The sequence below is a fragment of the Martes martes genome (genome assembly GCF_963455335.1).
Source record: "Martes martes genome assembly, chromosome: 6".
NCBI classification, from domain to species: domain Eukaryota; kingdom Metazoa; phylum Chordata; class Mammalia; order Carnivora; family Mustelidae; genus Martes; species Martes martes.
Window position 1 is genome coordinate 53,625,603 of NC_137893.1, and position 144,179 is coordinate 53,769,781.

At 37.9% G+C, this 144,179-nt stretch overlaps 1 protein-coding gene across 2 annotated transcripts; it reads right to left on the reverse strand.

The window, feature by feature from the left end:
* Nucleotides 1-8,241: 8,241 nt before the first annotated feature.
* Nucleotides 8,242-99,564, reverse strand: TAB2 (TGF-beta activated kinase 1 (MAP3K7) binding protein 2). Of its 2 annotated transcripts, none has more exons than XM_080805597.1 (7): nucleotides 99,491-99,564; nucleotides 56,077-56,267; nucleotides 43,349-44,849; nucleotides 22,101-22,261; nucleotides 21,803-21,896; nucleotides 20,353-20,433; nucleotides 8,242-10,176 (listed from the first exon to the last, which is right to left on the reverse strand). In XM_080805597.1, the coding sequence occupies exons 2-7, from the start codon at nucleotides 56,176-56,178 to the stop codon at nucleotides 10,034-10,036; spliced, it is 2,082 nt and encodes a 693-aa protein (XP_080661723.1). In that variant the 5' UTR covers nucleotides 56,179-56,267; nucleotides 99,491-99,564; the 3' UTR covers nucleotides 8,242-10,033. The 2 variants fall into 2 exon arrangements, with proteins under 2 accessions (XP_080661723.1, XP_080661722.1); XM_080805596.1 differs by lacking the exon at nucleotides 99,491-99,564 and adding an exon at nucleotides 75,076-75,226.
* Nucleotides 99,565-144,179: the final 44,615 nt, after the last annotated feature.

Sequence of the window (144,179 nt, forward strand, 5' to 3'; positions counted from 1 at the left end):
ATGCTTAACTGACTGAGCCACCCAGGCACCACCAAAAGCACCCATTTTTAAATGTTCTGACAAACGCAAGCACCCATGGAGGCTTGCCATAATCAGGACGTGGAATGTATGTATCACCCCGAGAAAGTTCCCTTGTGCCCCATTTCAGGGAATCCTGGCCCACTGTTTCTGCTGGCCCTATAGCTTCACTCTTTCTATAATGTTATTAAATGAAATCATACAGATGTACTCCTGGGTCTGGCTTCTTTCACTCAGCATAAGGCATTGAGATTCACTGATATCATCACACAGTACTTGTTGCTTTTTAATGCTGAGTATTTCCAACAGAGAGGCTGTAATCTGCTCATCCCTTCACCTGCTCGTGGACATGTGGGTTGTCTCCACCATTTGGCTGCTATGAATACAGCTGCTATCAACATTCACGGACTTACATTTTCATTTCTCTTGGGCCCGTTACCCAGCTTATTTTCATGGCTCTTTTTACCTATCAAATCAAGTACACTCTTGACCTTGCTTCGCAGACTGGTTCAAATGACCTTTCGCTCCTGTGCTCCCCTCTCAGCCAAGTGAGGTTACCTGCAGATCTCCTTGGAACCCCTGTGGTTTCTGGCTCTGCCTGGGCTCACTCTGTTTTCTGTACTGTGGAACATCTTCCCCTGCTCTCAATTCTCCCCTATCATTTGAGACCCCTCTCAGATGCCTCCCTTTCAAAAATTGTCCGGGATTCCACCATTAGAAGTCATCTCTCACTCCACAGAGTTTGGACCCTCTGTGTCCAGCCCTTGCTTTATGTTCCGTAAGTCCCATGAAGTCCTATGAAGTCATCACAGTGAAAAATGCCCAGATGCGTAGAGAAGGATGAATTTAGGATGGATTGTTAACACTGAGAGGGAAATTAATGTTTAATCTCAAACATTAGGAAAAATGGTTCTAGAAAAACAACCCAATTAGCAAGTTCTAAGCCATTGCTCCTCGGGCAAAGACAGGGTGAGGTTCCCACAGCCTCTGGTCACGTTTTCATCAACGGATCCATACATGACCTTGCTTTATATGTGTTTCTGTTTAATACATATTATTGGTTCACCAACACTGAACTCACTGGCCACAGCACTAGGATTTTACCTGAGCAAAGTGCATTTTCTCTGGAAGACACATGGGAGCCTGCTTGCTCGGGGATCGTTTTCAACAGCCAAATCACCAACAAAAAGCGCTCCAGTGTGAAAAGCGTGGCCCTGACCAGACCGTTGATATAGACCATTGTTCACAGCAGGAAAAGCTGAAGCAAGAAGGCAGAGCATTGGCACTTGGTCTGACCTTGGCCAGGAGTGTAAGCGGCGGGGGACTTGGATGTTGCACTGCTTGGCACACGTCCAATCAGGGCTGTAGTGAGCAGGCAAATTCCCAAGCGACAGACTCTAAGAATAGTGAGGATTGACCATGCGTGCACACCTGTGTCCCCTTTGTAAGCCCCAAGGTGGCCAGTTTCCCTCCTGGCTTAGGTAACACGCGGCCGGCCGATGGCAGGAATGCACTACCGAGAAGCATTTGAGGGAAATAACAGAAAAATACAGTTACACTGGGTCACCGAATTTATAAGGCGAACTTGAAACTTACTGCGTGTCTGCCACATGCCATGTGCCACGTCCACATTGGGGGCAGGGTGCACGATGGTGAACACAGAACGAGACCTTGGCCTCACACATCAGGAAGAGATCAGGAAGACTGGCAAATGAGGGAGAAATGTAAAGTGTTTCTTGAAATAGGAAGATGATTCTGGAGCCTGAGAGCTAATCGCTCACTGTAGCCACCTTGGAATAAGTAGGAATAAACATCAGTTTGGTTAAAAGCAAGACTGGAGTGAGAGTGCCTGATGTGGAATTCTGGTCCTGAATTCTTACCTGCTGTGTGACCCTGGGCAAGCCACTTACTCTCTCTGTGCTTCAGGTCCTCGTTTGTGAAATGGGGACGCCAGAACAATTACCATTTGGGCTCTTCAGAGGGTCACCCTTGGGAGTGTGTCCCCAGTAGTAAGTGTGTGTTGGTCGTATCTAAAAAGATGCATGGCATCTGATTTATCTGCTGAAGAAGTAGATCCTGTCAGATCAACTTGATTATGTTTGTGAGGGAAGCAGAGAAGTGGAACGTGAGGTAGTTACTGCTACGTGATTAGGAAAGCGCGGTTTGGCTGCTCAAGGATGTGCCGAGAAGAGATGTTCTGACCCCACAGGACTGAACCGCGGTTGGTCCCGAGGCTGAGAATCAGCACAGCCATCCTGCTCAGCCCCTGCTGAGTGACATACAAACCTACTGGAAAAAATTGTCCAGAAATGAAGAGAAGAGTTGGTTTAGGATGGATTGTTACTGCTGAAAGAGAAATTAAAGTTAATAAAAGTGTAAGTTCATTTAGGTTTTTATAGAACTATTAGAAAAAATGGTTCTATAAAAACAACATAAAGTCAACATTCAGGGGATACAAGCACGGATTGATTGGAAATGGACAAGAGCAAAGAGCAGGGGGAGTGACTGGAGAGGACCCTCCCAAGGTCAGCGAGGTTCGTTCCATGGAATCAGTCTGAAACGCGCAGGCAGGGTGCCGTGTTGAGTACCACAGTGGGAAACTTCCCACGTGCCCCCAACACATACAGGAAAGCGCACAACATGCAAGTGCCGGGAGACAAGCATGAAGCCCATTCTCTATGTGAATCAGGATGCCAAGGGTCCCACGTCCACCATAATTCATAAAACATGGTTAGAGGAAGGTCGTCCCTATCTGAACATGTCTGAGGAATGGCCAGAAGTAGTTATTCTGTCTAGAGAAGACAAAGCCGAAATGTTACTAAATTGCACTTTCTGACAATGACGGGAAGAGTTTCTTTCTCAGTATCGTGCCTGTAGAAAACTGAGAAGCTGGAATCAGTGAGAGTCATTACAGTAACAAAATCCATTTCCTTGTGGATGGATGAGTTGTCAAAATGCTATGAAAATGAGAGCCTTGTACAATTCCAAGGGGGTCTCAAGATCTCTGCACTGCGGCAAATGTACATTCCACAGCACAGATGCTCAGAGGGAAAAAAATGACAGTTGGTCTAAAGTTTTCAGTGATTCCTGCTTATTCTTTATTTCACTTGCCTTAGAATGTGGGGGCCATTTGTTTCATGTAATGTGAACTCATTGCATTTAACTGTAGGTTATTGATGGTTTTGAATGGTAGGAGAGAGGTTGTGGTAGAGAGGGAAATAAAAGTGGCAAAGTTCAGAAACTTTGCTATATGTTCCTGCCATTTGATATTCAATATACTTTGGGATGCTTCACGATCTTAATAGAAAACACCTATTATCATTTAGTGCAGCAGCGAGGTTGCACGTCTTGCTTCTAGTGGACTTCTAAGATGTGTAGACTGTTCTATGATAAGGAGCTGGTTTTTCAGCATATGGGCTTGTGAAATAATTCTATTAAAAGCCAAAAAGGTAGTCATCAGTAAGCTCCAAGCCAATTTGTATAAAATGTGAGCTAGTCTCATGGTGTGCGTGATACAGGCAGTCTTGGTGCCACATACCCAATTCACAAACACACTCTCTGCTAGCATTCCTTTAGTCAGAAGGCTGCCTTCTCACCTTTCTTGGGGAAGGGGAGGTTATTACACCGTGTTCATTCAATTGTCTTTATTCCTTTTTTTCTTGACCAGTTTTCTTAGGAAAAAATACTCTCCCATGTCCCTCTGCTTCAGTTGTGATATTAAAAAAAATTTCAGAGGTTCCTGGGTGGCTCAGTCAGTTAAGCAACTGCCTTTGGCTCAGGTCATGATCCCAGGGTCCTGGGATCAAGCCCCGCATAGGGTTTCCTGCTCAGCGGGGAGTCTGCTTCTCCCTCAGCCCCTCTCTCCCATTCGTGCTCTCTCTCTCTCTCTCAAATAAATAAGGTCTTTTTTTTTTTTTTTTTGATCTTCATGTCTAAAAACATGAAGCCACTCACAGATCTGGATCCAAGAAAAGAAAAAATTAAGCTTTGAAGTAAAATTGGATAGACTGGAATCAGGAGCCTCCATTTCAAATGCCAATTCTGTATTTCCCAGAATATCTACAACAGTCTCTACTTCTCCACACTCTTGCAGAGCCACAGAGAAGATAATTGAAACATCCTATTCATTAGTTACATTTACATATCCCAGTAGTATTGTGCTATATCCCGATATTTCAAATGCAAAGCATTCCTATTAGTTACTGGGCTGGGCTGGGAATCTTCAGATTATAATGTTGTTCCAATGGGAAAATACATAAAAAGTTCAAGATGGCCATGCCCATCAGTTAACTTGGAATTAAATGTTAGAAATGGCCCTCGGGCGCCTGGGTGGCTCAGTGGGTTAAGCCTCTGCCTTCGGCTCAGGTCATGATCTCAGGGTCCTGGGATCGAGTCCCACTTTGGGCTCTCTGCTCGGCGGGGAGCCTGCTTCCCACCCCCTCTCTGCCTGCCTCTCTGCCTACTTGTGATCTCTCTCTGTGTATCAAATAAATAAAATCTTTAAAAATAATGGCCTTCAAGAATCATCATCACCATCAACAATTACTGATTTCTTACTCTGCATAGGGTTATTTACTGTGGAGACACAAAGGGGTGAGTCTTACTACCTTCCCCGTCAGTGTATGAATGGACAGGGCAGAACACTAGTAAATGCCACGTGGGCACAAAGTCTAGCAAGTGCCGCAAGAAGGCAGTTTGGGAAGGCCTCCTGACCTGGACCCATGTCCTGGTCCTTGAACGTTTAAACTTAAGCAGACAGAGGAAATGGGATGGACAAAGGTACACTGGTGGGGATGTGCAGGTTTAAGGGAAGAGACTAGGCTGATTTAGTTGGAAGAGTGTTCTGTTGGAAAGCAACAAACCATCCTGAAGACCTAGGTGACACGGGCTACAGAATCTTACAAGTAAAGGCCGGTCAGCAATGGGGAGATGATGATCTCTCAACAGGAGAGCGTGGGCATGGTGTTCTCTCTAATCCTAGCTGCCCCATGCCAGGAGAGGGAAGAAACCGAGGCAGGAGAACCAATTAGAGCAGTGTGAGAAAGGCGCTAAGCACCAAGAAATGATGGGTGGTCTCACGGGTGGGAGTGAAAGTCCGTTTTTCCCATTAAAAGTCTCTGGAAAGCATTTCCATGGTAAAAATACTACAGTATTTGTTCACTGTGCTGTAAGGATCAATAAACTTTTGTCGCATGTAGTTGGGGGTCAGAGGAAGGATGTATTCCTGCCTACGGGGGGAAAAGGGAAGTTAAAAGAAAGGGATTGGTAGAGAGGCTTGAATGAAGTTCACCTTGGGCCAATTTTAGGCTTAAAACAAATATGCAAATGTGCAAACACTGGAGTAAGTTCCTTGAAGGAATTATTTATTTTCCTGGAGAAATAATTTGTTGTACTCCATCATAAAATATACATTCTTTGGATAGCTGGACATACAACAGAAAGATAAACACGTCTGATCTTCAGGTCAGCCCCTGGATAACTTTATAATCTTTGCAAAACAACGAACTTTTTTTTTTTTTTTAAAGATTTATTTATTTATTTATTTGACAGACAGATCACAAGTAGGCAGAGAGGCAGGCAGAGAGAGAAGGGAGGAAGCAGGCTCCGCCCTGAGCAGAGAGCCCCCGATGCGGGGCTCGATCCCAGGACTCCCAGGACGCTGGGATCATGACCTGAGCCGCAGGCAGCGGCTTTAACCCACTGAGCCACCCAGGCGCCCCAACAACGAACCTTTTGATGTTAAAAGGCAAGAATTTATTCGCAGTGACTGAAATACCAAATTCTGGTCCATTGAGATGTCCCTAGACCAAGTTAGAGAAATAACAGCAAACTTACCGTTTCATTCACTGATACTGTTGAGAAAAATGCATCAAATCCCATTCATTCAAAAATGTGGCCCAGTTTGAGGACAATGAACTTGCCAGTGAGAAGGGGTTGGCTCAGCTAGTTTCACATTCAGCGCCCCAGTGAGGTGGGTTGAACATAATTCATATAGTTATCTTCATTTAACAGGGCTGAGAAATAAAAGCAAAGAACTATCTTAGGGTTACAGGGCCTAGTATCTAGGGAGATGCCCAAATTGTCCTGATTCTTAAGAGTTGAGTGGTCTCTCTAGGGAACCAGGTGCCACGGTGTTAGAAAGGCGAACACACTGAGTATAGAATTGATGAATCACTGTATTATACACCTGAAACTCATGGGACACCATATGTTAATGCCACCGGAATTTAAAAAATTAATAAAAGAATGCAAGTGCTTTCATAAACTTTCTAAATAACTAGGCAAGTTGGTGAACTATTACAATGTAACATGGCCATTCTATTTTTGAACGTGTAATATAGGAAAAAATTTATAGTTGCAAAGACAACGCATTACCAAGCATTTTTGTATGATTACACTCCCTTAAAAACCAAAACCACCAAAATGTACTGGGGTGGGGGTGGGGGTGGGAATCCCACTTTAACAAACATAAAGCTACAAAATTGTTTTCTTTAGAAGTCTTTTCAAGTTGCCTTATTTTCAGATGGAAGTAATAAAAAATTAAACTGCAGCCCTAAACCATTTCATCTTCAAATAATATGGCTATAATAATTGTGGTTTCTAGAAACTGGAGCCAAAAATATGTTCATTTGTCACAGAGAAATATAAGTATTTTGTAACATTATGAGGGAAACTATGCTAACACCCAGCATGAAGATATTAAATCTAGAATGGCCCTTGGTGCCAGTACAGACCGAACAGTATTTTCTAAGGCAATACAGCCAACTTCAGTTCCTCATGGACTGGACATTATTACACCTAACACCATTTGCTTCTTAAACCCATCACTGCTCACTGGACTGCCCCATCACCATTCAGCTGGGATAGAGATAATTGATGAAATGTTGGTGAAGTCTGTTTATAATGCTTTGACTGAAATATGCTTGAAGCTAACAGCTAATAGTTTCAACTGCCCATGGATTTGATTTTCTACACAACTGCAATTCTCCAATATAAGGTCAATTAATATTAGGCTGCAGATTGACCTAGATCAGTCATTTAAAAAAGTAACTGGAAATTATGGGGCGCCTGGGTGGCTCAGTGTAAAGTCTCTGCCTTCGGCTCAGGTAATGGTCCCAGGGTGCTGGGATTGGGCCTCGAGTCGGGCTCTTGGCTCGGCGGGGAGCCTGCTTCCTTCTCTCTCTCTCTGCCTGTCTCTCTGCCTACGTGTGATCTGTCAAATAAATAAAATCTTAAAAAAAAAAGTAACTGGAAATTTTAACAGAAAAATTAATTTTTGTATTTCCCACCAAAATCTGCAATTCAACATACATCTTTGCATGGCGTGTCAGCTGTGATAGCACATACTGGCCCTTGTTCTGTTAATATAAAAGTTTCCTGAGAAGTCCTGGTTACATGAACTAATTGCCCATCTCACCTTTAAATATAGTGAATGTCCACACCCAAGGATAATTAGTGATAAGAAACAGAAGTCCATCGTTCGTTCTGAGGTTCTTCGACCCTGAAATTCTATTTTAGTGCAATAATTCCAGAAGGTGGTTTCCAGACCACCAGCCTCAAATTCCTTGGCAAATAATATTTCTGTTCCACCAAATTTAGAAGACCAATGGGGGCAAAGGAGGGCTTTCTACAGTTACGACAGAGAGATCAGTGAATACTACTTGGCCTTTTTTAAGCTCAGGAAAGCCAAATGATGTTTTTGAAAACTCTTAATATAAAGGTTCTCTCCGAGAGAAGCACCACTGGGATCCACAGCAGCTACACATTATGGAATAAATCAGATCTTAACTGAATGACTCCTCAGGCCAAATGACCCAAGGTGTCCTGGTTTCAACAAGATAAACTTAAAAAACTCAAAAAGAAACTAAAGGAAAAGCAGTAACTATGAAAAAGCAATATTCATTGTTTTTTTGTTTTTGTTTTTTGGCTCAGTTGAAACGTGGTCACTCTCTTTCATTAGTTAAAAAGCTTGGGGGAACTGAGAACAACAATCCAAGAAATACAGCTGAATGCTAGGATGTCACGAGAAGACTCTAGAGGATGAGTTTTCTCTGATTTCAATTAGCTATCAAGTGTTCTGCTGGGATATAACTTGTCTTCTAGCCCACAAACTTTTAAAAACAAGTCACAAAATCCACATTAGAATATAAGTTTTTTTAATTTTTATAAATAACTTATCTGTTACAAAGATAGTTTACCCAGCTAAATCACAAAACCATCAACTCAAGATATCCAAATTACGTTTTATTAATAAAACAAGTAAAAACTGATTTATCAATCTTCACATAGAACTGCAGATGAAGCTGAAAAACAAGGCCTAGTTTTAAAACAAAATGCATCAAATGTAAGGGCTTTGGGTCTATGGTCTAATTAACTAGGATTGTCATATTTCTTCCCATATACAAGATGCAAAGCCTGGAAGTCAAGGCTCTGTATAGATCACCTGTAATAATCCTGCTTATTTAAAAAATATCCATTTGCAGACATTTACAATGGGTGACAGTCAACATTACCTCCTCCCTTTTGCTACGTTTCAGCACTTCCCTTAGCCCCATTCTAAGCACTGACATATAATTTCATAATTCTGTTTTTAAAAGGCATACTGTTCTTTCTTTTTCTCGATTTCATTTAGTTATATACACTCCCGATCATCTGAATATTTATTTTCCTTATAAAAATATATCAAAATAAAGAGATGCTTGAGGTTGCTTCAGTGTTCAAGTTTGCTTGTTTTTCTTTTTTCCAGCTTTCCTTCAGTTGTCCTAAATATGACTAGCCTCATTTCATAAATACACATGATACTGCCACCAAGTCAGGTTTAGAGACGGACTGCCCCGACAGGAAAGCATTTAAACTTCTCCCTGCACCAGGGCGGTAGGTACTGCTGCTGTTGCTGGTTTTGAGAACCGTACTTTCTCCATAGTGATCTCTTGCGGAGGTTCTGTGGGACACCAGGCAGATGAAGCAAGCTTAACCTTGGTGCTCTGTCAGTGGGTTAAAAATACCTTTTGTTTCAAGCTTCCCTGTGGAAGGTCAGTGTGCTGCGCCACCCACTGCTGAAGTCGGCAGACAGAGTGTGACTGAGAACCTATGGCTCGTAGTATTTCCTGCAGGTCAGCGCGCAGCGTCTGCACGTCTTCACAGAACATCGGCACTCAGGAGGGCAAAGTACAGAGTGAGTGGAGGAGAGTTATTTTGTGCACAGTTTCATTAATGCTTTTTTATTTTAAGGCACTGCTTCTCTCAGGTAAGGCTTAAAAAGGGACATGATCGTGCTTAATCACTAACAGGAGAAAAGAAAATTAGTTAACAAAAGACTATTACGCTATACATATAGAAATATAAGAAAATAATAAGAAAAGAAATCACTTAAAGCAGACTCGAGAGATCTGTACAGTAGGAAAAGCTTTGGGACATTTCACTGCATGTTTGTACAGACAATGCATGCTGCTTTCCTTTTCATCTTTAGACCCCAGATGCTGGCTTCACAGAGTGGAGACGTTTTCAGGGAAGACAAGGACGAGGCCAAGAGTACCACAGATTAACGAAGTTCTTCCCCTATCCGTTGGCACCGTGCGGCAGCAAACAGTTTTTAAATAGTTAAACCTTGTTCCTTTTCTTCATGTTTGTAGTGTTTCACCGAGAGCTTTGAAAAAAAAAGCCATCGTTCTATTCCTTCCTCCTGTCAAAATTCAGTAGTGACATGAGGGGGAAAAGGTACTGGGCACACCTGGGCATGAATATCTCAATGGGCTACTGGTAACACTGTACATGGTTAGGCAGTGGGCAACCGATTCTCTCAGCAGATTCCCTTTCATGTGATGAATTTCAACTGCCCATGACATTAGACTGAGGTATTATTAGCTCTGTGGGTTGACATTTAACATTAGCACAACACCATCTCGGCACACCTTCAATTTGACAAAAATCCTACGTAGCAGTGAAACTTTTCCCCTGATGACAGACTAGTTTCTGGAACTTCTGATGTGGTTTTAGAGCTAAAGGGCCTTTTGGCTCAGAAATGCCTTGGCATCTCACACTGTTCACAGCGGATTAAGGCTGGATGGTTTAAAAAAGTACAGGCAGTACAATTCCACTGAGCCCCCTCATCATCTTCTGCTTCTTGAGTCTTTGGTGTTTTGATGGTGGACCTTTGATCTGTAAGGAGGCAAAGAATTGTCTTAGAAGCAAACAATTGCAGAGTCGTAAATTACTGGCAACTTGAAGCACCGTTTGGACTGCACAGCACTAAGCAGCCTGTTGACCAATGAGCGTCCAGCGGACACTGACTCCCATGCCTGATCCGCACCCACCTCCAGCAAGCTGGTACTTCTCCGCTGGGGAACACAGACACAGACACGATGGGGTCACCTCACTGCCTCCTTCGGGGGAAAAGAGCATCATTTTCTCCAGTTGATAGCAGGAGAAAAGGGAAATCAACTCATATGGGAACCAACAGCAAAGATTCCCATAATGTCACCTTAGGACTGTGAAAAGGTGTCCTACCACCATACTGACAGTAAGTCTGTGTCTCGTTAAAGTTAGATTTTTGTTCCCCACTGATGAAGAACTTGTATTTCTGTTTTCTACCAGGAGTGGACATTTTTGTTAAATATTCTCTATTTGCTAAAAATATAAGCTGTGAACAACACAAATAAAAATAGAAAGATGGGCTAATTTCTGAAATCTTAACTATATCTCAACAATAGATTTGGAGAAGTTTATCAGTGTAAAAATTCTACCTTTGTTTCTCATTTTATTTTAAAATCATATTTATTACAGAACAGTTAGAAAGAACCCTAGATTGAGGTTTGTGAGAATGGAGTTCTGCTCCTGACTCTGCTACTCACTTTCTCACTTTTCTCTTCTGTGATCTTAGATAAACCACACACCCTTCAGGTCTAATTATTTCCTATGAAGTGAAGCCACTGCAGCTTTAAGACGCCAAAGTTCCAGAGTGTTTGAAAGGATTAATGTGTCTTAAATTTAAAGAATGATTACATTCCTCCAAGGTTGTGTCTAAGATGAAATTACATTTATGAAACTACTTTTTTTGAGGGATGATCCCATGAGAAATTCAGGATAATATTCCTACAAATTAGTTTGGGGAGGTTTAAAGTAAAAGGAGCATGCACTGTTGGAGCTCTCAAGGTTTACAACGTAAAGACTTACACTATGTTAAGACACTGTATACTAATTTGCAAATTCCACCTACTCTACTGAGTTGGTAACTAAATGATATCTTTTCTAGCAGGCAAAATGATATTTTTTTTCTAGCAGGCAAAATAGAGGAAGTCACGCTTTTATAACAAATGTAAAATCATTAAGTGATGTTTGGCATTCTGTCCCATTATTTTTAAAAAAATGTATATTTTAAAATTATTGGAAAGAGACAGGGTAGACTCCCTGCTGAGCAGGAAGCCCAACGTAGGGCTCAATCCCAGGACCTAATAATCAATGACCTGAAATGAAGGCGGATGCTTAACTGATTGAGCCACCCAGGCACCCTTCTGTCCCCCTTTAGCAGCATCTTATTTACTGATTAGTCTTAAGGAACACTTTATTGCAAAATTTTCAACTTTAGGCACTGTTCACAATTTTTAGGGATCATGACACTTTTTGCCACATTCAAGAGCAACTTGAGAATGCTATTTATAAAATGATTTTTTTTTTGAGTAATATAATTGAGTAGTAAGAAAATATCTAAGGCATATCTAAGTAAAAATATTGGAAAAATCAAGACTCTGACAATACTAGTTAATATTTCTTAAACCATATTAAAATAGTTAAAATTTTGTTTTGACTTTTTACCATATACAATGATTTTACACTTCATACCTGGGAAACATTTTATGGACTGATTGTTTTAATCTGGGGCTCCATCCTACTTCCTAGAATTTTGGTCTCACTTAGGTCTTAGAAAATATTCCTACCTGGCACATTTAAAAACTGTCTACGTTTTCTACTTAACTACAAAGGTTTTTAGGAACGTGGACTATTTCTATTAATACTTTAATCTATTATTAAATATCAGCACCTTCTTCATTATTGAAGTAATATCCAAGGCAATCAATAGGGAACATATACTTTTTTTTTTTTAATGAAAAATCTCCAATGGTTTTCTTATACCTGCACAATCTCCTTTGGTAGTTAAACTTACAAATCTTTTTATTAGAGGTATTTGGAAACCAGAATGTAAGAGGAAGTTAGACTGCAAAGGTTGGCTTGTGATTTCCGCAGTAATTTTAGCTATTTTAAAAAAACAAAACACTGCAGTGTAAAGCAGAAATGCAAAATCAGTTCTAATTAAATAAATCTCTATAAATGAAACTAATAATTCTTTATTTTAGCTGAAGGCAAAATGTTTGATTCTATATTTCTCCAAAATAGCATAAACAGATAGAAGCACACAAAAGCTTCTATCTTTTGTGGAAAAGCTTTCAATAGATTTTTTTCCTGTTTTCCTTTTTTGGGTAATAACTACTATATTTCAAATTTGACATGTTATAAACTTTTTAAGTTGAAGTATAGTTGACACACAATGTTATATTAGTTTCAGGGGTACAGCAGAGTGATCCAACAATTTTATATACTATACAATGCTCACCATGATGTAGTTACCATCTGTCACTGTACAAAGTTATTACAATATTATTGACTATATTCTTTCTCTATGCTGTACTTTTCATCCCTGTGACTTAATCTATTTTATAACTGGAAGTGTGTACCACTTAATCCCTTTCACCTACTTTGCTCATCTCTCCCCACCCCAGTGACCATTAGATTGTTCTCTGTATTTATTAGTCTGAATCTAAAATAGATGTTGTTGCTGTTGATTTTTTGGATTCCACATATAAGTGAACTCATATGGTATATTATCTCTGTCTTATTTCACTTAGCATAATACTGTCTAGGTTCATTCATGCTGTTGTGAATGGGAAGATTTCATTCTTCTTTATGGCTGAGTAATATTCCACTGTGTGCATGTGTGCACATACACACACACAACCCATCTTTATTCATTCATCTATCAATGGACACTTAGGTTCCTTCCGTATTTTGGTTATTATAAATAATGCTGCAAAAAACATAGGCATGCATGTATCTTTTCAAGCTACTGTTTTCATTTTCTTTGGGTAAATACCAGCAATGGAATTACTACGCTGCATGGGATTTCTAATTTTTGAGGAACTTCCATACTGTTTTCCACAGTAGCTACACAAATTTAAGTTCCCACCAACAGTGCACAAGGGTTCCCTTTTCTCCACATCCTCATCAGTACTTTGTTTTTTCTTGTCTTTTTTTTTATTGTTTTAAAATTTTTTTGTCTTTTTGATATTAGCCACTCCTGACTGATGTGAGGTGTTATCTCAGTGTAGTTTTGACTGGCATTTCCCTTTATGATGAGTGATACTGAGCATCTTTTCATGTGTCTGTTGGCCATCTGCATGTCTTTGTTGGAAAAATGTCTATTTAAATCCTCTGCCCATTTAAAAAATTGGATTATTTGGGGGTTTTTTGGTGTTGAGTTGTAGGAGTTCTTTATATATTTTAAATATTAATCTCTTATCAGATACATCATTTGTGAATATCTCCTCCCATTCAGTAGTTGCCTGTTTGTTTTGCTGGTGATTTCCCAGCTATGCAAAAGCTTTTTAGTTTGACAACTGCTTTTGTTTTCCTTGCCTGAGGAGACATATCTAGAAAAATATTGCTAAGGCCAATATTCAAGATATTACTGCCTATGTTTTAAGAGTTTACGGTTTCAGGTCTTACCTATAGGTTTTAATCCATTTTGAGCTTATTTTTATATATGATATATGTGGTCCAGTTTCATTCTTTTGCACAAAGCAGTCTAATATTCTCAATTAACTGAAGAGACTTTTTTTTTCCCTCCACTTCCTTTGCTGTAGATTAACTGATGATTTAAGTGTGGGTTTACTTCTGGGCACTCTATTCTGTTTCATTGGTCTATGTGTCTATTTTCGTGCCAGTACCATATCTTGAAATCTGGGATTGTGATACTTCCAGCTTTGTTCTTTCTCCAGGTTGCTTTGGCTATCTGGGGTCTTTTGGGTTCCATACAAATTTTAGGCTTATTTGTTCTAGTTCTGTGAAAAATACCACTGGTATTTTGGTAGAGACTACACTGACTCTTGGTGTAGATTGCTTTGGTAGTACAGACATTTAACAGTGTCAGTTCTTCCAATTCATGAGCATGGTATATCTTTCCATTTGTCTGTGCTGTCTTCAATTTCTGTCATCAACGTCTTACAGTTTTTGGAGTACAGGTATTTTTTCCTCCTTGGTTAAATTTATTTACAGGTATTTTAGTTTTCTTTGATGTAACTATGAATGGGATTGTTCTCTTAATTTCTCTTCTGCTACATTGTTGTTAGTGTATAGAAACGCAACAGATTTTTCTGCAAATTAATTTTTGTGTCCTGCAACTCTACTAAATTCATTTATTAGTTCTAATAGTTTTTTTGGTGGAGTCTTCAGGGTTTTCTATATATAGCATCATGTCATCTGCAAATAGTGACAATTTTACTCCTTTATCAACTTGGATACTTTACTTTTTCTTGTCTGATTGCTGCAGCTAGAACTTACAGTTGAATAAATGTTGAATAAAAATGGCAAAAGTGGGGATCCTTGTCTTCTTCCCGATTTTAGAGGAAAAGCTTTCAGTTTTTCACCAGTGATTATCATGTTAGCTACAGGTTTACCATATATGGCCTTTATTTTTTGAGGTATGTTCCCTACAAACCCACTTTGTTGAGTTTTTATCATGAAGTAATGTTGAGTTTTGTCAAATACTTTTTCTGTATCACTTTGTTAATGTGGTGGTGTATCATGCTGATTGCAGTCAAATGCTCTACCCCTGAGCTATACTCCTTGTATCATGCTGATTGATTTGCAGATATTAAACCATCCTTGTGTCACTAGAATGAGTCCCACTTGATTGTGGCAGATGATCCTTTCACTGTATTGTTGAAATGCATTTAGTAATATTTTGTTGAGGATTTTTTGCATCTATGTCCATCTGGGATTCTGGCCTATAATTCTCTTTTTTTGGTAGTATCTTTGTTGGTTTTGTTTATCAGGGCAATGCTGGCCTCGCAGAATAAATTTGGAAGTCTTCCTTCCTCTTTTATTTTTTGTAATAGCTTGAGAAGGATAGATACTAACTTTTCTTTAAATGTTGGCAGAATTCACCTGTGGAGCCACCTGGTCCTGGACTTTTGTTTGATTTTTTTTTGATTCTGGATTCAATTTTGTTACTAGTAATCGGTCTGTTCAGATTTTCTATTTCTTCCTGATTCGGAAGAAATAGTGTTTATTTCTGGAATAGTGTTTATCTCTAGGAATTTATCCATTTCTTCTAGGTGGTTAAAATCTTGGCATAAAACTTTTTATAGTTATCCCTTATAACCCTTTGTATTTCTGTAGTGTTGGTTATTATTTCTCCTGTTTCATTTTTTATTTTATTTATTTGAGCCCTCTCTTTTTTCCTGATGTGTCTGGTTAAAGTTTATCAATTTTGTTTATGTTTTTAAAGAATCAGATCTTGGTTTCATTGCGCTTTTTCTTTCTTCTTAGCTCTATTTTTGTTTATTTCCACTCTGATCTTTATTATTTCCTTTATTCTACTAACTTTGGGCTTTGCTTGTTCTTTTTCTAGTTCCTGTAGGTATAAAGTTAGATTATCTGAGATTTTTCTTGTTTCTTGAGGTAGGCCTCTATCACCATAAACCTCCCTCTTAGAACTGCTTTTGCTATGTTCCAGAGAATGTGTGAACCTGTGCTTCCATTTTCATTTGTCTCCAGGTATTTTTTGATATCCTCTGTGATTTCTTCACTGATGTACTGATTGTTTAATATGTTGTTCAGTCTCCACATATTTTTTTCCCCCAATTGTTCCCTTGTAATTGACTTCTAGTTTTATAGCACTGTGGTTGGAAAGATGCTTGACATGATTTCAGTCTTCTTAAGTTCATCGAGACCTGTTTTGTGGCCTAACATGTGATCTCTCCTGGAGAATGTTCCATGCGTACTTGACATTATATATTCTGTTGTTTTTGGATGAAATGTTCTCTATCTATCTGTTAAGTCCATGTGTTCTAATGGATTGTTCATAAGACACTGTTACCTTATTTTCTGTATGGAAAATCTCTCCATTGATGTGAGTATACGGTTAAAGTTCCCTACTATTATTGTATCACTATCAATTTTTCTCTTTATGTCTGTTAATATTTGCTTCATATATTTAGGTGCTCCTTTACTGGGTGCATAGAAATTTACAATTGTAATATCCTTTTGTTGATCTCCTTCCTTATCATTACATAATGTCCTTTTTTGTTTCATTACAGTCTTTGTTTTAAAGTCTACTTTGTGTGATGTAAGTGCTGCTACCCCAGTTTGTTTGCTTCAATCTGCATGGAGTATCTTTTTCCATCCCTTTCTTTTTAGTCAGTATCTTTAGGTCTGAAGTGAGTCTCTTGCAGGGAGCATATAGATGAGCCTTGTTATTTTACCATCCAGTCACCCTATATCTCTTTGACTGGAGGATTCAGAACATTTACATTTAAAGTAATTACTGATAGGTATGTACTTATTGCCATTTTGTTGTTTTCTGGTTGTTTCTGTAGTTCTCCTATGTTCCTTTCTTGTGTTGATGACTTTCTTTAATGTTATGCTTGGATTCCTTTCTCTTTATTTTTTGTGTATCTATTGTAGGTTTTTGGTTGGTGGTTACCATGAAGTTTGTATGTAACATCCAAAGTATATAGCAGTCCCTATGAAGCAGATGATCACTGCAGTTCAAACACACGCTAAAAGTACTACATTTTTACTTTCTCCTCTGTGTTTTATGTAAATGTTCTATTTTATGTCTTTTTATTTTGTGAGTCCCTTAACTAATTTTTTTAAAGATATAGTTGAGTTTACCACTTTTGTCTTCATACTAAGCTTTATAAACAATTGATCAACTATCTTTGTATGTTTTGTCTCACCTGGAAAATTTTTTCATTTCATTATTTTCTTATTTCTAGTTATGGCCTTTTCTTGTCCCTTTAACATTTCTTATGAGGCTGGATTAGTGGTGATGAACTCTAACTTTTGTTTATCTGGGAAACTCTAGCTTTCCAATTCTAAATGATAACCTTGCTGAATAGTATCTTGGTTGTAGGTTTTTTCCTTTCAGCACTTTGAATATATCATGCCACCCCCTCTGGCTGCAGCTTCTGTTGCAAAATCAGCTGATAGTCTCGTGGGGGTTTTCCTTATATAAAACTAGTTCCTGTTCTCTTACTGTTTTTAAGACTCTCTACTTTTAATCTTTGACATTTTAATTCTGTGTCTTGTTGTGAACTTCTTTGGGCTCATCTTTTTTGAGACTCTCTGTGCTTCCTGAACCTGGATTTATGTTTCCTTCCCCAGGTCAGGGAAGTTTTCAACTATCATCTCTTAAAATAAGTTTTCTGCCCCTTCCTCTCTCTCTCTCCTCCTTCTGGGACCTCTATAATGTGAATGTTATTATTCTTGATGCCCCAGAGGTCTCTTAACCTGTCCTCATTTGTTAACATTCTTTTTTCTTTTTGCTGTTCAGCTTGGGTGCTTTCTATTACCCTGGCTCTAGATAGTTGATCGGTTCCTCTGCATCCTCTAATCTGCAGCTGATTCCCTCCAGTGTATTTTTTATTTCACTACTTGTATTCTTCAACTCTGATTCTTTTTATATTTTTTATCTCTTTGTTGAAGTTCTCAGTGAACTCAACCACTCTTCTCTCAAGTTTTATGAGCATCTTTATGACCATTACTTTAAATTCTTTATCAAGTAGATTGTTTATTTGTTTCATTTAGTTCCTTTTCTGAATTTGTTTGTTTGTAGCACATTCCTCTGTCTCATTTGTTTGACTTTCTGTGTTTGTTTCTATGAATGAGGCAACAGAGCTACCTCTCCCAGTCAGGAAGGAGAGGCTCTGTGTAGAAAGGTCCCTGTATAGACTGCATGTGCCTAGCAGCTTTGGCTGGCTGGTGGTAGCTGTAGGAAGTGTGAGCTAAGTCTGAGGGTACTCCGTGAAGTGATGCCCTGGTAGGATGGCTGGAGCTGCACTGGGTATAGGCTGAGGGTGCACTAGTGTGCACTAGTGGTGGGATGGCCAGAGCTCAGGTGGGCATGGGTACAGGGGGCTATTTTGGAGGGATGGCTGGAGCTAATTGGGGGGAAGAGGCACAAGTCCTGCTGAGAGGGTAGGCTGGCTACAGTGGCTAGAATCTACTCCCATTTATGTTATCAAGGAGGTGGGAGAAGGTAAACATGGTGCTTGCTTGCAATTCTGACTCCAGAGAAAGTTCCAGCAGTTCTCCACCGTTTGGTAGAAGCTCTAGAGTTGGTATATGGGTTTTTTTCACTAATATGTCTCCCTTTATTTTATTTTTTAAAAAGATTTTTATTTATTTATTTGAGAGAGAGAAAGCACAAGTGGGGGTGGGACAGAGGGAGAGGAAGAAGACTCCCCACTGAGCAGGGAGCCTGATGTGGGATCCTAGGACCCCAGGACCATGACCGAACTGAAGGCAGACACTTAACTGACTGTGCCACCCAGGTGCCCCTCTAGTTGCCCTTTAAATTACAGCTTTTTTGTTGCGGGGGGGGGGCAAGGTGGGAAGATCTGTGCATGGGTCCCTCAGTGCTCTTTCTCTGTCTGCAGTTCACAGTGTCGGGGTTGGGGTTCCCACGGTTACTGTGTCTCCATCTCTCCTTCCAATGGCTATGTGGTACTTCCATCCTTTATTGTGCAGAAGCTGTTTAATCAGCCCTCAGTTCTTCAGGAGGTGTAGATATGGTATGTCCATGGGAAGAGGTGGGTTTAGGTTCTTCATATGACACCATCTTGGATCCCTCCCCTTGACATATTATAAATTTAAGGAAAGGGGCGCCTGGGTGGCTAGATGGTTAAGCCTCTGCCTTTGGCTCAGGTCATGATCTCCGGGTCCTGGGATTGAGCCCCATGTCGGGCTTCCAGCTCAGCAGGGAGTCTGCTTCTCCCTCTTCCTCTGCCTTTTCCCCTGCTTGTGGGTTCTCTCTCTCTCCCCCAACCCCCATCTCTGTCTGTATCTCTCTCAAATGAATAAAATCTTAAAAAAAAAAAAATTTAAGGAAAGGCTTCCATCTGTGCTTTCTACTGTTCTAGCTTTCCTTACTTTTTATCGCCATGAAAAACTTCACACTTATATATAGAGCATAGTGAAATAAACCCTCATGTTCTTATCCTGCTTCAAATTGTCAAGACCAATCTTATTTCATCTATTTTCCACGTAACCTCCATATACTTTCTCCTACATTCAACACGTAAGTAGTGGATTATGCTGAAGCAAAATAGGAAATCTTTTCAAAAGAAAAAATCTAGTTAATTTTTAAGAGAGTGAAAAGATCATATTAAAGTAACTCTCATTCAGAGTCTGGAAATACCCACTTTGCTTATTTTAAGGAGCTAGGTTTTGCCACTGTTCTCTTTATCCCTTTATTCAATTAAAGTCCAAATGGCATCTAGTATTTTAACCACTGCTTACTGTGACAAAATAATCTCACTTTTGCTCTTCTGTAATAATAGTTCACTGCATTCCACCTATCTATGTTTAGAAACATTAAACAAACACATCATGAAGATACGGCTAGTCCTAATCAAATTATATTTAAACAAAAATGAGGGAGTGGAGAGAACAGGATATTGAATGAGACTGTGAAAAGTCTTGTAACAAACCAAAGAGTTAGTAACATATCTATTCTTTCTCATTTCTCTATTTTAATTCCTAGAGTAAAAAAATCCACACACATATTTTGACATACCTTCATTACATATGTATACAAATCTGATTACCAATGATGTAAAATGATAGTAGGTGATAATTTTCAATAATCATTCATTTGAAATTCAGAGTATTGTGATTATACAGAATTATGCATAAATTAAACAAAATACTCATGAAAAATAAACTTCCCTAAAGTATTGTTCTTATCAGTTATCTAAAATTTTAAAGAGTATAAATTTTTGCACCTGATTATTTTTTTCCCAAGACTTGCTATTTTAGGAGTATGTAATGAATCCTAAGGACATGAATATTACTTTTAAAGAGCTAAGTACATTACACTTCTGCATGCTCCCCCATCCCCAGCATGTAAGTGAAAATAAGCAACTATCTTCCTAATGAATTCATCCATGAATGCCAAAGTTTGAAGCACTTACAGAATGGAAGGCTGCTAAGAACAAAATTTTCTAAAATCTTGATTTTCAAAATGTAACAGTTTTCACACTTAATGCATACACTAACCTTTGGGTTTTGGTGGCACAGGACCTACAAATCCAATATTGTCATAAAAGTTATGAATAGCGCTGGGATTAAAATGTGGTCCTGAAATATATAAAAAGTAAATGTATCAATGTTTATAGCTCAAAAATATTTAATTGTTTTTTAAAAAGCAAATTATTTTCTTTCTAAAAAAATATCACAGTATAAATAGAAGAAATGCTTTCATTTATTTTGCACCTCTAATCTCAAATTACATGTAAGGATGTCAAAACAGCTGAGGCAGGTATAATATAGTACTCACAACAGAAGTTTAAGTGGTAAACGGGGGAAGAAGTCAAACTTAACTGTTAGTAAGACAGTAACAGAATTACAACTAGACCATTGTTCTATGTGCCAAGTTAAAATAACTTAAAATTTAACAATTTAAAATATAATTTCAAATGATCAAACATGGTCTCAAGCCACTAAATAAATAGCTTGGCCCCAAATAAGTATTAAAAACCTTGCACTAATTAAATATAATGGTTCAGATGACAAAAGGAATAAGTTAAGGACTATGGTTGCTAGATCAGCACTAAATTCCTTTTTCTCGCTTTAAACACAACATCGTCAGAGAATATTTCAAGATACATGACTTACGGAGGTTTTAAAGGAAAATACAACATTATAATCTTTCAACTTGACGGATTTTCAGCACACATTTAAAAAGAGTAATTAAGGACTTCTTTTTTGTTGGTTTCCTTCTCTTATCCTGTCTTTTCCATTTCATATATTTCTATTATTTCCCTAACTTTAGCATTAGGTTTAAGTTATAAAACTTCCTGTTAGTTGTCTACGGAACTGACTTAAATTGTCGAGATTTTTTGCTCCAGTAACCAACTATTGCTTATCAGGAATAGCTCAAGTTTTCATAATAAGCTATCCTTGTTCTAAAAATGTGTAAGCCACATTTTTATTCCCTTCTCTGTTTTATCAATTAAGAAAGTGCCATTAGGGTGGGGATGCCTTTTTAACTATGTTCTTAAAAGCATGATTCTCAAAAAAAAAAAAAAAAAGGCATGATAAAGCATGATTCTAGAAAGATAAAAGGAAAAAAGGAAATAGGAAAAAGACATGAGTACCTATATTTTAACCTTATTAAATATTATAAAAATATTTATACATTCTACTAATATTTAACAGCAATACTTTTGACAATATAGCCAGACATACTAATCACTGTCTTCCCTTAACATGAGAATAGAGCAGGTTGGAATAATACAAATTTTATCAAATTATTCATAAGCCAAATACATAATTTCTTCTGGAAGAGGGGGCAGGGAGAAAAACACAATAGTTTTTAGTACTTTCTGGCTCCAAAGTCAAATCTGAGACAATTTAAGATTATAACTGCTAAGTTTGTATTCAGCCACAGGAAAAGAGTTAGTAAATTAATACAATGAATTTCAGTTGAATAGGTATTGAACTTTACCTCGGGCTTGAAAAAGATCAATTTCTTTGGTTAAGCAGTCAATGTCAATCTGGAGTTGTCTATTACAACTTCTCAACTGCTGCATTTCTTCGAGCTGAAAAATAATTCCGTGTGAGAAGGATCTACATTGAATTCTCTTGTCATTAGTTAAGAGTGGAGTTTGGCAGGGGAGGGTAAGGGCAAAGAAACAAGTATGAATTGAGAGCACTTCTAAAAAAACCAGATCAGCTTTTTACACTTACGACAGATCGCCTATTCTCACGTTGAAGCACAGAGGTCACAAGAGTTACAGACTTACTGAAGGTATTTGGGATATGGAATTTGATCTTTTCAGGCGCCTTCTAGTTAGATTATTTTCCATTTCATTGACTTCAGATTTTAGTTTATCCAGCTTTTTCTTTTGAATCTCAAGTTCTCTTTGAAGTCGTTCCATTCTGGCCTTCTGGTGTACCAACAGAGCTGCAACACATATTAGTAAACATGAGGACCCACCCACTTTAGTCAGTTAACCTTTAAGCAGCCTTGGGAAAACAAAACAAGTAAATATTTCTGCAACAAACAAGAATATGCCAAGATACCTTAAAACAAACTATTCTGAGTTTAAATGTTTAAAATTTCAAAATTTTTAACTTGTAAATTATTTTAATTATTTAAGCAGACAAACATTGCTACTTGTTTAAAATTTTTTAAAAAAAGTGTTTGGATAAACCCCCTTTCTGGCTAAGGACAGTATTTTTAGTAGCCTATTACTTCTCTAAATGCTCCAGTCTAGTCAACTAATCTACTAACTACTATTTAATTCACATCTGACCCTCTGAAAGGTTAAGACCTTCAACTCTAAGAAGCCTGATGCGTTGGACTCTGCTAAGGTATTCTAATATGAACACTTTGCGGACATTTTAAAAGGGAATGTGGGTTAAAATAAATCCATTTTGATGTATGCAATAAATAAAACAAAGCAATTTCAAACATATAAATGTTATCATTAAACTGTTAATTTTTTTTTAAAGAGAGAGTGTAACCATGTGAGCATGGGTGGGGGATAGGGGACAGAGGGAGAGAGATAATCTTAAGTAGGCTCCACATTCAGTGCAGAGCCTGATACGGGGCTCAATCTCAAGACCCCAAGACCATGACCCTAGCTGAAATCAAGAGTTGGACACTTAACCAACTAAGCTACCTAGGCAGCTCCAAATTGTGAAACGTTAGTATTAAATTCTTCAAGTCACAAAGTAAAAATGATACCACTTAGAGAAATCACTCATATTTTGTGAAAACAGTTTCCTGGTTTTTTTTTTTTTTTGAGAGAGTGCATGCAGGCACAGGTTAGGGGGGAGGGGCAGAGGGGGAGAGAGAATCTTAAGCAGGCTCCATGCTCTACACAGAGCATGACATGGGGCTCGATCTCATGACCTGAGGATCATGATCCAAGCTGAAACCAAGAGTTGGATACTTAACTGACACCCACGTGACCTTATTTTCCTAAGATTTTTAAAGAAAGAAATTATGTAAATCAGACTTGTAGCATGAATGATAAACTGCATGGGAAACTTTCTTAAGTCATAAAAATCAGTGTATGTTCTTGTGATTAATCCTTGGACAATGTAAGCCTCCTTTTTAGGGTACTGGACTGGAAGTAAAGATAATCTGTAGCCACTTTTGTAAAGAGTCAGCTTGGGATGATTCTATCATGAGAAAACAGGTGGATTTAGAAAAGTACAATTAACAACCTTTAAAAATGAAAACTAATTATTAAAATGAAAAACTCAAGTAGATTAAACAGATTAGATTAATGCTGAATAGTCATCTTCAATTAATCTCCAATTTTATGAATCTAAAAAATAAGAAAAAGACTATGGCATATTTGGGCTATTCAATCTAGCAGTGTATTCTAGAACCAGAATTGGGGTATGGAAGAGGGGAGGCTGTTAGGCTCAAGTACTTCAAAATTAACCTTAAGTGGTAGGTAATTCTGCCCCCCAACCCCCACCAAAATCTGACACTGTTATAATCCATAGATGCTTCGTCTGTAATTCTCCTTTCTTATTTATTAGAAGAAATAAATACTAGGGCATAATGTGTCAAGTTTTAAAAACCATGGCTGATTCTTTTTTGATAAACACTAAAACACTGTTAACCTTTCTCCCATTTTAGTACATATTCTGTGACTCCAGGGAGGTGTTTTTGGAGATAAACATGTTCCTGGTTGAAAACTCGCTGTGTCTTTGTTACTTTCCTATCAAGCTTGTTTTGTCAGGCTTTTATTCAAATTGGCTTATTTATGTGAACTGCAGTTTTATCCATCTATTTCCAAAATACAAGAATTCTAAATAAGGCTTTGTTCATTCTCCTAAAAGAAGACGAGGATGTAGGCTGTTATTTTTTGACTGGGACACAAAGAGAAGAAAAGCTGGAGGCAGGACTGTAGTGAGAATGAAGGACAAGGCAAAGGAAGATGAGGAATAATATACTTTCCTTCATTTCTAAACTCCACCCATGTACTGACAATGTGTCTCAAGTGGCATTATTTAGAAATTTGTTCAAATTTGTCATTATTTATAAGTAGCAGTTCTTAAAATTAATATCAAAAATTTCTCCCTAGTGATTAAATCCTTCGATATTCTCTAATGACTAAATGATGGTTTATATTTACGCTGAAATTATAAAACAAGATATACATTTGTGGTACTCTTCAGTATTATATTGTGAAGCAGGGATGAGAACAGATTTCCTAAGAAACTGAAACCCAACTTATAAGACATCTGAGTGATCAAAATTTATATTGTAAAGGCAGAGAGTGAACCACAGGGTGAGAAATTCTTATGACAATTATCCCCAGGCTAGTAATTTCTTTGGAGTTTCTGCCAGAAGCAAATGCAAACTGATTGTCAGCAATCCACTTCCACTACCAGTGAGCTATTACTAAGGGATCCATACGGAAAAATCCTCAATGAAGAGAAGCTCTCAATAGAAAAGTATGACCAAACAAGAAAAAGACCTACCATGAGAATCAATGGCCCGGAAAGAGCCCCCACACTTAAACTAAAAGACAGGTTACAGAATAGGAAGAGATATTACAAATGAAGTGTCTGATAAAGGGTTAGCATCCGAAAACTACAAAGAACTTATAAAACTCACCATCCCAAAACCAAATAATCTATTCAGTTAAGAAATGGGCAGAAGACATGAATAGACATTCTTCCAAAGAAGACATCCAGATGGCTAATAGACACATGAAAAGATGCTCAATGCCACTCACCATCAGGGAAATACAAATCAAAACCACAATGAGATATCACCCCACACATGTCAGAATGGCTGAAGTTAACACGGGAAACAGATGTTGGGGAGGATGCAAAGAAAAGGGAACCCTCTTACACTGTTGGTGGAAATGCAAACTGGTGTAGCCACTCTGGAAAACAGTGTGGAAGTTCCTCAAAAAGAGAGATTGCACTACTAGGTATTTACCCAAAGGATACAAAAATACAGATTCAAAGGGGATACATGCAAGACCAATAATTTCTCCTTTTGTTTGGGCAGCCTTATCAAGAATAGCCAAACTATGGAAAGAGCCCAAGTGTCCATCAACTAATGAATGGATAAAGAAGCTGTGGTACACAGACACAGACACACACACACACAGACACACAGATACACACACACACCACACAATGGAATATTACTCAGCCATCAAAAAGAATGAAATCTTGCTTTTGCAGCAATTTGGATGGAGCTAGGGTAGATATACTAAGTAAAATAAGTCAGTCAGAGAAAGACAAGTATCTTATTTTACTTATATGTGGGGTATAGGAAACAAATAGATGAACATATGAGAGAAAGAAGAGGATAGCAAAAAAAAGAGAGAAAGAGGGTAGCAAACCATAAGAGACCCTTAAACAGAGGGTCAGAAACCCTTAAACAGAGAACAGGGTTAATGGAGGGAGGTAGGTGGGGGATGGGCTAAGTGCGTGATGGGCATTAAGGAGGGCACTTGTGATGAGCACTGGGTGTTCTACGTAAGTGATGAACCACTAAATTCTACTCCTGAAACCAATATTACACTATGTGTTAAACTAATAGAATTTAAATAAAAAATTGGAAAGAAAAAAAAAAGGAAAAGTACCATAAATAACTCTAGAAATGAGAAATATAGTCAGTGAAATGAAAAAGTCAAACAGATGAAATAGCAGATTAGACAAAGTCAAAGACACAGTTAGTGACCTAGAAGATAAATCTAAGATCTTTACCCAGACACACAGAGATAACGCAACAGCAAACATGAAAGGGGTTAAAAAATCTCATGTAAGTCTAAAAAGGAGTTCCAGAAGAAGATAACAGAAAGAATGGAGGAGAGGCAAAATTTGAAGAGATGCTTGCTGAAATTTTTCCAAAACTAAGAAAAAGAAATAACAGAATCCAGAAGATAATGCAATAATTTGATCATCTAGATTATCAGAGCATGGATGAATAAATACATTTTTAGATAAAGTTTAGGGGAATTTGCCAACCACAGATTATGGCTGAAAGAACTACTAATGTTTTTTGATAAGATGGAAATTAATACAAAAGGAAAGAACAGATGAATAAATTCAAATAAAGTTCTAACTCTAAAACAATGGAGAAAGACAATAGCAGTGGGTGGGGTAGCATAAATTGCTTAGAAAAAAGTAAAACTAAAACATTAGAAAATAACGAGAGGGGTGCCTGGGTGGCTCAGAGGGTTAAAAGCCTCTGCCTTCAGCTCAGGTCATGATCCCAGGGTCCTGGGATCGAGTCCCACATCAGGCTGTCTGCTCTGCAGGGAGCCTGCTTCCTCTTTTCTCTCTCTCTGCCTGCCTCTCTGCCTACTTGTCATCTCTGTCTGTCAAATAAATAAATAAAATCTTAAAAAAAAAAAAAAAGAAAATAACAAGAAATTGGAAATGTGAAGACCAGACAGGCATTCTAAGGTCTTAAAAGTATTTAAGAATACTCTCAAATGTTGCTAAACCAAATATACAAGATGTTGGGGCACCTGGCTGGCTCAGTCAGTAGAGCATGTGATTCTTGATCTTGGGGTCATTGATCTCAAGCCCCATATTGGGCGTGCAGCCTACTTAAAAAAACACACACACACACGTTAAATATTTAGGGATCACTACTAGGGAAAGCTAAATAGAATGCAGTTTCTAAATTAAAAGACCAAACAAAAGGAGAAATTATTATTCTTATTATTATCTGGTTAAACTTAGATGGCAGGAAAGAAGGAAAAAAAAAGAAAATAAAAAAATTATGACAAGAATAATTCCAAATATATCAGTAATCACAACTGTAATTTAATTAAATGTATTTGTTTAGATACAAGAGACCTGCACATTAGATTTTTAAAATTTAGCTATATGCTGATCATAAGAAACACATTTAAAACAATTCATTCACACATTTTTTTAATATATTGAGAGTCTACTTATGAAATCAATGAACAGGAAAAATTCCTGCCCTTGTGGAGCTTACACTATAGAGGGAGGAGGTGTGTGTGTGTGTGTGTGTGTGTGTGTGTGTGTGTGTGCATGCAAGAACAAGGCCCTGAACAAGTGGTCAACAAACTGCGGACCACTGGACAAAAACGGCCCACTGCCTGCTCTGCGGAAAAAAAGTTTTACCGGAGTACAGCCAAGCTTACTTGTTTAGTTACTGTCTGTGGCTGTTTTTGTGTTACAACAGCAGAAGTGAAGAGCTGTGACAGAAATTGCACGGCCTGCAAAATCATACACAGTTTATTTACTATTTGGCCCTTTATCAGATCATGTGGAGACTTGATCATATTAGGAAGTTTGAGTAGAAGGGGACTCATCATAGCACAGAAAGGTCAGGAATAAAAGGACTAAAGTGAAATAAATATTTTGTGCTTTGGGTACCACTCGAAGAGACACAAAATAAAAGGAGTCAATTGCTGGGGATATTCAAAGTCTGTGGCACGCTAAAGGCAACATCAACACCGAAACCCAGCTCCGCAACTCACTGAACTGACTCAGCCCTTTAATAACCCACAGAAAAGAGAGGTGTTCTTGTTCCTGGGTGTAAATACTACTTATCTAGCCTCTTGTTCTTTTTTTTTTTTTTGGCATTCAACAAGAAATTATGAGACACATGGAAAAGCAAGAGAAAAACCCAACTTATCACCAAGAGATAAGGCAATCAGCAGACCCACACTAAAAGATGACCCAGATGCTAGAACTACGTGATGGAATTTAAAGATAACTGTGATTAATATGTTAGAGGATCTAGTTAAAAAGGTGGACAACAGGCAGGAACGAAGAGATAATCTTAGAAATGTAAATTATAAAAAAAAGTCAAATGCTGGAAATTAAATATGGCATCAGAGATAAAGGATTCCTTCAACAGGGGCACCTGGGTGGCTCAGTCATTAAGTGTCTGTCTTAGGCTCAGGTCATGATCCCAAGGTTCTGGGACCCAGCCCCGCCTCGGGCTCCTTCCTCAGTGGGAAGCCTGCTCTCCCCTCTCCTGCTGCCCCTCCCCTTGGTTGGGTTCCCCTTCCAGCTCTCTGTCAAATAAATAAATAAAATCTTTAAAAAAAAGATTCCTTCAACAGACTTACCAGCACACTGGACACAGTAGAATCAGTGAACTTGAGAGACAGAAATTACCCAAACACAAAGAAAAAATTGAAAAAAAGAACAAAGCATCCAAGAGATGCAGGAAATATCAAACAGTCTAATACTACACATGTCATAAGTAAAAAAGAAGTCAGAAGAAATATTTGAAGAGATAATGGGAAAATATCTTCTAAAATTAAAGAAAGACAACAAATCACAGATTAAAGAAGCCCAGAGATCTCCAAGTAGTATTAAAACAAAACAAACCAGACATACCATAGTCAAACTACTAAAAACCAAAGATACAGAGAAAATCTTGGCCAGTAGAGAAGTTTTTTTTTTTTACTTAAGAGATTTATTTATTTATTTTGGAAAGCGAGGGCATGTATGGGAGTGGGGGTGGGGGAGGGGCAGAGGGAGACAGAATTCTCAAGGAGACTCCCTGCTGAGCGCAGAGCCTGACAGGGAGCTTGATCCCCCGGCACCAAGATCCGAGATCATGATGTAGACCAAAATTGAAAGCTAGTTGCCCATCCAACTGAGTGACCAGGTGCCCCCACTAGAGAAGTTTTGAAAGTGACATACCAGGCGAGTATAAAATCAAAATAAACCAAGTGTAATAATACCCATTTCAGGAAAAAAAAAAATTGACTTTAGGGCAAAGTATGTTATGAGATAAAGAGGCTTCTTAATGATAAAATTCACGGGGGTGGGGGGGGCGCTAGCATCCAACTTTGTTTCAAAAACCATAGAAGAACATTCAAATTTTTTTTCCAACCAGTGTATCTCAGAACATACCTTCTAGGACAGGGGCTGAACACTCTTCCAGTCAGACACAGCTCCATTAGTAATCCCCAATATGATAGTTTTAATGTTTCTATCAAAATACGAAAGTAAACGACAGAGTTGAGAGCTAGACAGAAGACCAATGTTAGTAGGAGATATCCTTTAACAACAGCCAGAAATCTGATTCAAAAAAGATTTAGAAGAAATGAAGGAGCCAGAGCTGCTGAAGGTTGTGGGGATATTTTGAAGTTAAAGAGTAAATTCTTCAGAATGTTTCTGAAGTAGAAAAAAAATATTACATTCATAAAAAGAGAAGTTCTTACAATGGCTAATGACATGGCTTGCCTTTGGGGAAAATGGCAAGATATATCCTATGATTAGATTGAAGCCCTAAAGTAAAATATTGTGAATCCACAGTCTCAGAATTTATGAGAGATTTCTCTCCAGTGAAAACAAAAACTTAGAGCAGAGTTATAATGACTATATTACTTAGAAGTGACAAATGTAGTTTATAGACTATTCGGGATTTCTTAAGCATGTCTGTTAATTATAAACAAAATAAAAAGTGCTCTGAAGATAGCAGGAAAGATATATGACTCTCTCTTTCTTAGCAATTATTTCTTCTAAGGGCCTGAATTTTTATGTGTCTAGTTCACTTTCATTTGTGGCTTGGGATTTTTAGATAGAAATCTGGGAAAGATGAATGACAAAGAAAAGAGGGGTGTCAAGGTAAACCATGAAAATTCAGCTAAAGCCAATGAATTCTTGTTCTCTAGTTGTGGTCTGTCTCCTAATTTTAACTTTTACCATATAAACCATTATACAGTACATACACGTTAAGAACCATTATCAGACTCATAATGAAGAAAATTAATTACAGTAGTTTTTAAAAAAAATTATTTGAAAGACTGAGTGAGAGAAAGCATGAGTTGGGGAGCAGGGGAGCTGCGTTGGGCAGAGGGAGAGGGATAAGCAGACTCCCTGCTGAGCAGGGAGCCTGATATGGGGCTGGATCCCAGGACCTTGAGATGATGACCTGATCCGAAGGCAGATGCTTAACCAACTGAGCCACCCGGGCGCCCCAATTGCAGTATTCTTATAAAGACAGTTTTGGTCTGAATCAGGCTTTACCTAATGGAGTTAGCTTTCACAGTCCTTCATTCTTATATATAAACCAACAGCCATGGATCACCACAAATTTCAGTAACATTTGACATGTAAAAGATCTAGATAAAGAGAAAGATTAAACCCAGATTAAGCAGAGATAATTCAGGAGACAGACAAAAACTTAAATCCTAATTAGCATCATTAAGTGATCTGTGATATTCACAGACCTATAAAACAATCTGCTGTGAGAAAAGAATTAGAGAACTAGCTCTTGGAAATTAAAAACAGCATTTGCCGAAATGAAAATGTCATATCTGGGTTGGAACAAAAATTAAGGAAGTATACTCAAATACAGAACAGGAAAGATAAGGAGGTAGAATATCTGAGGACTAAAGGTGAGAAATAGAAGGCTGGTCTAGGGAGTCAAATAGTTGTATAAGAGAAGTTCTAGAAAGAGACAATGGAGACAGGAATCAGGAGGGGATTTTCAGAACTGAAAGAAAACCTTGGCCTTTAAACTGAAGAAGTTCACTGAATGTGGAACAAGGATAATTTAAAGATAAACCTAAACCTAGATACATAATTGCGTCTATATATAGAAGATACATATTTATATTTTATAACTATACTTTATTTATAAGATACTATAGTATACTATAGGTATATAGATACTATAACTATACTATATTTATAAGATACTATTACATATATATAAATGTATACAAGCATGCATACCTTGGTAAAATAATATCCAGTCATATATGAGTAGTTACTACAATAAGGCATTGGTAAAGACTGTGCTTTAGTTTTATTTGTGATATTTGCATTGTAACAGTATTTCACTCAGCCAAAAACACATTAATTACATTTTTACTATTCTGGAATCCAAGATTTTCTGGATTGGATGTGGAGGCCAGTGCAGGGCTTGAATTTATAACCCTGAGCTGAAGACCTGGGCTGAAGAGTCAGATGCTTAACCAACTGAGCCACTCAGGCACCCCCAAGATAATTTTAATAGTTAAGGAATTTAAGTCAATTTCTATACTCCCTGTTCAAAGGACATTAAATAATACCATGAGTAAAGTGTCAAGGAAGGAAACAAAGTTGAACTATTTCAAGAGCTTATATATTATTACTTTGTATATATAAATCAATATCCCACTAAAGGAGAAACTTTCTTTTTTTGTTAGTTCATTTCATTTTACACTTGGAAAAATGCAGCATTTTTGAGTTTTCATTATTAAGTACATCTCTCAACTAAACCTCAAGCTCCTTGAGAGTAAACACTGAATTCAGTTTTGTACCACGGGGTATCTAGTATGAAACCTTGACAACTGTACGCACTTGATAAATATCTGTTAAATGCAAAATAATGAAATTTGACTTTCAATGAATGACAGAGTAAAATACTACTTTTTGGTCTAAGAGATAGAAATATTAATAAAACAAAAACATGAAATTTATTTTAGAGTTTCCTTGAATGTTTACCTTTAGTATCTATCACAGTGCAACTGAATACATGTTGAAATATGGCAAGACTTCTAGGTTGCTCACAATGCAGAAAGGTAGCTTTTTTTTAATATGCTAGTTCTACCAAGAAAATAAAATAACTTATGTATTTAACATCTCGATCACACATTGACTTTGTTTTCTCCTTTTTTTTTTTTAAAGATTTTATTTATTTATTTGACAGACAGAGATCACAAGTAGGCAGAGAGACAGGCAGAGAGGAGGAAGCAGGCTCCCTGCTGAGCAGAGAGCCCGATGTGGGGCTCGATCCCAAGACCTTGAGATCATGACCTGAACCGAAGGCAGAGGCTTAACCCTCTGAGCCACCCAGGTGCCCCTGACTTTGTTTTCTAAACCTATCTATTTTACCTTTGAAATACAAAAAAAGGGAAGATGAATAACAGAAAAAAAATTCAGTACCTTTTGAAATCCTTTCAGTCAAAATTACATTTTAGTAGATAAAGGTAATTTAAGCATGCAACTCCCTCTTGTGGTTGTTAAAATAACTATTAGTTAATTCAAATATTAGGGCCCTTAAGCCACTCCTCTAGGCATTTCTTTTAAGCAGCAGTTTTAGAAAGCTTAGTCTTTACCCAGCTTTTGTCAACTTCCAGTGAGCAATGGAAACAATTTCTTACTCAACTTTATTTGTAATTAGAAAAACACACCTCAAGTTTCAGATGATGTTAGCTTTACTAATTTAGGTATTTAATAGTGTAAATGACCTCTAATTTCTCCAAAAGTTAAAAAAAAGGGGAGGATGAAGTGCACATTTTAAAAGAATACCTTTGCCACTGGAAAATATAACAGGTATTTATGGATACAAAGATCTTACGCTTATTATAAAAGAGAGAGAGAGGAGAGAGAGAAACTTGCCATTGGAAATATAATGGGTATTTATTCCTGATGTCTTTTCTACTTTTGTCTGTCATAATGATTTTATATGCCCAAGTCAGGTACATGCCTAAGTGACTGTACGTAACAAGGTACAATGTCAGCTTCTAAAATAAATCAAGACTTTTCTAAAAGACTCTAACTGTTGACAGCAGGGGTATTTGTTTTATATGCTAATGTGTAATTATTGTCACTTGTTTAGTGATGGAGTCACAAAGGATTCAAAGATGGCAATTACTCATTAAAATAAACATCTTGATGTTTTCATCTACTTTGCCATTTTTAAGGAGAGTCTGAAATCAGATCTTTCAACAGTGCTGCAACTAGGCCTGTAATCTGGGTAACAGAAATAACAAAACTATGAGGAATGAGGCTTAACTCCTGTAATTATTTTTAAGAATCTTAAATTACTTATACTTCATATTAATAATAGATGAGTATGAGACTTCTGCTAGATAAACATTTTTTTGGCCTAATTTGTACATAAGTAAGATTCTAAATGCAATCTTACAGCATTAAGATACAGATACTATCTAAAATTTTTGTTTTAGAGAAAAAGAAAACCAGCCCTTAGAGAAGCCAAAAGAGCCTCCAAGAAATACAAATGGATGAACCATTAAAGAAACTGGGGACATTTATAGTTAAAAAGGCTTATCCTTTTAAAGGGGGAATATGGTAGTTATTTTCAAGTTTTTGAAGGGTTGCCACAGGTAAGAGAAATGAGGCCAGTTCTATATAGTTTCAAAGACTATCACTATAATTTAGGAGAAGGTATGTGCAAGACTTCTGGTCTTTTGAAATATTGGAATGTTGTGAAGGGCTAGTTTCTTCCTTCCTCCCTCTCTCTCTCTCTCTCTTTTTTAGAAGATTTTATTTATTTATTTGACAGACAGAGATCACAAGTAGGCAGAGAGGCAGGCAGAGAGAGAGGGAGGAAGCAGGCTCCCGGCTGAGCAGAGAGCCCAATGGCTCGATCCAAGGACCCTGAAACCATGACCTGAGCTGAAGGTAGAGGCTTTAACCCACTGAGCCACCCAGGTGCCCCAAAGGGCTAGTTTCTAAATAAGACATATACCCCAGAAACAAGAAAGGAAAAAAAGATTGGCAAATTTAAATATACAAAAGTAAAAAAAAAAATTATAAAACAAAAAAATTTATTGATCAAGTTAAAAGTAGTCATGTATTAGAAAAAAACAGAACAGGTATCACTCAAAAACAGGCAAATTCACAAAATATAAGTGGCTTAAAAATTAATACAGGAAAAGATGCTCAATCTCACTCATATTTAAAGATGCAATTTTTAAAAATCCGAAACAATACATTTTAGCTTGCTAGACTGAGAAAGATATATACATATTTTTTAATAACCTACATAGAGATGGGTAGGGGAGGGAAGAAAGGAACATCCTTATAAATGTTGCCAAAAGTGTTCCCTAATTACAAATATGAGAGTGTAAACTGGTAGATAGAATCTTGAAATTGGCAACATGTTCTGTGGTAGTCATTGGTGTCCTTCACCAAATATTTCTGGCTCTCTGCCTTCTGGGTATGTATATTAGAATTATGCCTCCCCATTCTCTAGCAATCAGATGTGGTTAGATGTGGCTCAGTAACTTGCTTTACTAAAGAGTAATATGTCAGGGTAGAAGCTTAAGGAATCAGTACCGATTTGCTGTATTTCTTTTGTCTTGCCTGACCACTCATGGAGGCATGGAATGGAGCTTCCCTCAACCTGGGTCCTTAAGTGAGGATGATACAGAACAGAGACCACCAGCTAATCTATAGTGGCAAGTGAGCTAGAGATAAACCTCGGTTGTTAAAGCCAGTTTGTTACTGAAGCATAACCAACGCTAAATGATGTATCTATCAAAATTAAAAATACACATATCCTTTGACACAGCAGTTCCACTCCTGGTAATCTAATCTCTTCTGCCAACATACTTGGACACGGGCATAAATATGTATGTACAGGATTTTTACTGCAGCAGTTTGTAAAAACAAGACCTTAAGGTCTATCTATCAAGAAAGGCCTGGTTATGGATTATGGTACAAAATACTACGCAGCCATTTTTTAAGAAAAGAGATCTGCACCTGCTGACATGGAATAGTCTCAAAGAGACAGAGACAAAAAAATGACAAAGGCAAAAAGCAAAATGCTGTATTTGTACAAAAAGAGGTGTAAATATGTGTGTATATATAAATGTGTATATATGTATATAAATACATTTATATACACATATATATGCTTGGTAGACAGTTTCAATTTTTAGAAAAATACGAAATGAAATATTTGTGAATAGCTACTGGTTGTCTCTGGTGAGGGGAACTTTTCAGTACATACCCTTTTGTTTTGACTGTATTTTTTTTTTTAAATCAAGTATATGTAGAAAAATATTTTAGACTGGAAGAGATTATGCTGAGTGAAATAAGTCAAGCAGAGAGAGTCAAGTATCATATGGTTTCACTTATTTGTGGAGCATAACAAGTAACATAGAGGACAAGGGTAGATGGAGAGGAGAAGGGAGTTGAGGGAAATTGGAAGGGGAGGTGAACCATGAGAGACTATGGACTCTGAAAAACAACCTGAGGGTTTTGAAGGGGTGGGGGGTGGGAGGTTGGGGAACCAGGTGGTGGGTATTAGGGAGGGCACAGATTGCATGGAGCATTGGGTGTGGTGAAAAAACAATGAATACTGTTACGCTGAAAATTTAAAAAAAAAAAATGTTTTAGTGTAATTCCTATCAGAATCCCAGCTGACTTCTCTGTAGAAATCGACAAGTTGACTCTAAAATTTATATGGAACAAGAGACCACAAATAGCCAAAATAATCTTGAAAAAGAACAATGCAGAATTTACATGTCTCAATTTCAAAACTTACCACAAAGTAACAATAATCAGTCAGTACAGTACTGGCATAAAGTTAGACATATAGATCAATGAAAAATAATTAAGAGTCTAGAAATAAACCCATGTGCTTAAGGTCAACTGATTTTCTATGAGGGTACCAAGACCATTCAGTGAGGAAAGAAAAGTCTTTTCAACAGATGGTGCTGGGATATCTGGATAAGCCACATGTGAAAGAATGAAGTTAGGCCCTTACCTCATACTAGTATATAGAAATTAACTCAAAATACATCAAAGATCAAAATATGAGCATTAAAACTATAAAACTCTTGGGAGAAATCATAGGAGTAATTCTCACAACCTCTGATTTGGCAACTGATTCTTAGATATGACACCAAAAATATGAGCAATGAAAGGAGAAACAGCAAAATAAATAACTTGGACTGTAGCTAAATTAAAAACTTCAGTGCTACAAAGAGCACTATTAAGAAAATAGAAAGACAGGGTGCCTGGCTGGCTCAGTCGGTAGAGCATGCAACTCTTGATTGCGGGGGCTGTAAGTTCAAGCCCCATGTTGGGTGTAGAGCTTACTTAAAAAAAGGAAAAAAAAGAAAATTCACAGAATAGGAAAAAATAATTACAAATCATATAAGAGACTTACATTTAGAAAGCACAAAGAATTCACATAACTCAGTAAAAAAAGACAAATTACCCAATTTAAATGGGAGCACAGGATATAAATAGGTATTTCTCCAAAGAAAATAGACAAATGGCCAATAAACACCTGCAGTAACCTTCAATGTCATTAGCCATCAGAGAAATGCAACTCAAAACCACAAGGAGATATGACTTTACAGTTACTGGGATGGCAAGATTCAAAGTCAAGCAATGGTAAATATTGTTGACGATGTACAGAAATCAAAATCCTCATATACAAAACCCTCATATACAGCAATCTGCCAAATGGTGCAGTCACTTTGGAAAACAGTCTGGCATTTCCTCAGTGGTTAAACATAGAATTACCATGTGAATCAGGAATTCCACTCCCAGTATATGTCCAAGAGATATAAAAACAAATGTCCACAAAAAAGTGTACATGAATGTTTACAGTGGCATTATTTGTAATAGCCGAAAGATGGAACCAACCAAATGTCCATCAACTGATGAATGAACAAACAAAAGTGTAGTGTATCTCTCTACACTAGCGCATTATTCAGCTATAAAAAGGAATGAAGTACTAACACATGCTACAACATGGATGAACTTCTAAAACATTATGCTAGGTGAAAAAAGCCAGTCACAGAAAACTATATATTATATAATTTCATTTATATGACGTATCCAGAAGATGTAAATCCAGAAGTAGATGAGTGGTTGCTTAGGACTAGGGCTGGAGGTAATGGGACAGGCAGGTGATGGCTAAAGGGTGCGGAGTTTCTTCCTGAGGGGAGAAGAATGTTTAACAATGGTTGTTGTTTCTGGTGGCATGTAAGCGACTATACCAAAAATCATTGATTTGTACACTGTAAGTAAGTGAACTTCATGGGATTAACTCTATTTTAATAAAGCTATTAAAATAACTAAACCTTTTAACTGACTGAGCCACTGAGGTGCCCCATGACTAAACTTTTAAAGAAAGAATGAGATAGATTTGTACATGCCAAAATGCAATGATCTTAAGATGTTAAGCAAAAACTGTGTTGTCTCTCTCTATAATGTTTGTTATATATACCATATATACATATGTACATACCATAGGGTATGTACAGATGATAAAATCCTGCATATGTGTATTCATGTATACACACCATATATGGATAGTGTATCCCCATTACAGAAGGGGTGTGTGTACGCCTATGATTATGAAGCCAAGGAGGATAAAGATGGCTAACGGAGGTTACCTCTGAGAGTTAAGTGCTGGGAGGACTGATGGAAGGATTAAGGCAAGGGCTGAAAGAAGACCCATTTTTATTCTACCTTCCTTTTTTGGGGGGTTGAAATTTCTTTTATCGTATGTGTATGTTGCATAATACTTTTTTAAAAGGTCAGTTTAATATAGGAAATAACTTGCTAGGAGAGTGCAGTGTTCTTCAGCTATGCAAGCATGTACAGAATGGATTCATACTTACTGGGGACCTTGTAGGATTAAGGTGTTGGATAAGCAAATGGATTAGATAACCTTTGAAGAATGTGAGATGAATTTTAAAGTCTCTTCCAACCCTGAGATTTATTTCAAATTTAAAAAGGTAGTTAGTCTCGAGATTGGGAAGAAACTATGAAAATTCTGTACAGGTTGATGTCAATTAAGCTTCACTTTGATTTAATTACTTAACATAATCTCAAGGTCAACATAGTAAGTCAAAAAAGGCATTTCCAATCAGTAGGCGCATAAAATAAAGGCAAAAGGCAAATTAAAAAATCTGAACTAATTGAAGTTATATCTCCTCTTGGAAAGAATACTTAGCTCTCTCAATTTTTGTCATGATTAAGCATTTTTATTAAATCTTATTAAACAGAAAGGTGGTGTGATTTGGAGAGAAGCACTGATAAAAAAGAAAATGACAAGGAATAAGAAATACAAAGTCCAAGAAGCTCATTTTCATGTCGTAAGTCTTCTTATTTGTTTTTCTATTTTAGGTTCAAAGTCAAGGCTACTGCTTAACAATATGACAGGACTATAAATATAACTGGAAGGAAAGTACTGAAGTATCATTAAAAATGTTTATGACCTTATATATGTAACTTTTAACACCGCACAGATGGATTTCTGTAGAAATAACGGAGAAGAAATCATTTTTTGGCAGCAGTGGTAGTTTGTAAGAGCTTCTAGCATAGAAAGCAGGCCTTTTTCCCTGGCCATGAAAACTGGTTTGAATGAGTGAAGCATTTGTTCTCCACATCATAGCAGTTGCCAGTGTTACTAAGAGCATACTTCTATGAACAGAAAACACGAGAAAGCCTCAGAATACAGTGAATAATCAGGTATTTACTGGTACTTTCAGAAGTTAGGTAGAGTCAGGTAGTATAACTGAAGGGGGGGTAAATGTAGCCATTTGGCCACACAGTAATCTTACTGCTGCTGAGCAATTTTTGCTTCAATCTTTGTTCTTCTTAGCAGGTAAAATAAGAGTCTTCTTCATATCCATAGACTATGAAATGGAACTTCTCTCAAACCTGAATTTGTCTTTTCTATTGGGCGATCATTTGTTGTCTCTGGTTCCTGTGGTAGTTTAAAGACTCAAAGTGCAATTTATTTCCTTTAGCAGTGGCAGTGGGAGATTTGGTGGAGAAGTAAGTAGGATTGTGGTAGAAGTTTCATTAATTTACATCTTTTTCTTCTGCTCATTCTATAGCAGAGGGCATATCCAACAATGTATCTTTTTAAAACATAAATTCTCACTTTTGAAATGTTTTATTGTAGATTTAAAATGTTATATGAAATACAAATGAAAAATAATGCATTTTGTTTACCAAATGTATTTATGTGTATGTTCCCTCTTCAGTCTGAGAAAAATATTTTCCTATGACTCTAGTACCTGGCTCAGCTTCTATTCCTACTTGGAAACAGTATGTTCCAGGAACTATAGAAAGATCAATTTCACTGCAGGAGGAAGAGAGATTGCTTTTCTCTTTACTGCCAACCCCACAGAGTTCAGAAAAGATGCTGGCTTAAAGATCAGTATTATCTGGTAGTATGGTAGTGAGCGCTATAGGAACGGTAGAGCATCATGCACATGTAAGGTAACATCATAAAAGATGCATTTTTGGGGCATCTGGGTGGCTCAGTGGGTTAAGCCTCTGCCTTCGGCTCAGGTCGTGATCTCAGGGTCCTGGAATTGAGCCCCACATCGGGCTCTCTGCTCAGTGGGGAGCCTGCTTCCCACCCCCTCCCCCACCATCTGCCTCTGTCTACTTGTGATCTCTCGTTATCAAATAAATAAAATCTTTAAAAAAAATGTATTTTCAGAAAAGAACAATCCCTTGATACTAATAGAACTGAGTAAAAAAAAACACTCAATCAAAACTTTGTCACTGGATATGCATAAATCTGGGTCAACAACAGCAGTTCCATATGAAACAGAAGGAAACGAGATGGAAGGCTGCAGAACAGTATCTCCCCAATACCGTGTGCACGCACAGAGAAAATACAAGGGTGCATGGCCACACGGATGTTATGAAATTCATAATTTCACATGTAGATATGTTTAAAGAGAGTGAGCATGGTTGTTTAAATGTTCTGAAGGCTGTTAGTGAAGAGAAGTAATCTGAGTGGCAGATTCTGAGGAACCCTGCTATTTGCTATTTGGGTAGATTTTGAGCTCTCAGACCAGAGCCTGCACTCATCAGCAACTTTTTTTATTTTATTTTTTTTTTTTTTACCTTTAGGTGCCTTTAGAAGGTGTTCCCTATACCACTCCAGTGTATTTATTTTTCAAATTGTTTTCCTAATTACAACCGTATGCTGTGATTTCTTTCCCTATAGCTGCTTGTTTTTGTTTTACTTTTCATTGAGTGATTGATCTTCTAGCTTCACACTTCTTAAACTGGGGCACATGTGGTCCCCACAATGACATACCAGAGGTTACGTGAAGCTACAAGACAAACTTGAAGCATCTTTTCAGAGGGTTTATTTTGAAAATGTGGAAAGATATTACAATGCCGCTGACTCTGTTATTTGTCCTTTGGCAAGGTTCTTACTTACCCAGTATGTTCATAAATTAAATAAATAAGAGAGAAGATAATTCAGAGCGGGCTCCATGCTCAGTATGGAGGCCAATGTAGAGCTCGATCTTGTGACCCCGAGATCATGACCTGAGTCAAAATCAAGATCTGGATGCTTAACTGACTGAGTCATGCAGGTGGCCCCTGTTCCTAAGTGTTTAAGATCAAAGATAATCTCCTGGAAAAGGTGAAGGTGATATTTGAGTAAAAGATCTGAAGGGAGGTAAGCGTGGATTCTGGGAGAAGAGAATTTGAGACAGAGAAAACAGCCAAATATGAAGAGCCTAAGGCATGCCTATCATGTTTAAGGAATGCCAACAGGGCTGGAACAGTGAGTGAAGTGGTAAGCAGAAGGAAAAGAGATGAGGAATGGGTAGTGGGTCATGTAAGGCTTCATAGCTTTTACGCTGAATGAAACAGCCATCATCTGCAGAGGAGTGAGATAATCTCATTCATGTTTTTTAACAGAGTCTCTCTGGCTGTTGTTGAAAAAAGACCACAAGGAAGCAAGAGTGAAAGCAGGTAGGCTACAGCAATAATCCACTTGAGAGATGATGGTAGCTCAGATCATAATGGTGACATGGGGTGGTAAGAAGAGAGAAAACTTCTGATACACCTTGAAGGTCAGAGCTGACACATTTTACTGTCAAATTAAACGTGAAATATGAAAGAAAGGAGTCAAGGGTGTTTTTGAAGTATCTGGCCTAAGCACTAAAAAATTTAAGTTGCCACTAACTGAGATGGGAGGACTGATCACAGGAAGAGTAAGCTGGGGGAATGTCAGAAGGTATTGCAGATACAGAAATTTTGAGATGCCTAGTAAACATTCAAATGGAGATATTAAACAACTAGTTAAATCAACTGCCTTGAAATTCGGGGAATAAGTTCAGGTTAGAGTTACAAATTTGGGAATCCCTAGCACATGATATTTATTTATTTTTATCATTTTAAAAAGATTTTATTTATCTAGAGAGAGAGGGAGTGTGCGCATGCGCCAACAGAGGAGGGATAGAGGAAGAGAGAGAATCTCTAGGTAGACTGCGCTGAGCATGGAGTCCAACGTGGGGTTTGTTCCCATGACCTTGAGATCACAACCCAAGCAGAAATCAAGAGTGGGATGCTTAACTGAGCCACCCAGGCGCTCCAGCATTAGCACATAATATTTAGAATCATGATCCTGAATGAGATCACCTAGGGAATGGTACAGACAGAAAAGAGAAAGGCCTAAGGATTAAGCTTTGAGGTTTTGATCTCGTTTCTTGAGAAGTGGAAGGATAAAGAAGTAAGAGATGAGGGAGGGAGAATCAGCGAAGAATAAAAAGAGTGGTGGAAATTCTAGAGTAGTATCCTGGAAGTTGAATGAACAAAATGTTTCACAGTGAAGAGGGTGCTTGACTGGTAAATGCTGCTGATACATACATCAAGGAAGTTGAGGGCTGAAAGGAGACCATGGGTTTTGTAAAATGCTGTCACTCATGACCTTGACAGCATTCTGGGTGACTATAGTGGGTAAAATCCTGCCTGGGGTAGATTCAAAAGACAATGAGAGAAACTGGAGGTAACAAGTTTAAGCAACACTTTATATTCACACTCTAGTTAAATGTGATTGTGTCCACTTCAGTGGAAAATTCCCTTTATCAAATTATCTTCATACAACAATTTATTCTCCATTTAAGAAACAGCAAGTATCTAAAAACAGGAAAACTGCTATTTTGATGGGAGGAGAGAAAGAGAAGAGGACTGTGGGAGAACAGGAATTAAATATCAGGAAAATTAATAATGGTGTATTAAAATTCACATACTGACTGAAACTAAACAAAAATGCACAGTTTTAGCACATTTTCTAGTGCAATCAGAATCACCCATGGACCTTCAAAACACACCTGCACACCTAGACTTCATCATTCAGAGATTCTAACTGAGCAAGTCTGGGATAAGCCCTGGGCATCCTTATTGAAAAGCTCCACAGGTGTTTATGAAATCTGAAAGCATCACAGCTCAGCTTGAGTTGAGAATCACAAGAATATAGTAGTTTAAAACACAAAATAAGCCCAAACAATTAGGCTCCTCTGAGAAGCTCAGCAGTAAAACCACTATTTTTAGAAGATTTTAAAAGGACAAGTTGTACTAGTGGTTGTATGGGGCTGCATGTTGCAAAGGGGTGATAACCTAGTGTTTTCCAACCTACAATACTTGGAACAACTCACTGGGGATCCAAAAATGACCACGATATGTTGTTGCTCTAAAGGACTCCCAGCTAATCTACAAAACCACATCAATAGTCAAGAAAACACACAATGAACCACACTTTCTTATCTGAAGGAGTTTAATGGTTTCCTACTGAAGATGAAGTAACTTAAGGAATCAAATAAAATATATAAGACAGAAATTGTCTCTACTTGAATTAAGTGATATAATTTAGTATTATGCCAATATCAACTAGCCTATTTCAGAAAAGGATTATCAAGTGAAATAGACTAACCAATGTTTTTATCCATGGTTCCAAATAAAAAGAAAGGCTGCTTTAGTTGATGTTTAAGGGAGGCTGAAACAAACACATACTGTGAACAGAATTCAAAATCTCTCTTAAAGGTAAATTATTCTAGGACTTGCAAGGAGTTAGATTTTGATATAAAATAAAACTAACAATATTATATTAGGAAAATGAAAATACTGGAAGAATAGAGAAATCGCCTGGTCAAAGCAGGCAGATTTACTGACTATCCAAGGCCCCTAAATCTCTTACTGTGTTTTTATGAATTTTTATTTGCAGAAATTTTCAAGGCAAGTCAGCAACACCACAGAGAAGAGAATTCACTGAAAAGCAAGTCTTAAAATATTAAGAAAGTAAGCAAACCAGGGTGGATTATGCTGAAGATGTGATAACCTTATCCGTCAAACTTTAAGTTAAATGGCAGTAAAAATGAAATTCACAATTTGTCCAAATACTCTCAGAGGTTTTAAAAGTAGTATGATCTGACGCTTACAAAAGATGAACTAATAACGCTGATAGTCATTTCTACACATGAAATCAAACGGACACCAAAAAGCCCAGCATGGAACGTGACCCCACCTTCAGTGTCATTACCTTGAGTGTAGGCAGCATCATCAGATCCCATACTCAACTTCCGTGCTTCACTTATTCTATCCACATGTGCTAAAGCAGGGTCCGTGAGGTGCTGCATATTCTCTGTTTCTACATAATGATCAGGATGGTTTAGAAGATTTGTAAGTTCAAAGGTAGGGGACACCACCCCCGGTGAAACTGCAGGGGGTTTATTAGGAGAAACTGTAATTTTGAAAGTATATTTTGTATTGGGTTGAGTGACCACGACTCGAGGAGAAGTTGCAGAGTTACCGCCTATTGCTCGACTTTTGGGAGGGTGGTGATGAATAAAGGCAGGACCCATGCTCACTTGCCCAGACATATTCCTGGAGGCAGCAGATGCTCCAGAGTTTGTGGATATGAAGAGAGTGGGCTGATTCCGCATGATCTGTTCATCTCCTGGGGCAGCATTAGCTGAAATATAGACCTTGGGTTGACTACGGGACATCACCTCATCAGTATTTGGGGGACTGGCGGCTATGTAAACAGTGGGCTGATTTCTATTTAAGGTCTGGCTGTTGACTGAAGACGAACTGCTGGAGGTTCGAGGTCCAGAAGAACGCAATTTTGAAGAGCTGTTTCTTTGTGGGGGTTCAAGTTTGATTTCAATCTGGTTTTTTCGAGGTCCTGTTGAAATATTCTGAATGTTATATTGGCTATGGGCAGAAGACTGTGAGCTACCAGATGAATGAATTGTTGGTGGCTGTGGAGTAGTAGGTGAGCTGATTGGCATGTAGACATGAGAGGTCTGGTGGCCTTGCTGGTTTGGCTGCTGGGCTGAGGTATGTGACATAGGATTCGATGCAGGGTAAGTAGTCCAGGGACCAGGTTGTGAAGGTTGATAGGCTTGTTGAGGGTTCAGAGGATTAAACTGAGATACCCAGCCAGAATGCTGTTGCGTCTGTCGAGTTGTACCACTAGGAGTTGTAATGTAAGGCCTAATATAGATAGAATTTCCCTGTGGACTGTTAAGTACAGGTGGAGGTACACCATGTATGTGCAAAGATGTGGGAGTGTTACGACCAGTCTGGATATTTGGGGCTAAAGTTACCATAATGGGATTAAATCTGGGAGTTTGTTGAGAAAGGTTAGACGTTCCTTTGCTGCCTAACTGAAATCCAAGATGTGGTGCTGAATTTGAAGCACCAGATGTACTAGACATTCCAAAAACATTAAAGCCTTGAGGAACTTGAGCTGGTGCTGTCTGTGGCTCCTGTTGAAAGAGTTCATTATTGGACTGACCACCTTGAAGTTGTCCATCACTAATGCTGTGCGTTAGAGTCCTGCTTCCATTCATTCTAGTTCCTTCTCTTCCATGGTGGTAAACATTCTGTGACTGCAAGTCCAAGTTGAGAGAAGTCATGTGATTTCGTAGGCCAGAAATTCCAGAGTCATCCGAGAAATTCAAGTCTCCTTCACCATAAAGATACCTTGTACTCTCCTGAGAGAGAACGGCACAGCAAGCATCCAGGTTATTATTATTCTATAAAACAAAATAAAAAGTTTCATGTTAAGAACCAGAAGGTAATGCTTACACTCTCACCACTACTAAAATATTACGTGATTAACAAGTAGTTAGTTAATACAATTCTAACAGACCTTACATTCTCACCACTACTAAAATATTATGTGATTAACAAGTGATTAGTTAATACAATTCTAACAGACCTTTGAAACTTTTTGAGAAGAACTATTTTTTTGTGTAAATGCTTGAATTACAAATCCTCACTACTAATATGATGGAAAAGCTCTCTAACTAGCAATAGCTGACAGCAAACCAAGTCACTGTTCCTAATGTTTTAGGAGTTTTTTTTTTACAGTAAAATGGATTCATGCAAATACAGTAAAATTATAACATAATTAAAAACATGATTTGAATGCTGAACAAAATATAACCATTCAAGTATCATATTCATTAGGCATATAATACTATATCATTAAATGTTTTGCACATTCAAGTGCTATACGAGTTGTTTTAAACTAATGACTGTCTAAAAAATTATACATATAGGGAGTGCCTGGGTGGCTCAGTCAGTTAAGCGTCTGACTCTTGATTTCAGCTCAGGTCATAATCTCAGGATCGTGGGACCAGGCGCCGTGTCCGTCTCCATGCTCAGCACAACATCTGCTTAGGATTCTCTCTCCCTCTCTTGCTCTTCCCCCTGTTCATGAACGTTCTCTCCAAATGAATAAATAAGCTCTTTCAAAAATTATATTATGCAGTATTTCAATAGAAAAAGTCCTAAAATAACACAACAAAGTCATCTCAATTCCTTATATGCTTCCTTTTAACTTGTGTAAAAAAATCTCCCACACATATGAAATAGAAACTCAAGGTAGCACCTAGAGCAACTGAGCTCTTACCCCTGCCTTTAGAGAGCACTATACAAATCCACTCCACAGAAATGAAAACAAAACCAAAAAAGCAACCAGATTATTTCTAAAGAATCCTCAAGAGACTGACCGACCAATCACTACTCATAACTCATCCATAAAAACATTTACTGAATACCTAAAATACGCACAGTACTCTGGAAAACTCAATAATGACATACAAAACCAAAATTTTCCCTAGAAGAGACTTGCAACTCAATTAGAGAGACAAACCATGGATTTATGAAAAAGTAACATTATTAAAACAAGGCAATGTGTCAATAGTAAGTGGTTTTTAAGTTCAACAGAGAGTTGGTATTGCAGACGACTGTACAGAGAAATGTGTTAGTAATGGAGGCTTAGTCTGATGGGCTTCTTATGTAATATATGCAGGACTTGCATAGGAAAAAAAAGAATTCCTGGGGAAGGAAAAGGCATGAGTGAAGACAGACATTAGTGCGATAATAAGTAAAAGCATATTCTAAACAAGGTTAACTACAGAGACTTAGAGTTCAAGATTTGTACCGGAGATTTTGTGGAACAAATACTAAGAAAAGCAGATTGGGATTAAATACAGGCATACCTCCTTTTATTGTGCTTTGCAGATACTGTTGTTTTTTAAAAATTTAAAGTCTGTGGCAAACCTGTATTGAGCAAATTTATCGGCACCATTTTTCCAATAGCATTTGCTAACTTCATGTCTCTGTGCCACATTTTGGTAACTGTTAGAATATTTCAAACTGTATCATTACTATTATATTTGTTAGGGCAATCCCTGATCCACTGATTTATTTATTTATTTATTTATTTTTAAAGATTTACTTGTTTATATTAGAGAGAGAGAGAGCACACGCTTGTGGGAGCATGTGTGGGGTTGGGGGAGGGGGAGAGGGAGAGAGAGAGAGAATCTCAAGCAGGCTCTGTGCTGAGCGCAGAGCTTGACCTGGGACTTGATCCTATGACTTCTGAGATCATAATCTGAGCTGAAACCGAAAAGCTGGATGCTCAACAGACTGAGGCATCTAGGCGTTGAATCCAGTGATTTTCGATGTTACTCCTCTAATTGTTTTGGGGTGCTATGACCCATACCCATGTGACATGGTGAAGTTCACTGATAAATGTGTGTGTTCTGACTATTCCACTGACTGCTTCCCTCTTTCCCTCTCCTTGGATTTCCCTATTCTCTGTGACACAACAATACTGAAATTACCCTAGTCAATAATAATAATAACCCCACAATGGCTTCTAAGTGTTCAAGTGAAAGGAAGAGCTGCATATATCTCAATTTTCAATCAAAAGTTAGGATTAAACTTAGTGAGCATGGTGCCAAACAGCAAAGTTGTAAATGTAAAGGATTTTAAGTTCTTGAAAGAAACTAAAAGTGCTACTCCAGTGAGCACATGAATGATAAGAAAGCAAAACTGTCTTATCACTGATATGAGAAAGTTTTAGTGGTCTGGATAGGAGAGCAAACCAGTTTCCCCATTCCCTTGAGCCAAAGCCTAATCCAGAGCAAGGCTCTAACCTCTCTGCAATACTGTGAAGGCTGAGAGAGGTGAGGGAGCTGCAGAAGAGAAGGCTAAAGCTAGCAGAGGTTGGTTCATGAGGTTTAAGGAGAGAAGCCGTCTCCATAACATGAAGTGCAGGCTGAAGCAGCAGGGGCTGATATGGAAGCAGCAGCAAGTTCTCCACGAGATCCAGCTAAGAGAATTAATGACAGGGGCTACACTAAACAACAAATCTTCAATGTAGATGATACAGCCTTATATTGGAAAAAGATTCCATCTACGACTTTCATAACTATAGAGGAGAAGTCAATGCCTGGCTTCAAAGGACAGGCTCACTCTCTTGCTAGAAGGTAATGCAGCTGGAGACTAAGTTGAAGCCAATGTTCATTTACTATTCCAAGGACCATAGGGTCCTTAACAATAATGCTGAATCCACTGTTTTTTGCTCTATAAAGGGAACAACAAAGACTGGATGACAGCACATCTGTTTGCAACATGATCCACTGAATATTTTAAGCCCATTGTTAAGAACTACTACTCAGAAAAAAGATTCCTTTCAAAATATTATTGCTTACTGACAACGCACCCTGTCACCCAAGGAGCTCTGATGGAGAGATGTACAATGAGATTTATGTCGTTTTCACGCCTGCTAACACAATTTCCATTCTACAGTCCATGGATCAAGGGGTCATTAGATTTTCAGGCTTTATTATTTAAGAAATATACTTTGTAAGATTATAGCTGCCATAGACAGTGATTCCTGTGATAGATCCAAGCAAAGTAAACTCTCAAAGTAAAACCTTGAGAGCATTTGATTCATGGGAAGAGGTCAAAGTAGCAACATTAATAGAAGTGAGGAAGAAGCTGATCCCAACCCTCATGGATGACTTTGAGGGGTTCAAGACTTTAGTGCAGGAAGTAACTGCAGATGTGGTGGAAAGAGCAAGAGAATTAGAAGTGGAGCCTTAAGACAGGACCAAGTTGTGTAATCTTATGATAAAACTTCAATGAGTGAGGAGTTACTTCTAATGAATGAAAAAAAGTGGTCCTTTTGAGATGGAATCTACCTCTGAAGATGCTGTGAAGACTGTTGAAATGACAACAAAGGATTCAGAATATTACATAAACTTAGTTGAGAAAGCAGTGGCAGAATTTGACTGATTCTCATCTAGAAAGAAGTTCTTTCTCCTGTGGGTAAAATGCCATCAAACAGCACAGCATGCTATAGAGAAATTGTTTGTGAAAGAGTCAATTGATTTAGCAAATTTCATTATTGTCTTATTTTAAGAAACTGCCACAGCCACCCTGCTGTCAGCAAGTACCACCCTCATCAGTCAGCAGCCATCAACAAGGAGGCAAGACCCTCCACCAGCAAGAAGAGTGCTACTCACTGAAAGCTCAGATGATGGTTAGCATTTTTTAACAATAAAGTATTTTTTAATTAAGGTATGTTCATTATCTTTTTAGACATAATGCTACTGCATGGTCAACAGACTATAGTATAGTGTAAACATAATTTTTATATGTACCAGGAAACCAAAAAATTTGCTTGACTTGCTTTGTTACGACATTTGCTTTGTTGTGGTGGTCTGGAACCAAACCCACAATATTTCCAAGGTATGCCTATAATTAGGAATTTTGAAAAATGAGTCACACTAAAGTCTGGACTCTGATATAGGCAATGGGGAGAGCCACTGAATATGAATGAATGGAGAAGTGAAGACAGAAGGGTAGTTTGGGTAGGTAGTCTGTTGATAATTGAGATGAATAGGAGAGGGAAAATTTCTTGACAAGACCACTACTGGAAGACGTGAAATAATGACTGTTTGACAGTGGACACAAATTATGAAAGACTACAAATAAACAGTCAATAACAATTTGGCTATAAGAGAGAAAATGACTTCAAAGAGGACTGGGAGATTAGAAGCCTGACAGAAAGAGGTCAGTTTTAGACATAAAAAAGATGAATAACCAAGTTAAAATGTCTATAGGTGGTTTGATAGAAGATAAAATCTAATTAAAGGAGACTGAACTACAAAAGGCATCTTTTTTTTTTTTTTTAAAGATTTTATTTATTTGTCAGAGAGAGAGAGAGAGAGAGAGAGAGTGAGCACAGGCAGACAGAGTGGCAGGCAGAGGCAGAGGGAGAAGCAGGCTCCCTGCCGAGCAAGGAGCCTGATGTGGGACTCTAACCCAGGACGCTGGGATCATGACCTGAGCCGAAGGCAGCCGCTTAACCAACTGAGCCACCCAGGCGCCCCTACAAAAGGCATCTTGAGGTACTGTTAAGAAATGATGGTCCACAGTTTGAATGGGTAATGCCAAAACAAAGTTAGTGAGCAAGGTTTGACTTTTTTTCCTCCCAACTTAACAGTTCAAAACTCTCATTCTACAAAAATTCTTTTACCTTATTCCTAACTCTGAATTGATAGACATTAGTTTTTCAAATAAAGTTTAAAACTTCACCACAATCTTTATCAACCAACTGTTGTTATAGTTAGATCTTATCTTTTGCCAAACCTAATTGGTGCTTTTTGCTTCAAGCTAACGTTATTGGTATTCCTGTAAATTCTCCCCACTAAACCAAAGCTTACAAAGACCCCATCTTCTCATCTCTTCTCTACCAACATCCCCAAAGTAAAATGTGTATTGTCTACTTAATCCAATCCCACACTTCCTTTTTGAAAGTGGATACTCATGATTTACAAAGTCTTCCTCCTTAATTCTCCTGAGCTCTCAAAAATCCCTTTAATCCTTTACCAAATCTGATTATTCAACATGTTCTAGTCCCAGTAATATGCTAGTAACTCAGACGCCCTTATTAGGTTTCTTAAGACATCACTTTCTTATTAGCAAAATACTGGTAAGTAGTATATATACAGGGATTTTATAAAGCCACAATAGGATAAAAGAAAATGTACTTTTTACTAAATTCATTTGAAAAATTTGAAACATATTCAAAAATAAAGGGTAAATATGATAAACTCATCTATATTCATCCAGCTTTAACAATATCAACGTATGGCAAATCTTTTTTCATCTAATAGATGTGCCCCAGCTTCTTCCCCCACCAAGCTAGAGCAAGTCTCTGACATTATTTCACTTTTATCTGTAAATACTTCAGTATCTTTTTTTTTTTTTAAGATTTTATTTTAAAGATTTTATTGACAGAGAGAGAGACAGAGACAGAGACAGTGAGAGGGAACACAAGCAGGGGGAGTGGGAGAGGGAAAAGCAACCTTCCTGCTGAGCAGGGAGCCCGATGCAGGTCTCGATCCCAGGACCCTGGGATCATGACCTGAGCTGAAAGGAGATGCTTAACGACTGAGCCACCCAGGAGTCCCCAGTACGTATCTTTTAAAAATAGGGACCTATAAAAACATAACCACAATGACACTATCATACCTTAAAATATTCAATACTTAATATCACTTAAAAAACTCAATACTTAATATCTAAATAGTGTTGAAATCCCGATTTGTGTCATAAATGTCTTTTTAATTAGTCTGAATGAGGATCTAAGGAAGGTCCACATATTTAATTTGGCTGATATGCTTCCTAAATTTCTAATAATAATTAATCTTCTCCTCTTCTAAAAACTTTCTAGTCATTTGTTTGTTGAAAAACTTGATCATTTCTGCGGGAGAATTTTCCATCTAGACTGGATGGGTGCACTCTATGGTGTCAAGTTCTGCTATATTTCATTGTGAACTAGTAGTTGTAACTCTATGTATAAGCAGGTGCATGTGCAAATTTTTTGGAAAGACTCTTTATTGGGTCTGTTTCTTACTGCATCACACAGGGAGACAAAATAACGTCTGTCTGTCCTTTTGTGATCTTCAAGCTGCCTGGCAGATACTGATTTTATCAGCCTAATCCAGCTAAGGATTTCTAGCAGTTACTGACAATGCCTGTTTAGAATCTTTATCTCATTCAGGGTTGCAAAATGGTGATGCTGATGATATGCCAACTATAAGACTGTTCTTCATGTCTTAGCTGCAGTTCTTCCTCAGAGAACTTGTTCTCTTCAACTATCTAGTACTCTTTGCACAGAAGAAACAGGATAAGTAAATTCTCTGTCTACTGGTTTTTAGAATAATGAATTGATGCCCTCAGCAGCGTCTAAAGGTTACTAAGATTTATTTTCAGTATCGTCATAAACTTCAGTATGTTTAATGTCCTGATGTGCATCAATTTTTTTTAATGATTTTATTTATTTGAGAGAGTGAGCGAGAGTGAGAGAGAGAGCGAGAGAGCACACGCACAGCACAGGAGGGGCCGAAGGAGAAGCAGATTGCCCACTGAGCAGGGAGCCCGATGTGCGGCTCAGTGATCTGAGCCACAGGCAGATACTTAACCGACTGAGACACCCAGGTACTCCAATGTATATCAACTGTTGCGGTCACTGTATCCTATCTTTAGGCTAGTGGGAATGATTTCAAGTTGGCTCATGTGTACATGCATGAACCTAGTAGTCTTTCAAAGCTTCTTTGTTTTCTGATATGACAAGAAGTCCAAAATCATCTTGTATACACCCCAGTTACTTTCAGTGAGACTTCCTTTAAGTGTAACAAAAGGCGTGGGATGAGTTTCCAAAAGGTTGAAAATCATTGCATTTTTGTATATATGCAAACCTGCATTTATTCTCTTCAAAGCTACAGAAGGTCTGACTCATTATTTCCAGTTCCTCTTTCATTTTCCCTAAGCTTCTTGCACAGAGATGGAGATTACAGATAGTATCAAAATATTTATGAACGTCCTTCTCTAACTCTGATTCATTCACTCCTTCAACCAATTTACTGAACTTCCATTAGGCGAGTAGAAAGGAATACAACTGCTGCGGAGGATCTCATGGTCTAGTAGAGGACATTAATGTGTTCACAAATACACATAGAATGACAAGTGTTTTAATAAGAATTTGGATAAGGACTATGGGTAGAGGTCATCTGAAAAGTCTTCAACTAAGGATATGGTACTTAAATACTAAGTCTTACAAATACTGAATGAACACAACTATTACATTGCTTTGAAGAGAAACAGCATATTTTAAACTTATAAATTCAATTATCATTTTAAAAGAATTGAAAAATTCAGTTAAAAAAAGGAAAAAAATCAGTGTCAACTATGCAATATTTTTACACTACTCTAAGATTCAATTATCAAATAGAAACAAAATTTAAAGATATCAGTAACACCTGCTGATATTATTGCCATCTTAGAGAATCCACAGCACAAGGAAATGCTCTAAGTAGTTCCAAACAGACGGATCTGAGCAGTAAATAAAGTCAAGAAGAGAAAAGAGGATAGATACTTCTGTTCTCTTAAGAAGCAAGTATTTAAGCGCAAATATACAAAGTGGCAGCATAGCATGATCCTTTGAAGACTAATTTCTTATATTTTCTTTACCATGTTTTTTTTTTCATCTAGTAAAGTTCTGAACCAGTATTTATAGGGCGGCTCTCCCAAGAGAAAGGACAGAAGCCCACCCAATTGAGAAAGGGATAGCAGCTCCCAAAAGAAAAGGCTGTCACCAAATAAGAGATGTTTAGAAGTACATTTACAAGTAGCTAAATGTACCTTTACTTTAAAAATATCCCCCCAAATTTGGAAAGATGTATGTCCTAGCCATACTCCCAGAGGAGCCTTCCCCATTCCTTTCTTTAACATTTCTTGTTGTATCAGCTGAAACCCACATTACCTGGATGCCCAAAATGATTACCATCTCAATTTAAAAGAATGTGGTCTCACAGGTAATTTGCAAACAAAACAGATTTCATTTTGGTTATCACTAGATGCTGGGAAGCATGCCCTAAGGAAGTTTGTCTTGTAAAACCAGCTAAACTCGGTAAAAGTGTTATTACCGGGTGACCAAAAGAAATTCAAAATCTTTTCTTTTTTTGGTAAAATTGAATACATGCTTACTTATTACATTTAAAAAAACAGGTAATTCATTTATACAGATCAAAACAATAGAGAAAGATATATGTTGAGATGTCTCACTTCCACCTCCATCCCCATCTGGCCTGTTCCCTCTTGCTCACTATGGGTGACTATCTTTTATTAATTCTGTTTTTAATCCTTCCGGTATTTCTTTATGGAAACAAGGGCAAATATACACGTGTCTATATATTCCCCTATCCTCATTTATTTTTATTTTTAAAAGATTTTATTTCAAAGAGAGAGAAAGAGAGAGACTGTGTGCGTATGCATACACGAGGGGCTGCTCAGAGGGAGAGGGAGAAGCAGACTCCTCACTGAGCAGGAGCCCCTTGTGGGGCTTGATCCCAGGATCCTGAGATCAGGACCTGAGGCGAACGTAGACCCTTAACTGACTGAGCCACCCAGGCACACCCCCATCCTCCTTTATACATACTATCCTGCATTCTGTTTTAATACACCCTGAAAACCATACTGTAGCGTTCTTTATTTTTTTGAAAATATTTTCAATAATTCTACAAAATGCTCCCAGTTAAGGTTCTTCAAAATCTCTACAGCTGTACTACTGGGAAAGTGTTCTGGACAGTTCTTTGTATCAAGTTTTATATAACATTTTATTAAAGAACCTATATTATTTTTCTATTTTTCAATGACTCACTGAACTCTCTTGGTATAATGTTATTTTATTATAACATTAAAAATTAGAAAAGTTAGAAAGAGGTACCTGGGTTCTACGGAGAAACACCTCTTCCCCCGACCCTCCTCCCGCACCATCTCTGCTCCTCTGCATACTTTAACTTTTTTTTTTTTTAAGATTTTATTTATTTATTTGACAGACAAGAGATCACAAGCAGGCAGAGAGGCAGGCAGAGAGAGAGAGGGAAGCAGGCTCCCTGCTGAGCAGAGAGCCCGATGCGGGGCTCAATCCCAGAACCCTGAGATCATGACCTGAGCCGAAGGCAGAGGCTTTAACCCACCGAGCCACCCAGGCGCCCCCATACTTTAACTTCTGACTCTACTCTTACTACTTTTTTTTTCCCCCAACTTTTCATTTTTTTCTTTTACATACTATATCAACTAATGTGGACTACTGATTCATTCACCAAATATTTATTATAGGTCTTCTACTACTATTATTATTAGTAGTAATGGCTGCTAACATTTATTGAACACTCATGAATCAGGTATCCTACCAGTTGTTTTACCTACATCATCATATTTAATTCACTGTGGAGTTTTTTATTCCCACTACACAGGTGAGGAAAATGAGGGTAGAGAGGTTAATTAAATTACTGTTAGTAACTGTTAAAACTTGAACACAAGTCTGCTTATCACCAAAACATACACTATTTTTTATTATTTACTTTTAAATTTTATTTCTACTCATTTATTTCTCCCCAATTTTACTAAGGTGTGATTGAGAAATAAAAATGGTATATATTTAGGCTGTACGATGTGATTTTTTTTTTTACAAGTAAATACAATATTATGACTTAATATATTTATACATTGTGAAATGTTCACCACAATCAAGTTACTCAAAGCACCCACCACTTCACAGTCTTCCCCCACCCCCATGTGTTTTTTCAGTGATGGTGAGAACACTTAAGATCCACTTTTTGTGAATTTCAAGGACACAATACAGTATTATTGACTCAAAACATATGCTCTTAAACACTATAGAAAAAGCCAAGCGTGTTCAGAGAATTCCAATCAGTTGAAGACGTCTGCAGCATGGGGTGTGAAGAGGAAGGACAAGACAAGACAGCAGGTGCAGAAAAAGGCAGGATTCCAGATCACAGACCTAGTACGCCCTAGTCACGACATATGAGCTTTATTCTGAAGGGTATGGAAAACAATCATGAGGTTTTTAAGCAGTTAAATAAGCAGTTAAATACATGACAAAACATTGCATTTAGAAAGACACTCTGTCAGAAGTGAGGTGGATGGACTGGAGAGACCAAACCAGATCAGACTAAAGGCAAGTAATTAAATGTACAGATAAAAGCTGATGAGGATATGAACAAAATGTAGTCACTTGGTATCAAATACAGATGTTGAGCCTTTAAAAATTTCATGCAATTTCAAACTTTAAAAATAATTTGTCAAGTAAATACATCTGAGCCAAAATTATATATAAATATAAATACGTCTGAGTCAAATTTTTATAGCTCTATAAAGAGTAAATACATCTGAGCCAAATTTTTATAGCTCTATTTTTAACAAGCTGAAAGATTTCTAGTTTATCAAATGAGAAGACACAACTATCACTAAATATTTAGAATTGTGGATTTCTAAAATTGTACATATAAGAAAAATGTAAAAATTTATTAGATGGTTAGTGACATTAATTGGAAAACCTACAGTTCAAATTAAAAATATATAAAAACATGTTTTGTTTTTATATATTTTTGACCTGAGGCATTGTTGAAGTCAAATTCCTTTGCTTTACAGACAAGCAAACTAGAGGATAAAGAAGGCATATTACTTACAAGATTGGCTTGGGGTGCTCATCTGGGATTAGAACCCATGTTTCCTGACTCCTTATTTAATGACTTTCTCACTTTTATATGGAGATGTGGAATTAAAAACATTTTGCCAAAACAGGCAGGGGGTCGGGGGGGAGTGAAGCAAGCTCACAGTAAGTACGGACCACATACCAACACTTTCTACAGGGATCCCGTTTAGTCCTCACGCCTACTTTGCAAGGTAGGTATCATCTGTATGCCAGAGTTGAAACACCTATTAAAGGCCACCTGACGATCAGACACCAAAGTTCCTTTCTTTTCATTACAGCACACTAATGCCAACAAGAGGTAAGAGCTTTCTTCCAACGTGAAAAAAAACCACCCAGGTTTGTATGAATGAGTTCAGAAATCAATGCACACTGACCTGTAACATGCACCTGGATACAACAACTTCAGGTACTTCAGGGAATTTTTGTCGCAGGTCATTTAAAACCTGAAAATCAATTTGGTGGCTTCCTTGGGCCATTCGTATATTGCCTGATCAGGACTATTTGTACAATAGGCAATTCTAGGCCTTAGTGGAAATAGTACTCATCTCTTCTGTCCAAGCATTTTCTGTGAAAGAAAGAAAAAAAATTTTAATGACAACTGATTAGAGAATGAATATTGTTGTGGATTTAAAATTTCGATACATAGGGTATGTGCTTTAGTACCGAACATTTAACATAAGTTATCAAAATATTATTAAATCCTATAATGCCTTCCATATAGTTGTACTATCTTTTCAATTTATAACTCTTGCTGGCAAACTTTTAGACTAATTCCTATCTATTTGTATGCTTTATGATGGCTGTTCCAAAAGCTTTTAAGAAACTATTGTCAAGGATGTCTTCCCTCATTCTTCTAAAAGGGGAAAATGAATAACTTTCCTAACATTTTTCTTAATAATCTATGGACAGCCTGAGGTGCGTAATCTTATTTACTCTATTATTTTTAAAGTTTGGATCCTGATAAAGTCTGGTTCTACAAATGACTTTGCATGCTTTGTCTAAAAATGATCTATGTTTGGTATCTTAATTTTCAGATATGCCTAATTCTTAAATGTGCAATGAGTTAGTAGCATTTTATTCCCTGTTTCTAATCAAATTAGTATTTAAAAAACACTAATGCTTGAGCCTCAACCCCAAAGGTCCTGATTTAACTGGCTGGGGAGTAGCCTGGGCACAAGGATTTTTAAAACTTCCCCAAGTAATTCTCATGTGTGGCCAAAGCTGAGACCTACCTACCTTGTTTTTATTCTTAATGCAAACCATGTTTAGTCTTGAAAAACTCTTTGGGATATAAATAGTGTGTAAGTATATTTAACCTAAATAACATATTAAAATATTTAAATATCATGCTATTTTCTTAATCATTTCAGTTTACGATAAACTTCACAAACAAGACCATCTCTCTAAAACAGATTTCTTATCTGTAGTATTTCTCTTTTAATTTTGTTAACATAAGCTTAAAAAAAAAATACAGATCCGTAAACCCCACGAATATAGGAATCAGGTCTCTTTTGTCCCTTTTTGCGTAGCTAGCACTGTGTAGGTGTTCAGTGTTCAGTGTAACAGTAGATATTAAAGTATTTTTTATTAAATTTAGTTATGGAAGAACTCCTGAGTCCTCAATAGAATATAAGCTCATTTAGATATACATAGTAAAAAGTCTTTCAGCTTTTTATTATTTAATTAAATTCCTTAATTCTTTTGTCTATGTGACTTTTCATAGGCAAAAGCTATAATGGGTTATAGAAGAAAAGAGAAATACTGAAAATTAGTAAATGATACTTAAAAGTAAATTAAGGCGTGATTAACAGTACTGCTCAACTTGAAAAGGCCATCCTGGACTTCCCTTCAGCTATCAGCTCATTTCTCTGCCCCTTCCTTCTTCTGGGCGAAAACTATTTGAAAGGGTTGTTTATACGTGTATCTTCCTTTCCTCCCTTCTAATCTCTTTGAAACCTACCCCAAACAGGCTTTCCAGTTTTTCGCCACCGAAACTATACTTATCAAAGCTGGGGGAGAACTTCAGGCTGTCAGACCAAACGAGCAGTCAGTCCTCAGTCCTCATCCAGCTTGGGACTCAGTCAACCAATCCCTCTTTAAACAAGGGCTTCACTTGGCTTCCGAGATTTGTACTCTTCTGGTGTTTCTCCTACTCAATGGCAGCTCCTTCTCAGTTTTGTCAGATCTTCTTCCTTTTCTGGACATCTAATGTTGGCGGACAATGGAATTCAGATCTAGGGTTTCTTTTCAACGATACTGATATTCCTCTGCAGGGTAATCTTATCCAAATACACTGCTTTACACAGAGGCTTTGCAAATTTATTTGATTCAATAAATAAATAAATAAATAATAAATAAATAAATTTATTTATTTTTGCTCTCCCTTGAGTTCCACACTAATATAGCCAGTTAGTTACCTGCCTCATGTCTCCTACTGGACATCTAAAACTCACTTTAACTGAGTATGCCCAAAATTAAACTCTGAACTCCCCCCATCCAACCAATCCTTCCACAGTCTTTTCCATCCCAGTGAATGGTGCCATCATATATCCAGGAGATCCTTCTTTTACATCCCATATCTAATCCAGCATCAAGTCTTGTTGGTTTTATCTGTAAACAGTATTTCGAATCAGACCACTTTCCCTGACCTGTTACTGCTCTCGTCTGAGCCACCCCTATAAGTCACCTAGACCACCTAGACCCCCGCAGCAAAGGTCCCTTAACTGGTTTCCTCCCTGCCTTCACTTTCTGCTCTACCCCTGCCCCTCACTCTTTTGAGAGAAGTGATCTCTGTGAAAAGTAAATCAGGGCAAAATCCCTTGCTCGAGATCCTCCAACACAAGGCCCCCGGCTAACTCCCACCACTCAGACTTCATTTCTATCAATCTCCCAGTTCCCTCAATTCTGGTTAATTCTCAAAAAAGCCATTCTTTCTTCCCTCAGGGTTTTTGTACTTGCTGCACCTTCTACCTGGAACATTTTACCCTCGGACACTAGCACTGTCCCTCTCCTACTTCATTACCATCTCTGATCAAATGTCACTTTCTCAGAAACAGTTTCTTTGACCCACCCCTCCAAAATAATGCCACAACTGTCCCCCCCGCCCTGCCCCATCACATCCTCACACCCTGCTTTTCTTCATAGCATTTGTCAATACCTGATATGTATTTATCCATTACCTATCTGTTCCCACAACGTTAACTCCACAGGATCAAGAACTTTGAAGTTCACTGCTACATCCTCAGGATGCAGATCAAATGCAACATTTGTTGGATGAAAGGAAGGTTTCACTGTATAGTTTCTTCGTATTATTTTACTTCTAAAACACATTTAAAATGATCTAGATTTGGAAATTTTTACACAATTTGAGGGAGAGGCAAGTAAATAAATTTTTAGTCTAATTGAGTTAGACCACCTTTATTAAAGGAGAATGAATCATGAATATAACTTTTGACTGATTCCATTATTAAAATATACATTTCCAAGATTCTTTGAAAAACTCTTATCACACCTGCTTTTCTTATAAAAACCATCAAGTGCACAAACAAGAAAATTGTTCAAATGTACAACTGTATTTTAGTGATTCCACTTCCTGTAATGGCAGAGTAGCTCCTACTAGATCAACTCTTTCATAAACAACTATAAACACTAAACAAAGTATAAAAACAACTACTTGAAGGCAGAAAGCATCAATAGCAATAGAGGAATGGTGGGGAGAAGGGAGTCAGTATTTAGAAGGTAACAGCATGGGGTGATTTTCCCTTTTTTAAAAGGAATTGAGCCAGAGAACAGGTCCCAGCTGGCTTGGGTAGCTGAAACCTAGACAGAAAACCTACAGGCCTACTTGTTTAATGAACCAAAGGATAGACTTTGGCACAACCACAACAGCTGAAAACCTAGTAAGTAAATCACAGAAAGGGAGGAGCACCCAATCCTGTGTATAAATTCTGCACACATCTCTGATCCACAAACTACACACACGTGGGATTCCAAGCAGCCCGGCCAAAGCTAAAATAACTGAGATTTCAGAGTCTCTAGTCGGGAGTTCAGCAAAGTTAACTGCCTACTAATGCAAGCAAGCAAACCAACCAAACATCAATACTCACAACTGGATGAACACAATAGAATCTAAGGTCTTTACATGTCATTTTCATAAAAACACGTAAAGAACAGGAAAAACTGACCCATACTTAAGAACGTAGGCAACCAAGGGAGACCAAGCCCAAGACAACCCAGACACTAGAATTATTAGCACATAAGGATTCTAAAGCAGCTGCTTTAACTATGCTTAAAGATATGAGGGCAAATATGCTTGGATCTCAGTTAAAGAAAACAAAAAACAAAAAACAAAAAAACACCCCAAACCAGAAACTGTATTTTAAAAAAAAGAGAGAGAACCAAACTCAAATTCAACAAGTGAAAAATAAAATGTCTGAGATAAAAATTCACTGGATGGATTTAACCGCATACTGGAAATGACAGAATAGTCAGTGAACTTCAAGACAAAGCAAAAGAAATTGTTCCAAACTGAAGGATGGTGGGGGGGAAAAAAAAAAAAAAAAGACTGGCGGTAGGGTGGGTGAGGGGAGGAAGAGAATCTCAGGAACCTATGGGAAACATCACAAAGTGTAAGGTACCTGCAAGTGGACATCCAGAAGGATAGGGGAGAGATAATGGGGTAGAAAAGAACTATTTGAAGAAATACTGGCTAAAAATTTCCCCAAGTTAGTAAAAGATAAATAAACTTACAGATCAGGAAGATCTTAATCACCTCCCCAGATACCCTGGTGGCTGCTTTTGGTTGGGGGATCATCCCACACATAAGGCAGAAGATGGTGGCTACAAAGACAACAAAAAAAGTTGCTGGAGTCAATCAATTCTAGGCTCCAGATCAACTCTAGGCTCTAACTCCTCATGAAAAGTGGAAAGTGCTTGCAAGGGCAGGAGCAGACTGTAAAGATGATCAGACAAGGCCAAGCAAAACTGGTCACCTTCTCCAACAACTGCCCAGCTTTGAGGAAATCTGAAACAGTATTAGGCCACACAGGCCAAAAACGGTGTCTGTCACTACAGTGGAAATAGTACTGTATTGGGCCTAGCATTTGGAAAATTTTGCCAAGTATGGACTGGTTACCGCTGATCCAGGTGATTCTGATATCACTAGAAGCATGTTAGAACACACTGGTGAAAAGTAAATCATGCAGATGTTTTATAAAACCGACCAGAGCCTGTTTGAATCAACAACAACAACACAAAAACAAACAAAAAGAAGATCCTACTCAAGAATATCAAAGCCTGAACAGGTTAGACTCAAACCTTAAACAGGAAAAGCCCAGGAAGACCACACAAAGGCATAACTGTCCAACTGCTGAAAATCAAGGAAAAATGTTGAAAGCGGCAAAAGAAATGACAGAGGGGAAGAATAATTCCAGTGATGTCGACTTGTCATCAGAAACTTGGAGGCCAGAAGACAGTCAAACGACGTCATGTGAAAAAACACCAACCCACATTCTATATCCAGCAAGAGTCAACTTCAAGGACAAGGCAAGATAACTGTTTTTAATGTAGACTTTGTGGTGAGTAACTAAATTTTACAACTAAATTCATTACTGAAACAAACAACAGGTGGTATTTAATTTTAAAAGGAAAGCCATGCAATATAACTTAATCCGGAAAATTATTTCTAATAATAAATGGAAATATATTTTCCATGGTTAAGATGCAACATGACTGCTCTTTTGAGAAAATAAAGAAACCATACTTTCTAGAAATGTTTCTAGCATCAGGTGCAAAGATTTGGCACCAAACTGTCACCACCTCAAATGATCTAGGAGGATTAACTCCTTAAGGATTCTGAATTGTAACAGAAAATATACAATATTACAGAATCTAACAGTAAATATACTGGAAAACCTTATAAAATGTGCCTTATTCTTTCCTTTCTTAAAGAATATGTGTACAATTTATTTCTAATCCCTCAATTATTATCACGAGCGTGCAGAGAGCCAAGTATGAGAACAGGGCTCACCGACACCTCAAGCCATGATAGTTAGCAAGTCTTCACATTCACCATCACTTGTCACGGTGATTTTTTCCAGGACTCTAAGAGTAGGCAGCATGGCTAACTTTTTAACTGTACCCACAAGAAGAGACCATGGTCCTCAATTAAAAAAACAACAAAGAGAAAAGCAACAGGACTTACAGATCTGATCAAAATTTGGGCATTTATGAGGTAATGAGATACAAAGAGTGTTTAAAGCCAGACAATCATTCTCTAAGTATCTACAACCCATACACTTAAGGAGTGCCCAGAATGCAGCAGATACTGTGCTGAAGATACAAGTAGTAGTCTGTGCCCTTGCTCTCCAGGTCAAAGAAATTTCTGGATTAGAGGCACACAGACACAGGTTTATAATTCAGATACTTATTTGAACTGGTGCACTATTTTACCTTCTATCTGCCTCCTGTTAGCAGTCTAGCTTTTTGCTACCATATTTGTCCCACCTCTTTCATATTCAGATTCTAGAAAGGAGCAATGTACATGAGGAAAAACTGTAGAGAGCGGAGAGCAAGAAAAATGTGGGGCTCAAGTCCTGATGTGCCTTAGAGACTATTAAAATTTGCAAGTCTTATCTTCAGAGTAATGGGAAGCCACTGAAGATTTAAGCTCAGAGACAGGGAGGGAGACCTGATCAAGAAATCATGTATGTATGAAGAATGGCTATAGTATAGAGAAAAGGGCAAAATATAGAAGCCCCATTGGCAAACCACTGCTGGAGGCTAGCCAGGAAATGCTAATAGCTTGTCCCTGCAGAAACAGCAGTGGAGGCTGAGAAGGAAAAACTGAAGGGATATTTAGGAAATAAAATTAATAGAACTTGCTGATGAATTAAACATTGAGGTGAAGAAGTAGGTGTCAAGGTCAGTTTCTGATCTATGAATGATAGAAGAGGACCAAGAAAACAAAGGGTAGATTACAGGTTTGGTGTTGAACATGTTAAGTCTCGGGCACCTTTAAAATACCCAAAGAGATATATCACAGAACGAGTAGAGATCGATGGGTCTAGGGCTCAGAGAGCAGGTCTGGGATACAGAGAAACATGAGAGAGGCATCTCTGGTGCTGGCATTAATTAAAACCTGAGTGTAGATAATCCTAACATATAACTTAAGAACACCTGAAGAAAAAGATTCTTTGTTATATTATGTATAAAACATTATACAATCATTATTAATTTTTCCTTAAAGGCCAACATTCTTTCCAGCATAAAAACCTGAACAGTACATACAAAAAAATGATTTTAAAAAATCTTACTAGTTATTTGTCCAGGAAATATTTTAACATGACATATCCTATATTGAAAATTTTAAATAAAATTGTAAAAACAAAAACATGTACACAGTTTAAGAGCCAAAAGAGTACTACAAAACTTACCAGGGAAACTAGCAACTTCCCTACCTCATGCCTTCCTACTCTTACTCTATTTTATAGAGTAACCACTGTCAACACTGGGCTTTTTTTCCACATTCCTACACAAAGTGATTATGGGGTTATTTCTTGATTTTTCCAATTTCACACATTATCTATGGATTTCCTACTGTGGAAAATGAACATTTAGCTTTTTAATTCAGTTCCGAATATACACTTACACCATGCTTCTCAACTCCTATGCCCATTGGCCCCATTACTCATTTCACAATTTTTGCTTAAACCTGTATTCAGTGCTTATATTACTTTTTTTTTTTTTTTTTGTAAATACTGTTAGCCTAGCCACTTGGTCTGTTATGGGGGATGAGATCTATCTCCAAGGTACTTTCCTATACTAGCATTTGGGGAAGAAAAGTTTGAGTGTTCTTAATTAAAAAACTGTAGAATATTAATCATATGTGATCAAAAGCTAGTTTTCCATCAAGTACAATGAACAAAGCTTTTGCAATTCTCACCCCACAGGACATGAGGAAAAGGGGCATGAAATGGGTGAGGTGGGGTGAAGGGGAGACACTACCATTCTACTGAAGTTACAGATTTAGATGAGGCATGTTACTTTCGCAAGCAAACTGCCTAGATAAGATAAAAAAAAACAAACAAACCCTAAAACAATGACTACAGAGATATATAAAAGTATATCAAAGACAACTGACTGCTGCTGGCCAGGAGGTACCATACAAAGTAAATGATGGAGCAAACTTTTAAAATGAAAGGAACAAATGACGAGATCCAACTTTTAAAATAAAAGGAGTAACTAGTTATATACCTTGTATAATTTAAGCTTGACAATCAAAGTATTGGCTTTTACTATTAAAGTCTTACCAAAAAAAGAAATCAGTGAATAAATTAAATGCCACTCTAAGATAGGCTTAAAAATTTCCCAAAGAACAGAATTTCAAGAAACAGCATTCTACACTTTAGCCATTTGTTTCTAAAGTTTTTTGGGTGAAAGAGCACGTTAATGGTTAAAAGCAGAGATAACACTGCTAAATATTTCAATCTCAATTCTGTATTAGTGGGCATTGTCTCATCAATGAGATAAATAAATGAGATAATGTATATAAAGTATACAGTATTTGATACATAGTGGCGGCTGCTTAAGTATAAATTCCAGGATTTTTTCTCACTTACTTATGAAATTGACTCTGCCTCTTAATTTTTCTCACTTACTTATGAAATTGACTCTGCCTCTTACTTGCAGTATCTTCTTGGGCAAATCATTTAACTTCTCTGTGCCTCAGTCTCCTCATCTATAAAATGGTGATGATGGAGTAGCTATCTTATATATTATTATGAAATTAAATGAGTAATACATATAAAATAATTAAAAAGAGCAGAGTAAGTACACAAGTAAATAAGGTAGCTTATGTAAGTGCAAGTCACTAACACTATCATTCTTTGTAAAATGGAGAGAAGAGCTCAAGGAATTTCAAGGATTAGTGATAACATAGTAAAAATAAATTGCATTGCACCTGCCTGCCCTGTAGCAAAACATATACACTGGTAGTAATATTATTTATTCTAAATACCACGAATTCCCACGAAGTACAAAGGAGCAAAACCTTAGCAGAAAACAGGGCTGCAGGCTACCCTAGCTGTAGAATACAGAGACAGCTGACTGAAATTCTGTAGCCTTTGCTTTCCATGTATATGGACAAATAACCCAAGTAATGAGGAAACTCGGGCAAAGCTCCCTGCGAAAGCAGTCAGTCAGTCCCAGGCCATCCGTGAGGGCCAGATGAGTGGTATAAACTGTGCTGTATGTGTTTAAAGGGCCCTCTGTGCTGAGGGAGAGACTGGGAGGCTCAGAATCATGGGTACTTAGCAAGTTTAAGAATATAAAAAAGAATGAAATCTTGCCTTTGGCAACAACATGGACGGATCTGGAGGGTATAATACTAAGTGAAATAAGTCAGTCAGAGAAAGACAAACACCAAATGATTTCTCTCATATGCGTTCATTAAGAAACAAAAGAACAAAGAAAAAAAGGAGAGAAACCAAAAAACAGACTCTTAATGATACAGAACAAACTGGTAATTACCAGAAGGGCAGTGGCTGGGGTGGGGTGAAATAGGTGAAGGGAGCGAGTGCACTAACTGTGATGAGCACTGAGTAATGTACAGGACTGCTCAATCACTATACTGTACACCTGAAACCAATGCCAACTGTAATGTTAACTAAACTTAAACTAACATTAAAAATAAAGGTTTAAGTATGAGGCAAGACAACCAAATAAGAGGCAGATTCTGGAGACAGTGAATCAGTCATCTGTCGGGCTAGAAAAAAGGAGGGACAGAAGGGAAGAAGGGGATTATGAAGCAGGAGTTTGGGGTGGGGAGTAGTTACAGGAGAAGATGAGAAAGGCTATTATTACAGAAGACCTTCCTTGAGATACAATAACACTATAAAGTTTTAATATTATTATGTAAAACTATATACATATTTTATCTTTGCCGCATTCTTGCATGGCTTTTATTGGAATAAATATAATTATTCTAACAAAGGAAAATACAGTTCAAGCTGAATATCAAAAAGAAACAGAATGAAATATATACAACTATAATTCACTTCTCAATTAGCATTAGGATTCTCCTTTAGCTTATGGACCAGAAGGTGAAGTCTTCCCATTTTAACATATATACCATCTCAAAATTAAATTAATAAATAAATTAATTTCTCTCAGAGAGAGAGAGAGAGTATAAGCAGGGGGAGCAGCAGGCAGAGGGAGAAGCAGACTCCCCACTGAGCAGAGAGCCTGACATGGGACTTGATCCCAGGACCCTGGGATCATGATCTGAGCCGAAGGCAGACGCTTAATTAAGTGAATGAACCACCCTAGTGTCCCACCATCCCAAAATTTAATTCTGGCTAATGACCTTGAGAGATGATATTTTTTTCTGTAAACAATGGAATCTTGAGTGGGATAGGATCCTAGGAAATTATCTTGTGAAAGTACATAATTTAAAAGGTTAGAAAAAAGCCTGTTGCCCAGTATACTCCTTTGTTAGACTTCTCTTCCATCTATCTGATTTTATTTCATAAAACCAACCCTTGATGACAAACAAAATTCTTTACGCAAGTCCTCTTAGTCCCAAAGTGTAAAGACAATCTTGTTCACTGCTGTATCTTAAATACTTAAAAAGAGTATGCCAAATATTAGACGCTCAGTAAATATTTGCTCCATAAATCTCCATGCATCAGAAAATGCCTAGATTTTGAAGACTACTATAAAAAGTGGCATCTATCTATCCAAACAAGTGTTTCCCTTACCCTCAGCTGTTAAGTCAGTGCTGCTAGAGTTCTTGTTTTGAAACTGTAAGTTTGTTCTAATGCAACTGACACAACAGGAAACAATTTGAGCATTAAGTGAATTTTGCTGTGATTTTTGCCAGCAAGAAACACTAGCTGAACACAAAACCACAGTCAGCTGAAACAAGTTGTGTGAATACACAAAATGTAAATATGAACACACCTCAAACATCTGCTAGCCACCTCAGTTCACTGTATCTGCACACGGTCCTACCTCTCCACATCTTGTGTTACAACTTTCTGATTTCAGAAAACGCTTCTTTGGACCACTTCATTAACAAGCTGCCGCATCTATGCTCTTTTCCACAAGCAAACTTCAGAACTTTTTCAAAGTATAATATTTGCTTGTATATTGTGTATGAGTACATATTTCTTAATCATTTAACATGTGTAAAACTATACTGTCATTTTTTACGGTTCCTATCTTTTTTTATTGTTCTCTCATAAAGTTTTTGAGTGTTTCATCCCAAATTCCACTTTTTCCATAAGCCCTGTGGCTTTTTTTTTTCTCATGATTTGCATAGCACCGTGATTTTTAGAAACACTTATGTTAAATTTTTTTTTTTTATGATTTTATTCATTCATTTGACAGAGAGACAGAGAGTGAGCACAAGTAGGCAGAGCAGCAGGCAGAGGGAGAGAGAGGGAGAAGCAGGCTCCCCGCTGAGCAGGGAGCCCGATGTGGGGCTCGATCCCAGGACCCCAGGATGATGACCTGAGCCGAAGGCAGACGCTTAGCAACTGAGCCACCCAGGCACCCCCTATGTTAAATTTTAATGGAACTATCCGTGCTGCAAAGCCCCTCTGAGGTCAGCAACTGTGAATACTAACTTCCCCAGGGTGTCTACTAGGAAGACAGAATGTTTCAACTTATCTCTTTGTTGTCAAAATCATGTTAGTAGTTTCTCATAACTAATTACAATTTATGTGTCTTCTGTGAATTGGCTGACATTATCAGACCTTGCAGTGAGTTATTCTTAAAGAGTATCCTCATCAGAGAAAGAAGCATTGATATTCAGGAAGAATAGCTGAAAAATGCTATAATTGTTTTTAATTTTATTAACATATAATGTATTATTTGTTTCAGGGGTACAGGTCTGTGAATCATCAGTCTTACACAATTCACAGCACTCACCATAGCACATACCCTCCCCAATGTCCATAACCCAGCCATCCTATCCCTTCCCACCCCCCAGCAACTCTGTTTGTTTCCTGAGATTAAGAGTCTCTTATGGTTTGTCTCTCTTCCGACCCCATGTTGTTTCATTTTTTCCCTCCCTGCCCCCCAACAACCCCCGACCCTCTCAAATTCTTTGTATCAGAGAGATCATATAATTGTCTTTCTCTGATTGACTTATTTTGCTTAAGATGCTATAATTTTTAAAATTAAAGCAAACTTTCAAACCTTTTAGCCTCAGTATGATTTCAGAATTAAACCTTAAAAAAAAAAAAAGAAATATATTCCCTGTCTGATTACATACACTGTTTTAAATATCTTTTACTTTACTGATACATTATCTAAGCATCTCATCAAATGCTAATTAGGTAACAGTTGGTGCGCTTAACATCTGATTAACCTCAAAAGAATTTGCAAATGCCACTAATTGAACATGAAAAATTTAAAAAAATTTAACAGCAAATTATTAGAATTTTAATTGTTGGAACATGATGTTACAACTTTACTAAGGCAAAACAAACCCTACCCCAACCAAATCTATAATATCAAGTTATTTTCCTAAGAGTTAAAATGTGGTAATTATAGCTATGTAATTAGAAAATCTAAAATTCAAATACTATCACCAGTGAAGCCTCAAAACAAGATAATTATAATTCAACTTTAGCATAAATTTTAAAATGAAACAGTTGTAATATTGACTCACTTTACCCAGCCAGTTATTTACAAAAATAAAGTAACGGAAACATACCAAAGCAGTCATCTAAATGTTACTATTTTAAATTAGCTATCATGTTCAAGCTTTTTAAAAGCTTGAAAGGAGCAAAGGATTATGTTAGCAGAAAATCAATTCCTCAACTTTATAACCCTGCAATAATTTACTTTGTAAAGGAAAAAATAAACATCAATGGCTGAAGTATGCAATGATCCATACTACCTCCTCCTAAAAAGAAAACTTCCCAATTTTTTCATTTAACACATTGCCTCAAGTCCATGAATGTTGGCCGTTTCTTACGGTTAAAAGGCTTACCAGTTATAAGTTCTTCTAAAGGAATGTGCAAGTCAGCCACACTTAGCAATTTATGTACTGTGGTTTTGTGGTGAGTGCTACCATTTTCTAAGGATCAAGAAAAGCGCAATAAATCTAAGACAGAATGGTTATAATTCAACAAAACATATTATATAACTAACTACCTTGGGTGTATTTTCCAATTCATATCTCACTATTTTTTTTCCAATACATTAGGGCTTTAAGATGGGACACACAAAGTTATCTTTCAGTGCCCCCTTTTTACTGTAATTTTTGGATAATCCATCCTGTGTATAAATATCTTTAAAGAAAACATGATATAAATAAGTGATATGACAATGAGTTCCTATTACGGGTAAGAGGGAAAAAGAGAGGATAAAAGAAAATGAAAGCACTCAGAAGAACAAGTTAGCATCTTGTATCAAGCACAAACATTCGTAATGAACCAATGAACTCAATGGCATGGGAAGATTATAACAATCTGGTTAAAATATTAATCTAATATGGCATCTTAATATGAAGACACAGAGAAAGTTATGAGAAGTTTCATCAACTAATCCCCATGCAGTTCCAAACACTTACTTGGTCCCATGTTTTTATGGTACATCTCATATAACTTTGCCCATCTTCCTTCAAATGTCATGGTCCTCAACTGACTTTTCCCCAGAGTGGACTTCTGGTCACATGCTAGATGTATGTGTGTGAATGTGTGTACACGTGTATATGTGTGTTATAGCACTGGGTGTGTGTTGATTATGTTCATGAATTACACATAGTTTAAATAGGTAGGTATTATTGCTCTCTTATTAACAAAAAGTTTTAATAACTAATGAAAAGTTAAACTGGCAATTTTAAAATTATACACCTATACTTGATTGGTAATACAACTGTGGTGAATGGAGACTGCTATGCCTGCTAATGAAGAAACTATATAAAAATTATTTGTAAAGAACAGCATTTAATTAAAACATGTCATTACTATAATAGCAGTCAGAACCTTAAAAAGAAATTATAGAGAATTCAAAATGAGCAAAGGTGAAATTTGTAAAACAGTATTAAATTGAATCAAATCTCTAAAATACAACACAATGCAATAATTTTGTTTAGTATGTGCCCATCTTTCAAATATTATAGTGTGAAACTGTTGTATATAGTTGGCTATTAGTCTTGTTATAGTTACGGTGAATCAATAATCTCAGGGGGTGCCTGCATGGGTTAGTTGGTTAAGCATCTGCATTTGGCTCAGGTCATGGTCTCAGGGTCCTGGGATCAAGTCCTGCATTGGGCTCCCTGCTCAGTGGGGAGTCTGCTTCCCCCTCTCCTCTCCCAGCCCCCCATGCCTCTCTCTCTCAAATAAATAAAATCTTAAAAAAAAAAAAGAATAATCTCAGAACTATATGGAAACCTTCATCAGCACACTTATATATAAATCTATTCCACAATTCTCCAATTTAAATACTCTTAGAGAATATTCAATATTTTTAATTGTATAATGTAATCAAATAAACAACCAGAAATCTCATCCTATAAATACTTATCCATAAACCTATAGATTTTCCTAATAGGAAATCTGAACTGTAAAAATACATAGAAGTGACTATATCTACCCAACATTTTTATTTATGATAACCCATTTTCTAATTTATTTTTATATTTTTTCATATGTACTCTCTCTCTATATTGCTTACTCAAACTTTGTTGAGTGCCTGCTACTACTCTACACTATAGTAGGGGAAGATAAACATTCAATAAATAAATGTAATTACTGAGTTGTTACAGATATAATGTGCAGTAAACAGGGGAGACAAAGGAGGGGACAGTCAGTTTTGAGGGAAGGGGAGGATTTAAGGAAAGGATTCATTAAACAAGGGGATACCTAAGCCGGGCCTTGGGAGATCAAATGTGTTCACCAGGTAGACAGGTGAGAGGGAAAGAGTATTTCAGGCATAGGTATTTGCCTAGGGAAAGATTTAAAGGAGTGAAACAGTGTGGCAAGTTCAGGAAGCCAGAGTTGCTGACTAACACTGAAGTGCAGGGAGAAAGACTCACAGGGAGACCACGTGATGAAAGATGAGGCTGAAGCAGCAGGGCAAGGAGGGGCATACCACGCAAGATTTGAAGGGTCCTCCTCTGCATCATACGTGCTGCATCCCACAAGTCAGCAAAAACAACAGGCCTCTCATTTTCTCAATACAGGGGATTTCTCCCTGAAGTTCCAGGCCCTGCCATGCCCCAGGGGCGGGCATGCCTTCAGACAGCAGCAAACACTGTGCCATTTACAGGTGTATAAGCTGTAGTGAAGGTTAAGAGGAAAAAGTACCTAAAACATAGAAACTAAGAAAAAGGCAGGTGAAATGTCACAAAGAATGCTGTGCTTCAGTTTAGTCATTAGGAATAATAAAGGTCTTACAGGATATCCCTGACAATTGTTTGTGTTGGGGGAAAGGCCATAAAGGAACATGAAAAATTTGAAGAATTATGGCTGAGCGGGGCAGAGAAGTAAGATATGGTTGAAAAGGTGGCAGTGAAAACTGTACAGATTCCTAACAATGTAGAAAATACATCTAAGAAAATTCTACAGGCCCAAACCACTTTCTGGTCACCTTCCTGTGTGGGGCCCATTCTACAAATACTGCCCACCATATGCCAGGCAATGCGCTCTAAATATTTAAAGGTGAATAAAATACAGCTCCTGCTTTTGTGAAGATTACAATCCAGTAGAATTCAGATTTATACTGGACTTCTACAAGCACATATCCATGACCTCTCTTTATCCTCCCCGCTTGTGAAGCAGAGAGGACAACTGCTAATACCGCTCCTCTGAACGGAAGAGAATCATGGACAGACACACAGATCAGTGTTCTGTGCCAGTGGTTCCCAATGGTGGTGTCGCCACCCAGCGCTACTGCAGTCAGCTATGAGGTGGGCTGAATGCAATTGTCATGAATAATAAAGCATGAGTGGTCTAGCTCTTTGTCTATATAAATTAAAGCATCTAATCTAGAGAGAAACACAGGTATTTCAAGAGGAGCATACAGGCACCTTAGTGTGTACTACTAAAAACAACCTCTATTGAGGCATGAATAAGTACACTGTACAGTAATATGAGGGAATACCCTGCAGCTGTTTGGGTTTTTTTTTTTTTTTAAGTGGAATAAGACATCCAAACAATTTAAATGGAAAGACCTTTAAGACTTTCATGAATGAAAAAAGAAAGATGCAGAATCCATGTATAAGGATACACTTGGTTGTTAGAAAAAAGAAAAGACATAAAAATAGATTTTAAGGGGCGCCTGGGTGGCTCAGTGGGTTAAAGCCTCTGCCTTCAGCTCAGGTCATGATCCCAGGGTCCTGGGATCAAGCCCCGCATCAGGCTCTCTGCTCAGCAGGGAGCCTGCTTCCTCCTCTCTCTCTGCCTGCCTCTCTGCCTACTTGTGATCTCTGTCTGTCAAATAAATAAATAAAATCTTTAAATAGATTTTAAAAAAATACTATTATATGAGTGCATAGGAAAGGTTCTGAAAGAACACACACTAAGTGGGGCGCCTGATGGCTCAGTCAGTTCAGCGTCTGCCTTGGGCTCAGGTCATGATGCCAGGGTCCTGGGATTAAGTCCCGAGACCTCAGGCTCCCTGCTCATCAGGGAGTCTGCTTCTCCATCTCCCTCTGCCCCTTCCCCCCCACTCATGCTCTCTCTCGCCTTCCCAAATAAATTAACTAATTAAAAAAGAAAAAGAACACATGCTAATTATTTTGGAGAGGGAGCTAGGTAAAGGGACACATGGATGGAAGACGATCCATCAGAATACATTCTGATACATGGATGGGAAAATAAGAGTTGAATAATTTGGAAGTACCTGTATTTAGCCAATTATATATACTTCCAAATAACTTAAAGCTAATTTATCTATACTAAAACTGTTACTGTTATAGTTAAGCTGCAACACTTTTCCGGATGCTTGACAGTGGAGATCTACAGTCACATTCTGATTTAAATCTTATGTATGGGCTTTATGTTTAGGTGCATGACTATCTCTATGCTCAGTCCTGTTAAAACAAAAAAGCCAGGGCCCCCCTGCCTTTTTTTCAACGGAAGGCTAACTCAGTGTGAACTAATGCACAGCTGTCCAACTAAAGTATTCATTCACTAATGGGATAGTTTAACTTAAAAGAAAGAGGCAGGGGGTATTAGAAAAAGAGGTTTATGTTACTTCTTCAATAAACAATATTCTTATAGAAAGTTATCACACATAAAGGTGGACAAGAACACTTTTCTCTGAGTTTATAGTATAATCGCCATGATTCAGCATTATAGATTCATCATTACTTTGGGCCAGGTCCTGTGCTAAATGCCTAGTATGTATTATTTCAGTTACTTCTCACATTCCCGTAATGAGGATTAAATGAGAAATTTAAGGTAAAACTCTCCACACATAGCGTCTGGTACATATAACAATAAATGTTGTCCTTAATTAGGTATTACTACCGCCTAATCTGACTTAATCAAGTCAACCTTTACTCTACCTCAGTCAGCTTTTCAAAAGACTCACCTACTTAAGTTCGCCAATGCTAAGAAATCTCCAATAATTCCCATTACCTACTACTGAAGTCCCAACTCTTTCACGTGACATTTGAAAGCACGCATGACATAGATCCAACTTCTATCATATCCCATACACTGTTGTCTAGGCACACTGGAATGCTCACAATTTCTAGGACATGTTATATACTTTCATTTCCGTAACTTAGAAACATTCTTGCCATTCTCTCAAAAGACTTTTATCTGTTCTTCAAGATGCAGTAGAAATGTTACCTTCCCCATGAAGCTGATTCTTTCTGGTACTCTCCAGTACACAATTCACACCCCTATTACAGTACTTTTTTGCTATTACTTGTCTGTAAGATCACTGAAAGCAAGGTTTATTCATTTCCACATACCTACTGTGCCTACTACAGTGTTTTATACAAAAATTGCATTAGGTAATGTAGAAAAATCTCATCATTACCAATAGCCCCAGTGATAACTAGTAAGACTTGAAATTCAAATGTACTTTCTCCCCTCCAATTCCCGTGACAGCAGTAATGATCCTACAGTAACTCTGGCAGCAGATCCCTTTCCAGTCCTAATTCAACACTCCAGTCCTAATTCAACACTCAACAATCCTTTCAATACCAAACAAATCAAGTGGGACATAATCAGTGACCCAATGCTGAATACACCAGTTGACATTAAATTCATTATACGTTAACAATGGAGGAGAGAATTTTTAAAGCACAAGTTAAGGATATTAGAATCATCTTTCAAAATCACAGTTGGGATATAAAATTCCTCTGTTCAATTCCTCTGACTTGAACTTTAAAAACAAAAGATATGGAGGGTCGCCTGGGTGGCTCAGTTGGTTAAGTGTCCAACTTGTGGTTTCGGCTAGGTCATGATCTCAAATGTCACAGGACTGAGCCCCTGTTGGGGTCCACACGTGGTGGGGAGTCTGCTTGGGAGATTCTCTCCTTTGGCTCCCCACCTCAAATAACTCTTCAGAAAAAATAAATAAAAACAGAAGATATGTATGGCTATCTGCCCATTTAGTAAATAAAGTTACCTTTTATGGATTAATCCTGTTTCTAAATCTATACAAATGGGTAAAGTAATAAAAGTCCTTAAAAGCTAACTGCCCTCTGCCCTCCAACCATCCATAAGTAGTTTTTACTCCATTAATATCTAAGGCAACAAGAAACCTCAGTTTTTGGTTGTGTTGTTATATTCCAGGACAATTCCAACTACTATGACTTTCTTATCTGATTTATTTTGAACAATTAAGTAAAAATATAGCAATATTATATACTTACATTTAAAATTCTTCAGGTAAAAAGTACTATATAATACATTATCTGGTTCTATTCAGAAATCCTATGATTTCCAATTACTAAAGAATATATTAATTCTATGTGAAGGCGTTTATAGTATAGAATAGTTGCAAGAACTAGGATCACTTATTTAATTCCCTGTGCTACTTATACTATATGTGAACCTCTTAAAGGAAGACAGTTTTGTTGTCATTAGTGTTTATTTCTCAATGAAGACCAGAGTATCTTTTGTACATGTACAGGGCCTAACTCAATAGCATTTCTAATTTATTTTTAACTGTTTTTGCATTAGTTTGCTACTACTAGCAAACAAGTTAAATTAGAAATATTCAGGCAAAGGGTATGTTAAAGTCAAGAGTAGCTGCATGTTACCTAAATGTTAGGAATGTTACTAAACTTGAAAGCAAGAGGACCACAGATGTTGAAAGTAAAGTTTTGGTTATTATAAATGTCATAGTAAGGCAGTTACGCAGGCTAAGCTTAACTGGTGCCATGGACTTTAGCATACCTGGAAATAGAAAAATTCAAATTGTAGCTGTTCTTGATTGGCCCATTGCCATTTTTGTAGCTTACAAATTTTTTAATTAAGTAACTGCAGTGAGCTCATCTCTACTGGATACTTCTTTTCCAGGGCAGGTCCAGGAACTGGGTCTGGAGCCTTGAAAGCAGAAGAGAAACTAGAGTAAACTAGAGGTAGGCAGAGTAAGAAACGTGACCAGATAACATTATGAGATCTAAAAGCAGTGAGTTAGTCCCCAGTGTGTCTCACATAAAATACTGAGATGGAAAAAGGATCTCTTAAGTTCCAAGTTACCAAAAGATGCTATTTACATTAGTTAAGTCATTGTCTTACTTTACCCAATTCTACTCTACAGACTCCCAGTTCCAGATACTCAAACAGTGGCCTATATGAAATCTATAATGGCTTTTTGCAACAGACTGTCCAATATGGGACCACAGAGTATAGCAGAAAAAGAAAAACAACAAATCTACTTTCACCGGTAAAATTAAAATTGTAAAGTCCTCATCTTCCAGTCATTTTGCTCTTCTCTCGCTATCTCATTTCCAGTCATCTTCTAACTTCTCCCCTAATTTCCTACAATCAATTCTCAGAGGTTTCTTAAGAAATGCATCCAAGCAATGAACTGAATTTCAGGTTCCAATTTTTAAAAAATACTTGGTAATCCTTAAAGTAGGAGGCAAAGAACAGCTCATAAGATGTGGTTCGTAACCACACTGGAAATTCTTTTTTCCATTACCAAAATAGACTGATTTTTTTTTTGGGGGGGGGGTATAAATTTGTTAGGTCCAAATTTTTTTACAGGAAAAAAAAAATCCTGTAAGTACAAAGGTTACAGAAATGTAGGATGTTAAAAATGGTAGACTGTTGTACAAGGGCCTGGAAACGATGTCCTTATGCTTGATGAATTGGCACCTGCAGGAGTTTCTCTAAGAAACAAATGTCATAGCAGTCAAAATAAACTGAATGCTCTGCAACTGTCAAGTGATGGCAGACTGTGAGAACTCTAACAGGAAAACAACAACAACAACAAAACACACACACACACACACACACACACACACACACACACAGTGAAGAGGAAGATTCAAAAACTCCTTGCATTTCTTCTGACCAGCAACACAGCAAAGTGAAACAGAATCAAAGCAGTTTTTAAGAAAATGTAAATTCTCCATCTTTTGTGATGGTATGTTGTTGGTGAAAAAATTCTGTAGAGACAGATACAGGTTCAAATCTGGTTTCAGGATGGCCTCACACTAAAACTCTGAACAAGTTTCTTTTCTATTAAGTGGGATACCACACCCTACCTTACTGGACTGTCAAGAAGATTAGCTGAAGTGTAGAAGAACCTTGCATACAGTGGGTATTCAATATATTTTTCTATATTACTACAGAATGAAACAACATTTTTTTATTCTAAACATATGGGTATACTTAAGTTTTCATTTTTATATATGCTAAAGCAACAGCTATATGATAAGCTTTAGGTTTAAATAACTCAACTGCATCACATTGAAAGAGATATAACTGATTTATCAAACTGATTTCAGAACAGATAGTTATAAAGGGAATGTGTGAGAGCTCAAGTTAGGAGCTAATGATGAATAAAAATAAAACAATTTACTTTTAGGATATAAATAGAATCAGTGGTAAAGAAGGAGACATGAATTCTTTTCCCTACAAATAAAGGAGAAAATACCTTTGTCCACACACTTTTGTTAAAAAGTTATAGATCTGGAAGATGCTATACTTTAAAAAACAAAACTATTTCCATGCATGATATAACTTGGTCTTTGAGTCAGGAAATGCTTTAAGGGCAACTAAAAGCCTTACATTTGGACAATAATTTTCCTCTCACTGATAGAACTGTGGGTTCCATACAAAATTATTATTTACCAAATATGGCTCAAAGATCAGATTACACCTTCCCTAGCATTACCAAGTAACACAGCAAGTATCAAAAGTAACAAGAATTTAAAAAAAGATCTTAAAAGTAACTCTATTCACTGCTACAAATTTATTTCAAAACAGTGTTTAAAAGTTAACACAGAGGGGCACCTGAGTGGCCCAGGTGGTTAAGCATCTGCCTTCAGGCTCAGGTCATGATCTCTGGGTCCTGGGACTGAGCCCCAAATTGGGCTCCCTGCTCAGTGGGGGAAGTCTGCCTCTCTCTCTCTCTCCCACTCTGTCCCTCCTCCCTGCTTGTTCTGTCTCTCTCTCTTTCAAATAAATAAGATCTTAAAAAAAAAAGTTAACACGGAAAGTGTCTCATTCAAAACACACTGCAATTTACTTAGAGATGATAAGATTAAGTTCAGTCTGTGTATTCCCTAGAAGGCAAAAAAAAAAAAAAAGTATTTAAGAATGAGGATTCTCATTTATTAATCCATATAGATGGACTTTCAAAGATCAAAAAAAATACTTTAAATGATTTTTAAAATTTTATAACTAGCTATCATAATGAAATTTCATTACTCACAGTAGTTTAAGTAGATTCTTTTTGTCTTTTCCAGACATACAATGTCATCTATAGATAAATTTGCCTCCTCCCTTTCAATAATTATTTTGTTTTTTAGTCTGATTACATTGGGCAGTATTCCAAAGACAATATTATAGAATAGTTAATGCTGGCCAGACTTTTCTTGATTCATGACTTTTAAAAAGGAATTTAGTATTTATTTCTAATAACAAAATGCAGACTTCTGGTCTGAGATATGTCAAATCTTAGGTCTACTCATTTATTTCTGTTTCACGAAGGAATATTAGAAATAAATGTTTATCTCCCTCTTTTTTTACCCTTCAAGATATTCATAACCCTCTCTCACCTACTAACATATGAATGAATTTATCATTTCTACATTCTACATTTCTACATTGCATTCTACTTCATTACAGTATTATTCTGTTAATGTAATGGTAGTTTCCATTTGATAGTTATATTAAGCATTTTTTGTACCAACTTTTGTGAGATTGGTGTGTAATCTTTTACGCTCATATTTTATTATCATGTTACACTGGCTTTGTAAAAAGAACTGGGGAGTTTACCTTTTTTCCCTCTACGCTCTGAAATAGTTATCAAGGGCTTGAAGTTTTAAGAATTCAATAGTAAAACCTCCTGGGTCTGGTGCATTTTGCAGCAAAGAGTCTCTTACTAGTAAGACCAGCATTTTCATCCATGGCTCCAGACGCTATCCCCCCCACATCTTGAGGAAACCAGCCACCTTTTTTCTCAATCTCTCTCTTCAACCTTTGAACATGTTTAAGTCTTAATGATCTTAAACACAATCCATGTATGTACTCATACCACAAAGTATTTCCTTATCAGTTAAGTCTTGTCCAGCAAGTATATTTATTCACAAAACTATTAATGAAAATAGCTACTTTATTCAAGGCACTGAGCAAAGAGAATGAGCTGTAGTTCCTGCCCTCTGCCTCCTCCGTATCAAGTGAGAAACACAAACATAAAAAAAAAAACCTGCCATAGCAATGTAAGGAATGGATATGCTATGCTAGGCCATCTGTCTCTTACCATTCATGCCATGCCAAACTTCTCTATTGAGTAGTTATACTGTGGCTTCGATTTTGTTTTAACCAGCCTCCAAATTTCCCCCCTTGATAAGAGTTTTATTCAGATTAAATACAATAACCTTTTCAGGATCCTCATCCACCATATTGCAATAACTAAACTTCTTAGAATATTTTGAGTTTTACTGGCTATTCTCTAATTCATCATATCATTTGATCTTCATGAAAAACCACTGAGAAGGCTTGGTAGTCATTACTCTCATTTTGCAAGGTTCAGAAAATTAAGTAATATATTAATTACCAAAAACTTCAATCCATGGTAGATTGAGGGCCAAAAATGTATTTGTGGCTTTCTAACTCCTGGTTCAGAGTTCCCTCTGGGCGATGCCTCAGACCTTACTGGGGGTGTTACATAGTATACAATAAAAATACCATGTTTCCTTTCTAAAATTCAAAAAAATTTGAATTCCAAAACAGTTGACCTTGGTTACAGATAAAGTACTGTGAACCTGTACAGTATTATTCCAGGAATCCTAATTTAGGTACTCTATTCTTTTCCCTTACTTTCTCTTATGCCACTCCATGCATTTCAACTCCCATGTTTACCATCAAGCCCTTTAAGTTCTCAATAGCTCTTAGAATCGCCAATTCTACTCCACCCCTACTGCTACCACACTACCCCAGTCATCCCACATCTCAATGACCAGACCCATAGCTTACCTCCCTGCCACCAAAGTTTTCCTAGTTGACCTATGAAGTACAGTACAGCAGATTAAAAATCCCCCTATATAACCACTTTAATAAATATTTCACTCCTTTGCAGAAGAACTTAATAAACTGGAACAGATACATGAAGAGTATAAGGATAATGAACATGGGATGATAGACAAGTTTTTGTTACCTTGTAAACTTTATAGCTGTGAAATAAAGAACTCCCTCTTTTTTAAACTAAATGAAATTAAAAATGTTAGTTCTAAGTTAACTTGCCTTTATTCTGCAATTAAAACAAAAAACTTATTAGACTCCTCCTCTACTTATCATTTCAACTAAAACTCTTTGGTATGGCTTTCAAGGCCTTTTCCCATTTGGTTTCACTAGATCTGGTGTCACTGACCCCTTCGGCAGTCTGAAGGCTACAGATATCCTCTCATAATATTTTTAAATTCATTAAATACAGTATGTAGGATTACAAAGAGAGTCAATTTTACGAAAAATATAATTATTTTTTTTAAAATATGGATGGTTTTAAATGCATAAATGATTACAAAGAATGCATAATGAATACAAATGCATAATGATTACAAAGAAAATAAACAAACAAAAATACTGAAAGTTACCAAGTTTCTTTTAAACCTGTATTTGCGATATGTTACTAAATATGCTTCTTTACTAATACTCAACAAAATAAAATCTAGCAGAAGTCTAATAACCATAATTTTGAAGTAGTAATCTGCATAAATTATATTCAGAAATATCAATAATTATAAAGTAATATGAAAATATCTGTGCTTTACCATTAGTAATAAAGTCACAGCCACTGCTAATACTACTGTGCTTTACTGTTTAAAATCCTAATACAGATCTTTCTTGAGTTATGATGGGGTTCCACCCCAAACCATTGTAACCTGAAAACACAATGCAAAAATGCAAAAATGCATTGGATACACCTAACCTACAGAACATCACAGGTTAGTCTACCTTGAATGTGCTCAGAACACTTACATAAGGGCAAAAGCATCTAACACAAAGCCCATTTTATAATAAAGTGTTAACTATCTCATGTAATTTATTGAACAGTGTACTGAATGTGAAAATCATAATGGCTATTTGGGAGCAGAATGATTCTGTAAGCTCACATTGGTTGTTCACCCTCACAGTTTCATGGCTGACCGGAGGCTGTGGGTTGCTGCTGCTGCCCAGCACACAGAAGAATCCAGCAGTGCATACTGCTAGCCAAGGAAAAGATCGAAATTCAAAATCTGAAGTATCATTTCTGCTGAACACATATCTCATTTGCACCATCAGAAAGTTGAAAAATTGTAAGTTGAACCATTGTAAATAGGGACTGTCCATAGAAGAAAATACTGAATTTCATTTATAGGTTCCTGTTAGTGAAAACATAAAGATGTAGGGTTTTTTTTTCTCATCTAAACACAGGGATTCCTCTAAAGTCTATCCTCAGACCCCTTCAGGTTCATGGAGCTAGGGTAAAACTCACACTAAAACCATCTACTTTGATTTCACACTAGTCCTTTTACCCATAGGAATCCAGTCAGGCTTGTCTGAACATGTTTAATCCAGCTTTCTCTCCTGATTACGCTATTGCCCGGACTTAAAATGTCATTTCTCCATCTTGATGCTTATCAAAATCTTAACTACTCCCCAAAACCAATTCAGGTTTCATCTCCTTCTTGAATTCTTTTGTTACTGCTTCAGTCCACATGGATCTATTCCTGGAACTCCCACTGTACCTGTGGGTCAATGCTTCAAGATCCAACATTTAATTTTTCTCTTCTAGTTCCACTTCTGTGTCTCTTCATCTAGGTTATAAAATCCCTGCGGACATGGGCTGCATCCTTGTAAATAAGACACTGCTTACATATAATAAAGGCATACAGAATGTACTCACAGTAAGCAAACTACCCTCAATAAATTAGAAGATCATTTTTTTGACAGCTTTAAAAACAACAAAACATCAAGAAGGCCAAAAATTCCACTAAGCACCTAAAACACAGCATAAGTTAAGTTTAACAGTTCACTTCATATTACTTCAAATAGATATTCCTATTATATTAAAAATTCATAAGCTTATTTACTAGGTAGTAATGAAGTCCAAGTAATAAATCAGGAAAGGAGTGGTAAAGTAGGCATAAAACAACGATTTGTTTAAAAAAATATTTGCTAAGCACCTACTACATGCCAGGCACTATACTAGATTCCATAGATTCAATGATAAAAAAACAAAGTATCTCACATAGGAATTTACTGTTAGACCTTGGACTAGAACCTAGGGCTCCTGACCCTCATTCTGAAGCTCTGAAACAAAAAGCTATTTCTATCTTTCAGGACAGGTTAAGTGTGGAGCGAGGGGAATGTTCCCTACTTCAGAAGATAGTAAATCATATAAAAGATTATAAAGAAACATATTTGGAGCCATAAAATGTATATATACATGTATATATACATCTATTAAATGTATATATACACATATATACATAAGTAAAACTTACATAGTGTTATTATTAAACATAATATAAAAACCTCTATACATAAAATCTATTAAAAAAACCATTTTGGGATAAGTTTCAATTATCTTATGCAGCATATTTATTACCTAATGAAACCAGATGAATGAGGTGTTACTCTATTCATTGACTGATGTTTTAATCACAAACACTTCATAAAGTTTTTTCTTCAAAGATCTCTACCCAGTTGACTCACTTTTTTCAAAAAATATAAAAAACTTATGTACCATATCTCAGAGGTTGGGTGGGTGTGGGGTGAGGTGGTAAGAGTGATTCTAAGTAATCTTTCTAATTCTAAGTAATCTTCTAAGTAATCTTTCTTGTTGGAGGGAAGGGTCAAAAGATGAGGATAATGGGAATGCGGGTAGGAAACAAGGAATTGCTTTCCACACATTACAATTTCTACTGTTGATTATAACCAAAAAGAAATTACTTTTCCTAAAGGGAAGTTCTAGACTAATAGTAATGGAATACAGTGAGTGAGGGGGAAGGGTAGCAAGGGCCGGGTGTGGAGGGACGAGTAAAACTAATAGCCTGACAATGCCATGCTAGGGACCCAAAGTTACCCTGTCCAAAACTTATCTCACTACCTCCCACCCAATAATGTACCTCTATGTCAATTATTAATAACAGCATGATTCTGAAGCTGGCAATTTCAGGGTCTTCAATTGCTTTCCTTGCTATACACAATCAACAGCAAAGTTCCACTGATTACTACCCACAAATATTTCTTGCATTCATCCCGCTCTCTATATCCACAATGTCCTTGTTCAGGTATCTTATACCTGGACAAACACAGTAACACAAGTCTCTTATCTGATGGTTTATTCTAATCTTACAGCTTGCTAAGCTGTATTTCGGAGTGGTAACAAACCTCTTAGCTCTTTTTTTTTTTTTTTTAAGATTTTATTTATTTATTTGACAGACAGAGATCACAAGTAGGCAGAGAGGCAGGCAGAGAGAGAGGGGGAAGCAGGCTCCCTGCTGAGCAGAGAGCCCGATGTGGGGCTCAATCCCAGCACTCTGGGATCATGACCTGAGCTGAAGGCAGAGGCTTTAACCCACTGAGCCACCCAGGCACCCCGAACCTCCTAGCTCTTAAAACGTAACTGGATCACTCACATTCCTCCCCAACAGAGGTTAACAGGTTTTGTAGAATTATACAGTACTGAGTATCAGTAGAAGGTGGTAACACTCACCTAGGGAATTATGGAAAAGGTGCTAAGCAGGAAAAGAGACTTGAAGACCAAGAACTTACAGCAAAAGAGTCAGAAGAGTTAGATAAAATTTAGGAAGGAGTGGGGTCAAGAAAGCCAAATGAAAATAAGCATAACAATAATGATTATAGAGTTTTAAGTTTATTATTTTGGTAATAATTTTATAGCTAATTTAGAATATAAAAATTTTCTATAAACAACTAATATTTTTAAGCATTTATTACTGCATCAACAATATCAGAGAAAGCTTCTTCCAATAAACTTTATTAATTTGTTATAGACTCACATGACATATATATGTGTATACAGATATATACATACACACATATATATACATATGTGTACACACTATATGGATCTGGAAATAAAATACATGGCTGCAAAAATAAATGTTTTCAGGTACTTAAATCTGCACTGGAACAATAAAGGCTCAGGGTATTTTTGTCTTGTAAAGCTCAAAGGAATAAAGGTTTATGAAAATGCTTTTGAAAGTATAATTATTATGAAAGAGAAATTTGGCCCATAACTCTACCATCTACCTGGATATGGGGAGAAGGACAAGTAAAAGATTTTTAAAATGTGCGCGGGGAACTTCCTATGAGACATGCTACTACAGGCTAAATTCTAAGCTCAGCCTACTATTTGCAATGTGTGCCCCTTTCACTACAACAAGTCTGGGCCAAAGTTGAGATGATTTTGCATAAATCCATTACCACAATGAAAAAAAGAACAGATAACAATAAAATGTGTGCCTCACTAACTTTGGTTAGTATTGTTGTTATGTGCATTCTGTAGGAGTATAATGTCTGTCTGAAAGCATCAACTCAAAATGTGGTACTCAGAAGAGACATATGGCCATAACCCATACTCTGGAATCTCAAAAACTCATTTATTTTCAAAAGCAAGCAAGGTTAATAGCTTTAAACTTTAGCAGTGTGTATATGTGTGTTCACTCATTCATTCACAAATACTTACAGAGAGCTTAAGTGCCAAGGCCTTGTACTAATGCTGTGAAAACTTAATTTAGTGGGAGAAACTGCAAAGTAAACAGACTATTATAACACAATATAGTAAATCCTACAACAGAAGAACTAAAACAAAGTGCTAGAAATATAGAAATTATTAATCAGAAAATATTACTAGAGTTAATTAGTTACAACAGAAAAGACTGTGGTATTTAAAAAGTATTTTCTCAAATACCTTTATATGAAGTAAACATATCTCAATGGAACTCAGAAGATCTGTCTTTTTACCAGTTCTGTAAATTGAGGCTCACCCTCTCCCTTTACCAATTTATTTTGGGGTCTAAGTCAGAAATCGAGGTCTCTTCCTTGCTAGCTATTTTGCATACCTATTTTCAATTTTTGTTTTTGATCTGTCTCTCTGGCTGTTCTGTTTTTTCCTACAAAAGAAATATTGCCACAGAAAGCCTATAAGGCATTTAAATAATAGTGCCAAACCTTTTTCACAATACACACAAAAGTACTTCCTTTTAATAAAGGTTCAGGACAAACCTCTGAAAATAAGTAAGACACATGTGCCTATACTACTATTATAGTCATCTTCCTGTCAAATAAGCATGGTTAAATACACTATTACAGGAAATACATATCCCCTAATCACATAATTTCTGGTGCACTTAACATCAGATACACAACAGTAGGCTGATAAATAGAACCAATCCAAACTGGAACTTGGTAAAGTTCTTTACATGGTAGGAAAATATGGCATTTTGCTAATAAACCTTAGATAAGATACAGTAAAAAGAAAAAGGTTACAGGGTATAGTTTTTAATAAATATTGCTATACTATAAATTTCTCATATATCAACTCAATTGTTAACTCTCAAATTTCCATTTCTAGCCTGGATCTTTTGCTGGAATTCTATTTTGTATACCAAATCACCTACTTGATATTTACAAGTCTAATAGGCCTTTCAAAGTTAACATGTCCAAAAACAAATCTCGACTGCCCAGCCAAAGCCTGCTACTTCACTGTCTCCTCCAATTCAGTAAACAGCGACTCCACAGTTCCAATTGCTTGGGCCAAAAATCTTAGGAGTCATCCATGACTTCTCTTTTATGCCTCAGATCCAATTCATCAGCAATTCCTGCCCACACAAGGTTTGACACATATCCAAAATCTGACCTCTTCTCACCCTTTCCTGTTACTACCCTGGTCCAAGCCACTATCATCTTTCATTTGGACTACTGTAATAATTTCCAATATGATTTCCCTGCTTATAACTTTGCCCCACTCCCACAGTTTATTCCACATAGCAGCCTCAGTGAATCTTAGAAAGAAAAGTCACCATCAATTTAACAGTTTAATGAAGAAAAATATGATCCTATTAATTGATGTAGAAAGAGCACTTTATAAAATTCAATACCCATCATGATAAAAATTCTTGAAATTGAAAGGGAACTTTCTTAATCTGATAAACAGCATCTACAAAAGACCTACAGCTAACATACACTTAATGGTGAAAGACTGAATGCTTACTCCTAAGATCAGGCACAAGACAAGCCTGTTTGATCTCACCACTCCTATTAAACACAGTACTGGAAGTACTAGCCAGTGCAGTAAGACAAGAAAAACAAATAAAAGGCACACAGATTGGAAAGAAGAAACAAAACTCTCTCTATTCACAGACATATTAGAAAACTCATGGGATCTACAAAAAAACTCCTAAAAATTGTTTAGCTTACCAAGGTCTAAGGAAACAAGGTCAGTTAACAGAAATCAATCCTAAACTAGCAATGAACAACTAGAAACCAAAATTTAAAACATAGTATCATTTACAAGTGTTCGGTATAAGTCTAACAAAACATGTACAAGGTTTGTATGCTGGAAACTAAACAATGCTGATGAAAGAAATCAAAGACCACCTAGATGTAAGGAGAGATACAGTGTTCACAGACTGAAAGACTCAACAAGGTAAAAATACAGATTTTCTTCAAATTGGTCTATAGATTTAATGGAGTTCCTACCAAAATCCAGGATTTTTATAAAATTTTATAAATTTTACATGGAAAAGAACTGGAATAGCTAAGAAAAAATCTGAAAAAAGGCAAATTAAACTGGAGGAATTTTACCATCTGATTTCAAGACTTAACTATATATAGTGACAATAATCAAGATAGCTATTAATGGAGGGAAAGACACAAAGATCAATGGAACTTAACGGAGAACCCAGAAACAGACCCTTACAAATACAACCATTTGATTTGTGACACAGGTACAAAAGCAACTCAATGAAGGATATAATTTTTCAACAAATGGTGTTCAAACAATCTAGACATCCACAGACAAAAATGAACCTGAATCTAAACTTTACATTTCAGGGGTGCCTGGATGGCACAGTTGGTTAAGTGTCTGTCTTTGGCTCAGGTCATGATCCTGGGGTCCTGGGATCAAGTACAGGCTTCCTGCTCAGCAGGGAGTCTGCTTCTCCCTCTGCCCTTCCCCCTCCCCCGGCTTGTGTGCGCTCTCTAATAAATAAAATCTTTTTTTAAAAATAAAATCTTAAAGAAACAAACCACACCTTAAATAAAAATTAAGTCAAAAGGGTCATAGCTCTATATATCCAAAACGTAAAGGTTTCAGAAAACTTACAGAAGAAAATTTGGGATCTAAGGTTATATAGTGAGTTCTTAGACTTGACAACAAAGGCACAATCCACAAAAGGAAAAGTGGGTAAGTTCAACTTCATCAAGATTAAATTTTTTTGCTCTGCAAAGGACAATCAAAAAAAGAGATAGATAAGCCACAGACCAGGAGAAAATATTTACAAATCACATATTTGACAAAGCATTTGTATCCAAAATATTTAAAGAACTCACTAGACTAAACAAGAAGAAAAAAAAATCCCATTAAAATATGAGCAAAAGACTTAACAGACACTTTACTATATAGGATATACGGTGAGCAAAGCACATGAAAATACGTTCAAAATCATTAACCATTAAGGAGATGCAAATGGATGCTTTGATAAGATGCCACTACAAATCTAGCAGAATTTCTGAAATAAAAAATACTGACAACACCAAATGCTGGTTAAGGATGTGGAGAAACTGGATCTTTCATATATTGCTGGTAGGAATGTAAAATGGTATAGCCACTGTGGAAAAGTGGTAATTTCTTATAAACATGTATTTATCATATAACACAGCAAATGTACTCCTGGGGACTTACTGTAGAAATGAAAATGTATTTTCACGAAAACCTGTAGAGTTTTATTTTTATAGACTAGATACTCAAAAGTCCTTCTGTCAGTCAATGGTTAAACAAACTGTGGTAGGTCCATACAATGGCATACTTCTTTGACATTAAAATAGAATCAACTACTGATACAGGCATTAACTTGGATGAATCAAGAGCATAATGCTGAGTACAATAAACCAATCTCAAAAAGTAACATAATGGGTGATTCCATTTAGACAATACTCTTGAAGCACCAAAATTATAGTGATAGAGAACAGATCACTGGTTGCCAGGGGTTAAGGTTGGGGAAAAAACACAGAGGAGTTTCTTTGTGGTGATGAAACAGTTCTAGTTCTATATCCTGACTGTGATGGTTACATGAATCTTATATATGTATGATAAATGATATATAGCCATACATATACAAAGTGAACAAACAAACATGTTCTAAAAAACGAAAGGGAAAAAAGGCAAATAGATCATGTCTTAAAACCCTTCAGGGCTTCTTATCACATCCTGAATAAAATCTAAAAAGTCTTTACTACAATCTAAAGACACTACATGAAATACATACTTGGATATCATCATCCTTCCCCCCTCTCTCAGCTCCAACTACAGTGGCCTTCTTGCTCTTGGAACATGGCTAGTACGCCCCCACCTAAAGGCCTCTGGACATGCTATTGCCTCTATTCGGAAAGCCCATTCCCTTTATCACTTCATCAGGTACGTACTCAAATGTCATCTAATCAGAGGCTTCCCAGTCTTTCCCCAATAAAGTGGTATCTTCGTACTCTCTCTTTAGGAACCTTAAAATGAACAGAAAGAACTCAAATATATTCCTCACACGTTATTGCCCTGGTATGTTCTTAAACTGGTAAATGGCAGGCATTACACTAGGCACTCTGGTACTCAAGCCAGGGCATGTGGACCATTACTTTGTTTTATTTCACACTCAGTATTCTCTTCTCCAATTCATTACGTACTCTTCTCTTTAATCATTGCCTTAATTCATTAATCCAGTTCCTTATCCAAATACACGGCTGTAAGGTCTGCCCCTTCCTTCCAAGCCTGGCTCTTTTGTAAATATTCTGTACACTACAGCCAGAAATATCTTTTTTTTAAAGACCTTAATTTATTTATTTGACAGACAGAGATATCACAAGTAGGCAGAGAGGCAGGCAGAGGGGAGGGGGAAGCAGGCTCCCTGCTGAGCAGAGAGCCCGATGTGGGGCTCGATCCCAGGACCCTGAGATCATGACCTGAGCCAAAGGCAGAGGCTTTAATCCACTGAGCCACCCAGGTGCCCCCAGAAATATCTTTTTAGAATGTTAATTTAAGCACTTGCCTTTCATCATTTATAGACTGAGGCAAATCTACCTTACAGAGCATAGAGGTATTTCCATGCTCTGTCTTCTAATTTTCTACCTCATTTCCTACTAACCCCTCACTAGTGCCTATGTGTGATGAAATTACAGTTACTTAAGGTGTGTGGACTTTCCTTCCTCCATCCTTCACCCATGTTGTTTTCTCGGACAGAAATGGCCTCTCTTCTCCCAGCTTGTACTCCTTGCCTGACATACGCTCAGATTAAGCATCATCTCTCCTATGAAGATTTCGCTGTCGTATCCCTTCATCCCTGAGTCAGACACTCCTCCTATAGAGTCCTTAAGGGCTTTATGTTTTACCACTACCACAGCATTTGTTACAGAATAGCATCCAGTTTGTATACATGTCTGCTGAAGGCCAAGACCTAGATCTTGTTCATCTTTCCATCTCTGTCACCAGCAAAGTACCTAGCACACAGCAAAAACTCAAAAACAACTCAGAACTATTAGATAAGTGAATTAGGTTGACTAATAAAGAATGTAGAGATAAGACACAGTGGAAGAAGGAGTCAGGCAAGATTCCCTGGGTTAGCCAACTATTTCACACAGGTGTGTCACAGAAGGCATCTGAAACAAATTCTGTGGAGTTTCTTTCTACTCTTTAGATCACGTGACAGTCTATGAAAGTTGAAGTACTAATCCTGTAGCTTGTCCCCCCAAAGTACTTCCTGTTCCACTTGCTGATATATGGGAATGGCTCTGAACAGTAATCCTATAAATTCACGCCATCGTTCACAAGGGGAAAATCTCCTGAAGAGAATGAAGACGTCTCACTCAGGCCAACCAATTACTTCACCTACAAAAGCCCTGAAAAAGAAAACGAAAAACAAAAAACGAAACCTCCAAGTAAGGAAGGAAGGAACGGAGGAAGGAAGGAAGGAAAAAAAAGGGAGGCAGGCAAGCTCAACTGCACATGTCACTACATTTTCCTATGTAAAAAAGCAGAACTGTCCATGTGGAAATGGAAGTTTATTTTTCCATTTCCTTAGAAAATCATCATAAAGTGGCAAACAGTACTTACTTAAGTACCACTCAGGTAAATGTTAGGTACAAGGTAAACAGCAAGTTGCTCTCAATGCAAATACACAGTACCTGTATCTCCACCAACTTTTGTTTGACAATGATATCTTAGATATCTCTGTTAAGTACTTTTTCTTTTCAATTCTAGCTAGCTACTTAACTGTGATGCCTACATACAACCGCTTCAGTTCCAAAGAGTAAATGTCCATGTTTATGAGGTCACTAATTGCAACTATACAATGTGCTTAATAGATTAAAATGGAACATACATTGTGTGTCGAATTCCTTTAAAACCACCACCGAAGTTTTTTTGTTTGTTTGTTTGTTTCTGCCTATATTACTGTCTTCGCTAGAACTATTTTCTAGGGATGACTTAGCACCAATAAAAACCTATGATCAGGAAATGCTAGTATAAAAGACAGGACAGCCTATAGAAAGTTAAGAATATGGAAGCAAGTATCTATCTTATTTTTATACCATAGATTTGAATGTAATTAATTTCTTTTATTTTTTAAAATTTATTTGATAGAGAGAGAGAGAGAGATCACAAGTAGGCAGAGAAGCAGGCAGAGAGAGAGGGGGAAGCAGGCTCTCCACTGAGCAGAGAGCCCGATGCGGGGCTCAATCCCAGGACCCCAGGATCATGACCCGAGCGGAAGGCAGAGGCTTTAACCCACTGAGCCATTCAGGTGCCCCTGAATAATTAATTTTTAAAGGTAGACTTCCTCAACTTAAATCCTTATGTAATTGATTACTGATCTGTTACATATAAGATGAACTCTGCTGTAAAGGACAAAAAAGCAAAAATTTGCTGACCTAATTATTATTGGCATTAAGTGACCCATCTGAAAGGTTCTGAAAATACGTTAAGTTTTTAAAATAATGGCATTTGAAGAAAACAAAAATGGTCTTTGAAGAAAACAAAAATTACATAAATAATCCTACAAACTACATATTGACTTTGCTAAAAGAAAAACTATTTAGCTATAGAAACAACACTGAAAAGACCAATATAGATTTCATAATCCTCTCTACAATATTATTATTTATCTAATGATTAATGGCTAGACTTCCAATGCCTCATGGCTTTATTTTACAGACTGTACACAAACTGCACGTGTTAAGAATAAAGTGTATTTATTACCTCTAGGGTTGGAGATTTCATATACATACTACAAAATGTTCTAAACATACTTTTTATTCATTCATTCATTCATTCATTCATACTGTTTAGCAGTAACCACAGTAATTGGATTTATATTTTAGTAATAAATTACTTGTATTACTTACAATGCAGGAAAAGTTCTGAAGTTTACTGGGTGATGGATAAACAAATGGTATTTGTTAGTATGTTAAAATACTATTTATGCAGATAGCACTTAATACTAATTAGTAGAGTAAAATATCCTACAACAATCACATTAATTCACTCAATAGATTAAGATTAAAAAACTTAGGAAAGATCAAAGCACAAAATCATAGTTAATCCAGTAATAAACATTGGGAAAATCAGCACTATATTCCTTTTAAATGTGAAACAGACACAGAAGAGTATTACTGAAATACCTTAAAAAATATTAACTAGGAACTTAAAACAGAAAAGGTACAAAGATCATTTTATATAAAGTAGCACAAGTTTTATGGTATTATATTTAACCTCATATTTAAGGTGTTTTCAAATACGATCCGTGGCAATTTTCTAATTAGAAAGAACTTAATTATGAGCATGGACTACTTTCAAATTGAAAATACAGGCTTCTTCACAGGAAAGGGTAAGGAAAATACAAAGAAGTCACATGTTTATTTTGTGATTAAAAAATGATGATGATGCTTTGTTTATTTCATCCTTGGTCCAAAGAGTAAGAGTAATTAAACAGTAGAGAAATTATTTCCTTTTCTTTCTATTTTTTGAGGAAAAATAAAGTACCCTAAAGGAAAAACCTAACAAAATTCCAAATGTAAAATTACTTCTAATTATTTAAGCTATATGTCTTATGTAACTACAAGAATTTGCCTTGTTCTATTTGAAAGATTAATACTTTAAAAAATTAAACTTGACTAAACAGAAGGCACTCAATATGAAGCTAACATGAAAAAGTTACAGGGAAGAAAACATGCCTTGAAAAGCAGAAGATTATCATAGGATATATTCTGCATTTTGACTACTTATTGATGCCTATTAGGTTCAAAGTCAGTAAAGTACTAAGTAACATAAAAAATACAGATAATGTAGTTAAAACTACCATTCAAGATAAGTATTAGTATATATTATTTTTCTAAAGAAAAGTCCTAAGCTCAAAGAGTTTGAGTGGTCAATCTAAGGCCACATACTTATAGCCAGCAATACAACCCAGGAGTTTAACTTGTGCTCATTGACTTCAAAGCCCAGGTCTTTTCTTATTAAACCTGAGTGAACCCACCGTGGTAAACTTAAGATATTTAGTTAAAGGGGTAGAGATTGACAAGTTGACAAGAGAGACCAACTCAAAATCAAAAGTAATATTCTCTTGCTGACAGAATCAAAACTAAGTAAACTCCCCTCATCTCTTATCTCTCCAGTACATATCAGAATTACTGTTTTTGTTGATTGTCTAACTAAGCAAATCTCGCCTGGTGTGAGAATCGTCTTCTACAAGGTCAAGTTCTTGATTTCAAGTTTTCGTTTGTATTGGCAAGTATTTTCTCTCATTGATAGGGAATGGAAAATCATTCCACTGAACAGCCATTGGCTCTATACTGATGAAACAAGCCTGCCCAGCTGGCAAGATGACAAGCAGCAAACCTGTGATGCGCTCAGTTTTGCTGACACCAAAACGGTTAACATTAAGATAGGCCCAAAGAAATTTTCCTTAATATAAATGTTAAGAGTAAAACTTCAAGCTAAAACTCAAAATAATAGTATTATCTATTAATTCAAATAGAAGTATGGTTAATAAACCAGGGAATAAGTAGATTTTAGTAATTGAAAGGACTCTTTCACACACTTTTGGGGAAGGGGCAATAATTTGCTGTCATTCTCCCGGAACATGTCTTCTGCACCAGCCAAACAGGCAAGTTAAAGGGTCAGAATTACCCCCCAGAAATGTTCAAGACTTTGCTGGTAGCACTAATCTCTCTAATATATCTAGGAATGTGGCATTGCTTTGACTGACTATTTTGGCAAGGTTGGGTGGAGGGATCGGATGCAAGGATCACACACTTTGAGGAATGAATTCTTTTGAATAATTTTTTAGTAACAACCAACATTCATTTATTTCCACCAAAATCTTCGTTAAATTTTACACTACTCTTGCTTCTCTCCTGTATCTTTCTCTGCAGGACCTTCCCAACCTCTATTATTTGACTTCTGTGACTTTTGCTAGGACTGTTTTTGTTTTTCTTAAGTGAAACAAGAATGCCATTTTCTTTAACAATGCAATTAAAATACTACAAATTCTTACCATGCTCTCATCTATGTCCTACCTGTTTGTGGATAAATCAGACTTTCCTTCTGAAGCCAAACTGTGGGAATATTCCTTTTTAGTGGTAGGTTGTTACAGTTCAAAACAAGTCAACAAAAGACTGTAAGAATATCAAAATATTAAATTGTATTCCTATCTCATTTCTAAAACAGTACTGGAATACACTAAATTTGAATATAAAACAATTTGCTCCTATATACCTTTGAAGAACATTTTTTTAAAACCCAAGAAATATTTTGTATAAACGACTAAGTATCTTAGAACTTGAGGAAATCTTAGGTTTTAAGAAAGCTAAAATTAGGGACGCCTGGGTGGCTCAGTGGTGGGTTAAAGGTTCTGCCTTTGGCTCAAGTCATGATCCCAGACCCGCACTGGGCTCTCTGCTCAGCAGGGAGCCTGCTTCCTCCTCTCTCTCTGCCTGCCTCTCTGCCTACTTTCTCTCTGTCAAATAAATAAAATCTTAAAAAAAGGAAAGAAAGAAAGAAAGAAAGCTAAAATCACTATTCATTAGGCAGAGGATAACTTGCCACAGAACAGGAAAAAGCTGGCTGATGTTAAGATTTAAACATACGAAAAATGGTTACTGTTGAAGCAGGGTGGGCTGGGATGTTTTTTCTGTGAAAACACGAATATTCCCCACATAATAAGCATGTAACAACGTGACTGAGCCCATTTAATTCATAAAGCCTGTATAAAGCTATAGTTTCATTGAAAGTGCTTTAAAGAGAAAGATAAACTTATCTTTTAACAGTTAAGAGCATGTAAGTATAAGTGTGTGTGAATTATTTTTTCTATTCTTATAAACACTGCTATTCACTTTTTCACTTGAATGTCAACAACTTCATAGGAATAGGTTAATAAATGCCAATCTAGCTGCAAATTACTGATTTCTTCCTTTCAATTTCTGTGGTATTTTTCAAATTTTCAGCTAGATTTAAAAAAAAGGACTTTCAGGAGACCTTGCCTGACACCCCAGTCTGTGCTTAAACTAGAGATTCAAAGACTTAAACCCAGTAGTCACTTTTCAAACTCAAAAGTGGCTTACCACCAAAATAAGTTGTGATACACAGAAAAACTAAGAACCATTCAACATATAACACCCAGTATTTCTTGAGGTCTTAACCAGAGGCCAACCACTGAAGATATGGTGAAGTCAAAACTGAAATGAAAATAAACCATGATCTGTCCCTGAGAAGCTCAGTTAGTGATCTTCCAGAATAAAAATGAAAAACAAATACTTCAATTTGACTGGCTATTCCACTTTCCCCTCAAAAAAACTCATCAACAATTTGTACTCTTTTATCTCTGTAAAATTTTCCTTAATACTTTGTGAATTCTTTAGATTAACCCCTTCACACAATAAAGGAGTAATAAATAATGAAAAGAGCAAACATTTATCGAATGCTTTAGCATATGCCAGGCTATACTAAATGTTTCACAACTATTGCATAAATTGGAATCTTAACACACTATTTATATTTGTCAAAATGCTGAGATCCAGCTCGTCAATCTTAATAAGCTTTGTCACAATGTTCTGTCACCAGAAAAACACTGTTTACCTGATATCACATTGACTAGGCAACTGTACCAATTTCCCAGACAGTACTAGTGACTGTTAAGTTACAGGTGCATTTTAATTAACCTTTGCTATCAGACAAGAATGCTTTAGTTGTTCAAATGAAATATATATTATACAATGCCCCACAGTGTTACCAGAGCTTCTTGGAAGGGTCACCAACTTCAACTGTATTTGTTTGACAGAACTTTCTGGTAAGCAGCAAACAAAAATGTTACAACTTACCTAGCCCCTTCTATATAGCAGATAATTGACACAAAGTGTATAATTTATAATCACATCAACCGTAGTGATAGTATGCTCCTTTTAGACAGAACAGAACAAGTTCAGAGAGGCTACAAAATTGTAATCCTCTCTGAATCACAAAGCTAGTCAGTGGCAAAACGAGGATAGCAGACTCTAGATTTTCTACTGAGCAACAAAGCATTTTTCTGAAGTATGAACAATAGGAAATTGCTATCAATGGAAACTATAACTCTAAAGTACAAACATAATTGTGTTTCAAAGGTTATAAAATATATTCTTAAAGAAAAAAAATTGCAAGTTTTTGTTTTTGAAATCAAGGATAATATTGAGCATACAGTTCTGAAAACAGCCAATAAACAATGTCCATTCTCAACAAATTTTTGTTTTATTTTTCTCCACAGGACTTTTTCACCCAAGACATATTAATTTTACTCATTTGTTTTTCACTACCAAAATGTAAACTATGTAAGAACAGAAATTCTATATCAGTCACTGCTGCTACCTCCAACATCGCAAAGGTTCCTGGCACACAGTAAGTGCTCAATAAATATTTGTGAAACAAATAAAAGCTTGGCACCCAGTAGGCATTTAGTAAATATTAGTGTCTTTTTCTTTCCTTTACTATGAAAGAAACACTAAAAAGATATTAAATTATTAAAGGTCAAAAAATTCATTGTTCCCTTGATAACCAAATTTTGAACTGGAACAGATTAGAAATGCAACAATTTATTAAAATTTAGCATTAAAAATATTACAAAGCAAATCAAAAAGACATTCAGCAATTTACTGCGCATCAAGAGAGAAGAGGGGGGTCTACATAAATTGTATTTTGAAAAAATGCTCTTTTAAGTGCCTAAACTTTAATCGATTTTCATAGGTATGTTTTGTGACATTAATATCTATGATTTTAGTTTGTGGCAATTCTGACTTGGATCTCCTGAAATATCAACTTGTCACCTGACACTTTTTACTGTGCTTTTTACAGTAGCTCATTCCTTTTCTGAGGATTAAGAAATTAGAAACTAAGCATAAAGTGACTATATAAAAATCAGAGTGAAAGGCTAAATGAAATGCTTAACTTTAATGCTAGAAGGTTACTTTGTACTAAACATTGTGTTTTCAGGGATGGAATACTTAGAAAACAAAGAAAAAGCCATTCTTAAGCTATGACTTTATCAAGATCACAGTCAGGTTTAGTGGTCAACAAAAGAGAATGCTGAAAGTACAATTCTAGCTACCCCTAAGAGTACTTCCTCAGGTTTTTTAACTTTCTGATTAAGCAAAGTCCTTGATTTTATAGGACCAGAATCACAAGAAATGAAATGTCAAACTACTGTAAGTGTTTTCAAAATATGAGCCAGAGGTAAATAATATGAACAAATTTCCATAATTTAAATGTCTCCAAATCCTTACCACTTTGATACAGGTTTACTTATTTCATTTTTAATAAAGATTTTATTTATGTATTTGTCAAAGAGAGAACACAAGCAGGGGGAGTGGCAGGCAGAGGGAGAGGCAGGCTCCCACCTGAGCAAGGAGTCCAAAGCAGATTTGATCCCAGCACCCTGGGATCGCTACCTGAGCTGAAGGCATAAACTTAACCAACTGAAGGTTTAAAATAAGATGACATACATATGGTCAGAGGCTATCAAAAGATTCAGAGCAAATCTTGGTACAGTTCAGCATGATCATTTTCCTATGCTTGGCAGCTACCACTACCCACATCTACATATTTCTAGCTACCCAAAACTGTTCATCTAATAATCCCTTATTTTCTCCTCATTACTATTTTGCCCCAGTCTTTGCGTTTGCTTCTGTAATTAGTTCATAAGCCTTCTATTACAGACAGTCCCAATTCAGATGGATCAAATAAAGATGGCATAAGTGAAACAAAGGAAAAGTGCTACTACTGTTCTCTGGGTCATAGGAGCCTAGCCAGGTAGAGAGATAATGGAATTGAAGCCTTTCTGAATTACAGTTTAATTTACAAACTTTACAAGTTGGAAAGATTATCAGACACTTTTTTCTAAACGATCTATAAGAGACAAAATTCCCTCAAGTATGTTGATGATTGTTAAAAAAAAATAAACTTTTAGTCTTCATCAGTTTATGTCTCTTAAAAAATGTTCAGAAAATTCAGACATCCCTCAAGGAATTTGTGGCATGAAATGTATAGTTTCATGTAAATGATCTACATTACACCTATTTTTCAAAATGCGGTGTGTTCACAGATATATGTGTACATTTCATCCTGAACAGTATTGAGAAAAGAATTTTCCTTACAGAGAAAATGATAGAAATAGAATAAACTTTTACTTGTATAATGTTAAGGCAATTACCCACGTTACTAATACTAAAGAAGGAATACTCATTAACATAATTGGGGACTGGGGAGTGTCTACCTAACTGCAGAGTTTAAAAACCTCATTTCATTAGATATAATAACTGTATGCAAGTCTTAAAACAATCCTTAATTGAAGCCAAATACTTCTTTCCACTAAAGAGAGGACCAAACATAGATGTTATTTCAATCAAACAGGACTGATTTAAGTCAAAATATATTTTTCAGGAAACGAATCAGATGAGATGCCCATCATTTACCCAGTTCTTAATGAGTTAAAAAAGCACAGGCTCTCCTATTTAATCAGTTCACCAAAGCGGGGTGAATAACTATAGTTCATCAGTGTCCTGTGAGAATACTTTTAAACTCAGAAAGTCATACCACGTACCCAAGAGAAAAAAATGAAATAATGGAGTATATTCAGTGGATGACTTACTTATCTAATTAACACATTCAACTTTCAGTTGATCCTTTAAAGATTTAAATCGTAAGACCCTATATTAGAAACTGATTAGATAAAAAGGAGGAAAAAAAAAAACCCAAAACAAAAGAAAAAACCAAAAAAAACCCCAACAGAAGTTCTGAATCACTGGAATTTTTGTTCTATTTCCTGTTAACACACTGATGGTACCATCACTCAATATATTTGTTCCATATATGTTTTTAAATGCTTCAGGATCCCTTTTAAACTAACGTGGCCCTAATTTAATTCGTAGCTCATTTATCTGACAATTCCTTCCATTGTTTCTAATTTAAGTGCTCGGCCAAAACATACAATAAGATGAAAAGCATGCCCTCTTTTATTAGAAAATGCAATGGTTCCAAAACTAAAGTTTCAAACTGCAGGGTTTATTAAAACCAATCACGATTTCACTGTCGCAAAAAAAGGGGGCCAGTACTCTGCTACTGTAAGAAGAAAAGTGTGGTAACCAGTTAATAGTGTAAAAACTGAAAGCAAAAATTCTATTCCATGCCCACCAAAATTCCCAGCCAACTCTGATATTGCATAATGAGCAAGATTCTCTGAGTGAGCTAAAGCACAGACCAGTTCCTTTTATAAAAAGGGAATCAACCTGACCCTAAAATTTGACACTTTGAAATCTTACCTAAAACAGACAAAATGGATGCAAAATTATACTGCCTCACTGTTGCCTCCAATACGACCTTAGTGTTCAAGAACTTTCCAGTGAATAAAATGCTCTTGAAAACAGCCTCAAACTGGGGACCTGAATTTCATGAACTACTGAGAAACCCCTGTGAAGCTGCAAATTCCCTCCGCTCTCCTGGAAACCCCTCTTATCAGAAACATTTGAAGAATTTCTCCACAACAATTAAGCGGACTTGAAGAATGGAAACCTAACATCTCAAATATACTATATATGGAATGAAACGTAGCCAAACACATAAATACAAACACACGTTCTCTGAAACCTTGATACACAACTCTGCCGGAGCAATTCGACAGCATCACCAACAGAAAGATACACCTGTCACCTGTTCAGCAATACCCAGGTCCTTTCAGCCTCCCAGCTACAACCACAATCTTAGGGTTGGAGTTCGTATGGACAGAACACTAGAATTCCCCAGTGAAATCAGGGGGCCACATATTCACAGCGGGGCTTGCTCCCCATTTCAAGAAGGCTGCAGAAAACCAACACTGCAAAGGGAGCGAAGTTCTCCCCCACCCACCGTCCCCACACATCTCTTTCACTCTCTCCCCCCACCACCCTCGCTAAGTCATCTTTATCCGGACCATGGCTCCCCAAAAAGGAGTTTTCCTTTCCCCCACCCCCATCTCACACATGCCTGAGGGGCGGGCCGGGGGCAGCGGTGCAGGCAGGGGCCCTCCCCACCCCCTGGCACCCTCCCCTACCCGGGGCTCTCCCCGGCTCCCGACTCCAATGAATGCCCCCCTCCCCCTACACACATACTCCCCGGAGTCCAGGCCCGGCCCGAGGCTCCCCACCCCCACTCGGTCGGGAGGACTTTGGGGGGCCTCCCACTCTGCCTCGCCACTGGGGGAGGAAGGAGGCGGAGGGAGGAAGAGTGAGAGGAAGAAGTGGGCGCCCCGCAAGGGCCCAGCGAGTCAGCAGAGCCCCTTCCAGACGAAGGGGGGGTTCGGGGAGTTGAGGGGAGAGCCGGGACTGGGGATCCCGCCGAGGCCCGGCAGTGCTGTCCGTTTACCCTTCGCCGCCGCCGCTTCCCCCTCCTCCTCCTCGGCCGCCGCCGCCGCCTCTCCCACTAGGGCAGCCGTCTCCACCGTCGCCGCTGCCGCCTCCACCACCACGGCTGCCGCCAGCGCCGCCGCCGCCGCCTCCGATTCCACCCGGCAGGGGGGACACCTCAGCCCTCCCTCCCTCCCCGCTCAGCCCCTCGGATCGGCCGCCGCCGCCAACTCCCTCGGGCCGCTGCCGCCGCTGCTCGTGGCTGAGGGGGAGGGGAGGAGAGGGGGTCGGGCTGGGTCGCCCCGCCGGCGGCTGCTGCAGATCAAAAACGCTGGCTGGGTGGCGTCGCCGCTCCCCGCTCCTCGGCTCCGGCTCGCTCGGCCTCCCCACCTCCCTCTGCCCCCACCCCCCTCGCGCTCGCCTGCCCTCCCCCCACCCCCCCAGCTCTCGCTCGCTCTCGCCGCGGCTCCGCCAGCCCAGTGCAAATCAAAATACTGTCACACAATATGGCGGCGCAGCCGCCGGCAAACACCGCGAGATCTGCGGCCGTTGCTGAGGCGGCGGCTGTGACGAGGCCTCCCCCAGCCGGCTGGCGGCGGCGGCGGCGGCCGCGGCGGCGTGGGGATGCTCTTTCTCCGCCCTGCACCCCTCCCCCGACACTCGCAGACTCCACGCCCGATTAGCGAGCCGGAGCGAGAGCCCTGATCCGCAACGCGAACTGGCCCTGGCCGCCGCCGGGGCAGTGCCAGAGGGGCAGCCGGCGCATAGAGCACGGGGAGGGCCCGGGAGCCTACGTTTTCAAATCCCGACCTCTCATACTTTGGAGGGCTGTGTGTGTGTGTGTGTGTGTGTGCGTGTGCGCGCGCGCGCGCGCGCGCGTGTGCGGAGAAAGTGCAAGTTCCCCCACCCCACGGGGGCCGGTAGCAGTTCGCGCTGAAATCTGCTCGGCCCGCCCGGAAGCGGGCGGCGGGACCTGCCCCGGGTCGGCCGAGCCCGCGGGTGGGGGCCTAGTGCTCGGGGCTGGGGGCGGCTCCGGCGCCGCGGTCGCTCCGCGCCTCCCGCGGGCCGGGGCCGCCGGGGGCAGCAGGTGGGCACGCGGCGGAGGCGGTGTCTGGCCGCGGTGAGGCCGGGACACACCCCCTTGGAGCCCGGAGCGACGGGGCCGGAGCCCTGAGTCTCAGAGTGTATGTGGGAGAAGTCTTGGAAGCCTCGGGACTCCCACCGATGAGACTTGAAAAGAGTCGGACTTCGAGTTTTCTAGAGCGCTTGGGGAAAAAAAAAAAAAAAGAAAAAAAATTAAATGCTGCAAGAGTTTTGTTGTTCCGATTTTATTTTAATTGCACGTTCCTAGAAGTCCTAGAAGCAGAGCCAAAGACACTTTAACTTGGGGGGGGGGGGAGAAGGGGAGACTTGTTTCTATCATCTTAAAGAAATATTTGTTTAATTTCCCCTGGGGGGGGGGAATACGAGTTTAACACTCAGACATTTCTCACAATGTAAAATATTTATTTAAAGATTCTAGTGCTTTCATGGTGTCCAAAACACTACGGCATTTTTCTGTCCCCGTCCAAAATGTCCACATCCCTGCCAGTTTCTTCCTTGAAACCATTCTTATTCCCCAGAAAAATCCTGAAGGACCATTTTTATATTTGTTCCCAGAATGAGCGCTATAGCTATACTGAAATTTTTTTTAATATCTTTTAAGAATTACAGGTTTCTATACAGTTAAGGGACTTTTCCCAGTTCCTTTTTCCGCACTCATCATTTAAAAATACCTGTAATCTTGGAATAAAGAACCAACTCAAAACCTTTACCATTTCAAAAGCCAAAAGTACTTGTTATTTACAATATCAGAATTTAAGTATTTTCTCTCCTATTGATATCATTAACAGATGTAGACATAAATTAAAAAATGGAAATGTTATAGTCTTAATTTATTCACTGGTTAGTAATAAAAAATCACCAAACCTTGATACTTTAAGTAGTCCTGTTTGATGAATTATTTCCATACTTAAAGTAATTTAATAAATGAGTGTAGAGGAATTGGACCTCTTATTAAGTAAATTGCAACTGGTCTTTGAAACCACTAAAAAGCACAAAACCAACAATGTCTTGAAATGGTAGAAGTGTCTATTTTATACAAAAATATTTTAGAAACTTATTTAATGAAATAAATGTGTATTTTAATAGAAACAGAATGTTTTATAAACTTATAAGTATGATAGGTGCAAACATACATTGAAGAGCTTTAACCTGGATCTAATTATGAAGAAGAATCAGACAAACCTAAAAAGAAGAAAAGTTTTATAAAATAACTGGCCTGTATTCTTAAAACAGTATCATAAAAGACAAAACAAAGTCACAGATTAAATGAAACTAAATAAACATGACAATTAAATGCAAAATGTGACCCTGAACTGAATCTTTTACTGGAGCAGAAAATTGCTATCAAGGACATTATGGGGATAATTGATGCAATTGGAATATGGACTGCTGAGTAGATAAAACTACTGTATCAATGTTAAATTTCCTGAATAGGATATGTCCAAGAATATCCTTATTCATAAGAAAACAACACTGAAATATTAAAGGGTAAGTGGACATTAAGTATGGGATTTTCTCCCAGATAGTTCAGAAAAAATAAATTACATACACAGACAAACATATAAGTGAACACATACACATCTCTCTTGTCTCCCATACACATGTAGACAGTGATTGATAAAATTAAAAAATTGGTGAATCTAGGTTATTATTTTTATTAAAGAACCAATTTTATTTCTATTGAGGGTGGAATATGATGAAAAAAGGGTTCCCTTCTAAAATACGGAATTTAAAATTAGCCATAGGGAAGAACTTTTAAAAAGTGAGGATTAGATAATACAAGAACAGGTTGATTTCCGGAAGAATAATTCAGAGGATAAAAGAAAAGATATTTTCTTTTTTGGAGTCTATAATAGAATTATAACTTATTTTTCAAAGATGGTTTAACTGTCCTTGTGCTGGAAGGTGGTATGCATTTTTTGTGTGTGTGTTAAAAAATGTAACATAAAACTTACCATCTTAACCATTTTTGAGTGTGCAGTTCAATAGTGTTAAGTATATTCACAGTATTGTAAAACAGAGTTGTAAACTTTTTTGCCTTGCAACATTGAAACTCTATGCCCAGCTGAACACTAATTCCCTCTCCCCTCCCCTAGCCCTTGGCAACTACAGGATTATTTTTAAATTCTAAGAAATGTTTATGTATTTTAAAAACCTGATAAACATGGAAATTTCTGTGCTGTTCTTACAATTTCTCAGTAAGTTTGAAATTATTGCAAAATTAGAAGTTTTAAAAAACAAAGAACTTTAAACTGCAGAGTTCTGTTTGACTAAGAGAGTAAAGTTGTAAGGTAGACAGGTCAATAGAAAGATCCTTTTAGTATGGACTAGCCATTGTGTCTCAGTAATAGGGGAGAAGGTTTGTCCATTCAGCTTACCCTTCTCCCCCATTTAATCTACTTGAATTTGGAACAAAAATATCTTGGAGCCCTTACTTATATACTGTATTTGGTAAATGTGATTTCCAAATTTAATGATCTAATAAATATTCAGTGGCTATTGGCCACAAGGCTCTGTGGAGAAAATAAGAGAGAATAAAACATACTGTGACTTTCCAGTGCTCTTTGTAGTGATTACAGAGATAAAAGAGATAAAATCCCTCCACTACATTCAAGAGCCTTTTAGTCTAGGACTATGCTGTCTGATACAGTGGCCACTACTTACTTGTAGTTATTTATATTCAAATTAATTAATTGAAACAAAATGAAAAATTCAGGCCACCAGTTGCACTAACCACATTTCAAGTGCTCATTAACCACCTTCACAGAAAATTCCATGGCATAGCACTGGTAGTAGAAGATATCATGCTGTATAAATAATATATTTTATTATTATTATTTATTCAAGGTAGTAATAAAGACCAAAGATGTTTAGGGGAAGAGTTGACTTGGTAGAAGAGTTTACTTTGCAGGATGTGGCAGTAGGGAAGGGATAGCTTCAAGAAGAAAATTGTATATGGACAGGTGTAGGTAGAACAAGAATATTCTCAGGAGAGAAAACCTGAAAAAAATCAGGAAAGGGAGAGGTACATTTGAGGGATAGCACTTAATTCTGTGTAACTGTTACATGAGGTATGAAAAGCAAAAAAACCACAAATGCTGAGTGGCTGAGTCTGAACTATTCTCTAGGCAATAGGAAGTTACCAAAGGTCTTTGGAAGAAAACAAAGACATGATCAAGTAGTTCATTAGGAAGGATAATCTAGCAGCAAGTATATGAAATAGATTAGGTTTGAAGGCATACAGATCACATAGCCCTGCAATTGCCCAAATGCGAGATCATGAAGAACTGATATAAAGTAGTCTATCAGTAAGTATGTTCTCACAGGCATGTAACAAATCTCAATTTAAAATAGATTAAGCAATAATGAAATTTTGATGTCATAAATTTGGATATTGTAAACTAGAGTGGACTTCAGATTTAAAAGATCCAGAAGGTTGATAATATCATCAAGCACCAAGTTCTTTCCTTCTCTGTTCTGATGTCTTGGGTGTAGGCATCATTGTCTGGCTAATGGCAAGATGGTAGTGGTGGTTCCAATGATCATATCTTGAAGTCATAATGTCCAGAGGAAGTAGAAGGATCTTCTTAAAAGAGGGAAAATGTTTCCCACAACCACTTTCCCATCCCAGAACACAGACCCCATTTTCTAGGCCATAATTGAATCACATGCCCATTCATGAAACAGTTCCTGGTTTATATGATGGAACAAGCATTGAGGAATCAAAGACAGAGAGATGAGAGTCAAAGACGATTCAGGGTTTAAGCCTAAATAACCGCAGTACATAGGAAGAGGAAAAGTTGTGGAAGGAAAGAGGATGATTGTTGTGATAGTCCTTCTAATTTGAGATGTCAAAGAGATATCTAGATGGAGATGATTAGCATCTGAAAACATGAGACTGGAGTCCAGAAAGAAGATCAAAGTTGGGGATATACATCATCTGCAGAGAGAGAATAAATGAAACCATGTGATTGTCAAAGGGAAGGAGTGGAGAGGATCTACAACACAACCCTGGAGGATGAAGTAGAAACAGGGAAAGCAAGAGAAGCAGGCAAAGTTGGGCTATATATAGGACAGAAATGAAGGAGAAGGGATGGAGTTTCAAAAAGGCAAACTGTTTAGTGCTATGAAGAGATTCAGGATGATGTAGACTTAGAGGCATTGGGTTGCTGACTGGAAGGTCATTGTGACCTTTAAGAGAGGTTTTTTTTTTGTTGTTGTTGTTTTTTGTTTGTTTTGTTTTCTTTTTTAATAGTAATGTAGGATCAGGTAGATTTTAGGAGTTAAGGAATGAGCAGATAGATAGGTAGGAAGAAGTATGAAATACAGACTATTCTTTCTAAAGGTTTGGTAGTCATGAAAGGGAAAGCTACATGAATGAGGATGTTTATAGCAATAAATATTACATGACTAAAAATTGGAAGGAACAAAGATTTCTGAACATACTGTTATTTTAAGAATTAGGATTTGTGTAATCAATTGTGTGTGACACAGTTATTTAAAATAATTATGAAGATTATGGAGCAGTATGGAAAAAATTTTTATAATATTAAGTGAAGGAAGAAGATAGAAAACTTTTAAAAAACACACACAGATTGCAACACCAAAAAGTATACATGCATGTGTATACAAAGATACTATGAAATAATCATAATTGTCTTGGAGTGGCTGAACAATGAGTTTTCCAAATTTTGTGTAATGTTATAACAACTTTATAATTAAAAATGTATATGCATGTATTTAAAAAATATAGATGGCAAAGACAGAGTACAGTAACTGGGGGAAAGGTAAGGCTGAAAAACATTTGTTTTTGCTTATTTGTTTGCTTTGGTAGGAAATAAGAGACATTTAGCTGTGTTTATCTGCTGAGGGGAACAATTCAAAGGACAGTAAAAGACTAAAGGTGCAAGAATGAGGTGATGATGCTTGAGCATGCAAGAGAAGGCTTGGGGATCAACACTGAAGGCACAAAAGGAGAGTTTGAAGTTTTTAGGAAAAGGGATATTTTCTGAGACAAAGATAAATAAGAAAGGAAGAAAATTTCCCCCAAAGTGTGTGTGTATGTGCATGTGCATGCAAATTGAGTTGATTCTAATATTTGTATGGAAATATAAGGGCCTAGAATAACCAAGATAAATTTCAAGGAGGAACAAAGTTAAAAGACTTACACTACCAAATTTAAAGACTTATTAAAAGACTCAGTAATTAAGACAGTGTGGTATTGGCACCAGGATACATGAATACACCAAAGGAACATAATAGAGAATCCAGAAATAAAACCTGATTTATGACAAAGGCACTGCTGTAATTCAGTGAGGAAAGGGTGATATTTTCAACAAATGGTGCTGGAGCAACTGGCGACTCAAGTCCTACCTCACACCATATATAAAAATCAATTCAAGATGGATCATAGACCTAAATGAGAAATAAAAACAAACAAACAAAAAGCATCTATTAATCAAAGGAAACTATCAAGAGCGTGGTAAGGAAGAGAGAATATATTTCAGTTCATACATTGACAATGGATTCACATTTAGACTGTGTAAAAGAAAAACAAAAAACTTCTGTAAATAATTAAGAAAAACCAAACAATGCTATTTTTTAAAGGAGGAAAATCTCTTGAAGGAGTATACTACAAAAATGACCTCCAAATGGCCAATAGGCTCATAGGGAAGTGTTTAACATAATTTCTTATTGGGGAAATGCAAATTATAAACACAATGACAAATCATTACCTACCTACCAGAATGGCTAGTGTTTAAAATACTGTCAGTGCCCAAGTGTTGATCAAGAAAGACAGAGAGCAGCCTGAACTCTCACATGCTACAGATGAAAGTGTAAATTGGTTTATCCTTGTCAGAAAATTATTTGGCAGGATCTGCTAAAGCTAAGCATATGGCCGCTCTATGACCCAACTCTGTTAGTGTACTTTTTGTGTCAACTTGTCTGAGTCAAACACTATTCTGAGTGTTTCTCAGATTGCCCTCCATTATGTGGATGGGCCTCATTCAATCATTAACTCTTGAATAGAATAAAAGATCACTCCCCCCCACCTCAAGTGGGAGAAATCCTCCAGCAGATGGCTTTCTGACTTGAACTGGAACATCCGCTCTTCCTGGTTCTCCAGCCTAATGGCGTTTGAACTGAAACTGTGGCATTGGCTCTTCCTAGGTCTTCAGCCTGCCAGCTCATCCTATCGATTTTGAACTTGACAGTCTCCATAATCACTGTTATTTCTTTTGTCGCTTATAAAAACCAGGTAAATTGGGCTTCATAAAAAATAGAAACTTAAGATTATATTCAAGAGAAATGAGAACTTATGTCCACACAAAAACATGTACATAAATATTTATAGCAGCATTATATATAATAGCCAAAACGTGGAAACAACTCTGAAGCCCGTAAATGGATAAACAAGATGTGATATTTCCATCAGTGGAATAGCATTTGGCAATGAAAAGGGATGAAGTACTGATACATGCTGCTGTGTGGATTAACCTTGAACGTGTTATGCTAACTGACAGAAACCACTCACCAAAGATTCTATACTATATGATCATGTTTATATGAACAGTCCACTATAGGCAAATACATAGACAGAAAGTAGATTAATGGTTGCCAGGGGCTAGAGAAAGTGGAGGAATTGGGAGTGACTTAACTGGTATAAGATTTCTTTGGGGGATGATAAAGATGTTCTAAAATTATATATTGTGAAGGTCTCATAATTCTGAATATACCAAAACCCACTGGATTTTGTGCTTTGAAAGGGTGAATTTTATGGCATATGAATTATATTTAATAAAGCTGTTACATATGTAAAAAGAATGAATTACTGATTAACAAAATAGATGAATATCATAGATATTCTGAGAAGAGAAAAGAGCTAGACACAAGAGTATAAATTGTATGATTCTGTACACGTGAAGTTTAAGAAAAGGCAAAAGTAATTGATGGTGATATAAGTCAGAGCAGTGGTTACCTCTAGAGGATATTGGGTAAGGAATTTGATTATGGAGAGTCATGAAGAAGCCTATTGGGATAAAAGAAATGTTCCACATCTTGATCTAGGTGATGGTTGTCTGGATTCAAAAATATGTAAAAATCTATTGAGCTGTACAACTAAAATTAAGTGTGAGTTTGTCACTTTACTGAAAATGTTTACTTCAATTAAAAGATTTACAAAAATGAAGATATATGGATGACAATATAGAGAACTTAAGCTCAGAGAGAGAGACAGAGGCACCTGGGTGGTGCGGTTGGTTAAGTGTCCGATTCTTGGTTTCTGTTCAGATCATGCTCTCAGGGTCCTGAGATCAAGCCCTATGTTCGCCTCTGTGCTCAGTGCGAAGTTCACTTTGGATTCTTTTTCCCTCTACCCCTCCCGTTCACGGTCTCTCTCTTTGTAAAATAAATAAATAAACCTTAAAAAAAAGGAGAGAGGGATGGTAGAAAGGTTGTGGGGTCCTCCAACCTTTCAGATATGTGGAAAGCAAGGTCTTTTACTCAGAGTAAGAATGTTGGATAAGGGATTACAAATTCATGGAAAGAAGATAGTGATATGAAGAAAGAGAGTCACTCATCCACTTTTGTCCTGTCTCTTTTAGGATAGGTAAGGTGGTTTATGTGCACATGCTCTTAGGTGTAGGAAATATGGTGTGTATGTGCTGTGTGATGCCACTGTGAGGAGAAGCACCAGACGTTGTTACTATGAATAATTTAAAAGCTTCTTTCAGGAGAATAATAACAATGAAGTTCATGGGTATCAGTAGTCTTCTTCATTTGCTCAGCTACCTTTTGCCTCAGGACTAGACCTGAAAACAGAAGTTAGAATAGCTAATCTCATCTTTATCTCTCCCTGTCACCATATATCATAGACTCTTCAATAGAAATGTGCTTCATTCAGAAAGATTTCTGTAAGCATGATTAGCAATTGTCTACAGTCTGTAACAACGTCACCTGTCTTTAACATGGGCATGGGTGTTCAGTATTTTTAAAGTTCTTCTTTACCTTTAATAAAAAAGTTTTTTAAAAACCTGCTATTTTCTCAACCAACTAATGACAGGTTCCATTTCTGAGAATAGATTGCGATGCAAAATCTTGTTTTTTTTAAAAAAAGATTTTATTTATTTATTTGACAGAGAAAGACACATCAAGAGAGGGAACAGAAGCAGGGAGAGAGGGAGAGGAAGAAGCAGGATTCCTGCTGAGCAGGGAGCCTAATGTGGGGCTCTATCCCAAGGTCTCAGGATCATGACCTGAGCTGAAGGCAGACCTTTGACGACTGAGCCACCCAGGAGCCCTGTGATGCAAAATCTTATTAAAAATGATTGCTACTGCCTTATATGGAATATGGCACCTTGATACAATGGTGTGATGTGCAAACAAACAGGTAGGAACTCAAGGCACACTAAATGTATCAATTCTAAGCCAATATTTATTATACAGTGCTTTACAATTCACAGTTTTTTTTTCACATATGTTATTATCTTCTTTGTTCTCCACAGCTTCCTTTGTTATACATATTATTACTATCCTTAACAACTCACGACTAAAGATCTTAAGGTAAGAGGTTAAATGACATACCCAGTCTAAAACAATTAGTAAGTGAGCAGTGGGGCTTTCAACAGATCCTCTGACCACATATCCCAGAATTTTTTTCATCATACCATCATATAAGACATATTCTCTTTACTTAAGCAATTTATAGTGGTGATAATAATAGGGTGAGAGGTTTAAGAGAAACAGAGTTACTCTGGGAGTTCAGAAGAGCTGGAGATCACAGGAAAGTTTCTTGGAGATGATGTTTCAGATGAGCCTTGAGGAAACCACGGGTTTGCAAAAGGAAACAAACAAATGAACAACAACAACAACAAAGCAAAAACAAACAAACAAACAAACCCCCAAAAAAAGAAAGAAAGAAAGAAGGAAAAGGAGAGCATTCCAGACACATATGATAGAGGAAGAAAAAGTAAAGTCAGATAATCATAGAGAATATTTTGGGAATATAACCTAGTTTGGTTTTGCTGAACTGTAGGAAAAAAGTAAGATAGTGGTAGGAGATAAACTTAGGAGGCAGTGGTGTACCGTTCAAGTTTTATGAACAATGTAATATAAATGGGTCTGCCATCCATCTATCCTCTCTCAGGTGCAGAAGGAAGAGAGGGAGGTGGGGAGACCAGAAAACTGACTATTTCTGGGCAAAGGGATGGACCGCCTGAACAAACTTGTGATGCAAAGGCAGAATAGGAAGCAAGAGAAATTGCAATAGAAGATTATTAAAAACCACTTTAGGCAAATGAGATAAAGTAGGGAGTGAAGGGAACAAAGTTATCAAAGAAGGCAATGTGATTCTGAGCCTGAATAATGGGGAATTGTTTTCCCCTTTAACAGAATTGTTATCCCCATACTAACAGAAACAGAAGAAAGGTGGAGAAATTGCTCTTGTGGGAATGGTGCATTAAAATTTTAATGTGTTGGACAGTGATCTTATTTGTCCTGGGGACCCTCTCAAGCCTTCTCCACCATTCAGTTGGATAAGGATGAGAAGTTCAACTTACAGAGACTATAATGATCAATAAATGTATGAAAATGTATTACCTCATTGGTAATAATGTAAACACAAGTTAAAGAAACAAAGGAGACATTTTTTCCCAGCCTGGCAGATAAAAATGGAAAAGACCAACTATTCAGAAACAAACTTAAGAAATATACAGGATTTATAAGAAAATTAAAAAATACTGAAGGACATGAAAGAAAGGAAAAAACAGAAATAATATGTTCTTGAGGGAGAAGACAATATTTTAAAGATGAAAATTGTCCCTAAGCTCATAAATTTAACTCAATCATAATCAAAAATTGACAAAGTAATTTTATTTTACTTTTTTGTTTATTATTTTTAGTAATCTCTATACCCAACACGGGGCTCAGACTCATGACCCCAAGATCAAGAGTTCCATGTTCTTGGGGCGCCTGGGTGGCTCAGAGGGTTAAAGCCTCTGCCTTCGGCTCAGGTCATGATCCCGGGGTCCTGGGATCGAGCCCCGCATCAGGCTCTCTGTTCAGCAGGGAGCCTGCCTCCCTCTCTCTCTCTGCCTGCCTCTGCCTACTTGTGATCTCTGTCTGTCAAATAAATAAATAAAATCTTAAAAAAAAAAAAAAAAGAGAGAGTTCCATGTTCTTCTGACAGAGCCAGTCAGGTGCCCTGACAAAGTGATTTTATTTTATTTAATTAATTAATTTATTTTTAAAAGATTTTATTTACTTACTTGACAAAGATCACAAGTAGGCAGAGAGGCAGGCAGAGAAAGAGGGGGAAGCAGGCTCCCCACTGAGCAGAGAGCCCGATGCGGGGCTTGATCCCAGGACCCTGAGATCATGACCTGAGCTGAAGGCAGAGGCTTAACCCTCTGAGCCACTCAGGTGCCCCGACAAAGTGATTTTAAAGAGCATTTTGACATTTTATTAATGAATTTGAATATTTGAATAAATTAATGAATTAATTTATTAATTTGATTAAATTATTATTAATTTATTTGTTTTATGAATCAAATAAGCAGGATGCAGAATGGTGTGTGTATCATGCTACAATTTGTGTAAAGGAAAGGGAAAGTCACACACATACACTGGGAAGGAGAATGACAGCAGCTGAGGTAAAAGGGAGAGAGTAAGAAATCTCCTTTTGTCCCTTCTTCTTCTGATTTAGAAAATGTGAAAGCATTGCTTATTAAAATTAATGAGATCAATAGAGAAGAATAGCTAGAATAGTTTTTGCAAGGAGGAGTAATTGGGGGGCAGACTGGGACATACTTTCCTGGACAAAAGACTTGTTCCAAGGATTAAATGAATGAGCATATGTAAAATATTTGCAAATATTTATTTGCAAATAAAACCATGAGATTTATTTCTTTTTTTGTGGACTAATGCTAAAGTTTAGAGAAAGAGAAACCTCAGCCTTGGCACAGTAGAGACAGAGGAATTCTTATATACTAGGAGTCTGAGTAGAATCGGTATAAGCATCCCCCAACTCTGTTTAATAACATGTATTGGAATTTTAATATGCAAACTGTTTGACCTAGAAATTCTGCTCAGAGGAAGAAATAATTGGACATATATTTGAAAGTGTATGTTCAAAGATATTTACTTCAACCTTCCTTATAATAATAAAAAAATGGAAAACAACCCAAGTACATGTTAATAAGTAAGGAGCTAAATTATGGTGCTTTGATACAATCGAATATAATGTGATGATTAAAAAGGATAATGTAGATGTAGAAAATGTAGAATGTAGAGAAAAATCTGGAAAGATAGACTTCAAAAGTAACATTTGGTGGTGATATTAGACATAATCTTCATTTTATTCCTCACATTTTTTGGTGGTATTTTTCTGAATTTTTAACAATGAATGTGTTACTTATATACATACAAACAAAATAAAACTTTTAAATAAAAACAAACAAATTTAACCATGTTTCTTAAATATTTTCCTTCAAAAGTCCTTCAGGAATAATCTTTGTTTAACTAAAGCCCTGACAATTGAAGTTTTTATGATGGGACTCTCAGGGTTTGCACTTTCATATTTTTTCCTGTCCTAAGTCAGTAGGGAAATCTTTTGTAAATAATAAAATATTTCAAGAATTTGGAATGAAATGACAATCGCAGAGTACTGACCTCATTCCACGATGGTGAAAAAGAATTGAAGAAAAAGGAACCTTGACAGGGCATCAGACAAAAAGTCTGAGCAGCAATGGCCTGCCATTTCCAGTAGGTTCTTTGGCTGGCCTGGGGGTGTAGTGGAATAGGAGAGAGGTTGGGAGTTGCCTCCTCCTCCGTTTGCCCTCCTGCCTCAATCCTGCCCGAAGTGTGTAAATTTCCACGTCAATCAGGCTTTAGGGTGCCATAGAGTTCCTTCCCTTGCCCCTGTCACTCTTCTTCCATCCTTGCTGAACCTGATCTTATTTGCCCTAATGTCTGGACATTAAGTCCTCTCCACTTTGCTGGCCATTATTGCACTAAGGTGACTGAATATCCTTAATTCAACCCACTCTTTTGTGAGACTCAGGGCCCTAATGCTTACCGTATTTGCAACAAAATTGCACTGTGACTCACAATGCTTTTCATCAAGGAACAGAAGAGAACTCTCTCTGGGCTTCAGAGCTTGGGGCAGGAGGAGGGACTGCCTGCCTCTGGAAACTGTGGGGTGATGGTACAGTCAGTGATTTCACACAGGTCCCAAGTAGTCTGAAAACGAGACAGACAAAACTATAATTGCTACTGTGTAGGGAGCCACCTTTTAAGACACTTTGATTAAAAAGGAGTTCCTATTCTCAAAAAGTTTACAAATGACAAAATTCAGATCATAAACTTGGTGTGGTCTCTCCAGGCTTCACACGTCCGTGTACGTGCAGGGTGGGCATTTCCTCTCTGCTTCCTTGCCCTGGTGAGCCCGGCAGAAACATGATGCCGAGCACACAGTAAGTTTTTGGTAAGATGATTTCGTCCAGATTTTATAGACCTATAGAAGAGTACCCCCTCTTCTTTCCCTTCCTCTTACCTTCTCATTGAGCAAAATGCCTATATAAATTCAGAAGAAGAAAGAAAACTAACTTGGACATTTCGGAGGGGGGGTTGGGTAAGGGGAGGCACTAGAGGAGTACTCTGCCTCTTCCTAGACCTAAGGGTTGGTTTACTTACTAGAAAAATTCATGACATTTTCTAAGCATTTTTTTCCAAAATAAACGTTGAAATGCTTGCTATTATAAAATGGAAAACCTTATGAATGCTGAAGAACTTTATAATAATAAGCCTATATATCGGAATTGGAGGAAAAAATGACATGTTAAGGAAATACTTGTAGACTTCAGTTTCAGCTACTACAGCAGTTCTTTAAATAAAATCTAAAAGAATGTTACCTCAGATTTATGAATAACTGCTTTGTCTATGTTACGCTCAAAGTCAGCATTTCACTGAAGAACTTTGTGTTCTATTGTTTTTTCTTTGAACTACTTTCCTTTCCACGTGATGGTGTCAGGATTCTTCGTTCCTAACAGCTCATCTATTAACAACAGAGAACAGGCGGGACATTGGAGATAAGGAAGTGATTAGGAGGTGCTTTTATGGGGTTTACTGGTTCCGAGTCTGAACAGTCTAGTGAGATTTGGATACAAGCCTTAGAAAAAGGAAACGCATTCAAAGGGACAAGTGATTGCACTATGTGAATTGCAAACTTGCGGTGAGCCAAAGGGACATTATAGGCTCAGGTAGCAGAACTTGATGTTGGATGATGTTAGTAACGCACCTTCCTGCCCAAATTCCACCCCACTTATACTAATCATCAACATTTCAGAACTATATTTGAGCAGAAAGAAAGATGTCCTGTTCATGACAAAATAATTTTCGACATTTTCAAGGCATGTTTCCGAAACTGGAAATACTACTGTACTAAGCCACTTCTAAACAAATGAGTCCAGGGCTTTACGTGAAATGCTGAGATGTCTGCGGAGCTCCAGATCATATTAAAGTTTTCCATAGAGAAACCAGGTGTGCGTTATTAATTTGTAAAGTCGACTGCTCCCATGAATTGAAGGCAGAGCATCGGGACCTAGCCATTTACTGTTGTGCCCACCATTTCCTTCCCAACTGTACTTATCAGAATGTGACCTGTCTTATACCATCTGCCTCTGGTGTGCGAGGACATGCCCAGCTAACTACTGAAGTTCCAAAAAGAGAGTTCATCCAACTGAAACAGACTCTTGATGATTGGATGCCCAGACTTCTGTTACTGAAGGAATAGGAGAAACCAGCAAGAAACAAGGCTGTCTGGTAAAACCCACTGGGCCCATTGGTATAAATGGAAAGGTGATCCTTTTTTTATAAAAAACAAAAGCATCTTTAGAATTAATGAGATCTTGGAGCACCTGGATGGCTCAGTGGGTGAAGCATCTGACTCTTGATCTCAGCTTGTTCTTGATCTCAGGGTCACGAGTTCAAGCCCCATGTTTTGCTCCACTCTGGGCGTGGAGCCTACTTAGAAAAATTAAATTAAATTAAATTAGATTAAATTAATAAGATCTTCTTTAAGCTGAGAGATGAATTTGAAGAAACCACACTAGCTGGCCAGAAAACCAAGAGTATGGTAACCTTGAATAATGACTCCTTGATTCAGGGGCAGGCCTGGGCTGGCGAGGAGACCCCCCAGGAGGAGAAAGTTGGTGAATAAGAAAATGGGGGTGGGAAGCACCATGAACAATGTTACCTGCACCAGGATATATGAGAGAGCGTAAAACACTAGGGCTCAAACTTTGAAGCACTCCCGAAGCATGATCCCAACGCTTGAGGCTGTTTTAATAAAATTCCGAAGTAAAAGGAAAAAAGTTATCTTTTTTTTCCTCCAGGGCTAAGATGAAATGCCACCTCACACCAATCTGGTACTCCGGAAAGGTGTCCTTTTTTCACCTTCCTAACACTTGCTTTATGCCCCTCTCTGGGCACTTCCCAAGATCCACCCGTCTGCTTTCGGATTCCCCCTTCCTTCACTTCACGGATTCCTCTCTCTTTTTGTTTTTTTAAAGATTTTATTTATTTATTTGACAGACAGAGATCACAAGTAGTCAGAGAGGCAGGCAGAGAGAGAGGGGGAAGCAGGCTCCCCGCTGAGCAGAGAGCTCGATCCCAGGACCCTGGGACCATCACCTGAGCCGAAAGCAGAGGCTTAACCCACTGAGCCACCCAGGCGGCCCTCGTGGATTCCTCTCCCACAGAGCAGGCCTAGCACAAGTTTCTGTGAAGAAATGAACGAATGGATAGATTCTTTAAGCAATCTGATAAAATGTAAAATTAGGTACAAATGACTCTGTCACAGAGTCAACTAAATTACTAACATGTAGCAGTTTACTTTTTTATATTACACAGTAATAGCTACTTACTGTAGAAATTTAAGAAAATCCAGACAAGTCAAAAATGGCCTCTATATACCCTTTTTATTCCAAAAGAGCCACTCATCCTACTTTTCTCTATTTGTAAATACACCTAGATATATGTGTATATATGTAGCATATACACATATGCATACACATAAATGTATATGCACATGTGTATTTTTTTCTCCAAAATATCATAATGTGTTATATCACTTTGTAGCCTGTGTTATTTTGGGTTCTGCTAGAAGTAGACACCAAGATAGGATTTAAAAAAAAGATTTTGTTTATTTATTTGAGAGCGAGAGAGCAAGCATAAGTAGGAGGAAGGACAGAAGGAAAAGCAGACTCCCTGCTGAGCAGGGAGCCCAGTGTGGGACTTGATCCCAGGACTCTGAGATCATGACCTGACCTGAAAGCAGACGCTTAACCCACTGAGTCACCCCGGCACCCCAGACACTAAGATAGGATTTAATACACATGAATTTCATTGGAAAACACCTCTGAGAGGAAATGGGGAGGGAGCTGGGAGGAGCTGGGCAAGGCATCCGACCATGATCAGAATCTGGCCCCAGTGAAGGAGAGAGGGACAGTATCATATAGACTGTCATGTAGTCTAGGGAAATTTCAGCCAGTATCTGGGGGAGTCCTTGCATAAAAATTGGCCATCAGAGGAGTCCCATGTTGCTCAGGATGGGGCCTGTCTTAGTGCCCCTGTCAGGTTGTCATTGGCTGGGAACAGACATGGGGAGAGTGGCCTTGGCACAAATGTCACGCTATTTCAGAGCACAGGTGGTGAGACCCTTCATCAATTACACTTCCTGAAGTTGAAAGTTGGCTGTCAGAACAGTCGCCCTTTATTATGAACATGTTTCCAAACCACAACATATTCATCTAGAGTGCTTTAATAAATATTTCTATTTCACAAGTAGTACCTGGCTATTTTGGAAAACTAGAAAATAAGCTGAAAGAACCTAAAATTTACTAAATACTTCTAAACCTAGAATTCTATGAACATTTTGATATATGCCTTTTCAGATTAAAAAATGTGTGTTCATGTTTATATGTCTATATACATAATATGTGCTTTGCTTATATGTTTGTGTGTATAATATATATCTATATATATATATACACACACCAACAAAATATGCATTTACACATATGATCATAATTTTCTAGCATTAATGATGGTATCTGTTCCCAAGCCTGTCTTGGGAAAATCTTTGAGCGGCTGTATAAGATAGAATAGTCTGCAAATTCAGAGACACTGATTGAGGCGTTAGCAACATGGCATGTGCCAGAATGATTTCCTTCTTGGATTTGAAAAAAAATTCCCTTTTACACCTCTTAGTCAAAACTGTTTTACAAATGGCCCTTACAGCTTTGTATTAAATTATATATAAATATAATGGGAAAATACCCCTTAATCCTTGAAGGCTTCTTTCCATTTTTCCAAACAGTGACTCAGTGACTGCTTCATATAATAGCTTTATAAAAGTGATTTGGTTTGAAATCGTAAAAATAAGATTTTAAAGAATGTTAACATGTTCAGTATAGTGTTTGTTGACAAGTATCCCTCAAATAGTGACTCTTTTTAGTCACTATGTGCATGAGTGAAGATGGAATATTACATGGAAATATTCAGATAAAGATAGAGTTCTTAGGGGCGCCTGGGTGGCTCAGTTGGTTGAGTGACTGCCTCAGGCTCAGTCATGATCCCGGACTTCCAGGATGGAGTCCCACATCGGGCTCCCAGCTCCTTGGGGAGTCTGCTTCTCCCTCTGACCTTCTCCTCTCTCATGCTCTCTCTCACTCATTCTCTCTCAAATAAATAAAATCTTGGAAAAAAAAGATATAGTTTTTAGGACACAGAACAACTTTCAGGTGTTAAAGTACATAAATAAAAGGAGATTTTTAAAATGTGGACTGGCGTTCACTGAGTTAGGATTCTTATAAGAACATGGCTTCTTATTTATTCTATGTTTTCTTGATAAATATTTAAGGGTAATATGCAGAGATGACCATTTTGTCCTCTTATTAACTTCCTGCTGGCCTTCATTATAAGATATTTCAAAAGCTGAAAACATAATCTATATAGCGCAGACTTCAATGACCTCAATGTATAAGTAAGATTACAATGACCTTAATACTCTAAATTATAATGGTCCCAAGAGTCTGTAACTCCATTAGCAGCCTTCTCCCACTGCCCACCCCCCAACCTCAGATTACTGTAGTTTGACTGTTACTGTCCACTAGCGGAAAGAAAACTCAATTGCCCTTTGGGGTTAAACTGTAACTGTTGGCTTCTTGCCATGCCTTCTGGTTTTGGTTGTCTCAAGTGCCAGAGATTTTTTTCACTGGTGTCTTTGGTAATTTTCTATGGCTGCTGACCACCCTGTCAAGAGCCCCCACTGTCCCCCAGAGATGTGGCTCTGGCCAACCAACTGCGGACCTTTGCCAATTAACCCTGTTCATGATGAATTCGGGAGTGAGGGGAGGGTGGTCTCTTGTCCTTACTCAGTCTCTACCTTGGTTAGGTCATAGCAAAACTCCCCAAGCCATGGTTCATTTTTGCTAAGGTGCATCCAACGTACTTGGGTGACTAAGTCAGGATCTTTCCTTTTCATGAAGAAGGTTGCAAAGTCTGGAACATTCCACCCCAAATGACATAGACCTTGAAGCTAAGGATCCTGGGTCTTGATTCCTTTCACCCTCTTTCAGCCTTTCACCCACTTCTCCCTGTCATTGTCTCCCTAATTACTTGCCAGAGTCCCTGGTCTGACACTGGATCTGACTTTTAACTGTGGTGGATTGTGACTGGAGTGTGGAGTGGGAGGGGGTGACATGGGGTGGATGTGGTAGTTGGGGGAGACATGGTTTAAGACCTGAGACTGACAAACTGTTTTGTTGTATAACACGAAACTATTCTCAAGATCTAACATTCAGTCAGGAAAAGGTTGAAGGAAAAAAAGGATCCTAAAAAGAGTCACATTCAGTCCTGTGTTGAATTTTAGAATAATCCACAGAACTGCACAATTTTATAACTGGAAAGGATTTTAATAACCATTTCATACAACTTCCTCATTTTACCTGTGTGGAAACTAAGCAATTTGCTCAAGGTCAGAGTTATTGGTAAAACCAGTTCTACAGTCAAGATTATCTGACACTAGTCAATCTTGTGTCCATGATTCAGCCAACATGGTTTACTGATCAAAGCTGTTCTGTCTGATTTTTCCTAACATGTGAGGGAAATAGGACACTTTAGTTCTCTCAAATCAAACATTTATTAACACATAGACATATTAGGATGGATTCCTCTTTCTTGATTCACTCACAAATTATCACGATTACAGGATCTATACTCAATTCATTCTCTTCCTATTTCTGTACAAGATAGTATTCCTATAATGTTAATATATAGAGACCAAAATTTTTCAACGGTAGAAAAAAAAAAATCCTCTGTCTTCATCCAGAAGTTTCATCTTTATCTAGCAAAGACATTATCTAGTTTATCCAGCTTCATTTTTATCTAGCAAAAACCTGGGTATAGGAGAAATAATTTCCCCTTAATTTGTACTGCATCATCAGGCTTATTAACTTCCTTTCTGATGTGAATTATACTGGCAGCTAACAATAGATACTAGTGTGATTACTATAGCCTCTTGACCAGAATTAAATATTTCAAATCAATGCTATATTCATAGATGAGAATTTCCACTAAAATCAGACAGTCTTAACATAGTTTCTTCCTTCCATTGTGATACTTTCCATTTTCTGTTTTGTGTGATGTACATAAAAATGTTTAGTTTGCTTTCCAATCAAGGAAAAAAAAATAAATCCCTATATTCATTTAGCATGGAAAAAGATTCTTTAACAAATCCCTAAGGGGAAGTTAAGATTGTTAGTAACAAAGGAGTTAAGCATTTTTTTAAAAAAATTCAAAACAGCGTAAGTAGAAGGAATGTACTTAGCCAGTTATGAAATTAATCCCTCTAGCTGAGATTATCTTCAAAATTCTCAAACAGTTTCTGTCAGGTGGGAGAATATGATTTCATTGTATGGGATTTGCTCCTGAAATGAGAAAAATTAGTGCTTTCCTGTGTGTTTGTGTGTGTCCTAGACTTTGTAAAATGTCTTCCACACTTGAATTCTTCCTTGGAATAACCTTGAAGAGTAAATACCATAATCTCCAATTGATACATGAGAAAAATGAAGTTCAAAGAGCTTAAATGACTGTTTCAAGGTTGTACATGTAGTAAGTAGTAGAATCTTGATTTAAAATGATGTCTTTTGATTTTAAAACTACATGACTTGGGGCGCCTGGGTGGCTCAGTGGTTTAAGCTTCTGCCTTCGGCTCAGGTCATGATCTCAGGGTCCTGGGATCGAGCCCCACATCAGGTTCTCTGCTCAGCAGGGAGCCTGCTTCCCTCTCTCTGCCTGCCTCTCTGCCTACTTGTGATCTCTGTCTGTCAAATAAATAAATAAAAATCTTAAAAAAAAAAAAATTCTTAAAAATAAAAAAAAAAACTACATGACTTACCCCTAAAGAAAAAAACATTGCCAAGGAATCACATGCATATTCTCAGAGATATCTAGAACAGTAGCTATTTTAGTATCAAATATTAGAGTAGCTATGGACATAATCCCCTAAGACCCCCCTAAATTATTTAATTTTGTCTTTCAACTAAATTGTGATTTAGTAACAATGGTTTCTTTGGGTGCTTCAGGTTTGTTTTTGTTTCTTTTTGCCCTAGTTTTTAGGCAAAACAAAGTAAACTAATGATCATATTGTGAAAGATAAAATAATTGTTTTAAGAATTTCCATAGTCCAGTGTATGGTCATAAAAAGCCACATACTTTAAACTAAATAGGGAATATGTAGTGTAATAAGAAAATATTAAGCAGAAATATCATGAATTTCATGATCATCATTAATTAGTTAAAAGTATAGTCCTTTGTTAAAAAATACCTTGGCTTAAAAATTATGTAAGTGTATGTGCCCATTGAAAAAAAATTAAAACAATGCAGCAGAATATGAACTGAAAAGTTTACCTTCCTATTCACACTCCAAATCATTATTTGTATGTCTGTAGCTGACCAGATACATTTCCCAGTCACTGATTTTTAAAATAAAAAGGAACAGACATAACAACCAAATATAATGCATGATCCTTGATTAGATTCTGAATAAGAGAAAAGGATAACAAATCTATTAAAAAAAAGCTATAAAGGATGTTATTGGGATGATTAGGAATTTAAAATTGATTCTCTACTGATAATGGTATTATATCAATATTAACTTTCTTCAGGGTGATAATTGCGTTGGGTGTGGAAGAAAGTCTTTGTTTTTAGGAGACATGTGGTGAAGTGTCAGGTGTGAACTGTCAAGATGTCTACCGTCAACCTCCTTGCTGAAAACAATTAAAAAGAGATACAATAATTTAAAAATCTACTTGAAACTCTGATGAGATGACAGGACAGTAAGAACTGGTCAGGTCAAACATGAAAGGACAATGAAAAGAAAGCAAGGAATATGTCAATTTTGCCTGAGGTCATTTCATGATTCTGGAAAATTAGAACAGCCTCATTTTAACAGACTTGAGGACCTGAAAGACAAATGTCAAGGTCCAGAGCTTGCTCAAGATGGGCAGCCAGACCAGTGATGGTACCCACAAGAAGCTGAGATCTCAAACTTGGAGCAAACCCCAAGTGAGACGACCATCTCTGTTGAAATCTGGTCGGCTTGAATTCCATATGACCTTTAAGAATGTTAAACCTTGAATTTGGTATAAGGTGGTTTTGGGTTGGTAGCATGTCACTCTTATTAGAAGCAAGCGCACATCCTCCCTGGAGAAAAGTGCCTTCACTTTAAGCTTCAAATTATTTCTACAAATATAAGTGCAGTACATGTTCAAAGATAACCAGGCACAGAGATAACAGAAGAGCAGTGATAGCAGATCTGAAACTATCAAATATAATTACCAGAAGTAGATGAATTACATAAGTGAAAATTTAAATATGGTGGATGGTTTTAACACTCAATCAAAAGCAGCTAAAGATAGAATGGGTAAACTATATAATAGGTCAGAAGAATTTATCCTGAGACCAACATGGAGAAATAAGAAGAAAGAGATCTAGAAACACAGAGGATACTGAGAGAAGATCTAACTTATATTTAATTGCAGTTCCAGAAGGAGAGGGAAAAGACATCAGGAAAGACTAATATTTAAAGAAATAATGGTTAGACGTTCCCAGAGCTGATGAAAGATACAATCCACAGATTATAGATTCCTTAGCCAGGTAAACCAAACCAAACCAAACCAAACCTTCACTTAAAGTCATTATAGTGAAATAACAGGAAACCAGTGACATAAACTAAGTCTTAAAGGCAAGCACAGGGGAAAAAAAAAAAAAAAAAGACAGATGATCTTCAAAGGAGAGACAGTTGGCCTAACTAATGTCTTAGATGGCTTGACTGACAGCTCTACTAAACATTTATGAAAGACATAAATCAGGTCTTTCATAAATTCATCTAGAGAATCTTGAGTCTATTTTAAGAGTCCACCATAGCACTCACTCATGATGAAAACTCTATTCAACACTGTATTGGAGGTTTTGGCAGCACAAAAAGTGATAAGGAAAAACAAAAGTATAATGACTAGAAAGGAAGAAACTAAACTGAAACTTGGAAAATATGATTATGCTCTGTTGTCTATCTGTGTTACAGTTTAATCTGAAAGGTTAAAAATATCATATACAGTATTTGAACAGCACTTCATGATTTTCAATGCTCTCTTATATTAATGGTCATATTTAATCATCCTAATTCTGTGAGGAAGCTAAGGTTCAGAGAGGTCAGGTCACAAAGCTGGTTGGTAATAGAACCTGCATGAGAACTCAAGTCTACCAACTCTTTAAGAGCCTTTCCAGTTTGTAGGCATTTTTATTAAGGTATACATTTTATTAACAATTGTCTATAAAGCGATCCACTTGGTCTCACAAACCCGAGATCATGATCTGAGCCAAAACCAAGAGTCAGATGCTTAACTGATGGAGCCACCCAGGTGCCCCTACAGTAGAATACTCTTATGATGACTTTTTCTATTATTAGATGATATAAATGAAGTCTCATATTGTCTGTGAAGTGATCTGATAGCATTTTGAAAGATATCATAAATTTTTCTGTAAGAGAACATGTTAAGCTTATATTTAGAGGACGATAATTTTGAAGAGTTGACATGAATACTAATTTATTAACTATCTGAGAAGGTACTGGGGTCTTGCCACATATGCCCTTCTCAATTCAGGCTGAATGTACCTGGAACATCTGGTCTTTCATTCATTAAATTCAACATTCCAGTGGAAAATGCTCTTGGAATGTGCAAAGATTCAGACAACAAGCCAAGACAGCTGCATCTGAGACAAGTTTTATTTTGAAACACCAGAAAACCCATGCAAATAAACAACAGCAACACACATAAGAAGTGAATTAATGACAGCTTACTGGAGATGACTCAAAAAGAAAAAAATTCAATTGCATTTTCCAGACTTCTTCTAGGATTAAAAGAGGTGGGTTAACTCTTCATCCAGAACGAGATGGTAGATTTATACAAAACAAACTTATTCTACATTACATATGAGAAAATGTTTCAGAACATTTTATAGTCAATGATTTTTTCGAAATAAAACAATTCCATTTACTTTTCACCACAAATTTCTGCTCCCCATCCCCCTTCCTTCATGTCTCCAATTCTAAACTAAGAGGAAGAAGGACAATTCAGAAGTTTTCTAATGCTGTATTGTCATTAGTAAGCCCCCCAAAAGAAGGCCCCGTGATCAGGAAGCCTAGCCTGAGAAGGCAATTTCTGGAGTTCACATGGTTGTTTTCATTGGGAAACTTGGTTGGAAACTCCCAACCTGCCAACTTTTCAATCAGGGAAGCTAATAAAGATATGTGCCTAGAAAAATTAATTTATTCATCTACTCAAAAAAATTATAATTTAATTCTCATATATTGAGTAACAATGAAAACTTTTGTAATTAGCTCGAGTTATATGATATTTTTATTAAAGAAAAACAAAGGAATTTAATTAAGGTTAAGAATGTTAAGGAAATAGGTCATATGATTAGCTCTGAAATAACTTTAACTTTTGAATAAGCTCATTGTTGCTTAATTAAGGTATATTGATTTGTAGAAACTTCAGAAGTGTTCTTGTTCCAAATCAGAAATATGCTGGATTTCTTACTATGTAACTTTTGTCCTTTTTAATTTACCTGTTGGAACACTGTCAGTAAGAGTTTAGTGTTCTTTCAAAAATAAATTTAATAATTCGTTCTTCCTCTATTTAAAAGGAATCTACTTGGTTTATTTTATGTTTTTTCTTAAAGTAAGCAAAAATTCTAGAAATGCTACTGAGCATAGTCTCATTGTTTAAACTTGCTACTTTATAGCCAAACCCTTAATAATTTAATTACATCAAACACTCATTCTAAAATTTTGCTCTTTATCTTGACTTGTCCAGTACTCATGGACTCCTGGTTAAGAAAGTTCCTGATGCCAACGTTGATAGAGTTTAATCTGTAGTATATGGTACTAGGAAATGAGCTTCATTTGTCCATGCTGTCAAAAATTTATTAAAACCCTCACTCTTTATAGGACATTGTTTTAATTAGAAGAACCATGCTTCTGTCAAGTGAATAAATCTATTTGCCATCTCTTCTCTCTTTTTTTTAAAGATTTTATTTACTTCTTTGAGAGAGGGAGAGAGAAAGAGTGCATGTGTGTGCACATGAGCTGGGGGGGAGGGGCAATGAGCTAAGCAGACCCACCACTAAGCAGGAAGCCTGATGCCGGGCTTGATCCTAGGACTCTGAGATCATAACCTGAGCCAAAGGCAAATGCCTAACCGACTGAGCCACCCAGGTGCCCCCCATCTCTACTCTTAAATCTGAAAAATCCAATTACTAATCACTTCCTCTGGGAATTCTGCTAAAATTACTCATTTATGTTCTGAATTTATGTGATTTTAAGGAACATTTGTTGGTATGTTGCCTTATAACTTGTTTTCTGATGATTTAGTTCTTATGATCTATCTTCATAGTTGGACTGTAGACCTTGATGATAGGCACTGTCTTCCATTGCTCATATGACCAGAAAATCTCTGACACGAGCCCTCATTCACCTAGAAAGCTCAAACAATATTCCTAATGATGATTTCAAGTCACACTGACATTCTGAAGCAGTCTCTGAATTATCAAGGAAAGTTTAAACTGAGTAACACACTGTATCTGATTTTTTAAATTAGAGTGTCTGAATGATGAATGTATGCAGTCAACGTTCAGCACACAGAGCACACTATCCCAATCATTCCAAATAAATGGAAGTTTACTATGTGATGTTCCGCATAGAGCAGGAACTTAGAGGTTGTGTTTGATTTTAACAAAATGGAATGAACCTCCCCCAAAAGAAGAACATCTTTTATGTTTGGTTCCCATTATTTTAGATTTTGTGATAAATCATCAAACAAGGCCCAGGCTGAAGCTATGAAAATGGGGTTTATCTACTAAATTATTTGCATAAAGCAGGTTTACTTAGCACCTACTGTGTACCATATACTCTTCTAGGATCTTGGGATATATATGAAAGCAAAATATGCAAGTATTCCTGCTCAAATGGAGTTCACATTCTAGTGTAGAGGAGTACAGCAGAAACACAATTAAAAGTTTTTTGTTTTTTTTTTTTCAAATTAAATCTAGAAGATTTTACTAATGGGTCGTGGCTTCATAGTTCATTCGAGCCTTCTTTCTATTTTTCTGTATTTTTCACAAATGGAAATAAGGGGGAGGGAAATAATTATAAACTATTTTCACCCAACACATGTCACCCCACGGGCCAGCTCTGTCTGCTGAAGCGATGGGGGCTCCCGGTAGTACTGGTTGATCAGGAACCCAGAAGGAAGCGTGGCACCTACTTGATCTCTGACTGTCCACACGGCTTCTTCCTGGAGAGGTTGAGAAGGTCTTTGCCATACTTCTCTTCAATCGATGCCCTCTCTTTCAGGAAGTCTTCAAACTCTTTGCAGTTCTTGCGGCCGTTGTTGAGGTGCTGGATGAGGCAGTCGTAGCCCGCGGTGCTGAGGATGTCCGTGCTCCAGAAGTTCGCCTTGAACAGTGCGCCCGTCATGGCCGGCGCGCGTCGCTGGGGGCGAGCCGAGCGGAGCTGCAGGCAGGCGCCGGGTGACCCGACTTTGGCAGTCCGCTGTCCGGCAGCCGGACTAGGGAGTCGCCCGGCCGCCCGGAGGCCGCCCCAGGTCCTAAACCACGCCCGATAGCGCCCGCCCATTTTACTAACAATTAAAAGTTAGTAAATGGGGGTGCCTGGGTGGCTCAGTTAGTTGAGTGTCTGACCTTTGGTTTCGGCACAGGTCTTGACCTCAGGGGTGTGGGACTGAGGCCCACATTGGGCTCCATGCTCAGTAAGGAGTCTGCCTGAAGATTCTCTCCTTCTGACCCTCTCCCCACTGCCTCTCTGTCTCTCTTAAATGAAGAAATAAATCTTTAAAAGAATTAGTAGACATATTGGGCAGTGCCAGTTCCTGTATAGGAAAATCAAGTCAGGAGGGAGGATAGAGAAGATGAGAGGGAAGCATAGAGAGGGTGGTTAGGTAAGGGCGCTCTGCGAAGGTGATGTTTGAACAACGACTTCCAGTAGTGATGGCTGAGCCTTAGGCAAACCGGCAGTGAAGTGTGCACCTGCCAGGTGCAGGAACCAGCAAGCAGCCCCGTAGCCTGGAGTGGGGTGGGTGAGGAGTTGAGTGGTGGAACATGAGGTCAGATCCTGTAGGACTATGCTTCTCCACACTGGCTACTCAGAAAAATCTCAGATTGGCAGCGTGGATATGAATCAGGATTTGAAGGATTCAAGCTTAGGCCCCACCCCAGAGACTCTGGTTTTCTAAGGCTGACCAGGCGATCCACTGAAGACTATGGTGAGGATTTTGGCCTTTTTTTTTTTTTTTTTTTTAGTTTTTCCCAGTCTTATTGAGATGTAATTGACATGTAATACCTCATTGGTTTAAGATGTGCAACATAACGATTTGATTCATATACATACGTATTGTGAAACGATCACAGAAATTTACTTAACATCCACTACCTAATATAGTTATACATTATTTTCTTGTGATGAGAACTTTTAAGATCTACTGTCTTAGCAACTTTGAAATCTACAATACAGTATCGTTAGCTATACTTGCTATGCTGTACATTAACATCCCAGATCTGATCTTATAAATGGAAGTTTGTACTTTGTGGCCACCTTCACCCATTGCCCTTCCCGCCCACCCCCACCTCTGGCAATACCAATCTGTTCTGTTCCTATGAGTTCGGTTTTCTAAAGTTCTATATACAAGTGAGATCGTACAGTATTTGTCTTTGTCTCACTCATTTCACCTAGCACATTCCTGTCAAGGTCCATTCATGCTGTCACAAATAGCAGGGTTTCCTTCTTTCCTGTGACTGAATAATATTTCTATGTATCACACACTGTATTTTCTTTATCCTTTCATTCCTGGAGGGACACTTGTTTCCCTCTTTGGCTTTTATTTAGAGTGAGATGGCATGACCTATCTTCTTAGAAGAATCATTTTGGTTCCTGTGTTGAGGTGCCAGGGCAGAAACAGGGAAACAATTGACTTAAGGAAAGATATTTGGTGTGCAGTCTTAAAAAGAACTCCGGTGAGTTCAAGATACTCTAATGGAACATTATCAAGCATTGTAATAGTATTGCTTGGTACAAATAAATAACGTATGTGGCCGGTCCCTTCATGCATAATAAAAATTGCATCATTCTAAAAGGATGCTGGAAATCACATGTGATTATCCTTTTCTGCAATGGTTTGGGCAAGAGAGGTTTTGCTGGGCTCAGAGGGGAAGGCCTTTTTCTCTCTCTGGTTATGGTGTCACATCCCTCTCCCTCATGACTCATGTCTCAGGGGCTCTGCAGAGGAGCAGGACCAGAGGAAAGGTGCTGGTGGGCTGTGATGCAGACAGGGAGGTGGTTTGTGTTTGTTTGTGGGCTTACCTTGAGGTGTGCAGAACGTGGGCTCTGGCGGAGGAGCTCATAGTGGTTTCTTCTCTGCTCTTTTGCTGAGAGGTAGGACAAAAAGAAGAGGGAACCAGAAAAATAACCACTCTACTGAGCGGCCAGTGGTGTGAGATGGAAATGACACAGGGACCACTTTGTTGGAATCTTTATCCCTCAGGTTCCTCATCTGGAGATAAAGGTATCCACCATAAAAAGTGAGTTTGGGACAAGTGAGATAATCCACATAAGGCACTTTGCACAGCACCAGGCACATAGTAAGGACTTAAAAAAAATTATTGTTATTCTCTTGGTGTGTTGATTATATGTTCAAACACAGAAATATTTAATGTAACTCATCATAACCATATTTTATTCTTTGGCTTAGCATAATTTGATGATTGATCTTAAACATGGCACACACTTTTATGACCACATAAAAGTGGTCATAAGCTTCCAAACGTTATCTAGTAAGGAACTAATTTATGGAGATTGGTTCAATTGAGATTAGTGCTTATGACCTCCCTGTAAATAATACACCCAGTACATAGGTTTTCGGGTCTTTTATTTATTCTCCCACTTCAGAAAGTGTTCAGCACTAACCTACCTTTACCTGAATTTCTGTCTACAGGGAATAGTGTTACCTGGCAGTTCAAGCAAGCACAATATCTTTATTTTAACACATGTAGAAAATAAAACCAGACATACTACCACAATGAAAACAAGTTCGGTAACAGGCTGAGTGGCCCTGTGCTTGGGGGGTTGGCAGTATGTTTTAAAAGTTCTTTGGATGATTCTGATACATTCCCAAGTTTGAGAGTCACTGATTTAGGATTTAAAAGCAAATCAGTTTGCCCACCTCCCCAACCACCTCCATGTGCGGCTGTATAGCAGTGAGTTAGACATGTATAAGGGACATTTCCGCCTTACAAGTTGTGTTTATCTACACATGTTTGAAGAGGTCACTCAATATGTTTATTACATGAGTGCATGTGATTAAGAGGGTATGTAAATATATTAAAATACTGGTTTTAGAAACGTTTCCCCATTTCTCACCTTATGGAAGAAAAGATTCTTTGTTCCTTCTGGATTTCATATGGTTAGTAGGAATAACAGGTGGAAATGCAGAAAAAGTTAAGAAAAGGAGGTGGAGGGGCACCTGAGTGGCTCGATCAGTTAGGCGTCTGCTTCAGCTCAGATCATGATCCCAGTTCCCGGGATCAAGCCCCACATCGGGCTCCCTGCTCAGCGGGAAACTGCTTCTCCATTTCCCTCTGCTCTTCTCCTGTGTGTGCTCTTTTTCTCTCTCTCAAATAAATAAATAACATCTTAAAAAAGAAAAGAAAGGAAAGAAGGTGGATCACTTTGTTTGACATAGGCTGGGGCTACCCCTGGGAGTTGTGGGAAGCTAGTCCTCTGTAAAGAGATTCTGGGAACTGTACAAGACAAGGCTCCAGGCACAAAACTGAGAAATATTTGAAAGTTGTCAACAGTGTCTTCTGGCTTTCTCTCCCAGGGGTCTTGTTCTCTTCGTTTACCCACTGTGGTTGTGTAGGTGATAACTCACATTTACTGAAAGCCTATCTTGCACCTTCTTGAAAAGCTCAATGAGCATTGTACCATTAATTTCATAACTATCCCAGGAGAATGTGGCCTCTTAAAAACAACAAGACTGGGGCGCCTGGGTGGCTCAGCAGGTTAAAGCCTCTGCCTTCGGCTCAGGTCATGGTCCCAGGGTCCTGGGATCAAGCCCGGCATCGGGCTTTCTGCTTAGCGGGAAGCCTGCTTCCTCCTCTCTCTCTGCCTGCCTCTCTTCCTACTTGTGATCTCTCTCTCTCTCTCTCTCTGTGTCAAATAAATAAATAAAATCTTTAAAAAAAAAAAAAACAAGACTCACAGAGGTAAAATAATCTGTCCAAATCAGAGATAAAAGAGTCGGAGAAAACTCAAACTAGACTTGCCTGTTTCCAAAGGTCATGCTTTTTATCTCTGTGCGACAGTGTCTCTGAGCAGTGCCCCAGATTCTAGAACAGTACCTTCCTCCTCCCTTTAGTCAAATTGTGATCTTGGATGTTCCTAGCTCTGTGGGGGCAGTTGTGTGGGGGAAGTGGCTATCTAAATGGGGTAGCAGTCGTAATTCAGCAACCTCTTTCAGGATTGTTTGTGTCTAAAAAGAGAATGCTCAGAGAGGTAGCCTTTTCGATGTTAACAGTTTGGGGTGACTTCTCTAGCAGTATAGCAGCTGTTGGGGAAAAAATTGTCTTCTAACCTTTAAGGTTCTTCTGGCTGGTCTAAGAAAGAAATTGACATGAGACAGATTAACAGGAGAAAATACAATTTAATTACAGACATATGGGGAATCCAGATAAATATGAGAAATTCCAAAGACAATTAAGCCAAATGAAGCATATATATCATTCTGGAGAAGGGGAGAGAGGTTGGGGGCTTCAAAGGGAAGGAGGGTAATTCACAGAAAGAGTAGAAAGAGGAAATGTTTAGTAAACAAACCTTTCCAGGGAGAAATTTTAACAGACAGACTTTGCTAAGTTCCTCCTTGTTTACCACTCCTAGTTCATATCATAATGTAGTTACCTATGGTGATAACTCTCTTCCAGGTGTAGGTCCTCTACCTAAATTCTTTAATGCAGTTAGGAAGAAGGTCATAGTTTCTTCCTGAACCTTCTGTTTCTTAAAAATAATCAGCTTAAAGTAATCTACATGCCCGAGACACATTTTAGAGTGACAAATTTTGCTCCCCCCACATAGTTAATGGATAAGGTATTTTGGAGTAGTTTAAAGAGAACTTCCCAAATCAAGCTCTTCAGCCAGCTGTCTACCCTGATCATGAGTAAGGAGAGATGTATATATGCTTTGGTGTGTGTGTGTGTGTGTGTGTGTGTATGTGCGTGCACATGTGTGTATATGTATGTAAAGGGATCATTCTGTGGCAGATGCAGATTGATCTAGAGTGAAACTTGGACCTAATTTTTTGTTCAGTGGTTCCTTTTCTTATTCTAGTGAGATTAGCATTCTCAGAACTAAGTTAAAAAATACTTGTTGAACATTTACTATGTACTCAGTGATAGACATTGGGGTTTAAAAACCGAGTTCAGGAAACAATCTAGTGGGGGAACCAGAGATAAAACATTATAAAACATTGTTGATGGAAGAGTGATGGATATGTTCCCAAAGAATTGTGGAACAGATTATGGAAAAGAGACACCCAAGCCAGCTTCGGGGAAGTCAGAGAAGTGTTCCAGGTAGTGCAAGTAACCCGTTCCTTATTCTTGAAGAAGGGATACAAGTCAGAGCAGAGGACGTGGCTAGAGGCACCCAGCCTAGGTTTGTGGGGGTGATAAAGCATTTTGGTATTGTTTCAGCATAAAGTAATTGGTAACTGAGTATTCAGCAAGTGGCAAAAAAAGACTACACAGGAGAGGTATGAATTTCTTAAATACTGTTTAGGAGCACTGCCTTTCTGCTGTAGACCATAGGAGGTTTTAAAATGCTCTAAGATGAGAAATGATATAGGTCGATTTGCATTTTACATGTATGATCTGGCAAATGAGGGTTAAGTTTGAGGAAACCAAATGAGAGGGAAAGAAGTTGCAGTTAATTGTTGTAGATCCTAGTGACCATGCACCTGCAAGATTGTTATTATTTGTGTTCTGAAATCTGGAATTATTTGCTCCATTAATTTTAAGGATTTTTGTTATACTTTAAATATGTTTTTTAAAATCAAAGATACACATAGTTATTAGCCCACCACCTGTTGTTCCTTATTCAACTCTAGTCCTCTTGTGCAAAATCCACCACTTGTCTTCTAATTATTTCTTCTTGTGGTTACTTCTTTACCAAGGAATGATGTTCTTCTGTCCCTGCACTGTGACTTATCAACTCCAGATATTATCAGTAAACTTCTCGTCCTATTACACAATGATATAACATACTGTCTCCCTTCCTCCCAGTTCACATTATACCTGTAGCACATATTTAGCTCCGCTATTGGTTACCAGTTCGTTTACAAGGTCATGACCTGAAATCCATGGCTTCTACCACCTACACCCACTTAGCATCAACCGAATGGAGTAAACAGATCCCAGTGAGAGAGGAGAGGGGAGCTGGTAAATAGCCCAGACAGGAGGCCTCCTGCAATACAGCCACTCAAGACTATTCATTAGAGAAATGTTTAATTTATCAACATGTTTAATTTATGAAGAGCTGGATCACTCTATGTGGCCACTTGTCAGACTTTGTTTATTAAGGTAGAAAACAAAATCTTCACATAACTTTTTTTTTTCTCTTTTGCCTCTCCATCCCCCAGATCCCCTATGCTGTCCCAGTCTGTTATAACTTACTATGAACCAACAGTCAAGAATGCTTTTTTGGTGATGTATTATGGCCTTATGTGGGTGGGAAGAGATTTTTTTTTAATGCAGGCAATAATTTTTTTTTTGTCTGTGCATGGCAAAAGCTGCTTCCTCTAAGGGCAGTGGCAACCAGAGCTCCTTCAGTGTGTGACTAATTCACGTGACTCAGCCACAGTCTTGGGCTTTGTTGTGGAAAGAGACTCAATTCCTGCTTAATATGTATCTGTTTGGAATATTGTCCTAAAATTCAAGCTGAAAATGCATTGAGTAACATTTTAAATCTCATATTTAATAATGACATTTTTTGTGTGCCCCATTTCCTTAATTTCTAACTTCATTCATTGTAGTCAGAGAATAGGCCTGTATGACTTGAGCCCTTTAAATTTTTTTGAGATTTGCTTAATAGCTCAGATTATAATTTAACTTGGTAGATGTTCCATAGGTGCCTCAAAAGAATGTCTATTTTGTTGTTAGAAGGACTGTGCTAACAATGTCTATTAGGTCAAGTTAGTGGACAGTTTGTTTGAGTGTTCTGTATTCTTACTGATTTTCTACTTGTTAAATCACTTATTGAGAGGGGTTATTGAATTCTTCAATTATAATTATGAATTTGTCTATTTCTCCTTGCAGTTCTATCAGTTTTTGCTTCATGTAATTTGAAGCTTTGTTATAAGCTATATAAACATTTAGGATTATTATGTTCTCCTGATGAATTGACACCTTTGTCATTATGAAATGACTTTTTAAAAAGTCTCTGGTAAAATTCTTCAGCAGTGGAATCCCTTAATTAAGTCACTTATTCCATAAGACCTCTGGATGACTGAAGGCAAGACGACCCACCCATAGCAACTGAAGTGAACTGCTATTTATGCCAGACGGAGAGTGGTTGGTTTGGGGTCCTGGGTGCAAGATTCCGGCACTCTTTTGAATTTGCGACTGAGGTCCTTCCTACATTTTGAATAATGATAATGGCCAATGGAAACATTACACTTTGAAGACATGAAACTAATTTGTTAAAGGAGATAGAACTTTGTGAGGTTCAAGCATAAAATTTTATTTTCTCCAACCACTGCCTTTGATTCCCTTCTGTCTATTCTTGTTCTACGGGGCAGCAGGTTTTTAAGAGCTCTAGTACTGGTCCACTTACTTTCTAATCACATCCAATTTATTGAAATTTTGTCCACTGTCCATTCTAGTCACAGGTCTCATTCAAAACCATCCTTCTCCCCCGTCACAGGTCAGACTTCTGGCTTACAAGACCTTCAGCAAGGAAGCTGTGGGGTTTGCCTTTCTCTTCCCTTTCCTCATTTCATTTTGAGGAATTAGGGACAGAGAGGGAGGGTGGGAGCACAACTACCATTTCCTTGTGTTGATTGTTGTTGCCTTTTTGCTAAGCTGGGTGGATTGTGGTTGCTGTCTTTGTGCCAGGTGCCCAGAGTCTGATTCTCTCATGGAATATATAATCAGTTCTTAACAGACCACATGGGGCTTCCCCACCACACAATTTCCTTCTTTGAAGGTCTGGGTCTGACCCGACCTCTTCCAGCCTCCCTCAGTACCTGCCCCCAGCAGTCCGCCATCGCTGGTGGAGCTCACCCACCAGGGAGACAGATCTTCAGAGCGTGGCTCTGCAGGGCAGATTCCTCTCACCACCTTCTGCAAGCACCACTCACCCACAGGACACTCAAGTGTCCATTTTGTGCCAAGAGGAGACACTCATGCCGCTCACCTCCACCTCTTCTCTAAGACCTACCATTTCCCTGCTCAAGGAGGTAGAGAGAAAATCATCAGTTTTACCCCCTTAAGATGCCATTCTTGACTTTTTAAGGTACCCTTAATCCACAATTTTTGAATCTTGGCACTATTGACATTTAGGGCTGGAGAATTCTTTGTGGTGAAGGACTGTCTGTCTCGTGTATTATAGGATGTTTAGCAGTGTCCTTGGCCTGTATCCACTAGATGACAGTTGTGACAATCAAAAAAAAAAATGTTCCCAGGTGTTGTTATATGTCTCCTGGTAATAGGGTGACCAACTTTCCTGGTGCTAGGGCTGAAAGTCTCATGTCTTGGTATAATATGCAGAATACTGTCTTGCTAAAGCAGTCCATATGCAAATCCCCCAAACCTGTGAATGGATTACCTTCCATGGCAAAAGGATCTTTGCCGATGTGACTAGTTAAGGATCTTGAAATGGGAAGATTATCCTGGGTGATTTGGATGAGGTAATGGTAATTGCAAGGATCCTTATAAGAGAGTGGCAGGAATTCCAGAGTCAGAGACATGACAATAAGAGCTGAGATCAGGGCGATGCAATTGCTGGCTTTGAAGATGGAAGGGGCTGGGAGACAAGTAATGCAATCAGCAGCTAGTAGTTGGGAAAGATAAGAGATGGATTCTCCCTGAGAGCCTCCAGAAGGAACGCAATCCTGTAAACCCCTTGACTTTATTCTAGAGAGACTTCCAACCTCCAGAACTGTAAGATAATAAGTTTAGTCATTTAAGCCACTGTATTTATGCTTATTTATTATAGCAGTAATAGGAAACTAAAATGCTTGAAAATTCCTCTGTCCCAACCCAAACCAGGAATATTGGTCATCCTGTACGGGGGACAAAATTACCCCTGGATGAGACATACTGTTCTAAGTTTTAGAAGTGCTTTTTCTTGAGTCTTGCACACTTAGCTTTTAGAAAGGATGTACGTCTCCTTTTCCTTTCTCATAGGATGAGGAAGGAATTATCTCTTACCACACAATATTACATCCCCCACAGGGAAATTGCACAACAACTTCCTCTTACCACTCTACTAACTCAATCTTTGGGAGGTGGGGTGTGGGGCTGGACGTGTATGGTGTTGGTTTTGTGGGAGCATCTGACACAGCTGATACTTGGTTTTTGTTCCCAGCCTTTGCCAATCCTTTTGCTAATTCCAAGGCAAAAGAAAACTCCCATTCAACTTTCTATTAGCCTCAAAAGTTGCTTTGGGCAAAGCCTTTGTAGCTTATAAGAAGCAACTTCTGCTTTCTGGTTGTCTATGAGTATGAGTAAGAAGATCTGATTTCAAGTACAACAGTTCCATTTCCTACCTCTGGTGGGCTACTTACTTGTCTCCCAATATATGCTCTTCCATAGTAACATAGTTTTAAGGAAAGCACTTGACTGCTTGGCTAAGAAGTATACTTTCAATCCTTCCTATCAGCTGGCTGTGGATAAGGACTAAGATCTGGCCAAAAGGATGTTAGTAACTTCTGGGTCATGTCCTAAAAAGGAAGTAGTTTGCCCTCTGCTTCCTCTTTTTCCTAGGGTAGGAATGCAGATAAAATGATGGTGAATTACCTTCAGCCAGACGAGGACAATATGTCAGAGCATAATGGAGCCACAAGATAGAAAGAACCTGGGTCCTTGGATAACCCCAGGGAGCAGAGCTACCTACCTATCCTTAATTAAGTGAATTGTGTATATACAAACCTATCAACAGAATTATTCATTCTTGTTCATTTCTGTGTTATACATAGTAGGGATTCCCAAATACTGTCATATTGATGATGTTTCTGACAGTATTTTCAACTGTCCAATTCTAAATGAAAAAATAAGAATAATGTAGCGGTTAAGAAAATGAGAAGAAAAGCCACAGACAGGGAGATTATACTTGCATAAATCTGATAAATGACTTGTTTCCATAATATATAAAGAACTCTCAAGAATCAATAGTAGGAAAACCAAATAAGCCAATTAAAAAATGGGGAAAAAAATTAAGCTGACATTTCATTAAACAAGATATATGGATGGCAAATAAGCATGTAGAAAGAGGTTTAACGTCATTAATCATTAGGGAAATGCAAATCAAAAGCTGCAAATACCATCAAACATTAGAATAGCTAAATAAAAATCAACATGGTTAAGCATAGGCTAAGACAGGAGCACTGAAACCCTCATCTATTGCTGGTGTGAATAAAAATGGGATGGCCTCTTGGGAAAACAGTTTGGCAGTTCCTTGTAAAGTCAAAATACACACTTACTATATGATCTAGCAGTTCCTCTCCTAGGTATTTACCCAAGTGAAATAAAAACCCATGTTCACACAAAAATCTGTATTTAAACATTTATAGTGGCTTTATTCATTATCACCCCAAACTGGAAACAAAGCAGTGTGTTAAGGTTGGAGAAGCTTCAGCCTATATTTGAAGTTCTCTTTAGTTCTTCTTTGGGGGGGGAAGGGGCAGAGGGAGAGGGAGAGAGAATCTTAAGCAGGCTCCATGCCTTGCATGGAGCCTGGCATGCAGGGTTTGATCCAAACTAGAAACAAATCAGATGTCTCTCAACTGGGTAACAGGTAAACAGAATGTGATACATTCATGTAATGGAATACTACCAGCAACAAATGGAATGAACTATTGATACATGTGACAATATGGCTAAATCTCAAATACATTATGATAAGTAGAAGAAGTCAGACTCAATAGTCTACCCACTGTATGATTTCACTTGTATGATAATCTTGCAAAGGCCAAACTGCAATGACAGACAACAGGTCAGTGGTTGCCGGGGGCTGGCGGTGGTGATGGGATGAATTGCAAAGGAGCACAAAGGAATTTTTTTAGGGTAATGCAGCTATTCTATTGAACGGTTTTGTCATGGTAGGGTTACACAACTCTATCCATTTGTCAAAACTCGAGGCACTGCACACTAAAAGGGTGAAATGTACTATATGTAAACTATAATTAAAAATGGAAAAAAGAATAATGCAATGAATTTTTAATCAAACTAGTTAAAGATGTTATATGCATTATAATTTGTGGCACTGTGTTGATGATAGTACAGTATAACATTTCTTATTTTTTATTTGGCAGGATAAAAAGTTGGCAACTTTATATTGGAATCCCAGAGTTTGGCAGACATCTTCCTGGTGGATGTAATCTCAGCCTGGGATTCACTGCCTTAGAAGTCCAAACTCTGTAGATCGAATCAGGGATCGTTGGTGCAATAAAATGGAACCACTCAAATCATATCAAGAAAGGTGTTTACTAGGGAGCTACAGAGGAATTCTGTGGAACCCAGATGTAAGGGCTCTTCCTGGCCTGTGGAAACAAGAAAGTCTTGCGCAGCTTCCTCCCTCCTCCACCCCTCATTTTCTCTCTCCTTTGTTACAAGTTGTCTCCCCTGCTGTTCTTTCCATCATACTCCTCTACCCTGGCTGCATCCGGGATTCTTCTTCTTGTTCATGGCCCAGTATGGCAGCCATCCCAAGTTATAAGTGACACCTGACTTAGTCCCGATTCACAAGAGACAGAACCTGACCAGCTCAGCTAATCATGGGTCAACTCTTCACTTCAGAGAAGGCAGCTGTGGACAGAGAGCATTGGGTTATGAAGAACTGAATGCCTGGGGCTGTGGGCATGCATCAGAATATTGGAGAACGGGTGTGGGAGGCAATGACTGGTACCTTTACTACAAATGAGTTGTGTTCAAAGACTGCTCTTAGTAAATGCTTGGCAAATGAGTAAAGTAAACCAAGGAATGTTTCCAATCTTCTCTCTCTGTGTCGATGAAAACAGGTCCTGAATTGTGAGACTTTGGCCTACTGAAACTCTGATGTTTACAATATACTCAAAGGATGTACGATTTTTCATAGCACAGAGACTAATGAAAGCAGCTTTTATTTAGGTGTTATGCCTTTGGCTCAATTCTCGACCTATCTTAAATAAAAATAATGTGTTATGTCTTCATAGATCTAGTGAAATGCTAACAAATTAAACTTTCTGATGTCCCTGAGTATCCTTATTTATTACACTAGGAACCTAAGATTCAGAGAGGTTAAAGAAACTCCAAAGGCTACACAGCAAGGGACTCTCAGTGCTTTGATAAGGACTTGGAAGTTTCTAACTCCCAGACTCATGCTCCGTCTACTAGGTCACTCTTTGAAAAAAAATTTTGACATTAAAAAGATTGACTCATTCTGTAACCATGAGAATTGGAAACAACTACTGTACTGTACTTTTTTTTTAAAGTTTTTATTACACAAGCAATACATGTTCATTATAAAGAAATTAGAAATTGTGGCAAGCCAGGCAGAAAAAATTGCAGACAGAGATATTTTATTTTAAATACAAAAGGGAAGATTTGTTTTTTTAATCACTGTAGCAGGTCAGCCTCTCCACATTCAGAACCGCACCAGCAACTTCTTTTTTGAGGGTTGAAGAAGTGAACGTTTTCCTCCTCTTCCCACATTACAGCTCCCCCGTTGGCCCTTCAGAGAGGGAGAATCACACTTTTGCTAGTAGCTGCCAACATGCTTCCGGTCTAAGAGCTTTCCAATGTCTTCATGGAGATAAAGCAAAACCACGGCTCAAGTCCAGAGGAGGCCTGGAGCAAGTACCATGAAAAATGTACTCTATGTTTGAAAACAAAAACAAAAACAAAAAAACCCCACAAGAGCCAGCTCAGTTCAACACATGTATTCAAGATTCAATCTATTGTATGCTAGGGAATAATGACAGCCTTCCCGTATGCCAGATACTTGCTATTATAATAATACTAAGTGGAAGGGCAATTCTGTTTTATTTATGAGGACTCTGAGGATTTTGAGAGGTTATGTAACTTGCCTAAGGAACCACAGCTAGTGAATTACATAGACAGAATTTGAACCCAGACAGTCAGACTCCAGAGCCTGCTACCTTAATGCAGTACTATCTGAAAAGACAAAATTCTTGGATTCATTAAACAAGAATTTGGGGTGTGGGAGCAGGAACTTAAAAACCACAAAAAGTACAAGGAGAGGTTAAGAATCATTCATATTTCTACCACTCAGAATTAATCATGTACCGTGTTTGTTTTTTTAGGATTTTTGAAAAAAAAAATCACATGCTCTCAATAAGATAACTCAAATAATGCAGAGGTAGACTAAGTAGAAAAAGTAGACTAAGTAGAAAAAGATCACCCAAAGTTCCTATCATTAGATAAACTTTACTGCAGATATCTTTCTAGATACCTATTCATATAGGGAGGCAGGCACTTTATTTCATGCCTCTAAATTCATTTTGAAGTCCTGTTCAGTGAAAAGGCATCATGGGAAATGTTTTTTCTATCTTTTTTTCCCATTCCTCTCAAATGCATGTTGGGCCCTTTTAGGGTAGAGAGTCATCTTCCATCCATCTATCCTTCCATCTATCCATCTCTCTGTCCATCTATCCGTCATCCATGCATCTGTTCAGTGGTTACTGTTTCCCAGCCATTGTGCTAGGTGCTTGGGATAAATAGTTTCTGGTAAATGGTAAAAGAAAGCCTGGTGCAAAAAACAGACAGTTGAAAACAATTACAGAAATTTAATAGCAAAATATAAGGTACTCTATAAACATGGAGGTAAATGGCAGTAACAACAATTTATACCAATTGAGAAGTTACCAGGTTGGGCACTATTCCAAGCTCATGAAGTGTATTAATTCATTTGTGCCTGGGGAGGTCAAGAAAGCTTTCCTGGAGGAAGCGACATTTGAGTTGAGTCTTGAAAAGGCGAGGAGTCACTTAATGGAGATGAAGGTAAAGAAAATGTATCCCAGGCAGATGAACAACCAGAAAGAGTGTGCTCTGAGAACTGTGAGTGCTTCTTTGGGAGTATAGGGAGCTTTTTCATTGGGGAAGTAACAACAGCTGAGGGAGGAAAGGTCGCCGGGTCATGAAGGGGCATCATGAAGGATTTTAAGGAACTGCATGGCATAATTTCATAAGTATATTATAAAGATCTTTCTGGCTTTATGTGGAGGGTAGCTTGTAGGAGAATAAACATGAAGGCAGGGGAACCAGTAAGAAAGACCTGTGAGAATTGGTCCAGTTGAAAATTGATAAGGGCCTGAATGAAAGGCAGTGCCTCTGGGAGTGAGGAAGGGGAAGGAGAGATGTCCAGGGGTTAGAATGGTGAGCGAATAATTATAACAACAATAGGAAACATTTACTGAGCACTTAGCAGTGCTCATCAATCTCCCCCACAGTCTTACAGGTAGACCCTGTCATTAGTCCCATTTTACAGATGAGGAAACTTTCTTTCCTTTTCCCCTTTGCTCATTTGTTTTGTTTCTTAAATTCCACTATGGGTGAAATCATACGGTATTTCTCGTTCTCTGGCTGACATATTTCGCTTAGCATTATACACTCTACTCCATCCACATCATTGCAAATGGCAAGATTTCATTCTTTTGATGGCTGAGTGATACTCCACTGTATACATATTCCACAGCTTCTTTACCCATTCATCAGTCGATGGACATGTGGGCTGTTTCCAGAATTTGGCTATTGTAGATAATGCTGCTATAAACATCGGGATAAACATCTCTTTGAAGGGTTCTTGTATACTTTGGGTAAATACCTAGTAGTGCAATGGCTGGATCATAGGGTAGTTCTATTTTCACCTTTTTGAGGAAGCTTATACTGTTCTCCATAGAGGCTGTACAAGTTTGCATTGCCACCGACAGTGTAAAAGGGTTCCCCTTTCTCCACATTCTCACCAAGGAACAGACTCTTAACTACAGAGAATAAACTGGTGGTTACCAGAGGGGAGGTGGGTGCAGGGGTGGGGGACAGGTGAAGCAGGTGTTGGGGGTTAAGAGTATACCTATCATGGGCACTGAGTAATGTACAGAATTGTTGAATCATTATATTGTACCCCTGAAACTAATATTACACTCTATGTTAACTAACTGGAATTTGAAAAAAAAATTTAAGAAACCCAAATGAGGAAGCAGAGATGTTAAGTAAATTGTTCAAGGTTATAGAGTTAGCAAGTGCTGGGGACTAGTAGTGAACCCAGGTTTTCTGACTTCTTTTTTTTTTTTTAAGATTTTATTTATTTATTTGACAGACAGAGATCACAAGTAGGCAGAGAGGCAGGCAGAGAGAGAGGAGGAAGCAGGATCCCCGCGGAACAGAGAGCCCGACGTGGGGCTCGATCTCAGGACCCTGAGATCATGACCTGAGCCGAAGGCAGAGGCTTTAACCCACTGAGCAACCCAGGCGCCCCGGTTTTCTGACTTCTGATCCCGTGCTAGGCAAACTCCTAGCATTTTCAACAACTATATTTACAGGGGGAAATCAAGACAGAAACTCAAAGAACACCTGGATGCAGAAGTAAGAGGGTGATGTCTATGATGATTCCCAGATTTCCTGTATTGAGCAAATCCTGGGAGCAAGTGGAATTACTGTAATATTCTAAAATAAGAACATGAAGGTGTCATAGCATGCATGGAGAACCCCTGCTTAGCAAATTAGATTTATTTTTCTCCTTTTATGTATGTGATGGAATTTCTCAGTGTCACTGTGGCAGAGAATGACAGTTATCTTCCATATCCATTTTCATCTTCTTTAGTAAATAGAAGACAGGATTTTTGGGTGGGTTCATGACCACCATATCATTTTCCCCAGCTATATGTGGCGACATAATTAAATGTAAGAAGAAGCTGGATGAACGATTTCTGAGAAGTGCCCTTAGAAGAGAAAGGCTAGCACTTCTTGCCTTTCTTCTTTCTGGCTGGGATACTGACATGATGGCTGGAGCTGGAGCAGCCATCTTGAACCAAGACATGGACCTGGGGATGGTAGAACAATAACAAAGAGGGAGCCTGAGTCCTTAACACTATGGGGGGATACATCAGCCCTGGACTGATGACCTTTGTGTGAGTGAGTGCCTTCTTATCTAAGCCGCTACCATTTTGATTTTTCTGGTAGTTAAAGCCAGCTTAGTTTGAATACATTGATTATGATATGCTTTGTAGAGCATATTTCATTATAGCCTTCGTTTTCACCTTTTGTTTTGGGTGATGATACCAACTCATTTACTCATTCAACATAAATTTGCTGAATTCTTAGTATTCGTCACAGAATATTCTAGACATTGATGGCATAGCAGTGAGCAAAACAAAATCTCTGCGCTCGTGGAACTTATTTTTGAGTGGAGGAGAGAGATAATGAATGTTTATATACACAACATGGCACCAGTTATTAAGCTAGTACTATTCTGAACTATCCTTCTTCTGCTTTACAATGCTGGAGCTGAGACTCAGCGAATCATTCTTCTGCTCTGCCTGTTGGATCCTTGTGGGGTTCGACTGAGAGGGGGCGTCAGAGAGCATCTGGACATATGCATGTTTCTTGCTCGCCATGAAGTGCCAGCCACATTGCTTTCCTCCAGAAGTTTCCACTGGCAGGTGCTTCCTTCCTCGTTGTCTGTGCTCTGGCTTTGCAGGAATCCCCTCTTCCATATTATGTTAATTTGCTAGGGCTTCCATATCAAAGGACTGGAGACTGGGTGGCAGAAATAATAGAAATTTATTGTCTCATAGTTGTGGAGGCTAGAAGTCTGAGACTCAGGTGTTTGTCAGGATTCGTTTCTTCTGAGGCTTCTCGGCTTGGCTTGCAGGTGGCTTGTTTTCTCTCAATCTTCACATGGTCTTCCTTCCATACCCACCTGTACCCTCTGTACCCAGATCTCCTCTTCTTATAAAGACAGTGACATAGTGGACTAAGGCCTTTTAACTTTACTTCTTTAAAGGCCCTAGTTACAAATACAGTCACATTCTGAGGTAAAGGGAGTTAGGACTTCAACTTATGAATTTTGGCAGGGACCCAACTTAGACCGTAATACTATTCCAACCTTCTAAATTTTGATAATTCCAACCTCTTTCCTTTGCTTTCTAGTCCCTGGGGTGGGAGCCACTTGACGTCCAATAGTTAAAGCCATGAAACCTTGTGTTCCTTTTTTGTATTTTTGGTTCTTCAGTACCTAGTGCTCAGTTCTTTACAGTAGGTTTTCAGCATTAGAATAACTGGTGTGGGTTCTCCCTCTCACACAGCCCTGACTAGTGCAAGGCGAGACTGTGTGGCAATTATAGAAATAGTAGGGCGATGTCCCAGGGAATCAGGCTGGTCTCCCACACAGGGTGTTGAGAGGCATTGCCTCCAAGAATCACCACATTCGTGCTCTGGCTCTTAGCTTGTTTTGTCAGCGAGCCTTGAGTTGGCCAGGTTCTTGGTGGTGGGTCTTTGTAAAGCAAACTGAAAGGAGATCAAAGTGCAGAGTAAGAATCTGATGACCACTAGGTTCTTACTAATATCAAGCTTATTACAGGATATTCATGCCCCGTGGTTAGCCCTTCTCTTTTTTGAGGAAACCTACATAGGCATCCAAATGTGATGGGAGTATCCTTGGTGAGCATGAAACGGGAGCAAAGGTAAAGGGCAGGGTGGTCTGAGCAGTGAGGTGACCAGATTATGATATTCTAATGTATTTGTCTCTGCTAAGGGACCATCTTCCAGGTGGACAAGAACCCTTGTCTTCACTGGCAAGGATGCCCTCTCGAGTGACACAGACACGTGCACAATCTGTGGCTCCATGGGCAACGTCTGGCTCCCTTTTTCTAGATTTCACACAGGTCAGTGTGTTTTTCTGTTCACATATCCTTCCTGCATGTGTCTGTGACTGCTCCTCTCTTTTATATCCAATGAATAACAGATGATATTTTTGGTTCCTTTTATTTTTTTTATTTTTCTTCTTCTTTTTTTTTTTAAAGATTTTATTTACTTATTTGATAGATAGAGATCACAAGTAGGCAGCGAGGCAGGCACAGAGAGAGAGGGGGAAGCAGGCTCCCTGCTGAGCAGAGAGTCCGATGTGGGGCTCGATCCCAGGACCCTGGGATCATGACCTGAGCCGAAGGCAGAGGCTTAACCCACTGAGCCACCCAGGCGTCCCTTGATTTTTCTTCTAAGGTGACTTTCACCAAAAGCTAATATCACGGAATACATCCCACTTTTAACTGAGGGCATAACTTTATTGCAGTGTTTGAGGGTGGTAACCCATTGTAAGGCCCACAAGTGGGCTTCAGATCAATAGGACCTCTTCCTGGAAGGGCGTGGCTAGTACTGTCACCAAGTGGCATGTTGAGGAGAGCACAGAGAGTGGGGGTGAACTTGCCTTCCTCAGGGTTGACTTCCTATCTGGTTGGTGAAGAGAATTATGTGGGTACTGTGCTAGGAGACTGATGGGGGTCAGTGTCGGATTGGGGAAATCTTTGACTTCTAGACCAAGGAGCTTGTACTTTATATAGATATTAGGGAACCATCGAAGACTTTTGTGTGGGGATTGGGGGGTTCACATTGGACCCTGGCCTTTCACTTCCAGTTCCAGGGCTCTGGAAGTATAAGCCCTTGTTATGTTCCCTCTATCTCCCTCTTCATAAAACTTCACATTCAGT

Excerpts from the sequence above, each read along its gene's own strand:
- TAB2 (XM_080805597.1), bottom strand. The coding sequence starts at position 56,178 with ATGGCCCAAGGAAGCCACCAAATTGATTTTCAGGTTTTAAATGACCTG. Across the intron at positions 21,897-22,100 it reads CCATATCCCAAATACCTTCA|CTCGAAGAAATGCAGCAGTT; the intron begins GTAAGTCTGTAA and ends ATTATTTTTCAG. Across the intron at positions 20,434-21,802 it reads TGATCTTTTTCAAGCCCGAG|GACCACATTTTAATCCCAGC; the intron begins GTAAAGTTCAAT and ends TATATATTTCAG.